Genomic DNA, 144179 nt, shown 5'->3' with positions numbered 1-144179 from the left:
AATTATTGTACAAACATTTTACCCCGATGTGTTGTGAGGACTCATATCTCGTGAACCACATTACCAACAAATGTGACACTTTGGATACGGATTTGCTAATGATTCCTTCACAATGAAACTTTCCAAGCACTGGACTTTGAGAATATAGTTAGGCTCACAACTCTTTTATATCCCCTCGTAGGAGAAGACTGGGACAGCTGAAGTACTGGTCACTTTGACCCTGTTCCGAGCATTTAGCTCTGAGCTCCAGATTTTCTTTAGACAAGAATAATACTTGGTCTGAAGTGTATCTAGAATCTAGGCATTCTGGAGCTTGTCTCAAACTTGCGCCCATCATAGGAGATCTTCCACAAGATGCTCAATAACTCATCCCCCTTATAACCTGACCGATCCATCAGTAGTTGCCTTGCCACGTTTCAAATAAAGAGTATTGCGTTTGTCCATCCAAACGTCATGCCAATATCATTAGAAGAGACTCGATAAGGAGAGCAGATATGGAAAAGTTTCTGGGTTTCTTTTTAAGAGGTATATAGGTTTAGGCAAGTTTGTATTTACAAAAGCTGTTAGGGGAGTTGAGCAGATATCAAATGGCTGTAAACTATTATTTATGTCATTGTATCAGGTACTGGGGTAAACTCATGAGAATGAGTAGCCATAGATATCCCCCGAGCTTGTTATGAAATGCTCAAAGTCTTTGATGAAAATGGAAATGTTAACTGGTTCTCTCATGTTCGTTTACTTAATGTATAAATTTGGTTTTTCTTCTGTACTGTTTCTTCTGGACTCTTCTGGCAACGTAGATGTATCTACATTCAAGAAACACTGCAAGGATATTTGTTCCCAAACTTGAGGAAATGATGTTGGTAGTAGTCACTTCCAAAAAGTTTACTCATCGTACAAGTCAGATTTGGAAACAGAAGTGTATATAACTGAGGTATACACAAATAGAGATTTGAGGCGTATTTTATGTAAATTTTGTTGCTTATTGCACAAATTGGGTGTCCAACAGTTCCGTTTCAATGAGGACGTTGTAGATAATACCAAAGCAACATGTACTAAGCGTCATTTACATGTCGTAGAAGACGAATACCACTTTCTATTAGTATGTCCATACTACCATCCAAGTAGCATGCAGTATAAACCTGGGTATTATCATACAAATCCATATTTCTTAAGCTTAGGCACTTGTTCTGTGCAAATAATAAGAATGTTATTAAAAGCCTAGCGATCTATCTATAGAGAATCCTATCTGTTTGACTGCTGTATACTGATGTACCATATACAGTATACGCATATGTACTGAATGAGCACAAACAAACAACGGTGTATTTTTTGTACTCTGGGCCATGATGCCACTTTATAAATAAACTCTCTCTCTCTCCCTCTCTTGAATTAAAATGGGCAATTTGGAACAGAATGTGTGTATACTTTCCTATATATTGCTATTTTTGTCCCAGTAAGGCGTGGACCTGATTTTCTTTTGAACAACATCCGCATACTGCATCTCACCAGGCACTTCAGTCACACAGGAAGATTAAAAAAAAAACGAAAAAAAACCCCAGTAACCAACAAGAACAATTTATTAGCAAATTCTTTCTGTGCAGGAACAAAGACAAACTGCAATTAAAAACATTCCTGTAACATGTTATAAATCTAATGAGTGCAGTGTAAGGGGAACCCCATCCCATCACATGCAGTTACCTGTAGTGAGTCAGACAATCATGCTGGGGGATCGACCTCATGGCTTTCTGTGAACAAAGTCTAACTTTGTTTATCAGAGTGAGTGGGAGTGTTCAATAACATCTCCAATAAACATGTTTGTGGGGCATATTGCCTTTAAATATATTACAGACTGTATGGACTGGACAAATGACAAACTTGTAATGTGAAGAAAGAGAGATAGGTTTTGTATCTCAGCAGGGCAGTAGTATACCAAGTGCAAACTGTCATTGTAGTAAACTCTGATCTGTACACGCAAGGTATAGGAGATGTAACTGAGGTATGGAGCTTGAATGACTTCTGCCTTTTGTGTTGGTAGGATACACTAAGTAGATCAACTGAGCATGAACAACTGTGTATCGAAGCAATTCCAAAATTGGCAAAGTGATTCACGTTTGGACTGCAAGTGTCTTCCTCTCAGGGATTTCACTGAATGCTGACAGGCAGTATGTTCCAAGTTAGGATCAGGTATTGCCAGTGTTAACACTATTCCAGTTATATCATGGCATGTTGACTTAATGAAGCATGAGATAATGGAGGTCTGATAAATATACTAGTTTGGTGAGACTCACAAGCACAGGTTTGGTGCTGATGAACCAAGAAACAATCTGGATAAACACGCAACCATGCATGATTTCATGCAGGATGAAACACTGGAACTTGCGCAGTAAATTGGAATCAAGATGACTGGGCAGTCTGTGCATCAGGATACAACATGGTTGATGGATCATAAATACACTTCAACCAAGTAAGCAAACAGTTTGGCCCTTTACAGCTCAGGCAAATACATTTTCTAAACCAGTGAACTATACAGAAGGATGTATGAGGCAAAAATGCGACAGAGCACAGAGCAGTCTGTCTCTACAACCAAAGAGTGACATAGTTTGTATCTTGTCGTATTTCATTTTACTAGGATGTCAGCAACACAAATGGTGACCATTAAACACACTTGGAAGAAAACATGCACTGAACCGCCCTGTAAAAATATATTTTCCACTTCAGTTTGTTAAACAAGATTAAAACTACAGTAGTCATTGGTGATGCTTGTCCTTGCTCATATCAGTACATGATTACTTCCAACTGTGGTTTCATCTAACCATTGCTAACGGTCAAAGGCATGCATGCTGATCATATGAGTGTATCATGTAATCTTCCTGTCCTTCATCTGGGACAAAACAACCTGGCACTGCCACAATTCCTTCAAGTATCACATAGGGTAGTGGTATTTTTATCACATGGAGGGGATAGATACAGCACACGTCTCACTGAATAGAACTAGAAAGTAAATACATGTAGGTTTTTTAAAAATGAATATAACTGACAAAATGGCTAACCATCATAAAACAAATAACGAATCTTCCTGCCCTCTTCTGTAGCAACAACCCTGTTCAGTGTGATCCTGTGGACGCGTAACCTTTTCACAAAACAACTTTTACTAAGGTTAATCTTAACTACCATTTGTTGATATTGTACTAAGGTTTCCTAAGTCACTTATGATCATGTTAGTGCTTTGTGAGAAGCAATGATTTTAACCACTTTCTTTTAACTTCAAAATTATAATTGTCTAAAATATCTATACACTTTAGGTCACCAAACCTCAATATTTAAATCACCTCGAAAGCTCTGGGGGTCTAAAACCTCAAAATTTTAGAACCTTGAAAACTTCCTGGTATACAGTATCTTGATGATACAGAAGAATGGAATCTATTTGTTTATGTGCTGTAAATTGGAGTTCAATCTGAATGTGTAACAAATCAAACATTTGAGAACAATCTGTTAGTATGAATTATCAAGGATGGCATTCTTGTTTAGACAATAGTTCAAGATATCAGCTGTATTGATCGCAGAAGAACTTAATTAACCTGAACTGTATCTATCTGTATTGACATCTAGAAATATCACATGCATATTTGTCAATTATTAGACATATCAGTAAACAAGGGCAGACGACTTTCAAAAGAGACGTTTATGGATATGTCCACTATGTAACTTGGCCATAGAAGATGAAATTCACTTCGATTTTGTATGTCCACATTACGTTGATTTAAGGGAAAAATATATCCCAAATAACTACCTATTAAAATATCCCTCAACTGCCTTTGTTTCCATTCTATGCTGTAAAAATGAAAATGTAATACGTAATCTTGTCCTTTATGTAAAACAAGTTGTGATCCTAATAGAAGCAATACTTTATGTGAACTGTAATTTTTTCGCGAAATGTCTGTAACATGTGCTGATAATATACTTGTTTTACCTGTACATGGGCCTAAGGCCTTAAGTACAATAAGTATCTTTGACTTGTGAATATGCTGTTTATATGCTGTCAAAGCAATCAAATATTAAATACGGTGGAAGGCAGGCTTAGTCTTGGTGCTAGATTTAAATGATATTACCAGAGTGTTAGCCACTTTAAGTTCTCCACAAGTACTGCAGAAACAATTAAACTTCATGTTATGTGAAAGGGCACATGTCTGGTAGGGAGAAATATCAACTTCTAAACAATGCAATTACTAATAAGAATAATTCTGACAAAGGTCAAACACAACAATATTCAGAATAAAAGAAATAAGGAACTAAAAGAGATAATTTTATAACACCATGACACAAATGTGTCGAATTGTGTTATAAATCATAACGGAAAGACCTCTGAGAGAAATATGTTTAGTTAGCCATGTTATGAGAAAGTTTGCCAACTTGTTACTCTGGTCTGTTAAAAATAAATAAAAGGAACATTTTGTACTTGACGTGACAAAGAGAGGGAGGAAATGATACTTAAAACCATCAAAGCCTACAGTCACTTTGTATAAGTGAATAGAGATATCTTCTCCCCAGGTAATTCCAACACTTTCATCAGCTGTCAATTGACTTTGTGCAAATGGCCCTGTTGTATTTTACACAACAGACATGGAATCTCATATCTAAAACATCTCGTCGCTCTAACTTTTAAACTGTTATAAATGTGTTGGCATGGATTTACTTAGCTGAAGGTCTTAAAATTGTAAACTTGAGGCAGTACACGGGATGGCACTTCATATCATGACAATATTGTTAGATCACCATCACTTTAAGAGATTTCAACCCACAGCTGATGAGGCTTGTAACTTGGTGTTCACACAAACAGTTTTACATACCAAAGTCAGGAATACCGAGACAAACTGAGTAAATTCATTAGTTGTTCCATGAAAATATAAAATATCTACAACTCCTCCTCTGTAGCTGCAGTTTACATGTATATCCTGGATAATCAACATTAACACTGGACAAGGTTCTCAAGCAGTGCAACTACTGGCACAGTTTATATATTTCATTGTTAATGAGATGGAATCTTCTTGAACATTCCAACAACTGTGATTGCAAGAAGTCTTATGATCCTCCAAAATGTCCAACTAAATATTCAAGTAGTAGTGATTAACTTTGTACGATAAACTTCGTACAATACACCAAATCATATCTGAGCTACCACTCTCGTATGTCTGTCCTTTTCATCTTAATGTAAAAGGTAGTTTACAATAATGGAAGACTACTAAAGAAAACCTTCTCGCTGGTTCTGATCAAATCACCTTTGCATACCTGTAAATGTCTGGCTGTTACCAACTGTAGCAGACCTGTAGTAGGCCAAATATCAGCTTCTGCGACAGCCTAATAAACTTCCTATGGCACAATGCACAATGAAATGTCTACTTCCATCTAATTTTAAGTCTCCTGATTTTCATATGAAGATTATTTTGGGAAACATCTTCCATTTCAAGAAACTACGTCTACCAATCTGTATGTCAATATGTTTCCGATTTTCTTATTATTTTTCTGGCTTTAAAATATAGGGGAGATAATGTAAATATTGAGTCAGCAAGCATTAAAGTGATGAAATGTCTCTATTCTGTAAACAAAGTATGCAAATCTTATCCATTTTAAACAATGTAAGAATGGTACAACTGAAGGACAGTTCAAATGGTCAGTGAATGATATATTGTAAACAAGTCAGTAAGAGTAGACAGTAAATGATATATTGCAAACATGTCAGCAATACTAGACAGTAAGTTATACATTGTAAACAAGTCAGGAACAGAAGACAGTAGGTGATATATTGTAAACAAAACCAAAAGAGTGGCCAGTGGATGATATAATGTAATCAAAGACAGAAAGAGTGACCAGTGGGTGACATAACTGAGGACAAAAAGTGCAGACAGTAGGTAATATGTTGTAAACAAAATCAAATAGAGTAGTCATTGGGGACTGTTAACAAGGACAGAAAACTTGGACAGTAGATGATATACTGTAACCAAGGACAGACAGTATGTGATATATTGTAACCAAGGACAGACAGTGTAGACAGTATGTGATACATTGTAACCAAGGACAGAAAATGTGGCCAGTGGGTGATATACCATTAACAAGGACAGACTACTTATTCACGAGTATACAGTGTAGACAGTATCTCATATACTGAAACCAAGGACAGAAAAAGAAGACAGAAGGTGATATATTGTTAAAAAAGGCCAGAAAAAGCAGTAAGTGGGTGATATACCACAAACAAGGGCAGATTACTTGTTTGTGTGTAGACAGTATGTGATATTTGTAAACAAGGACAAAAAAAACGGCAATAGGTCATATACTGAAACCAAGGACAGAAAGTAAAAAAGGCCAGAAAAAGTGGCCAGTGGGCGAGATATTGTAAACAAGGACAGAAAGAGTGGAAACTGTAAACAAGTACAGTGACAGTGACAAGGGAGTGATATATATAAAATCTCTTGTACACAAATGGAATGAATGGTGATGACAATACATGAATGCAATACCTACTGTCTACTGGAGATAACAGCGAGTATGTGAATGGTGGACACAACAGTATCTAGAATCTGTAGCAGCACCATGGAATCTATCACTCCTTCAAATGACAACACATGGCTTACAATGTTTTAATAAGCCAGTCCTGAAGAACTGATAGTAACAAAACCCAAAACAATATTAACTTAACCATCATGCACATATTGTAACAGTTGGTCTTCTCAGTCTCTATAAATAAAACTATCAAATGTTTTAATGAGGTTCAAAATTCTGTGCAAGACACAATTTCAAGGATTGGGGAAATGTATATTTATAAAGGTAAGTTCCATATTGGCTAATATGTAAATATGTATAGGTGAACTCTTAAATATATCTGTACATAAATAATACTGGCTATAAATATGTTCATCAATTTGGAATACTCTTAGCAGTTTGATTGATGCAATATATAAAGGGAAAAGGGATATAAAAAATATTCATTTTAGAAATAAACAGATTAATATCTTGATACAGTAACAGTAAGCTAGTGATTAGCTGTAAAATGGTATATTATTCACAAAAGAGGATGTATGTTCCTCTGTTGATGCCTAACATGCTATTCAAACAACAATATAAATTACACCTCTTCTGTATGTTTGATTGGCATATTCACCAGCGACTGCTGTACAGACACCTACAGGTTCACTGAATCAATATTTACACCCCAGTTGGATCCTGTGATGAAGTGTGCAGGAGGTGATGAGGACCGGGATGATGTGACAACTGAAGCTCCCTGCTGCTGCTGCTGCCACCTGGTGATCACTGGACACAGGATCCCTCAACAAAACCACATACACATAAAAAAATTCATACATCCTAACACGCACGCACGCACGGAAGCACACACCATTTCACCATTCAGTTTGAGCACATAACTATATTAGTAACTGGGGACCTGTACAAACTTAAAGTGATCTTTCACTAAATTCGTCTGACTGGATGAAACAAGAAGATCCTCTGACGGAATATCCACATACCAACAGTCATTGCACAAGTGGGGTAGCCTAGCCACTTTCCTTCACACATTGCATGGATTCTAGCTATGGTCATTGTTTATTACACGGATAGAGGAGTGGAGGAGCAATGGACTTTGAATGAGTGATGGAACACGAGGAAGGAAGCTAATCATTTGTCTCACTATAGCTAGACAGAGAACTTGCAGGAGACACAAACTGTTCATCAATGGACATAAAAGATTCACATGAGCTGCGTACACTAGGAGTTGGGCTGAAGTCCCGAGAAGAATGCTGGGGTTGTGGCTTGTGCCCCACAGCTAGTAAGCCACTTGTTTTGGTATATGAGGACAGAATAGATGAGTCCAGACTTTGCTGCCTGCCAGACAACATACGGTGTCTGCGAGCCGCAGTGCTGGATTGCTGACTACAGTCAGTGTGGGATGACTGGGACTCAATTGCACATTCACTGTGGAAAGTGTCAGACTCATCACTACTCTCACTTATGGGATCTGGGCCATCGTTCCACTCATACTGAAGTTTCATGGCCACACTCTCAGATAAAATTGCACTTTTGGATCGTGTTCTTGTGTTGATTTGGGTGGAGTTCCACTTTGCACTACCATGTAGAGACTCCATGTGAAGTCTCTCTGCAGCCTTGCGTAGCAGCACTGGAGATGAGGGGAGTGAGTGACAGTTGCGGCCACACATTGCTCTGGGGCGAGATGACCCTGGTGTTAGTGGAGTGCATGGAGGAGTGAAAGGATATGTAGGAGAAGGCAAGTCATAGGTGGAAGCTGCATCACGGGATGTTCCCAACAACTTGTGACCATCCTTGTAACGTTTATGGGATGCAAAGGGATTGGACTGTGACGGCTGATAGTATGGGTCATCTCGACTCATAACTTGTCCAATCAGACGTGGTGTAAGATAAGACTCCTCCATGTTTTCAATATCACTTGAACTGTCATTGGCCTGCAGAATGTTATCCTCAGATTTCGATCTCTTGCAACCTTTCTTCCTTTCTGAAATTTTGCAAAGAAATACATCAGTAATATCTTCTCAGGTAATAGCATAACTTAGTTAACACTCTGAGTGGCATTCTAGAAGTTGGTGGCATAAACATGACAAAACTTCATGGATGATCAACACCTTATTTAACAATGGCAATGTTTCCTTATGGATTCTTATATCATTTCCATATGCTTGAAAACGGTACAAGAATCCATACCAAAACATCACCAAATGTTAACAAAACGACAAAACATGACCTGAAATGAACTATCACCTGCTCAATCGCATCACCATGTGTTGATACATTATTGCAACATGGAATCATGGAACAAATATTTCAGAACACAATATCTGAATATGTTTTCATGACAGAGGCCAGTGAGATAAGTCAAGTAGCACGGTTTCATGTCAGAGGCCAGTGAGATAAGTCGAGGAGCACGGTTTCATGTCAGAGGCCAGTGAGATAAGTTGAGGAGCACGGTTTCATGACAGGGCTACTGAGATAAGTCAAGTAGTATGTTTTCATGACAGAGGCCAGGGAGATAAGTCGAGGAGCACGGTTTCATGTCAGAGGCCAGTGAGATAAGTCGAGGAGCACGGTTTCATGACAGGGCTACTGAGATAAGTCAAGTAGGATGTTTTCATGTCAGAGGCCAGTGAGATAAGTCGAGGAGCACGGTTTCATGTCAGAGGCCAGTGAGATAAGTCGAGGAGCACGGTTTCATGACAGGGCTACTGAGATAAGTCAAGTAGTATGTTTTCATGACAGAGGCCAGGGAGATAAGTCGAGGAGCACGGTTTCATGACAGGGCTACTGAGATAAGTCAAGTAGCATGTTTTCATGTCAGAGGCCAGTGAGATAAGTCGAGGAGCACGGTTTCATGACAGGGCTACTGAGATAAGTCAAGTAGTATGTTTTCATGACAGAGGCCAGGGAGATAAGTCGAGGAGCACGGTTTCATGACAGGGCTACTGAGATAAGTCAAGTAGCATGTTTTCATGTCAGAGGCCAGTGAGATAAGTCGAGGAGCACGGTTTCATGACAAGGCTACTGAGATAAGTCAAGTAGCATGTTTTCATGACAGAGGCCAGGGAGATAAGTCGAGGAGCACGGTTTCATGACAGGGCTACTGAGATAAGTCAAGTAGCATGTTTTCATGTCAGAGGCCAGTGAGATAAGTCGAGGAGCACGGTTTCATGACAGGGCTACTGAGATAAGTCAAGTAGTATGTTTTCATGACAGAGGCCAGTGAGATAAGTCGAGGAGCACGGTTTCATGACAGGGCTACTGAGATAAGTCAAGTAGCATGTTTTCATGTCAGAGGCCAGTGAGATAAGTCGAGGAGCACGGTTTCATGACAAGGCTACTGAGATAAGTCAAGTAGCATGTTTTCATGACAGAGGCCAGGGAGATAAGTCGAGGAGCACGGTTTCATGACAGGGCTACTGAGATAAGTCAAGTAGCATGTTTTCATGTCAGAGGCCAGTGAAATAAGTCGAGGAGCACGGTTTCATGACAGGGCTACTGAGATAAGTCAAGTAGCATGTTTTCATGACAGAGGCCAGGGAGATAAGTCGAGGAGCATTTTTTCATGAAAGAAGCCACTGAGATAAGTCAGTTGGCATGTTTTTTAAATAGAGGCCAGTGACTGCTTTGATAAATTGTATAAATGTGTCTGTGATAACAGTTTTTGTCACTGTTCAAGCACTGAAGAGCAATAAGGGACGAGTTTAAAAAGTAGCATTAGATGGATTCTTCTACTCTAAATAGTTTACAAATAAGAGTAATGTAAGATGAGAATGTTCAAGAAAAATTACACTAGAGTGCATGAAGATATCTGTGACAAAGGATAATGAGGTCCTTGTTACACCTCATAGTCATCCAGTCATACATCAGTTAAGATGTACAAAGATGATGATGTTCTGGAATGATGCTTAAGATGATTACATGTACCATGAAAATACATCAGGATGATGAATTATGTTATCAGATTGTGTTGAATCATGTTGTTAGTGGTCATGATCAATAACACTTATTTATGAGGAAATATAAAACTATCTATTCCAAAATAATTGTATGTCATATTTTTAACAGTTCAGATTTTGTCTGCAGTGCAAAGACATTTGGTCCTATGGGGTTTCACCCTACCCTCCATTTGATATGTCCTTACACCAGTATATAATTTTCTGAATAAAATTGATATTAAATACTTATAATGACTCATGCTTGATTGCTCATCTCCTCTTCCCTGGTGTCTTTAGTGGAACACCTGAAATCCCTTGACGTTCCCTTCTAAAAGAAGCAGACTTAAAATACACTCACCCATGAGTAGCCTCCCTTTACCTGCGCACATGGTCAGCTGATCTGCCATGATTGTCACTCTCTCCTTGATAATGGCGCGACACGAGAATTATAGGAATTCAGCGTGCCTGTGAGGGGCGGATGGGAGGGCTTTCGTCATGAGTCAGGATAAGTACAAAATATCAATTTTATTCAGAAAATTACATATTTTTCCTTATCCTAACTCATGTTTAATTGCTTACAGAATCCGCCGGAAACGGCGGATTCTGTTGGGTGTCAAAATTATGTCCAATAATTTACCCCCTTAATGGGAACTTGTAACGGCGATAATTTGGTCCTGTTCTTCTAATATTCGTTGTAGATTCTGGGGGGATCACATCCAGTCAAATTTTGTTGACTGGAATGTGATGATATCCAAAATAACTAGCATTCTGCTAGTGACTGACGCAACTAAATGTCAGGATATTCCCATCAAGACTAGTTAGTTGTGACCCTTCTTCATGGACAAGTATCTTCCTTACAAGTACAGGGTCATAATCACTCATGCTAGTCTGTTCAAGACATGTGCATGGACTCTCCACCATTATACTCCGCAGACACAAATTGGGTGAGTTAACTCAGTGCCTTAGGGGAGCCATTAGTGGCTGTGCAAGCTACAAGAGGCCCAAATTGGTGAAAGCAGTGACGTCCTCCGTGACTATGTCTCGTAGGTGATGGTTGGCAAACACATTTTGATTTCCAAAAGCAGCCCTCCATTATAGTTGATAAAAAGCAATTCCCATGTAGCGCTAGTGTTGAGGCCAAGGCTCTGACTTCATGTGGGTTGGAGGCTCATGGAGGTTCCAATCCTGCTGCTTTGTAGGCTCTCAGTATAACAGCTCTGATCCACACTGAGATAATGTTGCGGAATACTTCCATAGGTGTCTCAGTAGATAATAATAGGGATGAACAGGTGCTTGAAACGTTGTCTTCTAGACTTGGTACATGTGATGTATATCTTCAATGCTCTGACAAGACATAATGATAAGTCTTGCATATCATGAGGTCCAAAAATTGAAGACAAGGCCGGTATGCGGAACTGTCTGTCCGGTTGACGTGGCAGTTGATTTTTTGCAATAAAATCCCATCATAGACCCAGATAGGTTGTCTCTTGGTGACTTGCATGAAACCTCATTCGATTGAAGTCTAGAGCTTGAATTTCTGACATTCATGCAGGTGTAGCCAAGGCATGTGAAAACAATGTCTTCTGAGTTAGCAGTTCAACTATGGTCCAGTCGTGCGGCTCATACACATCACTTGTGAGATGTTGGAGTACAACGTTTAGATCCCACACTGGAGCTCTAATCTGCGTTGTTGATCTTCCAACTTGAAAAGGAGCGTAGTAAGGCCAGTAGCTTGGGTACTTTAGTCAGCTTGGTCCCCGTTCCCATGGTGACGACTGAGCTGAGAGCTGCCAAGTATGTAGATAATGTAGAGCCTTTCAGACCTCTGGAATGGCATAGAGGGCATAGATAATGTGCTATCTGAGGATGTGTCACCTTCATCGCCTTGAATCCTCTCTTCCTGGCGTATGCCTCAAAGTGTTTCCACTAATCATCATACAGGGTGCGAGTGGATTTCTATAAAGCTAACGTAACTGCATTCACTGCTCTCGCTGAGTATCCTCTGTGCTTTAAACAGGTCTTGATACCGTACATACGTGAAATTGGCACGCAGATGGTTTGCCAAGCGCCTGTTTTGTGTGAGGATGGACAAGAAGATTCTTCCAATCTGGTAATTGCAGCACTGGTTGTCCCAATTCTTCTATAAGTGTTGGGAACCAATGTCTCGTTGGCCAGTAAGGTGCGACCAAGACCAGTTGTAGCCCCTTCGTCTGTTTGATTTTCTCGATGACTTTTGGTACCAGCACAGGAGGGGGAAATGCAAACGCATTTAGTCCTTCCCACAGGATGCTGAGAGTGTCTGTAGCCCAGACTAAGGGATCTGATACCAGTGACACAAAGGTTGTTGTTGAACCTTGTTGCAAATAAGTCTATCTGCGGCGATCCAATGTTTGGCTGATTAGTTGAAACGCCTCTCAATGCAGCTTCCACTCTGTTGGTGATCGACGAGGACAAGATAAGGCATCTGCCATGTTGTTGCAGACTCCTGGTATGTGACATGCTTTTATTTGGTGATTCAGACTGTTGACCATGTCGAAGAGTTGAAACATCAGGTGTAGTACAGATGGCGATCTCATTGACCCTTGCTTGTTTATGTAGAAAGCCACTGGTGAGTTGTCTGTGTGGATCATCAGTAGCATGTCTCTCAGTGTTGTCGACCAGTGATGGATAACATGCATCGCCACTTTCATCTCCAACTCACTGATGTGAAGAGTTCAATCTTACTTCTTCCAGATTCCTGCTGCAACCTCGTTGTTTAGATGGGCACTCCATCCTTGGAGAGAGGTGTCTACATAGAGACGGTTGTTGAATGCCGACTGTAACGTACAAGTTCCTGCGCAGACATTCGACTCCCCCATAGTGGGTGTGGTCTCAAGATGTCCAGTGTTGTAAACCGTCAGGACATGAAACTGTGACTCAAGAACTGCTGTCAAGCTCATGTAGCATGAAGGCATTTGCGTCGGACGGCTGTGTTGAGTGTAGTGATGGCTGACTCATAGAGTTGTCTCCTGCAATGACTGAGGCTGCTGATGAAGTCTGCGTTTCCTGACAACCCTCACAAGGGTTCCGGAGCAGTGACAATGCAGTCGGTGGCTCATTGTAGATATGTCATTCCTGCAGAGGGACAATCTCGTCGTTGAAGGACTTCTTCGTCACAGTATGTTGATTCTGCAAAGACTCAGTTGCAGACGACCTCGTCTTCGATGACAATGATGATCTAGACTTCTTAGGCTGCAACAGCCCTGTCTCCAGTGAAGTTCTCTTCTGTGGTATAGGGGAGGAGCCGCTGGACCCAAGGCATAGCCCCGGAAACACCCCTAACTGTTCACTGGAATGACTTTCAGCAGTTAATAATACACGATTACCCAAGGCTAAATCATCAGATTTAGACATGGCTAATGAAAGCCAACGGTGCCTGTCCCTCGCACGCCTGTGAACAGAACGAATTTATAAAGTAAATTCTGAAACAGATAAGTTCCTGCAAAATTCACAGCGAATAGTGAAAGAACTTACACATAGGACCAAGTAAGTGCGGGTCAACTGCTGACAGCCGTAACCTACACTGCAAAGATGATTTCATCAACTGAAACTAAGTCTGAGTTGATGAAATATGTGCTATATCAACACACAATAATCAGAAATTTAACAAATTATGATACATATATATAAACCAAATACTGCATACGACATAAATTTAGTTAAACGACCGAAATAGTGGAAAAACATTGCCGTAATCAGGACCCCAGGTGCCTCCGGCCACCCTCATTGGGCGCTGAGGAGAGAGTGACAACCATGGCCAATCAGCTGACCATGTGCGCAGGTAAAGGGAGGCTACTCGTGGGTGAGTGTATTTTTACGTCTGCTTCTTTTAGAAGGGAACGTCAAGGGATTTCAGGTGTCCCACTACTTCCGCCAGGGATGAGGAGATGAGCAATCAAGCATGAGTCAGGATAAGGAAAAATGGTAACATTACTGGAGAATGAGAAGGCTAAGCTGGTTAACCCTCTGTAAGTGCAATAGTAATACGTACAGCTCACATCATGCATCTCTTTATGCTGTCTGACGGAATTTAGTTTCTTTTGCCACAGAGCTCCTTCAAAACATAATTTGCTTTATTTGACCAATATTTCATCAGGGACTATCTGAACATCAAACATGAGTGAGTGAGTGAGTTTAGTTTTACGTCGCACTTAGCAATATTCCAGCTATATGGCGACGGTGAACATCAAACACAATACAAGAGTAATCAGAAGATGACAAATCTCCCTGGCCTCTAAACATTTGAGAGAACAAATAATATGCAAGTTATTTAAGGTTTAACTTGATTTTTTTTTTGTCGAAGTCCAAATTGTTTCTGGACATCATGAAAAATATTGATGCCAAAAAATGGTAAATAGCAAATGGCACCACTGCAAGATCTGTTTTGTTACATGTGCCAAGCCTTGTAGAAAGATATTGAAAGGATTTTACATTGGGCTCTAGAAATGTAACTCACCCCTCCCTTTTGAAACTTAGTCCCAAAAGTTTCAATGAAATCCGAGAAAATTATAAATGACAAATATCCATAAATAGCAAAAGGCACTATTTCTGCTTGATATATCAACCAATGTTCATTGAAAACTAATGAACGATTTTTCAGTTATGCCCTGCCAACAAAATGATTTCAGTCAGACAGGCAAGACGTCAACTATATTCAGCTGCACTGCATGTTGTGGTGATAAAAAATCGACCAAAGTTAACTTCCTGAAATCAAAACATACTTGGATGAGCTGCCATTGTATAAGCTCTACAGAGTTTCAAGAGCTTCGATAAGCTCCACAGGAAATCACAACAACCAAAATTTTAAGCGCACACACACGCACGCACACACTGAATGATACTGTTGAGATATAAACACCTTTCTTTTCTCGTTCCTTTTGACTTAGTAGTTCATTATTCAAGTTCCTCTGAATCTTCTCCATAGATTCCACAATTTCAGGAAAGGAAGGGCGCTTGTTGGCTTCAATCTGGAACAGGGAGTACACACATGTTAAAGCAGGACAGATATCTTACATGACTTGCTGGCTCTAAGACAGTGAGGCAACTAACTTTATGTATTTAATGGAAAATTAACACTATAAGGCTCCTTTACATGTCGGCAATGTTATAAATGACAGGCTTCTTATACGTGATCTTCATGAAGTGGTATCTTGGACTGCTTCCAAATAAGGCAATATCGTCAAACCTGTGCTTATGCCTATGGCATATATTATGCTGTAGACAATGGTTATTGTTATAAGGGTAACACTGTTTTTCAGGGCATTATCATTTGCAGAACCCTGTGGTCTTTCATTAAAAGTTCAAGGGCTCCTGAATGCCATGAAAAAGTGTCACCACTATCATAACTAAAATGAACAGAATTTTTAATAAAATAAGAATAAAAGGGTGGGTGTATATTGTTGTTAGGTGGCAGTGTATATTGTTGTTAGGTGGCAGTGTATATTGTTGTTAGGTGGCAGTGTATATTGTTGTTAGGTGGCAGTGTATATTGTTGTTAGGTGGCAGTGTATATTATTGTGGGTAGTGGTTATTGTTGGGTGGCAGTCTATATTGCTGGGTGGCAGTGTATATTGCTGTAGACAGTGGTTATTGCAGGGTGGCAGTGTATATTGCTGTAGACAGTGGTTATTGTTGGGTGGCAGTGTATATTGCTGTAGACAGTGGTTATTGCTGGGTGGCAGTGTATATTGCTGGGTGGCAGTGTATATTGCTGTAGACAGTGGTTATTGCTGGGTGGCAGTGTATATTGCTGGGTGGCAGTGTATATTGCTGTAGACAGTGGTTATTGTTGGGTGGCAGTGTATATTGCTGTTAGACATGATGTTTGAGAACACTGGCAGTTTCTGCCATGGAAATTCAAGACTTCCTTCAACCAGTTGTAAACCTAATCCTATGTGTTTCAAATTGATTATGCTTTGATCTTTTGTGTCATTTTCTGATTTTACAAATTACAAAGAAGTACTGTACTAGATGTAAGTTTTTTCTTAATCTGGAAGAGATGTGATTGAACTGTAAGAGCTTCCACTAAATTGTCATTGGTCAGTCTAGAGTCATAGGAAGGACTGTACAGAATTTGACAACATTATGTGCAAAGACAACAAGTGTAGATAGAAGTCAGCGCAGCTCACCCTGCTTCCCACTTTGGGACATAGAAATGACTGATATTGATAAATAATTTGATCAGCAGTTCACAAAATTTTAAACAATCCATGTAGATACAGAAAATATATCACATGTTGACCACACCAAGGAAATAACTAATCTAGATACAGAGAATAAATGACACGTTGACCGCATCAAGGAAATAACTAATCTACATACAGAGAACAAAGCACATGTTGACCGCTTCAAGGAAATAACTTATCTAGATACAGAAAATAAAGCACATGTTGACCGCTTCAAGGAAATAACTAATCTACATACAGAGAACAAAGCACATGTTGACCGCTTCAAGGAAATAACTAATCTACATACAGAGAACAAAGCACATGTTGACCGCTTCAAGGAAATAACTTATCTAGATACAGAAAATAAAGCACATGTTGACCGCTTCAAGGAAATAACTAATCTACATACAGAGAACAAAGCACATGTAGACCGCTTCAAGGAAATAACAAATCTAGATACAGAGAATATATCACATGTTGACCGCATCAAGGAAATAACTAATCTAGATACAGAGAATATATCACATGTTGACTGCTTCAAGGAAATAACTAATCTACATACAGAGAACAAAGCACATGTTGACCGCTTCAAGGAAATAACTAATCTAGATACAGAGAACAAAGCACATGTTGACCGCTTCAAGGAAATAACTTATCTAGATACAGAAAATAAAGCACATGTTGACCGCTTCAAGGAAATAACTAATCTACATACAGAGAACAAAGCACATGTTGACCGCTTCAAGGAAATAACTAATCTAGATACAGAGAATATATCACATGTTGACCGCATCAAGGAAATAACTAATCTAGATACAGAGAATATATCACATGTTGACCGCTTCAAGGAAATAACTAATCTAGATACAGAGAATATATCACATGTTGACCACATCACGGAAATAACTAATCTAGATACAGAGAATAAAGCACATACTGGTACATATGACACAAAGAAAGACCATGAAAACATCACACTTTGAATAATCACATTTTGCAAATAAATAGCACATGGCACATCTGTGGGTCATGATTAACTTGTGTATTCAGTTTGGTGAACCTTGCATGTATAGTTTTGGTAAACATCAAACATATTTTGCACTAAGTTATGTTTCCATGGCAAACAACAACAAAACAAATTCTGAAGCAAAAAAATAAATAAATAAAAATAGCAAGAGGCACATCTATGGGTAAGGATTAACATGTGTGTGAAGTTTGTTGAACCTGGTATGTAAACTTTAAGAGATATGCTCTGAATGCAGTTTGGGGACGGATAGACGGAATGAATGCTGTATACCCCCGTTACCTTGTAGCGGGGGCATACATATGGGATAGATCTGCTGTACAATATTCATACTGCATGTTTCTGTGAAAAAAAAATCAAAGAAAGGTGGGGATGGGGTCACTCCTCTTCTGTTCCAATGTAGATACAGGTAAGAACTGCCCTTCCGCAGCCCTTGCTTGCTATGAAAAGCAAACTAACAGGATCATGCGATCAGGATTGGGTTGCTTGATGAATGTCATTGTGTATATCAATGCTGATGATCAATGGACTGTCTGCCCATGGTCAATTATCTACAAACCAATATCTCATAGCTGGAACATTATTGAGGGCATGTTCTGTTTTGACTATAAAGCAAACACAATTCCCCTGATGACTCCTGTCTGACTGAACCATGCACTTCGCTACGGAAAACAATGTAAATGTTTCAGCTTATCTGTCCTGTTCTGGCCATGCATCCTGTATTTTCCCCATCAACTACAAGAATTCATGCTGGTCAACTACAGGACACCCATACCTGTCAACTGCAGCAAAACTCAACAGTAAACTACATAACACAACCCCAAACTAAAGGTGAAGTAAACTACACAACATGACACATCTTGTTTTTCAATGCTTTTTCAAAAAACAAGATGGGCCAGGCGAGCAGATTTTATTTCTAAAACATACATTTTATTTTGTATCAAAAACAAGTTGATTTCTATGGAAATTTACACCTTTTCTCCCACAGAATATCAAACGAAGAAGTGTGATAAATTCAGGAACATTTTGAGACTCAAAGATGCATTTACTCTAATGTATAGTGCGGTAATGAGAAACAAGAATTTTTATAAATAGCCTAACATAAGCTACTGAAAACAAAGACAAACAGACAAGAACCACTTGTGCTCTTATATTAAAAGAGGGAGAACAGGTTGTTACAAACATCAAACTGACTGTAGTTTTGACTTAAACTTTGATACACATTCTAGCTAAATTGTCTATTCTCGCCTCTGACTTGGCTGTAGTGATTTGAATGCATACATGTTTGAATGGCGTATATCTCTACATCCATCCCACTCCTGCCGCCAGTCCTATGAAGATACATTGCATTAGTTTTTCATCTGTCCAAAATCATGTCACCATAACATGTGAACATTCAAATGATATTTGATGGGTAAATAAGATGTAATATACACAGGCTGCTTGCCTTATTATCATGCTGTTATTATCTGATATTTGTTGTACTTATGTATAAATGTAATGGAACATTCTTCAACAATAAGCTTGTTTACTAATTCTTAATCACTTATGGTGAATGAAACATGGTTCAGATATCCACTGGCCAGGTATACGTCTACTTCCAACTGTTAAGTAGTTGCCGACAAGTGAGAGAGTAAAATTTTGAATGGATATGGACATCCAAGTAAAAACTGGGTATTTATCGTTGTGAACAGAGTAACTTTTTTGTGATATGAAAATACAGAATAAATGGAGAAAAGTAAATTATTGAAATACAAAATTAAGTACATGATTGTATAATACATTATTAATGATATGACACATATACATACAAAAGTAAAGTTAAGTTTTGTAACATAATAATAATTATAATGAAATATTTTGATAATTTTTTGATTATCGAACTGTGTTAGGTCGAACATGTTTACATTTACCAGTGGTTGTTTATATGTTAGTACTCATGGCACAGAGATAACTATTGGTACAAAACATTTGTTTTCAATTTCCTGTTAAGTTAAAGGGTGTACTATATACATAACAATCAGGTTGATGTTTCACCCTTAATCGTTTGGCATTGGACTGCAAAAAAAAAAAAATCATCTATTTTTCTTGCTCTTATTCCGAAAATATATTTCCAGATTTCAGTTCCCACTAATACAGAATTGGCCATCTCCAATGTCAGTTTTTATATCTTATTTTATGGCTGTTATATATGAAGATCAAGATAATTAGTATAGACAGTGGGGACCCTTTGACGCAGTGCCAAATTACCAGCAAATTTGCATGGGGGCTGGGTGGGGTGGGGGAAGTACAGTCCTCTCTTAGACTCATTAAAGACACTTTTCATCTGCAAAAAGCTGACAATGATGCTAAACACTGAAATGTGGCTTTCAGATGGTATGAATCTAGAGATTTTCTACTGATTTGACAGTCCCAGCTGAAAATATATGAAAATCCGACGTAGTCATAAACCTCAGGATACTTCTGAATAAGAAAAAATAGTGTTCTCATAATAAAGTGGATATCCATAAAAATCTTCATCCTGATGTATTCTAAATGCCCTTCAAAGACTTAATCATAAACATGAAAAAGGATGGGGAAGAAATTGCCCAGCTAGGCCAGAATCTCCTCCTTTTCATATAAGAACAAGGGTGTGAAAGAAGTACCCTGTAATTTAAAGCTGATTCAAGGGTGGTGAAATTTTGGCCTAGGACAAACTTTCCCTGAAGAAGATTAAGTGTAGGGGGAAAAGGTTTGGCCTATGCTAGTTTCCCCAGGGATAGTTTATCCTAGGCCAACGTTTTCCTGGGGAAGGTTTGGCCTCATCATCATCATCATCATCATCATCATCATCATCATAAGGTGAACACATCCGTAAACTAGAGGATGTCAGAACTACCTGGCAGCACTTGAAGGCAAACTGTAAAAAGTCCAGTGGGCAGTAGATGACCTTTTCACTGAAGGCGACATAGTCCACTCCAAAGTTCTGTGAAGAAATCAATTTCAGTTTGCAATTGGTTGGTTTCCATTATAAATGATAATAATGTCTTGCAACTGGCATCTTGCTCAAGACCAGACGTTTTCATACATGCATATGATATAATGTTCTTCATCCAGTGGTAAAAGTGAGTATCATAGTTCTTGTAAGGGGAATAACTCTCCATACCTTTGTGCGTGGTAGGTTGTCTGGATCAGAGTCTATACGTGCAGTGATCTCACACAGAATAATACCATAAGAAAATACATCAGCCTGAAAAGAAAAATCAACATAGCACAACATTGTTTTCACCCTAAATTCATTACAATTATCAATATAATTGTATCCAGGTGTACCCGGTTTTTGGACAGATTAGAATACTATACTATCGCGTGGATGAATAAATAAAAACAGAACTCCAAACCAGATTCTTATCTTCAGATTATTGACTTAGGGATCAAATCAACACAATTCCCGATCTCAATCGAGTCCTCGATAAACAGTGTGGCCATTGTTCAGCTGGGAGACTCCTGATCGATGAGAGTGACGTCACCTATTTTCGGACACTTGATTGGTCCATGCGTCAGAGGGGATCCCCAGAATGTACGAAACGTGCGGGACACTGTTCACGAAAGAAATCGGCAAAGCCGACATTAACAAACAAAACATGTCCAAATTCGAAGTTCTGTTATGAACATCAGAGCACTTTAGAAACAGCAACATATTTAAACTGGCTGACAATCTTTCTTTCACTCCTCTTTCTCGTTGTGACATGGACACCAGAACTTTGAATTTCAACGGACTGTTTTAACGAGAGTGCAAAACTGTAGGTGGATCCAGTGTTTACAGCTAGGGTGTGTGCAAATCCGCCCATTTCACAAAAATAAGTGAGACAGTTTTTCACCTCTAAAGGCTGAAATAAATTACACTGGCAACAAACTTCGTCATCGTCATCACTGATCTCGGAGTCGGAGTTGCATATGTCAACTACTGGTGTTCAGCGTCTGTTCTGCACGGCAATTCTTGAAGTAGTCGAGCTCTTGAATACCGTCGCCGGTATAAAATGAGACTTACTGACAGCCTTCTTATTGAAAGGCCCGATTCCACATTTTCTGAACAAGGCTTGTAAATTTGCAGGTGTAAGAGCCACTGAATACACCTTGCAACCCAAGTGACAAATGGCATGCTTCTCAACTCCTTTTGTGGCATGTTCTTGCATGTATTTATGTCTGATATTCCAATAAATCCTCTCAAATGGACCAAAGCAACCAACATCCATTGGTTGAAGTATGAGAGAAGTATGCGCTGGGAGGACAAATATCAAGTGCCGATCAATTGCCCATTCACTCAACAAATCAGACACGTGCGACTCTTGACTGTCATACAGGATCCAAAGTGGCTTTGCGGCAGTGGGTTGAATGCTGAATAGCAGGAAATGTTCAGAGAGATATTGTCTGAAGATTTCGTTGTTGGACCATCCAGAATTGCTGACAGTTCCTGCTGTACCAGGAGAACAACATCCTAAAAGTTCATCCCGCATTTGCTGACCTTTGAAGATGAAGTACAGAGGAATGACATTTCCAACTGCATTGCCGCACCTAATTACCATAGTGGTATTGGACCTTGGCAGAGAGACAGACACTGGAACATCCTGACTGGAGGATATAACTTTAGGAGGTGTATGGTTTTCCATCAACCCCTTTTCATCTAAGTTTTATATTCTCTCTGGACTATTCGTGAAATTAACCCTGTCCATTATGACTTCCAGTTGACTGTAGTAATTCTCAACAGTTTTTTGAGATGATGCTTTGGCTCTTTGGAGGTCCAGTGATCTGGGCTTACTTCAGGCCACCTTTTCAAAAGTCCATGAAACCAATGAAGTGACAGTGGTTTGTTGTCATCTTTCTTACCCAAGCTGACCGCAAGATCTGATGCAATAGTTGCAACATCCTGTCTTGTGTAGCCGTATCCAAAAGATGACACACTCAATACATGTTGTACCAACATCTCTTCCTCATCCCTAGATAACAAAGGCTCTGGTCCCAATGAGTTGCAAGACATCTCAATCCTTTCACTAACCCTGTCATGGAAAGTGCTTGAAGGTATGTTAAAAGTTCTAGCAGCTTATCTGATGCTCATACCACCCTCAGTCACAGCATTGTATGCCTTTGATACTGAATCATTGGAATAATTCCTGTAATTAGACGTGTCCGGCCTAGGACACACTTGAAAGTGGAGTTTCCTTCCTTTAACGTCACAGGACTTTTAGTACAGTTTGTCAACATAGCAGACGACGCACCTCTCAGATTTTCACAGGCGTTGTTAATCAAATACAGATGTTTTAAACTGTTCATACCTTTACAGAAAGTATCTAGGGATCAAGTAAGGTACAGATGTTTTAAACTGTTCATGCCTTTACAGAAAGTATCTAGGGATCAAGTAAGGTACAGATGTTTTAAACTGTTCATGCCTTTACAGAAAGGATCTAGGGATCAAGTAAGGTACAGATGTTTTAAACTGTTCATGCCTTTACAGAAAGGATCTAGGGATCAAGTAAGGTACAGATGTTTTAAACTGTTCGTGCCTTTACAGAGAGTATCTAGGGATCAAGTAAGGTACAGATGTTTTAAACTGTTCATGCCTTTACAGAGAGTATCTAGGGATCAAGTAAGGTACAGATGTTTTAAACTGTTCATGCCTTTACAGAGAGTATCTAGGGATCAAGTAAGGTACAGATGTTTTAAACTGTTCAAGCCTTTACAGAGAGTATCTAGGGATCAAGTAAGGTACAGATGTTTTAAACTGTTCATGCCTTTACAGAAAGGATCTAGGGATCAAGTAAGGTACAGATGTTTTAAACTGTTCATGCCTTTACAGAAAGGATCTAGGGATCAAGTAAGGTACAGATGTTTTAAACTGTTCATGCCTTTACAGAAAGTATCTAGGGATCAAGTAAGGTACAGATGTTTTAAACTGTTCGTGCCTTTACAGAGAGTATCTAGGGATCAAGTAAGGTACAGATGTTTTAAACTGTTCGTGCCTTTACAGAAAGTATCTAGGGATCAAGTAAGGTACAGATGTTTTAAACTGTTCGTGCCTTTACAGAAAGTATCTAGGGATCAAGTAAGGTACAGATGTTTTAAACTGTTCATGCCTTTACAGAGAGTATCTAGGGATCAAGTAAGGTACAGATGTTTTAAACTGTTCGTGCCTTTACAGAGAGTATCTAGGGATCAAGTAAGGTACAGATGTTTTAAACTGTTCATGCCTTTACAGAGAGTATCTAGGGATCAAGTAAGGTACAGATGTTTTAAACTGTTCATGCCTTTACAGAGAGTATCTAGGGATCAAGTAAGGTACAGATGTTTTAAACTGTTCATGCCTTTACAGAGAGTATCTAGGGATCAAGTAAGGTACAGATGTTTTAAACTGTTCGTGCCTTTACAGAAAGTATCTAGGGATCAAGTAAGGTACAGATGTTTTAAACTGTTCATGCCTTTACAGAGAGTATCTAGGGATCAAGTAAGGTACAGATGTTTTAAACTGTTCGTGCCTTTACAGAGAGTATCTAGGGATCAAGTAAGGTACAGATGTTTTAAACTGTTCATGCCTTTACAGAGAGTATCTAGGGATCAAGTAAGGTACAGATGTTTTAAACTGTTCGTGCCTTTACAGAAAGTATCTAGGGATCAAGTAAGGTACAGATGTTTTAAACTGTTCGTGCCTTTACAGAAAGTATCTAGGGATCAAGTAAGGTACAGATGTTTTAAACTGTTCATGCCTTTACAGAAAGTATCTAGGGATCAAGTAAGGTACATTCTCAATAATTTGGATGTTGTACTTACGTTAGGAAGTTTTACTAGAAACATTTTGCCGGAGTGACAGACGAAGTGATACCTGTGCTGTCGGCACCTTTGATGACATCACATTTCTTGTTATAGCGCGAGAAATCACGAGTAAAATGGCTGTCCGAAATAGGAGTCGTCCAAAAACCGGGTACGGTGCGTGGACATATGCAGTTAATGAGAAATGAAAGAAACTAACCATAAACATTGACGAACAGATTATTTCTTTAGTGTGAGTGATCATGAATCAGATAACATGAAAATAGAAAACTTTAACTTTGAATTTTAATCTCACAGAATGTACTCTCTTTTGTGAGAAACAAACTGTAAACAAAGTTTCTGATCTCCCTCTTGAACCCCTCGCCCCAACACACCCCACTGCACCCATTCCTGGACAGCCTGGCAGCCTCCTGAGAAACATGCAGCCTGTGCTCTGATGAGTCATGTGACTCTTCCGTCCAGTCATTCTCGACTTGAAGCAATTGTCATTATCTATGCAGCAGGTTTGCCGTGGAGGAAATCCATCAAGTGAGACAGAATAAGAAGTAATTATAAAGATACAATTTACAGCTAAACCTGTCATAGTTTTAAACTAATCCTATCTAACAGGCTGAACTTATCCTATGGTTGGACGGTGGGCCACACATTGTCCTGTGTCTGGGTGGTGACATAATGATGATGCATAAGGATTACAATCTCCTGAGTGACTGCATAACTCCTGTACTCCAGTTGTTTCTTCAAAACCACTTGGCTTGCTCAACACAATAACGCCCAGGGAGCGGGGCCCTCCTGGGTAAATGTTGCATTCTGCCATACATTTGTCCAAAAACAAATGCAGAGCTCAGCATGTAGACCACCCCAATATCCAGGACACCCATCAAAGTTCTTCAAAATCATCTCCTGCGATCATCATAGAGACAGAAAGCTGTTTAACATTCGGCTCTGAGCCACATCAAATGACCCTTGTACCTTTCCACAAGTTCAGTCAAGAATGTGCCCGGCAACTAGGAGTAGAACATATCGAAATCCACTGGCATTCCACTGATACGATTGCTCAGCAAGTAGACGTCAGAGAGTATTAGTTTTGATCACCTCTTCGTTGGTGTACAAAAGTGGCTGTTCAGTCTATGATGAAATCGTATAAGGTGACTGTACTGCAATGCCCCAATGTGAAGCAGATTTAATGCCAAGAGGAAAGTATAACGAAGATGAATAATGGAGTTCCAAATATCTTTTTTAACTTTATACAAGGTAAAATGGTCTCTGCAAACAAAGTATGTTACCATCTGCATTGTTGAGTCAAGTACAGTCGCAGTGCCAGCACCAGGGGACCAAATTGATGTCAGCGACATACTCTCAGTAAGTGACTTGATCTTACTGACATTATCTCTCAGGTGGAAGAACTAGATAGCCACAGCCTTGCTGCTTGTAGGTCAAGAAGATGCATCCATGAAGAGGTGATGAGTGGGAGTAAACGGCATCAAAATTGCTGAACGTTGATTGATGAAGTCTGAAGAGTCAATGGATGGATCTATGATGATGTCGTCTCCGGTTGCTGAGCATGCTCGAGGGCTGATATGGTTAAAGTTGGGTTGAGGTAGAGTGACGGGCCTGAATCCTCCGATGTCTACTTATCTGTCCACCAGACATCTAGATCAGGGATTTACCTTCAGTCCTGTATTTGAGTGTTCCTGGGACTACAATATGGGACATCCCAGACATTTAGTAGTTTATTAATACTATATTGTTATACTGGCATAATTCAGGGACTGTTATTGTATGATGATCATTATCATACAATTGTATCCTGATCATTACCACATTGTAACAGTAACTAAGTTCAAAACTGTACCATACCTCAGCTATTTACAAACTCAGTGATAATTTATTATTACTTGATTCGAAATTTTAAAAATGTATTGAAATTGTTTCCATGACTATATGGGCTCTCAGAAAAGTACGAGGGTGTTTGGAAAAATAACAGCATGTCAGCACTCTAGTGCGACAAGAAAGAGAATGACTGGACAAAGGAGTCACATGACCCATCAGAGTACATGCTTCTCATCAGGCTGCATGCTTCTCATGAGATGCCAGACTGTCCAGGAACAGGTGCAGTGGGATGTGTTGGGGAGAAGGGTTCAAGACAGATACCCAAAACTTTTACTGTAGACAGTTTGTTTTGACTCAACTGTAAATCACAAGAGAGAGAGAGTACACTCTGTGTGACAAGATAAGTTTAAAATTATATGTAAACATTATATTTCTACATATGTACACATAAGTGTTTTACCCTTTCATTATAATATAGACCATTAAGAGCCTCAGGCGCCATCCAAAAGGGTGAACCCACCACTGGTAGTCGCTGGTTGTCATTCCTGAAATAACACACTATATGTCAGAAGACACAAAAGTAGTGCAAATCTCTCTCTCAAAAACCTTAAAATCAGATCACAGAACAGTGTTGGTAAATATGTTCATTTTTATTTTAAAGAGGCAAGAACTGATTGATTTGAACATATTTTATGAAGACAAGAAACATATCCCCAGCCCCCACATGTTTGGAAGAACAAACCATCTGACAGTTACTTGATGTTTTTTTTAGACGAAGTCCAAATCGTTTCCATGGAAATAATGAAAAATATAAATGCCAACAGCAAAAGGCATCACTTCAAGATCTGCCTCATATATCTGCCAGGTTCTGTTGAAAGACATAAAATGGTTTTTGAGTTTTACTCAGAAAACAAAGCCCATCCCTCCCTTTTGAGACTGAAGTCTGAATCGTTTCCATGGAAAATGGGAAAAATACAAATGTCAAAATTGTAAATGTAAATAGCAAAACAAACCACTATGGGGTCTAGCTCACATATCGGCCAAGTTTTGCAGAAAGATATGAAGAAATTTTCAAGTTGTGCTCCGCAAACGGAGCCTATCCCTCCTATTTCAGACCAAGTATGAATCGTTTCCATCGAGACCAAGAAGAATAAAAATGAAAATAATCTGTATATAGCAAAAGACACCACTTCAAGATCTGTCTCATATATCTGCCAAGTTTTGCTAAAAGATATTAAGAAGTTTTTGAGACCATCCCTCCTTTTTCAGACCAAGTCTGAATCGTTTCCATGGAAAATGGGAAAAATAAAACTTGTAAATAGCAAAACAAACCATTATGGGATCTGCCTCACATATCTGCCAAATTTTGCTGCAAGTAGTTTTCGATTTGTGCTCCAGAAATGAAGCCTATCCCTCCCTTTTGAGACGAACACAAAATCGTAAATCATCAAAATCTGTAGATAGCAAAAGGCACCACTTTGGAGTCTGCCACACATATCTACCAAGTCTGCCACACATATCTACGGTTACTAAGAAGTTTTCAAGTTTTGCTCAGGAATGAAACACACCCTCGTTTTTTAACCATTTCATGGAAACCAAGGAAAAAAACCACAAAAACCTGTAAATTGCAAAAGACACCACTTCATGTTCTGATTGATGTATCTTCCAAGTTTTGCAGAAAAATATTGAACAGTTTTTGAGTTATGCTCCTGGAAACGAAGCCCACCCCTCCAATTAGACAGAGACCAAAACATTTCCATGGAAAACAAGAAAAATAAAAACGCAAAAAAAATTGTGAATAGCAAAAAGGCATAACAATAGGTTCAGTTCATCTGCCAATTTGGTCTAAACATATTGAATGGGTTCTGAGTCATGCTCAGGAAACAAAATGATTACAGACAGACGGATGGGTGGGCAGACGGACAGATGAGGTGACAACTATATCCCTCCGCATTACTTAAAAACGCACAAGTTATGCAACTTAATTTTCACTTCAATCAAATATTTGCCATTGTTGGCGCCAATAACCTTTCATATACATTTGCCCTTTAAAACTGTAGTACATTCAAATGCAAGGCACAGTCTACCTACAGTGGGTCGGGTATCTTGATGGATAAACCAAAATCTGCAATCAGTGCTGTGTAGCGGCCATTATCATGTTTCCGCAACAGGACATTCTGTGTCAACACACAAACAAAAGACATCTACATTTCAATGAATTAGAAACAGTTGAAATTCTTCCACTTTTAATTAGTGATAAACAGCTGAGCAAGGAAAATAATCCTCAGTCACGCAAATACCTTACTTTCACATCAGCATTACTTTACAGAAATACATAACGAATCCTTGGTTCATTCAGAGAGAAAACGATCTTGGTATACAGTATGGATAAATTTACAATACCATTCATCCGCTATCAGTAGGCCTTATCTGACACAATTGCTAAACACCATCTTTATTTCATTTCCTACAGTATTTGCAGGAACTAAGTCATGATACTTCAGTCAATCCAAATTGTTTCTACTTTGTATATCTTTTTCTCTTGACAAGATTTTCTACACAGTCAAGTTAGTAAGGCTCGTCAAAAGAACACAAGATGAGGAAAAATACCTTAGAGGTGAGATCCCTGTGGAAGAAGCCCCGTGAGTGGAGATAGTTGACACCACGTGCTATGTCCAGCGCCAGGCTGATCCGCTGAGTCCAGGGTAGCTCCTCCTCCCATCTTGCCAACAGCTGCTCCAAGTTCCCGCCATTGATGAACTGAAATGTAGAGTCATCACTGCTCATACTATGTTGGAAACAAATAACATTGATCCTGTTACAATCAGGATTTTGTTAGCAACATACTGTGGCAATGTGTTGAGAATGTTTCCATAGGAATGAATGTTGTTAAATACTCAAGTCTTTATGACAAACAATCAAAAACACTTCCATATGTTTATCCAGATCAGGATTATAAACCCTAAGAAGTCAGCTACGAATACTATTTTTCATGAGATACATGTCGACATCAGTTACTTTCTAACTTTGTACACAAATCTGAGGGCAGGACATTCACATTGTCCATAAAAATCATCATCTCACCCCTAGACATAAATTATGAACAGTCCCTGAACAGATCAATAGCTTTGACTGCTTCCATTTACTGAAAATCATGTCTGTAGAATACAAAGTATCTTACATGCTCTATTTACTGCAGAACAAATTTGAGAGTGAAGTGTCTGAGTTTAAGAAACACCCTACAATGATTTCCCTACAATTAAGTCAAGTACATCTCAGGATCCAGTTCATAGAACAAATATGGAAGTTACTGGTCTTGGCTCAATCAGTTCATTTACCGATACACTTGGCTCTCTGTTTATGGTGTAAACTTCTGATATCATGATCAGTGTCTGGGTACAGTTGGAGCTGGTGTCAGCCTCCACCAGCAGTTATCAAGATCAGTGTCTGGGTACAGTGGGAGTGGGAGCTGGTGTCAGCCTCCACCAAGAGTTATCACGATCAGTGTCTGGGTACAGTTGGAGCTGAGTGTCAGCCTCCACCAGGAGTTATCATGATCAGTGTCTGGGTACAGTTGGAGCTGAGTGTCAGCCTCCACCAGGAGTTATCATGATCAGTGTCTGGGTACAGTTGGAGCTGAGTGTCTGCCTCCACCAGGAGTTATCACGATCAGTGTCTGGGTACAGTTGGAGCTGAGTGTCTGCCTCCACCAGGAGTTATCACGATCAGTGTCTGGGTACAGTTGGAGCTGAGTGTCAGCCTCCACCAGGAGTTATCATGATCAGTGTCTGGGTACAGTTGGAGCTGAGTGTCAGCCTCCACCAGGAGTTATGTGTCAGCCTCCACCAGGAGTTCTCATGATCAGTGTCTGGGTACAGTGGGAGCTGAGTGGAGCAGTGTCTGGGTACAGTTGGAGCTGAGTGTCAGCCTCCACCAGGAGTTATCATGATCAGTGTCTGGGTACAGTTGGAGCTGAGTGTCAGCCTCCACCAGGAGTTATGTGTCAGCCTCCACCAGGAGTTCTCATGATCAGTGTCTGGGTACAGTGGGAGCTGAGTGGAGCAGTGTCTGGGTACAGTTGGAGCTGAGTGTCAGCCTCCACCAGGAGTTATCATGATCCTGTATACAACTGGATATGATGCTGGACCTAACACGGTCAAGTAACCACTTCCTTCAGTCTGTCAGCTGTCTCACACATCTTGCTGAGTAGGAAGTCAACAACTTATACATAGGAACAAGCACACTCTAAATACACTTTATACACTTCATACAATCCACCATGGTGAAATGATGAAAACAACACCAAACAAGCATTACTCCTATCAGTGCATGTTACATGTTTTACAGACAACTGGATTGGCCCTCTGTGTAGATGACGCCCTGGCAGACTTTACTGGAAAAAAACATTTACCACACTTATACATAATATTGACAGTTTTAATATTGAAACTGGGCTGATTCTGATGAAACACAAAAGTACACTGTATTGTGATAACTCATCAGTAAATACATCCCACATGCAAATAAGACCTGTTTCTGTGGAAATATGATGCAATGAAGTCATTCTGGATTGAAAACCCATGGCAGTCAACTGGGGAAAAAAAATTTTTTTTTCAGAACTGTACCTATTTACAGTTTTTGGTTTTATAAATTCTGAGTCTGTTGGGCTTTTGTACAGTCCTACATGTTAACACCAATGGCAAACCTTGAGCCATACATCATCAGAGAATTTCGACAATGTTTACAAAACCTATTCACTATAAATAACCATGACATGTCAAGAACAATGCTACTACAAGAAGGAATGACCAAACCTATTACAGGATTACCAAAGCAGTTTATCAACCAAGATTTATCAACTAACACAATTAAGGTTTTGTAATGCCCACATGAAGGTAAAACTAAGTATATTTAACCTTCAGGCAGTGATTCATTTCTCAGTGTCCATCCTCCAAGTCTTATTCAATGGTCAGCCTCTAAACACATATCATTTCATTTACACAATTTCATTTTGTCCTTTCCCAGAACTGAGATATGAAGGCAGATAATTATGGCAGAAAAATGATCGGAATATTCCTTTATGGTTTACAGAACTAACAATGGTGAATCAGATTAGCCCATTTATGATATAGATAGCAGGTAAACTGGTGTGTGGTGAAATGCTGTGAATACCACATGTATTTTGTTGTGGAGGTCAATCTTCTGGCTGGCATTCAGTCTAGTTGTAAGGAGGTGGTGGTGGAGAAAGCAGGTACAGCTGCTGATGCCAGCACTGGAAACAACTGACAAACTTCCTTATTGCACACACTACAAGCTCCAACTACAAACTGGGTCAGCATGACCTTGTGGCTGTACCACCGAACAGCTTCCACAAAGTGGCAAGTAGTACACAGTTGGGTATATTTGGAAAGCTGACAATCAACATCAGTAACAACATGTTTCCTTGCACACAGAGAATGATTTCAAAAGGAATTTGTCATGTGTACATATAACATAAGAAAACCAAAATAACTGCTTGATCACATTCATTATAAAAATATTTCATAGTTGTGTAAGCTGCATCTACTGAAATCTGAAATTTTACACTTGCAGGCGATACCCATACAACAGCACAAAAGAGACTGAGTATCACATTCTAGAACAAGACTTGCTTCAATTACTTCACAAACTCTGACAGCCCAGTCGTCAGAAACCTGGTCCTTACAACTTAACTAAGTTGGTACAAAATGAATCAGTTAACTCCATACTCCACAGACAAGAAAAGATGCATTTAGATGATATTCCACAGACATTATACATTCTCAGATTGTTACAATTCCAGACAAGGTAATCTAGACAGCTTTTGTGTTTTATAACACTGCTCACTGACATTGAAAAAACTTGGGGAAACCTTACAGAATTGCAGAAAGCTGAATTACTTCATAATGTTTCAAATGCATCTATTTGTGCACCTGAGTAACTGTAACTATACTGCATGTATGTTGTAAAGACACCACGTCTCATTTCACATTGGATGTCTTTAGGTGTGCTTTTTAAACACTTCAGAAAAAAATTACCCACAGAAAAAAATAACACATAAAACCTCAGGTAAGTGTCTCATGGCCCTAAGCAACACTAGGTAGTTTTTGATACGTTTGTTAAGAGATGCAGTCACTGGTAGGGTATGGTGAGTGGTGCGTACCTCTGTCAGAGCATGTAGCTGGCCTTCATGAACACAAACCCCAAGAAACCTGCAACATAACAAACAAACATTCACAAGTCATCACATAACAGTCTGATATGTCTTAGACTTTATGGACTCATCAAGATAACAGGTGTACAGTGACCCTGAGAAACTACAGTATTTTTGTCATAAAAGTGCACACTGGCAATTATCTTACCTCACACATAATTGTCCTTTTCTGATTGGCAAAGACAATCAATGTTCATTTGAATTAAAATCTCCCCAATAAATTGCACTCAAAAACAAATAATCGTAAGTGACACCAACCATCATTATTTTCATTCGATACTGCAAGATTTGTGACAAGGGTATAGCAACAGCTCAGGTAACAGCCAGGTAAGCGAGAGGCATTGGCAAATTTGTCCCCGGACGGTTTATCCTACTGATTGACTGATTGACATTTTATGCACTTGATAAATTTCTTAAATGTACATATTATGCTGTTGGGGTTCAAGAGCAGCAATTGAAAACATTATTAAAACAATGTCTTCAGACACGAGTGCCCAGGAAGGAGGCTTATCAAAATCTATGCAAATTGAAAAACTTGATTTGTTTCAAAAACAACTGGTTATACAGCAAGAATAAAGACTTATCATCTCGCATATTGCAAAAAGAAATGGAAACTCAACATTCCCTCTCAATATCAAAATACCAACTCTGGAAATTGCTTCATAAGTTCAGATTTTGGTACACCAAAGTTTGCGTGAAACAGATTCTTTGAAGATCAGATATTGTGCGAATGAGAATAATTATTTATGCACCATGTGTCGAAAGAGGAAAGAGGGGTTTGAGCCTGTTTACCTTGATGAGATTTGGGTGAATCATTAAAATCAACAAAAGAGGACCTGTGTATAAAAATTGACCAATATCTGAAATCACAAGGTCATGATTTCTTATGTTTGCCTCTTTTACCATTATGATTTGAAACCAAATGAACTGACCTGGGGTATCATCAATTCTGACATTACCCAGAATAACAAAACGCTGAAAATGACAAACGGTCAAAATCTAAGTTGTTTCAAAGGCATTTAGAAGTTGGAGGAATCAAACTAAAAGTGCTTTATGGTTCAACTTCTTTATTATACAAGGTCACAACGTTTCGAGACAGATTGGGTAACAAGATATACTGGTTTCTATTAATTGATGTACAGGCTTCGATTGATCGATTTAGTTTTACCCTCACTTCACCTGAAGAAGAGACTAGAATCCGCCTCGAAACGTTGTGACCTTGTATAATAAAGAAGTTGAACCATAAAGCACTTTTAGTTCGGACAAAATCTAGTTAATAAATCCATGGCAAAGATTTCACAAGACACATGGAAAAAATTAGCTGAGAAAGTTGAAAATGCTGTGGAGCATCAGTACCATAGGGACTTGTATTGCTGAAAAGGCATATGTTCTGGTCAACAAGCGTACATTGATATCCATATACAGCCGCAATTCTTACTGAAATAAAGCCAGATAAATTCCCTTTCGAATAAATCCAAACTTATCAATATCAGTGCAGTATGTACCGAGTAACATTGCATAGAACTCGTGAAAAGACAACTTTTTCATCTGTATGCCAAAAACCTGCCTACGAAAATCATCACATCTTGGAGAAGAAATACTATGTATTTCATTTAAAAACCAACACAATATATAGCTCCTTGAAATAAAAATAATACTGGTGTCTTATTTTTGACCAATCAGAGAGCAGCTCGTCGAAGGACATACATGGTGGACTCGATCGCTTGATACCACTACTTTCCCAATAAAGTCGTGTATTGCAGGTAAAACAATAACCTAGTTCATTGGAGAGGTTGTAGAACGAAAGCGGAATATCTAGTGATTATGAAAATGTTATGTTTTTTTTCGCCAATCAGGTGTTTTTAAATGAAATACATTTAACTTAAGTAGTAACTTAAACTTAAGTAGTTTAAGATAAAGTTAAATGCCAACAAAAACATAACCAGACAACCTCTCATAATGTCTTGCTCTGTAGATGTTCAATTGGGCTCACTGGTGTTACTGTTTTGAGAGCACTTAGTCCAGATGGGCCATAGTTTGTTTCAACAAAATGCTCCGTTAGTGAGATTAGTGAAATCTGTACAGTCGTCCCTCGCAATAACGCGAGTCTCGGGGTCGATGGACAACTGCGTTATCAGAAACCCGCGTTACTGCTCACATGGAATATAGGTCGAGTGAAAGACCCAGCAACCTGAGTGTTTATATACATTGCATTTGGCAAACATGTATGTGTGTATACACAAAACGTACAGTATGTGCATCAGTGAATGGTTACCAAATTCATTCATTTTGAACGTGAGGATGTAATTTAAAAGTGCTCCAGAGTGCTTTGTTTCTGGTTATCTGTATTGAGAATGTATTGTCTTTTTCATACACGAGATTCTATTTTTTCCAGTTATTGTCCGGCTTACACTCCGTTTGACACTGCATACACATCCGCCATGTTGTTACTCCAATGACAACACGCGGCATGTTTGATGTTCATATTAGTATTGACAGTTCAGAGGGATGATCTCATTAATTTACTCAAACAACAGATAATCCAGCAACAGCAACATGAAGTAGATGTTTATTTAACAAAAAATGATCAGTTGACGACCCCAACTAGATATGGAGAGCACGTGGAAATGTATATTATTAGGTCATTGCTTTGTTCTCATTATGCAACGCGCAAGTGACATGAACTTTTAGGGAGTCACGGATTACCAGTGAACCCGTGGTATCGCGAAACGCGTTCTAGCGACGGATGACTGTATTACAGTGAGACACATGTACATTGATTCGGTATTATTTGAATTTTATATGTTGATATATCAATAATGGATAATATATTAATGGAAGGGAGATAACTCTCAATCTGTTTTTCTTGTGTCGTCCTAAGTTGGGATTACTTGTACCCAATCCATTCTCTTGAATAAATATGTTTAAGTCAAATCAAATTATATCAAGTAAAAAGTGTGGAAGTGGGTGTGGGTGTTTGTGATCGCTTGCAACTGTTTTTACAAGTTAGTATTAAAAGTATGAAGGAACTTTCATAACATATTCTTTCATTGGTGTTCATGGTGTTTGGAAGGCTATAGACTTAGTGGGGTTTACTGATCTTACCTCTGATGGCTGTCTGGGTATGGCTTTGCATTATGCTGGTTTGTTTTACTTTCAGATTAAACCTAACAGTGCTCAGAAGTTGTGTGTTTTTCATTTTGGTGCATGTTTAATGTGAAGCGAGGGATATAGTCTAAGGCTCCGTCCATCTGTCAGTGTGTAGGTATGAATTGGAATATCTTAAGAACCATTCACTAGATTCTTTTCATATTTAGTACCTAGGTTCATCATAGGAAAAGACAGGTCTCAAATAGGTTTGATGACCTTTACCTTTATGTCAAGGTCACAGGGGGACTTTAACCTTTTACCCTAGTCAGTGACATATCTCAAGAACTATTCCCAGAATTTTCTTCATATTCAACATTAAAGGTAACATGCAACCAAAAAATCAAACATAATTAAAACACAATTATCACTTACTCATGACATCTACTATACACTGCTGCTTGTTAAAAACAAATAAACAAAATTATAAGCATACAATCGCGATTCAAAAGTGCAATATTTTGTACTTGGGCTAACTTCCCTCGAAATGAAGCCCTCGGGAGACCGAACCCAGTCGTAGCGGGTGGCTGTGCACTCAAGGGTAACGACGACTTCCGATTGGCTGGTTCATTTGCTGATAAGCTGAGGGCTCATTGTGTGTACAGAAAGATGATCTGTTTGATGGGCATGTTAGAAGTATGGCTAGTCACAAGAAAGTAAGATTCTTTATAGATAACAACTTCTTTTATTGTACTTGATGCATCGTTTCAGTATGGATTCATATACCGTTGTCAATCATTTACACTAGAATAAGTTGTTATCCCTAGAGAATGTATATAGAGATGTTGGGTTTTGTAAACACACTTTCTCTGAATTTGAGTTGGATCAAATCAAAAATCATCTCAGCAGAGATGGTAAACTACTGCGTGACTGGAAAGTGTCATTCGTCCAAGTACAAAGCAAGACTTGAAAGAGTTTGCACCAGTTTCCGTCAAATCCAGTCATCTGAAAGAATGGCTGTAGTTTGTTTGCAACCCACAGACATAAAACCTTGTCATGTGTACAAGTATCACACCTGCCTAATTACATAATGTGGCAGAGACTGAACTCAGGGGCACGAGTCATAAAATAGTTTATTTTGTTTATGGCGTATAGCCTGATAGGTGTTAAGTTCAAATTGCATGTGGTCAATGATTGAAGCTGTCTATTGCATATTGTCTGTAGCAGACAGGCAGACAGGCAGACAGGCAGACAGACATACAGGTGTCAATAAAGCAGACATTGAGCTTTCTCTGTGACAGAAGTTTTTTTTAATGTGACGAGTAGATTATTTACTTGTTTGTGCAGACAACCAAGATTAGACTTCTGCTCCCGACCTCATACTCTGAGCATGCATACTGTTTCAAGCTCTGCGAATCTATTCATTGCGCATGCGTTATGGGCGCAGCGCAGCACAGCCGTTGAAACCAGTTTTCCCCCCAGCGCTGGGGGGAATTTAGTGAATCGTTTGAACTCCGACTTTGCGGGCTTTTTTTCATGGGGTTGTTTTCAACTTTATAGACTGAATTGGCACTTTTCATGATTTGTTTCGGTAATTGCATACCTAAAGGTATCAGAATCTGCAAAGTTGTGTTTTACGTTGCATGTGACCTTTAAGCTTATTCTAGGGAAGGCACAGGGCCACGTCGATTTTGGTGACCTTCACTTAATTTTCCAGGTCATGATGACACTTTGAAGACTTCAGCATGCTAAGCTACATGTTAAGTTTGTCAGTGAGATACCTCAAGAATCGTTCTCTGGATTTTCTTCACATTCAACGTGAAGCTTCATCTGGGGAAGATTTTAGTGACCTGCATGTAGTGTTCAAGGTCACAGAGACACTTTGATGATTTCAGCACGTTCACCTGCATGTTAAGCTTGTCAACATGATATATCAAGAACTGGTCACTGGATGTTCTAATTCATCACCAAGCTTCATCTTGGGATTGCGCATTTAACTTCATCTTTAACTACTACCTTCCTTTTCAGTACTTTTCAAGTTATATTTGAATATTTGCAGCACAGGATTACGTCACCTTCGTGACAATGCTTGTGATTATTTTTATTTGATTTACTTATATAACTGTCTTATTGGCGTTACTTTTGCCCAGAGAAGCCTTGAAAAAGCCTTAAACTTTGGTCTTGAAATTCTGTATGAACCCTGTACTGGGTAAAAGTGATTTTTCTTGAAAATCAGTATTTGTAGCTCCTTATAGAATTTATCATTGGTGAAACTTTATCAAGTACTGAATTTATCTGTGCAGTCCAATTTGTGTCTTTTTAAAACCACAGGCCTAAATGTTTGTGCTTGGAATTAGAATTGCTTTTGCATAAATAATTTTAGACGAGTTAAAATCATTTCACTAATATCACTTAACTGAGCATTTCCTGAAATCCTCCAAAAGATTTCAAATAATACCTTATCAATATATCTCACTTTGATACACTAAGTATGTCATTTTCTGATTGGCTGAGCACTCTCCTGTTATTTTCAATGTACCCTGCTTACACACAAGGTACATTGCAATATACCCAGCTGCCAATGGCAACTTATTTAGTACTTCGCTGACACTTTTTTTTATCACAAATAACATTAAATGATGCATAACGCATAGAAATTACCGATGTTTAGCAAATGGAAATCAATGGAAGGGAGATAACTCTAATTCTGTTCTTCTTTTGTAATCCGCAAAATCTAGCATGGCTACGAAAACATTTGACTCTCTTTCAAATAAATAAACTTTGACAAAATGTTCAAATGTAGTCCCAGTGAATAGTAAGAAGGAGAATTACATTACAGAGACTTTACTAAGACAATACCTGCAGGGAAAATCCAGCAATATGCTACATTTAACAGTTCAAAATTAACACTGAGGTGTTCAGTAAGATAAATATGTTGTTCACTGGCTCTTCGGAGAGCATGGGTTGAGGTACTTACATTACCTGGCTTGCATCTGTCATGTAGCCAAAGTGCAATGTTGTCTTAACTTGACCTTTTTGGTTAGACTCTGGTTAAGTGAGAGGGAACCATTCAAATACAAGTATATTCAAGACTCAATTTGACCTTGACATGAATGTCACGGCATATGAGTGAGTGAGTGAGTGAGTGAGTGAGTGAGTGAGTGAGTGAGTGAGTGAGTTTAGTATAACGCCACACTCAGCAATATTACAGCTATATGTCGGCGGTCTGTAAATAATCGAGTCTGGACCAGACAATCCAGTGATCAACAACATGAGCATCGATCTGCTCAATTGGGAACCGATGACATGCGTCAACCAAGTCAGCGAGCCTGACCACCCGATCCCGTTAGTCGCCTCTTACTACAAACTTAGACAGTCCATACCAATGAAGCATCTAAGCATAGTTGGCTTTTATGGCAAGCATGGGTTGCTGAAGACCTATTCTACCCCAAATTTTCACCAGACGACGGCATAAGACCAATAGTAAAATTGAACTCTTCAGAACTGTTTTGAATATTAAAAGCAGGTAGTAAAACATGATACCAGTGGAAAATTTACAAAGACATCACAGCATATGGCATGAGACAAGCAACCATTAAAATCTTTCAACAATGTTTACGAAATAAATGTGCATGTAGGTACATTTGCAAGCTACTGATAACACCTCACAACTGAGAACTTGAGACACCACTGAATATTGGTTGAATCAATGTTTTGAAACATACAGGTTATCAAGACATACGTTCAGGCCTGTAGCCCATGTTTGGTTGGAGGAGGATTTTATATATTTTGTCTAGCAAAAACTCAATTGGGATAATGATACTAATGATAGAGAAAGTAAACCATACACTCTAAACCCTTAAGAATACTAGGTTCATCCTTCTTATTATCTTAAAAGCAAATGACGAAACTCAACAATCCATGATCGAGAAACCTGTTTATTTTTCAATGCTAATAACCATCATGCAAGGGGGATTTTAAGGGATATTTCCAGCACACTTGCTGGGTTAGTAACAGATCAAGTTGGTTTCACAGTGACTAAATTAATTAGGGTCAAGCACATTACATAGCTCACCATCTTGTGTACAAGGGATGGTAGGCCTTATGCACAAGGTATATCTCTAGCTGTTGACGGAGGACAATGACACCACACAGGTAGTTCATCAGCTGAATCTGGAAGGGCCATATGCTGAGTGTGAAATACTGGAATAATCTGGCAGGTAAAAACAGCTTACCTGAGAATGTTAGGATGAGCCAGGCGATTCATCAGCTGGACCTCCCTCAAGACATTGGCCCGATTACTCTCTTGCTTGTTCATCTTGAGTACCATCACCTGGCCCGTCGTACGATGGGTCACCTGACAAATAAACTGACCATGTACTTGAACCAAAGCATTTGGACATCCTATTCATCTATGGGTAAGTAAACTGTCAAAATCTCCAAGCATTAAAATTAACTGACACCCACATGTATGCTGTCAGATGTGGTAATGTCTGAAGTACATGTTTTTTCTCCTTGTTAACCAAATGGATTGGGTTTTTCTTAAAATCTTGAAATCTTGTACTGCATAGATGTTGATACAGTTTATTGAAAATCTCGGTAGTGGTGAGATGTGTTTATACAAGAACTTATTGACATAAATTAAGCTATTTATTTCACTACTCTCAGACTTTGGTTTATAAAAGAATTTAAATAAGCTGCAGTCGACATAAAACTAAACTTGTTTTGATTTTCCTTTTCTTTAGAGAGTGTTTACACTATCGGTAAAGCATATGACCAAAGCGGAAGTTCACTAGTAGATATTTTTACATACTCTGCACATGCACACAGCAAGTCGAAAATGTGAAACCAACAAATGGCAGTAGTTGGTGTAGTACATTATGGGAAACTGACTCCCCTTGCCATCAGTGTCCTGCATGTGCTTTTATGTGACTCAGTTCAAATCATCCCCTGGCTCAATAACATTAAAAGGAAAATTGGGCACATAAAGAGTTGCTTGTTCGTATGATTTGCATTAGGGTAGTAAAAGGGTGAGATGGGGGTATCAGAAGTTGTGTTGTAGACAGAGGGCATATCTCTTCAAAACCATAACAGATAGGGAAGAGTGACCCCCAACTTTCACTTTTTTACTGGATTTGAAAAACTCTGTTTCTCAAAAACAAGATAGCGATAGGACTACAGAATACTGGATACCTTCCACCATCTTTGAAAGCAAGTTTACTTTAGGACAGGGTTAAGGTAAGGTTTAGGGTAAGGTTTAGGGTTAGGGTATGGTTTAGGGTTAGCATTAGGACTAGGGTGATGTGACACTAAACAATATGGCTGGTAGGTATCTGCTGTTTTGTAGGTGTACCAACAAGACAACATCTACATTGCACGATACTAATTTATGCAGCATTTCTTCCATTAGAGTGAATGTATCATCTGTTATCACTCCCAGATGAGTAACTGTCACTGTCTGTTACTGGTACAAGAAAAATGTTTGTAGGCATTAAGGCACATCCAAGCATATCCTACGACCAAGATTTAGGTTATAAAAAGCATGCCCCATGACATATTCATGATATTGATAATCGATTAACACCAAGAGTGTCCAAGTCAAATAGATCAACAATGATCAATATGTTACTTCACATTTTTGTGAAAACCAGAATCATGTACAACTGCAGCAATGCCAGTTAACCAGTCCGTTAAGCTGAAGTAAGACAAGTTCAAAACTCTAGGTTAACAAGCCCCCTAAGTTGACAAGTGCACAACTCCAGTTAAGTAATTCCCTAAGCTGAAGTAGAATAAGTACATAACTCTATGTTAACAAGAACCACATGCTGAAGCAGGATAAGTTCATAACTCCAGTTAGCAAGTCTACTAATTTGAAGTGGGATGATTCCACAACTCCATTAATCAGTCCTCTTAGTTTAATAAGTCAATGAATTCAGTTTACACCGGTTTTTGGAATAATCAAGCAATGCCACGGCAAAGGGCACCAGAAATAGGCTTCATACTGCACCCTTGTGGCAAATCAAACCTGGGTCTTCAGTATGATGAGTGAATGCTTTAACCACTAGACTACCCCCACCAACCCGCTACCACAGCGGAAGTAGGACCAGTGCATGAATCCAGTTAATCAGTTCCCTATATTAAAGTAGGAAAGCACACAACTCCAGTTACCTAGTCGCCTAATTTAACGGAAGAGGATTACACAACTCCAGTTAACCAGTCCCCCAACTTAAACTAGGATGAGTCCACAGCTCCAGTTAACCAGTCCCCTAACTTAAACTAGGATGAGTACACAACTCCAGTTAACCAGTCCCCTAACTTAAACTAGGATGAGTACACAGCTCCAGTTAACCAGTCCCCTAACTTAAACTGGGATGAGTACACAACTCCAGTTAACCAGTCCCCTGACTTAAAGTAGGATGAGCACACTGCTCCAGTTAACCAGTCCCCTAACTTAAACTAGGATGAGTACACAATTCCAGTTAACCAGTTCCAGTTATAAAACCGTAGACTCGTAGGTTGTAGCATGATCCCACATCCCCTAATCCTGTTGACCAGTTCCAGTTATAAAACCGTAGACTCGTAGGTTGTAGCATGATCCCACATCCCCTAATCCTGTTGACCCTCCACACTCATTCATGAGCAACCAAAGTTTGGCAAGGCGCTCAAAGGAAGACGATATCCTTTAGTTTAAATTTGACAAACATGGAATCCCCTGTATCATTATGGGACAAAAGAACTGTGTAATTGAGTCACTTGTAAATGTTTACTTGCTCTACCTGTTCCAGTGGAGAATGAAAACTGCATTGTGTCTGTTTGTTAATGTACACAGCTTGGCCTGACAGTGCCACCTACTTCCCCACCCCTTCCCTACAAATGACCCCCTGCTAACACACGTAAACTGGCACTTGATCTTAACATGCTGGCCACACTGATGTATTTTGAAAACAAAGTCTGAGAGAAATGATAAACCATATGTGTTCTAGTAACAAAGACAATGTATTATGATCATCATGTGTATAAAAATGTTAGTGACAGCTGCTAGAACTTTGTGATATTTTCAATACAGCTTTTAGAATGTTGGAATGAGAAACTTAGTCTTTTAATTTATGACTGTTCATATTTTCTGCAAAATATTTTCATTTCAGAGACAAGCTGAAAATAAATTATCCATCGGTCTCCCACAGATTAAATGAGAATCTACTGAATGCCAGCATGACCACTGGTGGATTGAATGAATAAATATTGTTTCATGCTGGATCAGCAATATTGTAGCTATTTGCAATAAGAACACTACTGTAGAGACAATTGTTTGTAATGCAGTCTGTATGTGAGCTTGGGTGGCATTCAGACAATATTGACACTCTCTCAGATAACAAATTTCTGAACATCTCACTCTAATAATCTCTTTTCTTAACGATACGTTATCTGGAAGAGACTGAGGTGTACATAGCAACACTATCAGGGAGACATTGAGGTGTACATAGTAACACTATCAGGGAGACATTGAGCTGAACACAGCAACACTATCTGGGAGACATTGAGGTGTACACAGCAACACTATCTGGGAGACATTGAGCTGAATACAGCAACACTATCTGGGAGACATTGAGGTGTACACAGCAACACTATCTGGGAGACATTGTGCTGAACACAGCAACACTATCTGGGAGACATTGAGGTGTACACAGCAACACTATCTGGGAGACATTGAGCTGAATACAGCAACACCACCTTGGAGACACTGAGGTGTACACAGCAACACTATCTGGGAAACATTGAGGTGTACACAGTAAGTGAGGGACGCTGAGGTGTACACTGTAACTGTGACACATGGTAATCAGGCAGTGAGGTGTACATTGTACCTGGCACTTGGTAATTAGGTACTCAGGTGTACATTGTAACTATGACACATGGTAATTAGGCATTGAGGTGTACATTGTACCTGTGACACATGGTAATTAGGCACTGAGGTGTACACTGTATCTGTCTTAGAGAGTGACAGGCACTGGAATGCACACAGTAACTGAGGCGACAGGTGTACCCAGTTATACAAACTTAACAGACATGCGTCACTCATGTCAGCTTTGATGATCTCCTTTGAAGTCTCCCTTGCCACCATCCATCTGTGTCAAACCATGGACATCACTCATGGGAGACATCAAGCTGGTGGTCTTGAGCAAGGATTTGTTTCAGTCGCCATGCTCATTTTGACGTGTTAGTTTTCTAATTGTGTTCCTGACAAGCTTTTGATCAAAACTATCCAGTTTTAATTTCCTACCAACTTTTGACATTGTCCCTGGAATGTCCATAGACAAGGCATGGATGATTACACTCAACACGCCCTTTCAGAGATCCAAGGCATGTTGGGTCTGTTTGAAATACTTTTCCAGGAGCTACAAATGGACGAACCCATTCACTTTCTCGTTTGAAATAATTATACATTTTTCTAATAATGTCTTTTGCTTCAGCTGACAAATTGGATGTGGATCTAGTCCTGTTGATCTTCGGATGGTCATGCCACCTGTATATTTTGAGACATTTCATACGATGCTTTTCTATGGGTATCAGGTCTCATACTCTTTTACATATCTTTGCATAAACTTCATGAAAGAATGTAAGATGTTAATCAATAGATGAGACATATTCCACACACATGAAAAAGCACAAAATATCTTTGAGATGACTCCTTGCGTCAGTCGGCAACGCATATATTTCATGGCAGGATTAGTCGAATATCCGTCAACATATCTGGCTGAGGAACTAATTGCCATCTATAGTTGTTTTCAACAGCTATTCATATTTTCCTAAGTTTTGCTCAATTTTATGAGTACACATGCTTTTCTTGATAACCTCTTACGCATCCCACCGGATGCCTAGTTAGGCCAAAGTGACTTAACTCGACTTATCCTATTTGCAGTTATGTAAATTTTAGGTATACAGAGTAACAGTAAAAAAAAAACAGTTTTTTTCTATTTCTGACAGTACTTTAGTGACTTCTGGCAGCACATCACTCTCCTACCTAGAGTTCCGTGCACCCTGCATACTACCTCTAATCTTGCAGAGTCCATTCAATTTATTGTACATATTTTTTAACATTTTTACTTTTGACAAGTTACACCTTATTAGACCTCTTTGAAAGAATTGTTTACTTTCAACGAGAAAATATCATAAAACGCGTAACACTATTTTGATTTACACAGGTTGTGCAGTTCCATGTTTTGTCATTGAAGCCCAACAGAAAGCATGGGATGCAGTCACTTCAATGTATACTCATATACATAGGAATACATGAATGTACAAGTGTTCTTTTATATATTTCCAGAATTTCACTAACAGTGCATTATTACATATACCTTGTAAAGAAACCTAATAAAGAATAAAGGATTCCTCTCATTTCAACTGCATCACTACCAAGTCTAAAAGGCACTTGACACAAGTAATTCCACATGGCCCCGACAGAGCTAAATATAGGGCAGCACAAGAGAATCATTAGCATGACAGTTGTGCTATACACTAAACTAACAACAACAATATTCAATAGAAATGTCCCATTAATAAAGAATTACCTTTTCATAGTGTGCGTGCAAACTGAAACTATTTCATCACAACAGTTTGACTTCATGCAAGATATGATCAATAAAGCAATTTTCATGTCAACAAAAGATTCTTCCCATATAAGATAGTTGTGATTATCAATCTTTTTAGCCACCTCTAGATCTTTTCATATTCATAACTTCTCTTCAATATCCAATGTCATTCATGGACACGAAAACAGACACATAGCATACATAACCATGAGACATATGCACAAGAATGAGGTCACGTACAGAGCAGTAACGCCTGTTGTGACAAACTCTTCAAAAGCGTGGAGTAAACGCATGAGACATAATCCCTTGTAATACGATCAAGTATAGTCATGACACCAGATAGGAAGGCATATCAATTCTTAATATTTTAACTCCTATTATCAATGGTTTTGTTGAGCTTTATTTATATATTGACTTTAAATGCTGAATCAAGCATGCAACATATGCTTGCATCCCAGTGTAACTTCTTTGTACAGAGACACTGTTTCTCAACTTCATAAGTACAAAAAGTACTAGTAACTCCACAATCTGGGGGCAGTGGGGTAGCTTAGTGGTTAAAGTATTCACTCGTCACGCTGAAGACCCAGGTTCAGCTGACCACATGGGTACAATAAGTGAAGCCCATTTGTGGTGTTCCCCGCCGTCATATCACTGGAATATTGCTCCACTCACTCACTCACTCAGTATAATAATGGCTTCAGGTGTAAAACCATGTATTTCTGGTTCTCATTCCAAGGCTTAGCTTACCACCTAAAAATATTTATCACTTATGTGACATCGTCAAAACATATCCTGTTTATCAAAACTAATCTTGCTAAAGCATGTTAACCTCAAAAGAATTCATCTCTCCACAACATTAAGCATGTTTTAATGATGCATACGATTTCTGATTCTTTTTCTAAGGAGTACACTATATAAATGTTCTAATCCTACTGTCTACACAGAAGGAGACTGTTCTACTGTACGCAGCATACATTTTAACAATCATGTTAAATACTGCATCAAACATACACTTCTACTGATGAGGCAAATCAGCTGCATATAGAGAAATCATCCACCACATGGAATGTAGGAACATAGAGCACAAAAGATACCAGCACTCATGAAGACATTACCTCAAACACGCTAGTTTCTGAAGAGCCTTACATATTGGAATTTCAACAAGTTTGTACATTTCATTTAAACCTGACAGTACAGAGTATACAAAATTGCTTGTAATTTATTAAATAAATATTCTGGAGATACTTTTGATATCAACATCGTAACAAAAGTTCCTTTACTAACTCCATAACCTTGCTTGTGTTTCCTGACAACTGTCTGTATACTTTTGTCTGACTTAGACCAGACAATCTCCTGGGTATTTAGTCTGTCTGTAAGTAACAGATGTACAATGTATGAAACAAGAAATATGATGAAGATAGGCCTAATATACCTTACCACATAGTTATTGCAATATATGAAGGCTAAGCCAAAGATGGGCTGACATCATAATAATTTAATATGACACTTTCAAAAATTCCAGCTATATGATAGTAACTGTCAAAGGTAAAAAGATCCTTACAGAACTTGATCATGGACGTATCTGCTTCCAATAAAAATACTGCTCATCTAACACATAATGGGTTGTTCAGTAACAGCAATACAAACATGTAAAACAAAGACTAAACAAACAACATTATCAAATATGGACTGATCCTTTGTCCTACCTTGCTCCTGCATACTTAGTTTAAGTTCTGCACTGTTTTTTTATCATGTGAGTGAGTGAGTGAGTGAGTGAGTGAGTGAGTGAGTGAGTGAGTGAGTGAGTGAGTGAGTGAGTGAGTGAGTGAATATTAATGTCACATCGGAAATATTTCAGCCATATCGTGACGAGAACAATTAATACTGAAATGGAAGGCCTGTACATCATAAAAACCTGTCATCAAAGGACAGTATAACAACTAGAATATCACAATTACAATCTAAAACCAGTGTGGAAAGTAAAAACTAATATCACTATTTGGACAAGACAATATAAAATACGGGCTATATATCACCAACAACAGAAGGTAGATCACTTTTCATCGTGTAGTCTAGGGAAGACAATATTAATGATCTTCACATGTGACATGTCAGAGTTGTTGGCAACCTTGACCATTCATTTTGTAACACAATACAATTATTATGGCTACAAATGTGTCATGTGACCAGAACATGTAATACTTCTACTATATCCATTGTGACAGGCATAACATATCACTTCCTTGCTGAGTGGGAATATTATAATAAAAAATCTTATCAGTCAGTAAATGCCATTTAGGTTGACGGCAAGATCTGTAGTCTCCATGTCTACTTCATCAAATGTAGTTGTTGGCTTATGGCCATACCAGCACACAAGATGGGCTCACACAAAAGACATTATACAGATTGATTAACAGACAAAATAGAGATATAAACTAAACATACAATAGTAACATACATTTGTGTCTACAAATTCCAAATGTACATGATATATCACCCAAAGTAGCAGCTAATTATTTGTCAAACCAAAAAAGGCTGTGGTCCTTGAAACATATTGGTGCACTGTTCAACAGTATCCTTTACTACCAGACTTTCAACATATTGATTATAAGGGATTCTGTGACCATAAAACTACCAGCTTTTCAGTCATTTCTTGGAAAAAAATGTGCATTACATTGAAATAAATAACAGACTCTGGGTTGTTTTATATAATTTGGGGAGTTTCAAAAGTTTGGATAGAGGTGCTTGAAGATGAAGGTGTCGGTTAAGAACACTCTGTTGTCAGTTAACAACATTCTGTTGTCAGTTAAAGTAAACGTGATGCAAAATGGACCAGTGTTGGTAAAAACAGACGGACGAAACAGGCTAATGAAACATAAGAAAGACAATACCTTAAGCACAGTAAGTCAGCAGTTAATACCAGATTGCATGATGTAGCTTGTAATGTATTACAATACAGAGGTTGCAGTCTCATGTACAGTATATTGGACCATGTATCAAGATACATGTATATCATCAGGATCATGTCCAAGATAAGCAGCAAGTAGAAATCATGGCAGGAACTTTTAGAAAATATTGTTAGATAAAAATATTTTGACTAAATCATCAGTACATGGTTACTACTCCCGTAAACAGTAAACAGTGTCGCCATATAGCAACATTAAGCCAATTTATGGTCCTTTTGTTTAACAAAGAAGAAACATGATAAATTCAAACAGCCAGTCATTCTATATACGGATTGTTTAAATGCTAATTTGAATTTTCGCAAGTCACTCTCTTAAAGAGGTAACTAATGGAATCAGATGGTCTGTCTTGGTAAATATCACCATATCCCATCTGCATAAGTTTACGTTCATGATGTCAGTCAATAGATGGTTTGATCAGGGCTCATTTATTTACAGACCTTCATAGAGCTATAGTACCGGTGTTTAACAATCATTCTATGTAATGTTCAAATCTGGTACATAAGACTTGTTCGGACTGACTACTACACGTGTTTGGTGAAAACTTACTTGTGGTAACTACTTACTTTGTATACATCGGAGAAAAATCCAAATCCCAGTTTTTCAGACACAAAATCATCAAGTCGGGTCAAGGCCGAAACAGCATGTTTCAGGGCTTGACATGTAGACTGGGGGCTTCTCTTTTCTGGTGAATTTTCTCTTGACTTGTCAACAGTTTGTTCGAATGCCCTTGGCTCGAAATTGAGTGAATTTCTATGTGCGGCACTTACAACACAGGTCCGACTCCGACGTAAAACTTGCCTCTTGGTACTCGGTGGTCTCTTACTCTCACTTGCCATATCCAAACTCAACAGCACATAACTCAGGTATTGACGTCCATTGTAAGGTTTGTATCCAAGAGTTACATTTCAGTAGCATCTGTGGTGATTATGGCTTACTGCCAAACAGTTCTAGCCCTAAATCCATTTCGATGGTGTAGGCGTGAGAGTGCCTCCAACTGAAGCCTTTTTGAGACAGGTAACATCTTAGCTCTGTGACTACATCGTGACGCCCACTCAACTTTTAAAAATATGATGTTTCAGAAGAATGTTTCCTCCTCTTCAAACAGTAAACAAACAAACTATAAAACTTAGCCTGTCATTTTCAAGAAACATGACAGGTGCCCTTCTCCGTCCTCAGTAATGCTGCAATGAATATCAACAAATCGGACGCAGTGCAACATGGGATATTTTGACAGAATGCTACTATCCTTAGGAGGGATTATAGCAAAACTGGCACGTCAGCGAAAAGTCACTGAGGGAAAGCGGCAAGGAATGCGGGAAATTTACAGATACAATATCATTGCCACTGGACAATTTATTGGCACAGTCCCATTCAGGGCTGGCACGGGTAACCTGGATACCGGTTGGGTAATGAGTTGAGCACTGGTACGAGTCTGAATCCGTTATGATCATGTGACTAATATGTAAAACGATGTACTATGTTATTCTTTCATGTTTAAAAGATTGCATTTTCTATGAAGATTTAGACATATTTTACAGTCGGGAACAGGTCCAAATGGCAACAACACAAAAATATGGCCACACTAAAAAGTATAAATGTCCACAACCCCTAGTCAAAATGGCCATTCCAAAAAGTCAAAATGGCCATACATTTTTTTTCATCTTAACGGGTATTGTCTTGAAATGCTTCGTTAGTTGATACTTTGAGGTCGTTATTTATATAATATTTTGAAATGTTTTTTATCCTTACTTTGAGATGTTTTCTTATGTAACACTTTGAGCTGTTTGTTTGCTAAATTTAAACATAGTTTATTCATTAGAAAAGGACTGGTTCAACAAAAGGAAAGTTAAACAACTTAGAAAACGGGAACATTGTTTGCTCCAGATATCAAAACCATTGTCAGCAGTATATTCTGGACACTACGAAGTAGAAATGGGGAGGTACCGCCAGGCCGACTATAGAATTAATTTTCACTTCAGCTCCTAGCAAGACGGCTTGGGGCAACATTTACCCTTGCATATTTAAAAAGAATAAGCGAAACAATGGTAGTTGGAGATTAAACCTGTGGAACGTGTCAAAAGAAGTCAAAGGAAGAAAACATATTTACGACTGGCAAGATATTCGATTATTTCAAGCCTATATTTTCGTTACTTCACCAACACAAACAAGTACATTTTATACATTTGTTCGTTCATTTATTCATACAATTTATCATTCGCAAGCACTTTTCATGCACATTTCGGGCAATGTATAAATACAGTATATATACTTAAGCGCTCTTCATCATATGATCAGAAGCACGTGTCGTATTTATTATAAAAAATACGACGAATTGGAAAAGGGACAGGGAGCCTTTCAAAGGGACTTCTGAAGGCGACCATGCCAAAATTTAAAGATGGTTGTTTTTCCGTCCATTTCATGATGGCTCCACTGTGCTGGTTTGGTAAAAACATGTATGTCATTCCTTTATTTATACCCTCTGTGAAAAGTGTTTTGACTATCATACTAAAGATTAGGTGTTATTCTATCTTCTGATAAATGGTAAGAAAATCGGATTTCAATGTTTGGAGTCCATTGTCCCTAAATTAGGTTTAAGTGACATAAAAACACTCTGATTTTCAGGCGACGTATTGTCTTTGTATTTGTTGAAAATAGGATTTGTTGATGTCTACTAAACATCAAGTTTTGTCTCAGGTAACTTGTTTGACATTTTTACACCTTGATATAAAAAAAAATACAACATGGAAATGTGTTTTGAGTATATTAAAAAATAAAATAATAATGCATAGCCATTTTGAATTTCTTGTGGCCATTTTGACCTGTGGCCATTTTGACTAGAACCCTTACAATCGCCTGTTATAGAATTAATAAGAAAATGTCGAAATTTTAGTCTCCGGGCTGAAGAATATTTCTTGCAAATGTGATGTCAGGAGTTCAAATACAAACGGGTAGCCGAGTGGAGTAGGATAAGAGAAGGTAGGAACTTTGAACTTGTGCCATCCCTAGTCTGTGTGCCACTGGACAATTAATAGATCTAGTCTCGCATTGCCACTGTCGCTTATGTCGGTATTGTTTCCGTGAAGACACGATGGTTCAGTGACCCGCGCTTGTCGTAAGAGGCTACTGCAACAGGATCGGGTGGTCAAGCTCGCTCACTTGGTGGACACACGTGCTGAAATATGGTGGGAAAATGAGGACGAAAGTAGATCCATTAATGCTTATAAATATAGCACACAAACCACTGCATATGTCGTAGGACATCTGGTAGCCGTTTCCTCCCCATGAAATCGGTGCCATTTTGGCCTGCACACTTCCGAATGTCTAGCTGACAAGGCATTAGTACACTCATGATGTTGGTTATATACTAATGAATCGAGACATAGGCTTATACTGAAACTCAGATCTGTGAAAATATTAATCTTACACTGCAACCCAACTACTGCAAGGACCATATCTGAATGTCTTACAGCCTAGCATACATAATGAAGCTTGAAATCTAAAACGTGAAATATAAGGTGGATACATAAGACAGACAACGGCTCCTTCTTTCGCCATGTTTCATCTGTGATAATGGACAGCAAATGAGTTGAAGTGGTTGTATATATATATATATATATACGCTCGTCACACCTAACACAGGGTTCCATTCCTCACATGGGTAGATTGTGTGAAGCTATTTCTGGTGTCCCCCGCCGTGATATTGCTGTGATATTGGTATAAAAACGGCATAAAAGCATTCTCACTTACTTACTATGTCTTGGAGTGACATTAACCCGGCCTAAAGGTATACTGTATTTGACGAATTGAGAACGTATACAAGTGGTTATATAGGCGCACATTTATCGACGACGCGTAAGCGAAGCCGACTTAACGTTAAACTTCAAGGGCGGCTATATAAAAACTGGTAACCGCTCCTAATTCGTCAAACACAGTACAATTATGCCCATTCTAATTCAACTCGTTTTGCGCTGTTTTCCATGAAAGAAATTAATTACTTAGACCAGGTCAAGGTTCCTCTAAGTCAAAGGTTAAAAGTATCACTCAACCGAAATTTTAACCGCCAGACAAAGTACTTCCCTTTTCAAACTTGAACACGTTTGTTATGTGCACACTGACTTAATATGACAATGATGGATAAATCACAGTGTTATACCTGAAATGGATGGAATTATCATAAAACCGTCCCCTGGTTATGAGAAATAAGTGCGCCGCTGCAAATGATAATGGTCCGCGTTTGGGCTTATCTCCTTTTGGAATACAGGTTACAATACAATGTCTCTGAGTAACTGACAGGTTACCATTAGCAAAACTCTAATTGAAAGACCTTGACATGAAAGGAAATAAATCTTTCCATTTTTTTCTCTTTATTTTGAAGAACCCATAAGTGAACCCAGCCGGACCTGGACTGTTATTATTCTTGGCCTTCTTCGGGGATTTTAGAAGTTCATCGCACGTTATTGGACCTTCTAATGAATTTGATTTTTCTTTATTGAGCCTACACAAATCTTCCTTCCGAGAAAAATTAATAAAGGTTACAATCTTTAAAGACATTTAACCTTGGAAGAGTTAAATCTTTCATAAAAACAACTTTGCTTTAGGAACTATATCGATCGCTTGTAGTGTCTGGAATGGACCCACCTTCCAGTTCCGACTGAGACATACCCTTATTCGGAAAAGTAGCGACTATCCTTCTCCCGTTTGTCTATCCACTTAGCTCTTGAGCGAATAATAATGCCCTCCAATTTAGCTTTGAGCATGATTTCCTCCAGTTCCTCACAATCTGATAAGTTGGTTTTTAAACGTTTAATGTCATATAATAAATCTTGTCGAAAAATCAATTTCACACAAGTTGACCTCACCAATATCACTGTCATGATCCAGTGAGGGAGCATATTGTCTGACATAAAAAAAAAATTTAAAATTTTTTAAAAAAATTGATAAAAAAAAAACGGTTTCTGTAACAGATGTATCATATTTAGAATCCCTTAATAGTGAATTGTTGAATTTCCGATATGAACTTTTATGATGATCATTTTCAGAGAATGCCATTTTGATGTCAATAAGCGAATAGTCGGTTCTGTATCAAACATTTATAGAGGACTGAGAAATAAATGAACATAAATTCTGAGACACCAGGAAGAAATCTGGCCTTGCTTGGATAATAGGATTAGGACACCTCCATGTATAACTTTGTACTTCTGGGTTATGATCTCTCCAGACATCTACCAGGTGAAGATCCCCAATTATCTCAAGCACTTGCTTTCTGGCATTATTGTTGTTTATGTGTTGATAATTAAACGTATCCAAAGACTGTTGTACACACAAATTAAGATCCCCAGCTATAATACAATTAATGTTTCAAAATGATTTGGTTATGTCCATCACCCTAGCATAAAACTCAAGATCATGTGAATTTGGACCATATAAACTGACTCAGTCATCTTTTTTTCACATATAGTAATACTCAACATTAAAAGATTGCCCATGTCATCCCGAAAGAATCATGTATCTTGTAATCGATATTATTACAAATATGATGGCAACTCCACTTGACCGCCTAATATTACTATTAAATAGTACATCAGAGCCCCATTCACTTCTAATAAAATGTTCCTTTTCCTTAAATAAATGGATGTGCTAGTGTTTAGTTCTCAAAAAATTCAAGACATCCTTTCTTTTAGCATAATCATTAAGGCCCCTACAGTCGACTGAACAAATAGGTATATTTAAGTCATCCATTTAGACAGGTAAAAATATTCTAAATATGTTGCACAAACATATGAACAGATTTCAGTCGCCCTCATAGCCACCCAAACACGCAACGTAGTATAAACAACACTGTCTGTACGACATGCAATTTGTTTTAGACAAGATAATATAATATTGCAAGACTTACTCCGTGTGCATGTTTGAAGACAGCAATTACACAATTTCACATCGCATACTTTACAAATGTAAACCATGCTATAACTTCCTAATATACGCACGCAACTGCCAACGAATACAAAAAGATATAGTACCCACAGTTATCAAGGTAAAAGAAAAACATTTAAGATAAAGTCATCAGTGACTGTATGAACAGGATCCACTGTTGGATGTCAGGGTAAACATATGTGAGTTACTTCCCATGGGAGTCAAAGTTGTGCCCAGTGTTATAGTCCAACAACAGTTGTTTCCCTTGATGCTCGAGCTGTGTATTGAAAACTTACATCATCAACGATGACGCATTTTTGCAAACACACAAAAACATCTGATCACCATGTGATAACAACACTATGGTACCTAAAACAATCAATTCATATTTTTTTCTTGGCTTTCAGTGACAATTTTCCTCTCTTCTGCTTCAGTACAGGCGGTAAGAACGCTCTGTTTCCTTCCCTTCAGAACACTTGAAATATCCTTGCTCACAGCCGAGTTCAATATTTCTGTCAAACATCTACATGAATTTGATGATAATAGGCTTGGGGCCTGGAATCACTGAAGCATCAGGTCGTGGCATGCGGAATAAACGGTGAGCGTTAACAAAAAGCATTTTGTCAACTGTAGCGGGGACGATTTTCAGCATTTGCAGGAAAACCGATTTCACAACATCCGTCACGACTCCTTCCTCTAAGCCATTCCTTCTTGTCGAGTAACATGAAGATTCTACAAAGTTTCTCTTGCATTGTTCAATTTCGGCACGTAACTTTTCCTCGACTGTTTTCATGGCCAGTCATCAGAAGGTCATTGATTTCCTTCTCATGAACAGTTAGCGAATCTTCATAATGTCCAATTTTTTTCGTGACAGCTTTGATTTCTAGGAAGAGTTTCTGACGGATGTCAGTAGTTTGTTGGTGCAAATGTTTCTGTGGAGTGTGGAAGGTGACCGGCGCGTCCGCAGCAATGTCGGCGAGGGCGGGTCCGGCGGTATTGTCTGGCGCCAAATCAGTTGAATCGGGCTTACAGCTGTAAAAGTAAGTTGCCAAATTGCCGTCTTTAGGTTCCTAGGATCATGTTTTACTTTTCTTGTTAGTTTGTTTGCGGTTTTGACCACTCATGTTGACGACCAGGTGAGATTTTGGCGGAGTTCAAACATTAGCCACTGCGCATACCGGAAGTGTTTTGTCGTTATTTTAACGCACATTCCATCCATTTTAGCGGGAGAGGAGAGTTAACTGACCTAGGACTTATCCAAATGATAATGCCCTGAAAAACAGCGTTACCCCAATAGAGTAGGGATACATTTAAAGGTTTTGGTGAATATGCTGATTATACGGTTGGGAATTTGTAGTACTGACCAATCAGAAAGCTACGAGTCAGCACAATGTAGGAAATTTCGAAGCATTTCTATCAAAATATGTTGGCGAGTACTAAACAGTATACTAAACTCACTTCCGGAAAATACCATTTTTATTAAACTCGAGAGAGACTTAGTATCAAAGTCGTTTTCACTCGTTTGATAACAACTCATGAACTCGTTTAATAAAAAAGGTATTACACGGAAGGTCGTTTAGTATCCTCTATATAATGTGCACTTTTTGCATTACGTCACAGTGTGTTGGCGTCACTGTGCCATTCTAGTCTGCTCCCATCGTAGTCATATCTTCCTACGTAACCTCTGTTCTAACACGACCCTTTCATGGTGCGAGTATTCAAGACTCGTGATTGGAGGCAATCAGATTTAGTAGTGCAATCAGCGACCTCGTTTCAAAATTGATCGTTCGAAAGATCTCGGTAATTTCCGGATGCATCGTTAAACAAGGACTTCTTCCCGAGCGCGATACGCAAATGTTTCTTCTAGACGGAATTCAATCATGTCATTTTTGTGTCTCCACATTGCTTGCATTTGTCAAGTTGAAACTAAGTCGATGTAACACGTGTTCTGATTGGACAGAAAAAAAAGGAAATAAATCTGCTGCCATTGTTTGCGCTAGGGGATTTTATGAGAACCGCGAAATATGGCCGTATTAGAACAGAGGTTCGTAGGAAGATATGACAAGTGACCTCTGTGGGAAGAGAATGATTGTAGTCGAACATTTTTGCATTAGGTCACAATGTAACCGACGTCACGATGCATGCAGTCTAGTCTTGTTACCCTAGTAGCAGGTAAACCTTGAGATTGACCAATCAGAACACAGCTTACAAAATTGCGAAAGTGGATATTCTCACATATATTTTGAACTCTGACGTTGAAAGGGTTCGTACCCTAAAGTTTACGAATGCTATTTGCAGTACGATGGCTTCTGAGTCATGCACATAAAGTAGGCTGCAACACTGTCAGCAGTGAGTAGACAGTCGCTGAAAACAGCATTTTTGTCAGTAATCAAGAATGTCAGCTTGTGAAAATATTGGCTAATGGTAAGCATGTCATCAGAAAACCCTAACCGTACATACTGCGGGCCAAATAGTTGTGTGTTATTCGTGTGACCTGCGGTTGAGAACGTCCACACGAGAAATTATGGCGCTGAATTCTAAAGGTGCTCTCAAACTTCCCGCGCAGATTTTGAAAACACACAATGTGAGGGCGTGGTGCAAAGCAGTTACGCTATCCAATCACTCGAGGTTTGTCCTGATAGACGACGGGCGAGCCGGGGTTGATTGACAGCTGAATATGTCGGCGCGTGGGATAACTCCACCCAATACTCAATCAGGGTCAATCAGAGAAATCGCATGACCACGGAACGGTGAACATATTTCACAAGATACATTGATATTTGATCTGAGTGGTGCACATGTTAATTTGTAGCATAAACATACGTACCGCTTATTGCCTTGATATTTGTAAATCTCAAGCTGACTTTCTGTACACACTATGTATTTTGCTTGTAAAATCACATTCTGGCATTCACCTGATGGAGGGTCAGAAACGTCATGTATATAATACAAAACCCCTTTATATCTGCACAAGATCTTTCGTCGTACAACTCGAGCCATTGAACGGGGAAAGGTCTTGTGCAGATATAAAGGAGTTTTTGCAAGAAGAAATATCTGGTCTCATCTTTTATATAAATGATATACATGTATTCTAGAATTGGAGCGAATAGTGTTTAAAAAACATGCATTTCCAAACGAATATTTTGTGGAGTAAAATAAAACATTTTACGGATATAATCACACCCTTCCCATACAGACTTCCCACACATCTGAAATTAGTTGTCGAGAGACTATCAGGTGACGATAAATTCGTCTGCATTTAACTGAAATGTTTGTATTCAAACCATGATCTTAACAGAGTAGATACATCTGCGTGTATGTTGTGATAGACACCGATTCAGACATATCGCTTTGGTAAAGCAAATGATGCGTTGGGCACTGACATATCACTAACTCATGAAACTCCTCTGGGCCGGGTGTAGTGAACGATTTACTTCCGGGAACTACCACACGCATGCCGGGAACTTCCGCACGTTCAAAATGGCAGCCACCTTGGGAGAAAGCAATGCGTCCCAAGATAATGGTGGCACTGCTGAGATGTGCAATGCAAATATTCCACAGACAGACAGCATTCTAACTGACACAACGGCCAATGAGCCAGACGCATTTTCACATAATGATAACTTGCAGTATCTGGGTTTCAAATCTGCCCTCTCGGAATTCAACAAGGAAAGAAAGGTCTTGATTAAGAATGTGCCCACTGGGACGTGTACACAGGTTTGTAAAAATGTATATGTCTACGCAATACTTATTAATTTGAAAAGAGTTCCTACCTCTCCCCGTATTCTTTTTTCCCCAATTTAACAGAGGTAACACTATGTAGTTCAACTCTTTTTATTGCACTTAATTTGGGGGCTTTTAGTTATTTAGTGAGTCCTCTAGTCTAGTAATTGTTGTGTTAGGTTCAATTAATAATTCTAGTATATATCTATAAAAACATATTATTTGGGATGGGGGGACAGGAGGAACTCTAACCATTTATTTAGTGTCATTATAAATATTATTTTGCTTGCAAACTCAAAAGTTATGTAATGCAACAGCTGCTGAAGTGGTCATTGCCGGCACAAGGCCGCGAGATGTGTATTGATGTGTATTCCTGGTATGTTACTTCATACCCAGCTCTGTAACTGTACCCAGATTTGTACCCTTGCCAAGTTCAGGGCCAGAACACACAAACATTTTCTTGGCCATGCTACATTGTGCTGTTTCATCAGAGCTATCAAACTGATATATTAGATGCGTATGATTGTGTTAGGTAAGAAACAGGCACACGCAGGAAGAAATATTTCTTGATGCACAATAGCACTCATAATTAGTTAAACTGGAACAACTGGTTGCGGAATAGGGTTGCTTGTCCCCAGTTTGGTATGATGATGCTTCTTCCTTTGTCACTGTTATAAACAAGGTAGAGTGGTTCAAGAGCGACAGAGAATGAGTGTGTTTAGTTTTAGACCACACACCGCAATATTTCAGCTGTACAGTGGTGGTCTGTAAATACTAGTTATTAAGTGTAGACCAGACAAGTTTTGTTAGTTCTCTAGTAATTGGTTTAGGTTTTTTGAATAATTTTAGGATATATTAATGTATAAATATTACTTGTGATTGGGGATGCAGAGGAACTCTTGTTGTCATGTACAGCATAAGCATCTGTCTACACAACTGGGATGTGTGTGAAACAGGTTAGCAAACCTGACCACAGATCCTATTAGTCACTTCTTACAACACGTGGGTTCTGAAGATCAATTCAAACCTGGATCTGCATGTGTCAGAGGGAAAGAGAGATCCTAGAAGATGATACAATATTATGAAGACCTTTAACTGTCATTGCTAAGCAAAACCTGAAATAAGTATGACTCAAATATATAATGAGTGGCGATCTTCCCACCCAGCACATGCAGATTAACCAGCCTTAACAAAACTCACTAATTTCTCCCTTTCCCTCTATATGATACCATGATGGTAGTTGAAATGAATCAGAGGTATAGATTAAGAAACAAAGAAACTTTTTTCAGAGGAATAGTATTTGACTTCAAAAGAGTCATCACTTGTTTGTAAGCTGGGCTGTTGAAATTCAGCTCCATGCATGTTTTGGACAATGACTGAAAAGTGAGCTCAGTCAGACCTACCATACAAAATGCGAACAAATCATCAAAACTGCACTCATATACACCAAAACAGAACAAAAATCACCAACAATATCCTCTAAAACTGAAACAAATGCTGTGTAACAGAAAATTAATCGTTTGAAATGGAGACGAAAGTCATGTATCAGCTACAGTAGCGTCCATGAACAGTCGTCAAACGCACAAAACGGCAGTCAGGGCATCCAAAAACGGCATCCATATTATCCTGAAACAGCATAAACATTATCAAAGATGGCGACAAAGGGAGATGAACAGGCTCTAGTCAATAATGTTTTTCGTCACCAAATTGATATCGGGATGTAGCACATCAGCCCCATATTGTTAGCTTTGTTGTCGACAATGTGTTGTGCTATTGTTTTTCTTCTTGTTTTTCTTATAAAGTATTCATAGAGTCACATTCAGCGCTACTATGTTTTGGTGATTTAATATGCTGATCACTGTCTGTTAATTGCATATCTAAGTGTCATTATGACTTTCACAATAAAGTGAATGAATGCAAACTCAATCCACTAAATAGGGCAGGGATTTCTGTTTCAAGTCCACTGGAGGCAAGAAGGACTTCTTGCATGTATTTTTTTAAAATTGTCGGACCTATCAATGTGTCTGCATGATTTCTGAGTCCCACTGCGAACAAACCTTGGCAGCTCACTGAGCTGTGACCTCTGTCTTTGTTGATACTGGCAAGTTCAGTTGTAACGGCGGCTTAGCTGATTGGCTACTGTGAGAATGCAGAGCCAGCATAGGGAGGTAATAAAATTTTGGGGCCGAGCTGTTGTAGCTGATACGCAAGTTTGTTTCTATTTCAAACGATTAGTTTTCAGTCACAGAGGGTTTTTTCACTTTACAAGGATATTGTTTCAGTTTTTGTGATTTTTATTCTGTTTTGGTGTATACGAGTTCAGTTTTGATGATTTGTTCACTGTTTGTGTGGTAGGCCTGTCAGTGTATGGATCGTTGCTCTAATGGAGTTTGTGTAAACAGTACACCTCTATTTTGTGTATGCTCAAAGGGGTAGGGATATTATCATTTTCATAATACGGAGTCAGGAACGACAGTATGTAATTTTGTGGGTAGGGTTTGGATAACATATGTTGAAGTTGTGTGACCAGTACAATGAAGGTTCAGCTCCATGTACAGTACTTCAAAAGTATTTTGCATAAATGCCTTAAAGGTCACATGCAACGTAAAACACAACTTTGCAGATTCTGGTACCTTTCGCTATGCACTTACCAAAACAAATCATAAAAAATGCCAATTCAACCTATAAAGTTGAAAAAAACGCGATGAAAGAAAAGCCCGCGAAATCGGTGTTCAAACGTTTCACTAAATTCCCCCCAGCGCTGGGGGGAAAACTGGTTTCAACAGCTGTGCTGCGCTGCCTCCATAACGCATGCGCAGTGAATAGGTTCGAGGAGCTTGAAACAGTATGCATGCCCAGCGTCTGAGGTCGTGAGCAGTAGTCTAATCTTGGTTGTGTACACAAACAAGTAAATAATCTACTCGTTACGTAAAACAACTTGTTGATTGTAGTAAACAGTCTCTGTCACAGAGAAAGCTCAGTGTCTGGTTTATTCACACCTAAATGTCTGTCTGCCTGTCTGCTAAAGACAACATGCAATACACAGCTTCAATCATTGACCACGTGCAATTTGAACTTAACACCTATCAGACTATACGACATAAAGAAAATAAGTTGATTTTACGACTCTTGCACCCGAGTCCCGTGTCTGCCACATTATGTAATTAGGCACGTGTGATGCACATGGCATGTTTTTATGTCTGAGGGTTGAAAACAAACTACATTCATTTTTTTTCGGATGACTGGATCTGACGGAAACTGGTGCAAACTCTTGTCAGTTTCAAGTCCTGCTTTGTACTTGGACGAATGACAGATTCCAGCCACGCAGTAGTTTACCATCTCTACTGACATGATTTTTTATTTGATCGAGCGCAAATTCAGAGAACATGTATTTTCCAAACCCAACATCTCTATATACATTCTTCATGGATAACGACTTCTTTTCGTGTATATGATTTTGTTTGACAACAGTATATGAATCCATACTGAAACGACGCATCAAGTACACAAAAAGAAGTTGTTATCCATAAAGAATCTTACTTTCTTGTGACTGGCTATACTTCTAAAATGGCCATCCAACAGATCATCTTTCTGTACACACAACGAACCCTCAGTATATATATCATCAAATGAAACAGCCAATCGGAAGCCGTCGTTACACTTGAGTGCAGATCCACCCGCTATGACTGGGTTCGGTCTCCCGAGGGCTTCGTTTCGGGGGAAGTGAGCCCAAGTGCAAAATATCGCACTTTTGAATCACGATTGTACACTTATAATTGTTATTTGTTGTTTTTAACAGCAGCAATGTATATTATATGTCATGAATAAGTGATAAATGTGTTTTAATTATGTTAGATTTTTTGGTTGATTGTGACCTTTAAGCAATGTAACATCATTACACATTGATGTAAGACTGTTACCAATGAATCATTACATTCCTTATGTACATTTTATATCAGCTGAAGAAGTCTATCTAGTGAAAGACACTTGGCAGAGAACTGAGCCATGGAAAACAGCGGAGTAATAACATTAAATATGATTAGATAATAAAAGGTATTGTGTGAATTAAATAATGAGATTATGACAGTCCCTTAGCTGCTGGCAAAAGTGAAATACTTTCAGGATGAATGATCATTCCATGGGAATGTATACAGGTCATTCATGCTGAAATAGGCGTCAAATAACCACTGAATTTCCCAATTAACATGAATATGTAGCTGGAGTGAAATTTTCCTTGAAGCTCAGCCTCATATGTTTCACATAAGTATTTTGTGTTTATGGTTTAAATGACTGTTTCCATGATAATGGATGTGATGCAGATATTGTATGCAGTGTGTCATCATGATCATATGTATGCTATTGTCTTTGCAGGACATAGAAGAGTTTTTGAAAGATTTTGCAGTTAAAGAAACTACTTACTGTTGCCAGTCTCAGCAAGGTATGAAATATTTGATTTAGTCCCAAGTCATTCTAATTAACCTGTATGGTACTGTAATTGCTGCAATATCTCAGTTAAGCTTAATTGAACAGTATGGAGCAAATGAAGTCATCTGGTAGATTAACTGCAACCTTGCATTCCTAGTGTACTGAAATTGGTACAACACCCATCATCTATACTTATTGTCATCGAGTCCTACTGTAAATAGAATCTGCTGCATTTTAATGAATAGCATGAAAATATATGACTGACTTTCTCAACAGTACAAGTCCGAAATTATCTTTGTAGTTGTATCTCTCCCAGGAAAATTCTTACAAGACTATCAGTACTTACAATATTGCTGTACTACAATGGAATATCACAAACCACTGATCCTCTTACAAAGTGAAAAAGTCTTATTAATCTTATGTCAGACTACAGCAAAACACTGCTATCATGAGTTTTATTTTCATACCTTTTTGGGACAGATTTAAAATGTGACTGACCAGGGTTTCATTCTCCACATGAGTACAATATTACATGTTAAGCCCATTCCTGTGGCCGATGTCATGGTATTGCTGGAATAATGCTAAATGTGGCATTAAAGCACTCACTCACTTTATTACTAGTTGTCTCGAATATTAAAATCACATAGCAACAGACATTTGAATCAACTACATGTACATACTTTGCAGTTCAATGAATTATGTGACCAGTGTTTGCTCTAAGTATGATGAAGTCTAATTTGCCGACTGGGGTTACCAGTGGAACTGTCAAAGAAGCTCTCTCATTAATGTTTTCTATCACATTAAGAAATGAGTGACCAGGTTGAATATGTACTCATTTGATTGTGGTAATCTTGGGAATTTGGTTTTGGATTTGAATCAAAGAAAATGTGAGTTAAAACTAATAAAAGGGTTGCAAGAAGCATTACAAATTTCAATCAGTGTCCCACCCAGATGCTTATCATTTCCACAGAATGCTGTCATTTACTTAGATAATGCTGTTGTCCTTCCCATTGTACTCCTGTGGTAATGCTGTTGTCCAAATCAATGAATCATTTATTTCTCTCACCCAAACGTGGCACCGCTATACTATGTTGTGTGTTGTGTACTTGTAGCTGTGGTGGTATTACAGCATGGGGAGGAAGCTGAAGCAGTGGTCAGTGCCCTGGACAACTGTGAGCTCCTGGGGTCTGAGGTATCAGTGTGTCTCTGCCCCAGCAACAGACTGTTGGGGATAGCACATCTCCCACAAGATTACACTGATCTACAGTTCACACAGCTGGTCTCAGCTCATGGGAAAATACTCAAGGCTTTCTTGATGAGAAGTCAACAATCAGGTCAGTCATTTTGTAAATGTTATTATTCAAATTTGAAAATTTGGTTCTCCTCATGGGATCATTTTTTTGTTGAAAGTTAGTCATTTATCTGTTTTTGTTGTAAAAACAGTCAAAACAGTTATCAAAACAGTCATTGAGGCAAAGGGACTGGAAAAGTACGAGGGTTGGCTGAAAAGTACTCAGCCTGAGTGGTTTTTCCCCACCAGGTAGAGACAGGTGTTTGCCACCAATGAGGACAATCGTTTAGTGAATCATAGACACAAGAACTACAAACGTACTAATAGTTTTATCTCAACTACAGCTCTTTTGGTAAACCTACCCTCTGAAATCATCAGAAATGGACAAAACTGAATACAGGGCAGTCATCAAGTACTTGCAAAAGAAAGGGATGTCCCCAACACAGATACATGCTGACATGGTCTCCATTCTAGGGGATGATGCTCCTTCATTTTCCACAGTAAAGAAGTGGGCTGCAGAATTTAAGCGTGGCAGACAAAGCCTTTATGATGACCCACGCTCAGGAAGGCCTTCAACAGCAACCACTCCAGAAAACATCACACAAGTGCTCGATATGTTGATGGATGATCGACGATTGACTACTCGACATATTGCTAGTGTAGTGGGCATCTCTCATCAGAGGGTTGAGCATATGATCACCAACGAATTAGGAATGACTAAAGTTTCTGCAAGATGGGTGCCAAAGCTCTTGACAGCAGAACAGAAACGTGTCAGGTTCCAGACGTCCCTTGACAATTTGCGTCGTTTTGAAGCAGATCCCGATGATTCTGTGGCACGATTTGTAACCATGGATGAGACCTGGATACATCACTTTCAACCAGAAACAAAACTACAGTCAAAACAGTGGAAGCATCCTGATTCACCAGCTCCGAAGAAAGCCAAGTCTGTTCCTTCTGCTGGAACGGTGATGACATCAGTCTTTTGGGATTCCAGGGGTATTCTGCTCATTGATTATCTTGAAAAAGATCAAACTATCAACGGCAGATACTATGCTGATCTACTGAACCAGTTGCGAGAAGCAATCAAAGCCAAACGACGAGGGATGATCGCTAAAGGTGTCCTCTTCCACCAAGACAATGCGCCTGTTCACAAATCGGTGGTGGCCATGTCAACAATCCGCGATTGTGGCTTTGAACTCATTGACCATCCTCCTTATTCACCTGATTTGGCTCCTTCTGACTACCACCTGTTCCCCAAAATGAAAAAGGAACTCGCCGGTCGCCATTTTGCAAGTAATGATGACGTCATTTCCGCTGTGACTGATTTTTTTAGGGTAGCTGAAGAAGATTTCTTCCTGACCAGGATTCGGGCCTTGCAGCATCGCTGGCAAAAGTGTGTGAACTTGGAAGGGGACTATGTAGAAAAATAAATTACAAATGTGGACTTTTTAACTTTTTTTCACAGTGAGGCTTAGAACTTTTCAGCCAACCCTCGTACATCTCATTTTGCTTCCATTCTTTCTGCCTTGACACTGTTGTGTGGGTATCTGTTCTAAGTACAGTGGGTATTTTGAAGATTGTTGTTAGAAATTAAAAATCAAATTTGAAGGTATTATATGGCAGTTATCAAGAAACATTGATATTGTGGTTGGGAAGCATGTAACTATAGAGCCGATATCATAAAGTAAAGTCAAGGAAAGGGTAATAGGTAAAGGTGTGTTCCCCTTGCATATTATGCCGTTGACATAGAGTCTGCCATGCCCAATGTTTTTTATGTTGTAACATCACTGTTCTCCACTTATGTTTCTTTTTGGTCTCATTCATGTCAGTGAATTTATCTTTGTCATTAATGTACAATATGGTCTGTTTTGCAGTGAGTACATGCCAGTGAATTTCTTTTTAAACAAAAAAGTAAGTCGAATAAGGTGAAAGTAAGATCGCGAAACTTGGTCTAAGTTAACGCTCATCACATACCGAACATGCATTTGCTTCACTGTTTTAACTACTGCGCATGTGTCCTTCTAATACAAACCAATAACAACAATAGCAAACAAATCTCTCCACCTAACATCTTTCACAAAAGTGTTGTCATCCTGACTGCGAAGGATATCATCCACAGGAAGTAATCAAAAGGAAGTAGGACAGAACCTTGTGCATTTGTGGGGTATATTTTTAGTGGGAATACACTATTTGCATTTGAAATGGTTAATAGCTCAGGAATTTACATGGCACATAATTCCTGCACTTTCGTAGAATGCTCCGAAAATACTTTGATATGTCATGGCTCATGCAGTATTGGTTTCAGATATGTGCACATGGATTGAATTGACTAGTCATAAATAAGTAAAGGTGTGTATGGGGGAAGTGTGAAGACCGTCAGTATTGCCCATGAGGTTATCCTATTTGTTGTTGTTATTATTTTACGAATCAGGACAGAAATGCAGCTGAGTGGGTTTGGGTGATTCTGGTCTGGCCATTAAGGCTCAGCATCAGCTCAGGGCATTCACCCTCTCTACATGCAGCCCAGACAGCAAATGGGACTTCTCCAGGAAATGCTGCCCCACCAAGAACCTCTCGGAGGTCGTACCATGGATGGACCTTAGGGTCAAAGCCACAGGCATGGCGGAGATGATTGTAAAAGCAACGAGCCATGCCATCATGTCTCTCCAGATATGCTGTTTGTGCCAAGGAAGGGCATCCACTGACAGTCAGAGCCAGTCTGTAAAGCGACTAGTCTTGAGCAGCAAAAAAAGAAGTCCCCAGTTTCACATTTGAGACCAGCTGACTTCATCCAGGCAAAGGAGTCGGTTGGATTGCTGTTCTGTACCACATACTGCATGTACACTCGACGCAATGACTTCTCAGACAGCTTATCCACAAAGGTCCAACTGATGTTGGTCACATGACCATCCATATTCGTCTCTCTCTCCTTCGTCCATCAGGAAGGTTGTGTGAGCGACTTGGGGACCTTAAACTGCAATTTTCTCTTGTTTATTTCGGTTTTTAGTTAAAATTTTGCTTTACATGGTTTTTCGGTCTGTATATTTGATTTTATGATGTAAAAAATTTTGTGTATAAATTGCAACTTGTAATCATGGTTCATACTTTGTTTACATTTTGATGAAATCTTGTTTGAGTTGTACTTGTAGATATCAGTTGTCAGTGTCCGATCCTCACCGATTATGTCCATCTTCCACTACAGTTTGTGCTATGTCTTCTGTGATGTTTGTCGACATTTATCGTCTGAAGAACTCAATCAATATTTATTTGCTGTTCTTAGACGTGCAAGGGACAAGATAAAAAGATATCCATTAGTCATGTGGGTTAAGGCAAATGATTGTGCTAAGAAATGTGTACTGATTGCTTCAACTGATGTTTGTAATTCTGGTGAGATGTTGGGCATATTGCAGGAGCATGACTGCTTTGGTGATGGCTAATAAGAGATCTACATCGAGGGATTCATCTGTATTGCAGAGTAGGCGATCTAAATCGTCTTCCTTGCAGAGGAAGTCATCTTCATCATCTATGACGGCTCATTCCTTCGCTCAGGACATTGTACCTCAGGGTGAAGTGGAAATTTTTGATGAGCCTCCTATACTCCTTCCAAAAGTACCTATCATCAACAGACTGAAACCTGCCGTGAAGGCAAGGACTGCTCCTGCAACTGTTACCCAACATAAATCACCAGATGGTTTACCTTTGGTGCACACATCTTCAACACAGGATGGCAGCTCTGCCAATACAGTGCACTTACATTGTATTCAGAAGAGGCTCACCTTCACGAAGGTCTACACATTTTGCACAGGAATTTGATCCCTTGCTCTTCATGGAACTGTTCTCGCAACGCATTAATGGATCAATGCTTCATGGAATGAGCACAAACACTTCTTATTCTAAAACCCAGTTGAATTTTGAAGAGGACATTTGAAGAGCAAAGGCTTACGTTCTTATAGAGCATCCCCTTCATTAACTTCAGTGAGTCTGGATACATTTGCGAATGTTGTCTCAACAGTAATTCTCCCAGGAGGAGATTCTAACAAGTAACACAGGTACACTTTAACACAGGAGTATTTCTCAATGAGGGATGGAAGGTGCACAAACATGGAGGTGTGAAGGGAAGTAAATTACGATTATTCACCACCATGTGAAAAATCACACCGCGATATGCGTTGTCATGACTCCTTAGATAGATTCTAAAAATGAAGAAGACGAGGTTATTTTCTCCGATGCAGAAGTAACTTCATGGATAGTTAATGGTTTGGATTTAGATTTTCTGTCGAAATCTGTGATTGTATTTGAAGAGAGAAAGATCTCCAATGTTCAAAGTAGGGACTATGTTCAGTGAACCCTTTTGGAGAAGGACGCTATGGTCTGAGGTACGGGGCGTCATCACCATTGAATACGGATTTACATCATTAACAGGAGCATGTGCATGCATGCGGCAACGCATTAAGGGAGTGCAAATTGTTCTACTAGACTTGACGAATGCTGAAAGAGCATACCAACATTTGCCGTTTAATGCCAGAAGATTCCAAATTTATCTATTTTTCTTACTTAAAAAGAAGGATTGGCAATTCATCTCCAAGCATCTGGCACCTGTATCAGTGGGACTTACTTTTTAAAGAGTCAAGTATCATGGTTGTTGTGCACCATATTCATGGAACCCGGTATTTACAGTCAACTTATACCAATGTGAAGGAAGTGTGGACATTACTTCACGACATCTGAATATGATAACAACTGTGTTATCTTCAGTTGAAGAACAACACAACTACCGGGAGGACAATCTTAAACGGCAGAGGTTTCACCTGCTTCTACTTAATCTGTGCATGTGCTCACTTGTGTATCTCGGGACAAGCCTCAATGTTAACGAGGGAATCACCGACTGCTCATGATTTCACGGTAATCTTTTTGACAGCAACACTGGTGTGGTCATCAAGAGACCATGCCCTGTGCAGAATGCAGCTATATTGTTCTTGTGTCAGGAAGTCATCTACAGATGTAAACAACCCTTCCAGCATTAGAAAGACTTCATTTACAGCCCAGATATCAATCTACTGCTTCATTCCTTTGTCTTCTCGAGACATAGAGGTTTTTTTGACAGCAGATTCAATGTTGTCTATCAGGAAGTTTGCAGCAACAGATGAGAGTTTCTACCCTGACAACCAGCCATCTATGAATAGTCTTTACTGGGATGACAACTCCCTTACAGCATACAGTGTTGACGATCTAAAGACGAAGAATGACGCATTTTCATGGAATATCATTGAGATTCTGATATCAACACCTTCCACAACATGGTTCATCCTCAAGATTACATAGCCAGCACATACCCGCAGGATGTGTATCTGGATGTTCCACAGTCATGTATCTGTTATATTCCACAGTCAAGGAAAAATTCCTATTCAAAAGTTGTCATTTTCAATGGTACGTCCTATCATTCGGAATTTCATCAGCCCCTTGGTTATTTAGGCAGATAACAAAGCCTGCAGTAAATAACAACCGAAACAGGATCTACAGTTTTTTGGGATATGGTTTTGTCACACCTCTCAACTGTATTTTGATTCTAAACGATCGATGGAGTAAGATTCAAGCTGGAATATCTTAAATGCTACTCTATCGACTGAAACTCTGAGACTTGCATTGCCTCCTAGGACTGCTAACCTCAGCCTAGGACATCACACACATGGGGAGGTTACATTTACGGATGCTTCAGCGGTTAATGAATCAACATTTGTCCAACATGAACCCGATACAGTTAGCGGAGAATCTGAAACCATATCTCCTCTGGTGGACAAATCTGTTGGTACATCCATACTCAAAACAAGTGCACAAGAATCCTTGGATATTGCAGTTACACGTATGCATTGTTTCAAAACATATTTGAAAAAACGAGGATATTCTGCAAGGGTGGCAAAAGCGGTTTTGTATGATGACGAAGCCCCAGCTTGGAATTTTGATGTTATTGTACAACACCTCACTAGTGAAAAAATACGAACAATTAGATTGGGCACAAAAGACAATATTTTTACTTGCCTTAGCCACGTTAGCTCGGATGTTAGAAATTCATGCATTGGATTTTGCGTGTACTCAGTTTGTCTCTACAAATCATGACATGGTACACCTGGGATTATGTTTGCATTTTATGTCTAAAAATCATTTGCCAGGACAGTCTGATAGACAATTTCACATCCCGGCATTATCTACAGTGCTCGGACATTATCTACAGCATTTATCTCTGTGTCGATTTAGAGCTCTCAAGATTTATTTAAAACAGACACAGACAAGGATGTGGAAATTTAAGCATCTGTTTATTCCACTGTCTACAGAGACTGATACAGAAATCTCATGAACGATAGTGTCAGTCTTGGTGAGAACCGTTATTTTATGTGCATATAAAGCAGCAGGACTTGAGCCACCATGAGCTTGGTATCTACGCTCGCTTTGCACAGAAAATGCTCAATTACAACAATCATGGAGGGCTGTTTTTTTAAATCACACATAGTGTTTGCAAATTACTGCTGGTATCTCCAAGATATTGCCATGCAAGACATCTCAGGCATTCACCAATTCGTCCCCCTTGTAGCACAACAGTTTACAGTTCCTCAAAGTCGCTAAAAATAGTTGATACCTTGACTTACAAGGTGGTTGGTTGAGAGTCCATGTGCACGTTGAGACAGATTAGCATGAGTGATCGTAAACCCTGTACATATTTAGATAATATGTGATGCATGGGTTGTAACTTAGTAGATGAACACATCTAGCAGTAAGTTACATGATATATATATGGTTATATATATACTAACAAGACATTAGTTACTTGACCACACATGGATGTCAGCGCAAATAGACAGTGTGGCTCCCCCCGAGATACCAGTCGGAATTTGGGAAAGAAACAAGAATTACAGTTCCATCATAATTCCCTGGGGGGATATTCAGGATCTTTTGCCAGAAGTATCCATGAAGTGGCATGAGCCACCACCTTTTCAGTCGGATACTACAAGCAAATAAGCATGAGTCAGGATAAGGAAAAATATGTAATTTTCTGAATAAAGTGGATGTTTTATACTTATCCTGACAAATAAGGTCAACCGTCCCAACCTCCCCTTCATGTCACTTAGATTTCCCTGCAAATCTTTGTGTATAGGCTATGAAATATATGGAGAAAGTGACAAAATATCGCTGGTCATGTGACCAATATTGGTGAGAAAATATGGAGGGTACTGATGGGTGAGTACGATTTTATGTCCCCTTTTGAAAAAGGAAACTTCAAGGGATTTCACTTTTCCACTAAGATTTAAAAAGAAGAGAGAGACAAGCAAATAAGCATGAATCAGCATAAGTATAAAATATCATTTTTATTCAGAAAATTACATTGGTTTGGAGCATATCAAAAACCATTCAGTATTTTTCACCAATAGTACATAGACATATCAAACAGAACCTGATGTGGTGACTTTTGCTATTTACAACTTTTCGTCATTTTTCTTGGTTTCCATGGAAACGATTTGAATTTGGTCTCAAAAGGGATAGGTGACTGTTTCTGGAGCTGGACTCTGAAACTGTTCAGCACCTTTCATCAAGACTTGGTAGATACATGAAACATAAGCAACAGTAGTACCTTTTATTATTAGCAGGTTTTTTTGTCATTTACTAGTATATTTTTCTTTGTTTCCATGGAAATGTTTCAGACACTCTCAAAAGGGAGGGATTGGTTACATTTTCAGAGCACAACTCAGTATCTTTCAACAAAACTTGGTAGATATATCATAGATATAGCTGGACTTTAGGTAACTGTCAGATGTGTTCTTTCAAATATGAGGGAGGCAACAGGGATATGTCATCTTCTGATGACTCATTTTATTGAAATGGAGATATGCTACCTACACAGGTGGTAAAATCAAATAGCATGTAATAATGGATTTGAATTTTCAATAATTTCCTTTGACAGTAAATTATAATGTAAGGATTTTCAGTACTGGTAGTTACTGGGTTTCAGCAATGAATGGCTGTTTTACTCCCTTACATTAAGTGAATTCAAGATTATGATCCTTGGTTGGTCAGGACATACCTTTGTTTATTTATTTCACTACAATACCAGTGGTTTGTGACTCAGTCGCATCATCCCAACATGAACATAGTAAACTGCAACTGATATACTGCTCAAAGTGGCCTTATTTTAGGATAAAAGTTGGTACTTTATAATCATACTGCTTTAAAGACTCATCTACTAAATTAACATTGTGTCTTCCGATTATATTCTTTGATCTTCTTTTACAGGTGAAAGCAACATTGTGTCTTCCGATTATATTCTTTGATCTTCTTTTACAGGTGAAAGCAAGTCATATGGCTTTGTAGAATATGAGGAGAGTGCAGAGAGAACCCGAGACATTATGGCCGAGTTGGACTGGAAAGAATTGGGAGATAGAAAATTGCATGTGGACTTCATAGAGGAAAATCTGCAGACTTGGAGCAAGCTACAGTCTCGTTGTCTCCTTATTGACAACTTGCCATGGGACTTTGTGGATGTCTCAAAACTGCGCGAAATGTTCAGCTGTGTCACAAGTCCTGTTTACTGTCAGGTAGTTACTAGTGATCTGTGCCACATGTTTTGTCTTCTGTTGGAGAACCACTGCCCATGTGTCAGTAGTAAACTTCAAATTTTTAATGGGCCATTTTTCATTCTAATGTGCAAAATGGCCCATGATCTGTGCCTTTCCCAATCCCTGCATTAGTAAATGTGCTATGGCTATGGGAGTGTTGTGAAGAATGCATGACAGGAAATTTTATGAATCAATAATATTTAGGGAGAGGAGTTGTTAAAAACTGGTACTTATTCACTTTTTATTAATAATTTAACACTATCACATCAATAGATGTATTTGTAGACCGTGAAATTTTTTTTGTGTACGCACATTTTAGTAATCTTTTATGCAAATTTTAGTAATTTTTAAAGGAGCACTTTTAGAATTCAGCACCGCAATTTCTCATGAGGATGTTCTCAGCCGTAGGTCATGTGTCACTGAGGCAGCTAACTGACTGAGCTACATCCACACTGTTGCACACTGTAAATTTAGCTAGTCATTCCTGTGATGCAGAGATGCCAACCATTACGCTTTTGGCGTAATAATTAAGATTTTCATGCTCATTTTACGCTATTACGCTTCACATTAAAAAAATTACAATTTTTTACCAAAAAATCACTGATAGTCTGTTATGTGCAAAATAACAGAGGTGACAGGTTGCTAACACACCACGTGTAGGGAACAAACTGCCGAATCACCATAATGCTTAAGCAATCTCAGCATCGCATGGCATTCCAGACGATTCCTACATTATGTTAGATAGTAAAAGTCACGTGATGTTTCATATCAAAGTAAGGAGCTGTGTGCATGTGTTCGCTGCATCTCAGTACTTCCGGTTCGTGATTCAGCGATCAAGATGTCTAAACGAAAGAGTGTCGACATGGATTCCTGGAAGGCAATGAATCTTCAACAAAGCAAAAGAAATTAGTTCAAAAGTTCAGACAGGAGTATAGTAAGGAATGGCCATGCCTGAAACCGTCACGATTAGGTGAAACGCATGTTTTCTGTACATTGTGTAAAGTTGACTTTTCAATCTCTCATTGAGGCCATTACGACTGCAAAAGACATGTTGAAACAAAAAGACATACCGATTGTGCTACAGTCTATCAAAGTAATAAAGGTTTGTCAACTTTCTTTAAGCAAGATACAGAAGTTAATTCCGTTTTTGGTTGAACACAATCTTCCGATTGCAGCGTCTGACCATGCAACAAAATTATTCAAGAGCATGTTTCCAGATTCGTGAATAGCAAAGGAATACGCATGTGGAAGAAGTAAAACTACTGCAGTTATGTATACTTTAGCAGAAGATAAAACACAAAAATTGTCAGAACATATGAAAGTGGGTCCATTTTCAGTTTGTACCGATGGCAGCAATGATGGGACTAGTAGTCAGTTGTACCCAATTGTTGTAAGATATTTTGACAGTAAGCTTGGCAGAGTTGTGACTGTCGTGTTGTCAATGCCAGACAGCAATGGGAAATCGAATGGTGAAAACATTTTCAGAATTATGGACAATGAATTGAGTCAGAGAAACATTCCTTGGGAAAATTGTGTTTCATTTGGATCAAATAATGCCTCAGTCATGATGGGAGTCCACAAAGGTGTGTCAAAGTTTGTTTTAGACAAAAATCCAAATGTTCACATACAAGGCTGTCCTTGTCATTTAATCCACCAAGCTGCACAAAAGGGATCCAAAGCTTTGACTTGCAACATTGAAGAGTTTTTGATAGACTGTTATTTTTATCTTGACAAAAGCTCTAAAAGAAAACATGAAGTGCAAGAACTGCAACAGAAATATGGAATGAAAGTTAAAAATGTGATAAAGCATGTGTCAACTAGATGGCTGTCACTGGAAGATTGTGTCAAGAGACTTGTAGAACTGTGGGAACCTCTGAAAGAATATTTCATGTCACAACCAGTTCCAAAATCAAAACAGAATAAACTAAAAGTAAGAAAACAAAGAATCACAACCATTCAACAAAGGAAGAAATAAAGCAGCAATACTCAAAGAAAAATGATCATGCTGAAACGGCAAAGGAAACAACTAAATACCAATCAGGATTACAAAAGAATTTGAAGCAAAAGGAGAAAAGTGAAAGTTCTTCCTCTGGACAGGCTGCAAGATCAAAAGTTGAGAAGAAGAAACAAAGTAGAAGTGAGACTCGGGAGGAAGGTCATGGTAGTGAGTCAAGGATTACAAGAATACAGGCAGGTTTTCAGGACCCCAGAACCAAACTGTACATGCTCTTTCTGATAAACATTTTGCCCATTTTAAACAAAGTCAATCTGGCTTTACAAATGGAGTCTCCACAAATCCATAAAACGAGAAGGATTCTACAAGGAGTGTTAACAGATCTCTATGTGAGATTCTTAACTCCAAAAGCTGTGTCAGAAACTTAAGGACATTTTTAGTATTGACATTGAGAATAAAAGAAACCAGAGAAATAAAGAAGAGATAGTTATTGGAGCTGCAGCCAGGACTTGCATCAAAGACCAGACTGAAGCAGGAATAAAATCTGAGAGAGTAGAAGATTTCTACAGAGAAGTCAGACAGTTTTTTGTGAATTCATGTAACTACATGCTCAAATCGTTTCCATTGGAGAAGGACCTTCTTCAGCATGCTGAAGTTTTGGATATTGCATTTAGAACTACTACAGAGTTTCTCTCTGGAGTATTTCATCACTAGATTCCCAGTTCTGACCAAATCCTTGCAGGCTGAATCTGGTGATGTCAGTGACAGTTTGGAATCAGGATTTCTCAGTTATCAAGTAGACAGTTTGAATGAGGAGATCCTACAGTCAGAGAGAATTGATGAAGTTTGGAATTTAGTATCATTACTTAAAACCCCAGAAGGACAGATGAAGTACAAATTGTTGCCACAAGTGATGCTTGGTATATGTGTAATACCACACAGCAATGCTAATAGTGAGAGAATTTTCTCTCAGATGAAGAAAAACAAGACTGACTTTAGGCCAAATCTATCTGTAGAAGCACTTTCTTCCGTGATGATTTTGAAATCATCCATGGGAGCTGAACAGTTGAAATGCTATCCCATAGGAAAGCAAAGAAGGCAACATGTTTCTCTACAGAAATAAAAATAAAGGTGAGCTCACATAACTGTTTTATCATTACACTTCCAGCCCCCCAAATTACACTTTTTCATCAACATCATTACACATGGGATCAAAATGGGGTTGGCATCTCTGTGTGATGTCACGGAAATGAACGAAAAGAGTTGAATAGGTTACAGACAATTGCAAAGGTTATGGGTAGACTTGTCGTCTCATGATTTCAATCTGTGGATGGTTACCATATAGCTGTGATACCATTTGACACATTCATCCTATTCCATAATCTACAAGATACCATTTGACACATTCATCCTATTCCATAATCTACAAGATACCATTTGACACATTCATCCTATTCCATAATCTACAAGATACCATTTGACACATTCATCCTATTCCATAATCTACAAGATACCATTTTGTGTGGAAAGAGCCGATATGGTTTGAACTGGAAATGGTTGTTGACTTCAGGCGTCAGATGTTGATTTCACAGTGCATGCATGAATGACATGCCTCTAGTATAAAAGTCATTGGGTGCTTTTGTGACAGAAAAGTGTTGTAGGGAAGGATAATGTGGATCATGCTATGGAATGAGTGAGACATGAGTATGTTTAGTGACGGCACGAGGGTGAGTTGGACTTTGAATCATTACTGAACATATGTATGTAGATCTAATAGTGAAAGCAGCTTGTGTGCAAGTTCGAGGCCGATTTCAATTAGCCCAAAATTTCTGCAGTAAAACATTTCTTTATTTATTGAACTTTTGACATTTTTGGTCTCCCATTTTTGTGTGAACAAAATATTAAAAATGCAAAAGGAAAACAAATGGTATTCATGCATCTACCTACAATATTGGATTAGGTCCCTTACCCTAACCCTAACCCTAACCCCTTAAACCCTTAAACCCTTAAACCCAAACCCTAAACCCTAAAATCCAAAATTTAACCCTTGAAATAATTCTAATAAATAGAATACATTGACCGGACCGGCATGAAAATGGCTGATGTCTCCAGTTTAATGCATTCTTACTGCATTGAAAAATAAATACTAATAAACTCCATGTCAGTGTAATGATGCAAATTTCTGAATGGAAAAGATATATATGTGTATTGGTTTACATTTATAGTTCATTTGATCCAAATAGTTACAATTGAAACTGAAATAGAAAATATATTTAGATTATTTAAATTGCGAATAAGAGAATATGGCAAAATGTGACCAGTCTAAGTCATTCTTTCTAAATTTTAAAAATACAAATTATATATACAAAATATAACACCTCAGCACGTCTTAATACAAAGAAATATGAGTGTATAAGTCTTTCCACAGAACCTCATCCCGTGGTCCCACTAGGACTGTCTCCAGGACTGGTGCTGGCTTGGAATAACATGACTCAAGAACATCATCGCATGACTGGGACCTGCTTTGTGCTGATTGTAAATACCACTGTAGACAAAAGACTGGGACTATTCTCACAAAACAGGAAAATATTGAACGATTCATTTGGCATGAATATATTAGCGACATGATACATACTACCACTCCAACCAGCCAGCTGAAAGTTCTATGCACCACGATAGGTATATTGCTAGAGAAATTAGAAATCCAGTCACTCTGTCCAGCAACAGTGACTCCAAGCTTTTATACACCGATATTTCTTGTCCCAAAGAAAGACTCAGGCAAAGTGCGTTTCATTTCCAGTATGGCAATGTTCAAAGCTACCTTCAACCTCTGCCCCACTTCAGGATGGTTTCAGTCAATTGCTCCAGGCTATCCTGAAGAAGGCTGTCTCATCAGTTTAGATCTCCAGGGCATCAACGTACATGTGCTGATTTATCCAGATCATCACAAGTGTCTATGGTTTGTTTTTGAAGGCATACATTACCAATGGAATGTCCTGTCAGTTGTAATTTCTATGGCCCCATGGCTTTTCCAACTGATAACCAAGCCTACCACTTGATTCCTGCACCTTCAAATCTTATTGTGATGACTGAATCCAGACGCAACAAAACCAATCGACCATGCTTCAACATCTTTAGTTCACCACTTTACTTTGGCAGTTGGGATGGTTAGTGAATGAAAAGTGGGAACTAACACTGACCCAGAAACTACACTTTATAGAAGCAGTATTAGACACAGAAGATACAGTGATTGGTTCCCATAGCCTTATCTCAACGGAGATCTCTTCCCCAATGGCAGGATCTGCTGGGCCTTCTCATATTGACTCAAGCACTCTCACACAGGGGTCAACTACAACTCGACCTATTCAATGTTTTCTGCAGCTCAAGATACCAATGTATTGATATCAACTTCCACCATCACTCCACCCCTACCTGCAGTAGTGGCTGAAAGAAAAGAATCTTTGTGGAGTAGTTTCTTTACAGCCATTCGTTCCAACACATCTCCTATTTGTTGATGCCTCCCTACTATAGTTTGGCATGAAATGCATGTGGACTCGGGTTTTTTTGTAAATAACTCTTCATCCAATGATCCAGTTGATCTCAAACTTTGCAGGTGGATGTTTTGTCAGACAACCTATTCACATTGTACATCACCAGGTTTATGCATATGTATGAAAGAATCTGTCTGTGTAAGTGTCAACAAAATAAATAGCAGAACGCTGACAGAATGGACAAAGATTAAGGAAACAGCTGTTGGAGGTCTGGAGCTCAGAAAGCGCATTGAGGATATCCTTGAGATGTGGAAAGGCGCTATATAAATAGCCTATTATTATTATTACAATGTGGAGTCTATCCTTTTAATGCAGAGACACACTGACATGTGTGCTTATTGACCTCTACTTACTGAGTAATTACTTTAGTGAAGTGTGCATTCTGAACACAGTGGTTTTCGATGCGTCCTACTCACAAGGTGCCAGACACATCTGTGATCTCTATTCCATGGTGTGTGCGTTCTTGACAGTGTAGCTGGCCAGACCAAGATCTCAAATCGTATTTTACTGGGGCTTTCTGTAAATCCATGTCAGAGCGAGGATTATTTGCTGAACTACATCCCTTTACAAGGTTGCAGCGGAAAACCTTTTGATTTAGAGCTCCTATCTCCCAGTATCATGCTAAGTGTGCTAAGAGGTTCCAAGGATTAAACCATCACATTACATAGTAACATGCCTTCCATGTGCATATGACGTACCTCGGTAGTTAAAGAGTATGAGTGTGAGATAGGTTAATTTTAAAAGTTTGAAACTTGTAACCATAACTTATTTTATTTATACTTATCCTATCTCATGTGATGGATGCCCACCCATCCTCACCTCTACTTTGATATTCATTTACTCCAAGAGCGAGAATAATCACTAAGGAATGGTCATGTGCGTAATTAGTGGAGTGTGATGCATGCCGCTCATACGGAGGACGGTGGGTGCTTGGGACGAAGGTTAAGGTAGCTTCAAAGATATTTTCGTTTCCACTTATTTGTCAAATGAAAGAGAGAGTACAATAGTTAAAATAGGATAAGAATTTAAATATACAGTTAATGGTTAAACGTTCCATCTTCATGTGTATTTACCTGTTTGATGAATACTTCTACATGTTTAAAAAAACATACACTGAACAGCAAAGGAAATGCATTTAAAAAAAACAAAATCTCATAATAGTAAGCATTCATGTTTATGTCTTCACCTATGAAGATTCCGGGCTAGAACAGGTCTTCAGCAACACATTCTTGTCATAAAAGGCGACTATGCTTGTCTTCAGAAGCAACTAATGGGATCGGGTGGTCACTTACTGATTTGGTTGACACAGGTCATGGGTTCCCATTTGTGCAGATCAATGCTCATGTTGTTGATCACTGGATTGTCTGGTCCAGACATGATTATTCAGACTTTCGCTATAAACTCACTCCCTCACTTCAATAAAAAAACCTAACAAAAAAACAGAGTTGTGCTTCTGTTGCTGTTGAGTATAAAACTCCTCATCTCACAACCAACTCAATTTTAGTTTTGAGAATCAAAAGGAAACTGACTCGTTAACTTGTATTTAATTGTACATTATTTTAATTATCAACTGAAGGCAAAATTACTGACTCCAATGTCACCAAAAAGAAATATATGTGCAGCTTCATTGTTATAACATCGAAAAAAAAAAAAAACTGGGCAAGGCTGACTCTATGTAAAAGGAAATCAGTCCCATTTTATGTATAAACTAAGATTAGCTATTCGAAAGGTCACAACCATTGCAGACAGCTTTTGTTATTATAATTTCCTTGATTACTGAAAAAGATATGTTGTTTCAAACTTCTTCCAACATAGAAATTGGTGGGAATAGTACTATTAGTTATCCACTACTCCAAATAATGATGTTTCTGATGTTAAGTCCGTTGAGCATTCTCACTCTCAGGGTTGAAGTGTCAAGGCAATGATATGGTTTTCATAAAATAAAAAAGCAACCTTTGAAAGTAAAGTGGATTACTTGAGTGAAACATCCTGACTTGAACATCCTACAGGCTGCAATGATCTTAGGTACCTTACGGTTGGTCTGGACCAATTGTAATTTTTTTTTATTGTAGCTTACAATAATCTTGCCTATAATCGCTTTTGTGCATGACAATTGTCAGGCTTTGTTATCATTCACCTGTAACATCATTAGTCCTAACTGTGAACTGTTTGTATTCAGATAGCTGTGAAAGATGGGAAGTCACTTGGCTTTGGAATCATTGAGTTTCGTGAAGAAGTTGAAGCTGAGGATACCTGGGTTAAACTGCAAGGTCATTTACTCAAGGACACCCCTCTGTCACTGTCCTTCTGTCTCCCGGGACGCCCAGCTGTTGTCATATACAACAGAATCATGTGGAAGATGGTATGTAGATCCAGCCAATGTCACCTGCACCAGTGACTAGTCACTCATTTAACATCAGCTGTTTCGTACTGTATATATTTCACTCATTGCTTGTATTAACTGCACAAATGTTTTGTTTGGAACAATAACTGAAATGTATCTCTTTACTGCATACAAAATTATTTATTAGTACTGAAAATCAAGAGAACACAATATGCTTGAACAGGATAATGACTGTAAACTTTTGCAAAATTGAAATTATTTCATATATAGATTAATCATGTCTTTGATGCTTAGGTTTGGAAAGATACATTCTTTTCTCTTCATTTATATTGAAAATGAGCCCATGTGATTTGGGAGTTTGAGGGACTTATGGACACGTGGCGGGATCTGTATGAGTTTATATTCACATTTTGCATGCATGAGATGGTAGGTGGCAGCGACTGGCCAAACTGCTCCCCAGTGTAACAGCTGCTGTAGTGCTGAACCAGTAAAGCAACATGGTATTGTATCTGACACATAGCACAATGTATCAGTTTACAGTCATTGTATTGCAGTACCTGACACTTTACATTAGCAGTTATGTTGGTGTAAAGACACAAGATGTAAACAAACAAATGTAAACAATCGGATTACAGTATATGAAACTGTTTAGCAAGCAGATATGGTTTGAAATGTCAGTACTATTTTGTTACACCCCTGGCTGGTTTGAGGCTGTTAGGCTGACAACAGGCCTGAGCCTAATGTGACTGTGGCTAAATAACTGTGACCATATTGTATTTCACATATCACATATACAAATCACATATACTCTAGAGAGGGTGGGTGGGGTTACAAATACATAAATCATTTACTGACATTGTAATGAATGGAACCCATCATTAAAACTACTTCTTTCGACATATAATTACCTTATATTGACCTTCTCAATAACAGTGCACAATTCTCTCCTGTGAGGGAAATTTCAACCATAAGGATGCACCTCCATGACGTAAAGAGAGATTAATACACAAGCAAGTGTGTTGTATTGTTTTTGCGAAATGAGTGTCAGAAAAAATACAAATATGGATTTTTCTGACTCTGGTTTCGTAAAAACAATATGACACACTCACAAGTGTGTAAATTTCTTTATTATCCATTGATATCTAAACAACTTGACATAAAGCGAAATCAGCTGTTGTTGCTTGACGTAAAGGTCAAGGCCGCGTAAGAATACAGTGATATGGCACTATGAACGTAAACTACCTGTGTGATGCTACTAAGAAAAGAGTGCGACATATTGACAAGCTACTCTTGCACGAAGACAAAAAATACAAACACATTTTGTATTGAAATTTAATCTTTATCAACTTAAGTAACTGTATTAATTCTATAACTGGAAACATTATTAATGGGAAAGTTTTTCGTCGTCAGAAGAGTCAATGAGAGGAGAGCGAGCAACACAGCGACGGTTTGTAACGGCTCAGTCTCACTCACTGCCATAAAAGACATCAATTTTTATGTGGAATGTCGCCCCATTTATTGGGGCTCCGAAGATAGTATGAAGAACATCACTAGACAAGGCTTTGCTTGTGTTTGTGTACGACATGCATTGGGATGTTAGATTCATTTCGGATAAACTGCCGATAACGGAACGATTGAAGCATGGAAATATGGCAGGCAGATTTCCGGTTGAAGACAACAGATTTCCCACTTCCCAGTGTTGTGCATCAGAAACGAGTGAATAATTGTTCACACTCTGTACATTTTTATATCCAGACACATGCATGATTTGTGTTGAAGCTACGTTACTGTCTTGCAATTTCTGAATCATATGTTTGTGAGCGCTGTGATTAGTTAGCCGTTTGCTCCACATGTCTTGATCGAGCCGAAATTATTTTTACTTTTTCTTGAAATCTCATATCAATTAACACAGCGTGTGAAAAATTGCTTGTTTGTAACGTTTTGTATTTGTATTTTGCATTTCATTGGTTTGCTCCCGTAGTAGCGAAGACTTAACATTCATAGTAAATTTGTAGTAAAAAGTTATGAATGAAAAAAGTAGTTCCACATTCCAATGTGGTCATGGAGGTCATGTTTGGATAAGTGACCAATGAAATCGTTTTAGGGTTTATAACACGTGTGCAACATATGATTTTTATGTACTCGGTTACGTTTCACTGTATGGATAATAATATGAGGTATACCTTTCTTACTTATAGGTTTGTCTAACCTGCCGTCATGACAGTTCTGAAAATTGAGAGCTTTATGTTTTCACAATATACTGCCATTTAATTTTGTCACCTGCTTTGCTTAATTTTTGAGGTAAAACTTCTTTTCATCGATGATTCTATCAAAATCACTTGTTGTCATAATGGATATATATCATTCTGTTACGAGCGATGCATGCAATATCTTTTTGGTCATGATTTAAAAACATATTTAACTGCGAGTAGGAAGTAGTTTTGATCATTTAACATAATGAAAACAAACCATAATCTAAGTAATGCTTAAACAGACAGTGATTCCATGATGTTGAAAAATGGCGCGCCCTGTTGCGAACATCCGCCAGTCTGAGAATAAATGCTATTTAGGATTGTTTACACTGAAATTACAAAATCTAACCTACTTTCTACTGGTAGTAAAATACGTATTTTGATTGATAGACAATAGTATTTTGCATGACATTGTTTAAAACATAACAGTTTCACTCCTGGAAGAGAGATGGGTGTCCAACCACATGATATAAAACATACAAGCTTCCACAACACTTGCTTCCCACTCACAAACACCATATTTAGCACAAACTCAGGAGTCACATGGAAATCTGTGCTTGTCAACACCATCATGCGACACCTGGGAGCATTTGATGGCAACCTATTGATTCCGCATGTGTTTTTTGACATTGAGAAATCAGCAAATTGGCGAACTTGTTGCACAGTTTATATACAACTAACTGAAAATCCTTCCTCACATGATGTCACTGCAGGGCTGTGGCAACAGAGTTATGTAACCTGTCTGTGGTTTTGTTGGCCAGTTGAGAGGGAAGGAGGCAACTTTTTTGGCATCATTTAATCCCTCGGTATTAATTAACTACATGTTTTTCAAGAAAAAAAATTGGCGTTCTGCATAAGACTAATCACAAGTCTTTCATGTCTTTCATGTATAGCGGTTTTAAGGAGTACACCAAATGTGACTTTATTCGTTCTTTAAAACAATGTCCCTAATAACATGTGGGAAACTTACCCACCCAGTATGCATTTGTAGGGGGTTTTGTCAAAAGATGTGTGCATGCATGGTATTTGTATATGGCCTTGGAAGCAACCGTGGTTTGACCTGAGTCCACCTACCTTTCAGACATTTGCATGGCCCCGACTGCCATGTTAACATGATAATACTATGCCCCATACTGCAGTTCTAAGACATAAGCTCTTACATGTGGAGGTCACAGTCATTATTCACTTCTTATGGTTCATCAACAACAGAAGGCAAACAAATTTGTAACTGCATGTAGAGATGTGTGCTTATTCACACAGTGGAATACAGTGCCTCTTTGATGGTGCTGATATACAGTGGTCAGCACAAATAAGAGGTATATTAATGTGAATGTACTTTCAAGCATCATGCACTATATAAGCTATTGTACTAAATCACTGCTGTCTGCTCAGGACAAGAAGTTTGAACCCAGCAACAAGAGCAGCCTTCTACCAGACCCACTATTCGTGAGTCCTGCCCTGCTGAGCAGTCCACTGGTCAAGGGGCTTACCAACCAGTTCCCTCAGTGTAAGTAGATCACTAAACAGCAAAGCTGGCACATGCTTGTTTTCAAGAGAATGTAATACGCATGGTAGCTGGCATACACACAGTATTCTCAATTTTTCCTTAATCTGACTCATACTTTTTCGCTTTCTCTCTCTTCCCTCTGAGTTTCAATGGTAAACCTTTGTTCTTGTTTCTCTCCATTTTCACACAGTGTTTCAGAGAAAATTTCCCCATTGTCTAATCCATGCAAATCCCCTTTAAAATAAACCATCCATCAAAATTAATGCTTGAATTTACTTCATATATCCTTTATAAATCATAAACCAACCATATTTTTTAGTCTTTGTGAAAGTTTGCGGGTCCCATGAAAACATGCTCTATCTGTAAATTGAGAGTCTCAGAGATTCTGACACCATGAATCACACCATACTTGTCCATAGATTGACCAAAAAAAAGAAGGAAAACTCCATTGTCACAGTCTTTTACATCCAGAGACAAGACAACCAAGTATATGGCTGAACATGAGATTGTTCCATTACAGTCCTGTATGGACAATATACTTTCATTTTCATTCAACATAGGAGGAGATTCCATTGCAGGATTCTGTTGCCTTAGTCAATAAGGAGATAGTGGTGAAGGACAGCCACCCTAAGAGGTTATCTCACTTAGGAGAATAAGATAGTCTGTAAAAGCTTGCTAAGTTAAAGAAGGCATCTAGACAGACATCCCCCACCAAGCCAACTTCTACAATATGATCAGGGGCACTGATTCCACCTACACTGACAGAGGTAAATGAGACTTGCATGCAGGACTCTCCAAAGAATACATCATATTATGATATGATATGACTTAGTGAAGAGTTCTCTGGTTTTAAAACCTGAAGTGGTATTAGTACAGTCTTCAACACAGTCTTCACACTCTAGAGTGTCTTCAAAGGGACTCTTCATGCAGTGTCAGCCTTTTACACATCATAAGAGCTACACACAGCCTCAGAGCTCCAAACAGACGCAAGGTTTCAGATAACTGCAAGGTTTCATGCAACCACAGGCATTCATGCAGCCTTAATCATTCACGCAGCCCGAGACTTTCATGCAACCTCATCCCGGAGCTTCACACTGCAAAGTTTCACATAGATTAAAAGCTTCATGCAGCCACAAGCCTTCTCACAACCTCATTCATTCTAGGCATAGGCACAGAACTTCATGCAGCCATTCAGCAACAGGTCTTCACGCACCAGTCACCATTTATGCAACCGTTGGTGCCTATCTCGAGGCATTCAGTCAGCAAATCAATCAGATTTTGTGACGAACATCACAAAACAAATTTTGCTTGCTATTTAACAAATCATCAGGCTCTGTGGTTTTGGAATATCGTATTCCAAACTTCACTCAAGATTAAGAGAATAAAGACTTTTCATTTAACGGGAATTGTTCCGAATATGAAGACAACTCTTACATCTATGAAGATCGCAAGTGCCTAGCCTGGATTGCCGTTAGTCTACTTATTACTTTGCTAACAAAGACTCATCTCCATTTTGAGAGTAAAGATATCGACACACTAACCATTCCCCACCCTTACCCCCAGATGATGCTGATCACAAGATCACAAGTTGCAGAAAATCTTTAATTGTCATTCACGAAGACCAGGAAGGCTCAAGGGCTGCACATTCAACAACAGGAAATTTCTGTTATGGAACTTGAGATTTCATGTGCAAAGTTCCAGAGGTTACTCATTTCTCAGTAACTTAAAGTCTAAGATGGATGGGGTTGAAAATTAGAATTAGCACTTGTATGTGCTGTTTCTAGAAGATCAGTTTTGGACTGTGCAGCTCATATTTTGTTTGTATGTCTATGTTGAATGAGGTGAAGAATCCTTAACCAGAAAAGGTAAAAATGCTTCTTCAACAAGCCTTATTTTGTCATAGTAGTCAACATTGAGACCAATATGCAATTAGAGCTGTGACGATATATCATAGTATCGATGATTATTGATGGTAAATGTATCGATACATTTTTTCGTATTGTGATGCATATTGTTGACCTAAAAGTTGTTAATTGTCACTAGAAATTGACACTTATATCAATACTTGTACTGTTACTTGATATCAAAATATACACTTCTGAGCTCCACATGGGTACAATGTGTGAAGCCCATTTTCTGGTGTCCCCTGCCGTGATATCGCTTGACTATTGCTAAAAGCGGCGTAAAACCAAACTCACTCACTCATACAATTCTGAGGAAAATAACTGAAGATAGCAAATCGTGATGCGTATCGAATCGTATCATGAATGTTCTGTATCGTGACACCTCTACATGCAGGTATCTCAGAAGACTACCACTAGCTTTGATCTTCATGTAGACACAATGAACAAAGAAGACTAGAACTCATTTTTCGTGAAGCCATTGGCAGCAATCAGAACCGGGTTCAAGAACCTTCTTTAAAGACTAGTCAACATTGACGCTGGTTCCGTGGTATCTCTAAAACTACCACAGTTTCTGTTGTACAAGACACTACTTCTGCAGTCTTCACGCAGAAGTAATGATAAAGCACACCCTCTATGAAAAGATATTTGTTTAGGTGTAAGCTGGTAAACAGCCAGCGTGAAGCTTTAGATCATCATGCAGGCCGCAATCCTATGCAGCTTCAGGTCTGCATTGCAGCCTCAGATCTTCAAACAGTCATCTCTCTTTGCAGAACCCCATTTCTCACCAAGAACAGTCATCTTATGGGGTATGGGGAGATTGCACACCAACTTGTCAAATATGGCCATTATCTGTGAGGGAAGAGTTACACCATATTGGAAAATTAGAATAGTTGAGAAGATCCCTTTGAGATGAAGATTCTAATAAAAACAGAGAAATTATGTCTCAACATTAAGAGAAGATCCTTCCTTAACTGCAATCCTCCAAGTATATGTTCCTTGGAAATATTTTGTCCAAATTGTCAGATGACCTCAACTCAGTTCTAGTCAAAAATGGTAAGAAATGAAACATTTGACTGGAAGACGGGAATGAAGCTCCTCTGTAGTGGTGTTGGAAGATTGCAGAAGTGGCACAATATCATACACATGCAATCAGTCAACCATCTATTGTGCCAAATATCATGGAGGTCAACCTGATAGTGCATCATTTTTGTCATACATTTTAGAGGGAATTGAATGGAGGTACACTGTTAGTTTGTCAAAACTCAGATGACCACACTGGTTCAGTATTCTGTATTATCATATGAAAACAATTTGTGTGCGTGAAGTTGGGACTATGTATTCAATAGAGTATGCAGACCTGATCTTCACGTATCAACAAATTCCCAGGGTTAAGAGCAAACTATCCTCAATATCTCCAGGGTATATGTTCCGATAAGTCTCCACTATACCCTGGACGCATCTACGGGTCGGCCCAATAATTTTATTACCTCCCTTTGCTGGCTCCGCATTCTCACAGTAGCCAATCAGCAAGGCCGCCGTTATAACCAAACTTGCCAGTGTTCAACAAAGGTAGCAGTTGCAACTGCGAAGATTTGCTTGCTGTGTGACTCACAATTTGGGGAAATCATACAGACAAATTTATAGGTCCGAAACCTTTTTAAAAACATGTACAAGAAATCCATCTACCTCTTTCAGAGAACCTCTGCATAATTTGTTTGCCAAGTTTAATCGGTTAGATAATTTAAAAAGTGAAAGTGAGTTGTGATTGGTTCACTCAAATTCCCAGCATAGACACCTGATTGGATAAAAGCCATCCAAGGGAGGTAATAAATTTATCAGGCTGAGCCGTAGATGCATCCAGGGTATAGTGGAGACTTATCGGAACGTATACCCTGGAGATATCGAGGATGAGAGCAAACCTGCTTTATGTGGAAATCTCAACAAGTGTCAGAGTCCTGACAGTGAGATGACTGGTAATCGTCAAGTGATTCATCACCATTTTAGATGACCATATGTGTTATTATTTAGATCAATGCATCACAGGAATCAACATTGCTGCAATGGAAGTAATGTGGCCATCCTTGAACAGATTGTCTGCTGAGGTAAGGAAATGACTCGACAACACTAGAAATGTCATCACCCCAGGCATGGTACCCATCGCGTATTTATTAAATTCATACTATGAGCTGCGACAACTGCTTTCTGTGAAGTGTGAGCCAGGCGTCATAGCAAGACAGCAATCACACTATAACATAATTGGGTCATGGCATTCTAGCCGTCATCAAAATTTTAGATTTCATACTTTAGACATAGACATAATTCTGAAGTGGTCTACTACCAGCCTTAAAATGAATCCAAGCTATCAGATGGTGAACATTGACTGTCATATCAGAAGATGCTATTGGTATGCATTATGATGTGGCTAGCATTAACCTGGGAAGGTCTTCACACATATACATCCCCTCCACAGGTGTTTATGCAAAGAGTCATAGAAACGCTTGCTCAAAGAAGGAACCTGAAAGAGACTTTTATGGCGCCTCACAGGCCATCAAAAACATGATCTCCAGATGTGATGGCGGAAACAGGAACACTGAGTCTAAAGCTTCCAAGCTGGCCAAACTTCCCTCTGCAAACTGAAGGTATTACAAACTGCCTTACCAGAAGAGAGAACTCAGCTTGAGCAACCATATCTGTACCTTTATCTCTGACAAGATATACCAGAAGTGTTCAATTTTAAATGGAAGCATTTGGACCAGTTTGTGTCGCCAAAGGGGGTTCTCTGCAAGTAAGGTCACTCATCCTCAAGTTGCAGAATACTTGTCCCATCTGAGAAGTACCAGATATCTCAATGGCACTACTTCACTTCTTTCCTCAGGATGAACATGGGAGTAAAATTCATCAAGATTCCTGAGCCACTCGCACTCCTGAGATTGCGAGGGTGAAGGATCAGCAGAAGAAATTCAAAGCACCAGCTTTGAACTTACACATAGTCTTCCAAAACCTTACTAGCGATGTGTATGAAGATGCAGAATTTGAGTTCCTTGCTCAGGAAACGCTCTTTCTCTTGGCACTAGCCACAGCAGCTAGAATGTCAGATTCATGCTATTAGTTTCTGTCGAACAAGATGTAAAACGGGTGAACATGCAGTCCATCTGGGTCATAGCAAAGAGCTAACTTCACATCCTTGTGCTTTTGTTGATACTTAGGACAAGACTTATTTTTGTGACCAATTAGAAACGTGAGGTGTTGTTTGTTTGAAGAGAACTTCCCAAAGAAGAAGGAAGTTCAGAAGGCTGACCAAACCATATATTGTTCAATGCTTCTACACAAGTCTCTTGAATGACGATCTCTTCCTGGAGGAAAGAAGATATTCTGAAAGATTTCAGGGCAGCAGAACTGGATTCACCAAGGACCTCCAAGTCACAGCTACAGCTTCCACCATAGTGCAGCACAGCAACTACTCAGTCACATCTATTATTGAGGGATGCTTCTGGAAGTTGAATACTGTCTTCACTAACCATTATCTCAGGTAGCTCACCACACAAGATGTTGCAGATGTACACCAGTTCGGTACCTTGCTTGTAGCGCAACAAATTAATGATAGAACAGTTGATAGTTCCATCAAGAAAACAGAGCTAGCCCTTAACCACACAGATTCGTTGAAGTCAGGTTTCTGTTCCATAACTAATGAGCTTCAGAGCTTGAGTTATACAACTGAATTAAATAGCCATTTATTTTTAACATATGGAGCAACCCAAACAGTAATTTAATTCCAGGTGCATTGTAAAATCTTATGATTTTTATTTATTTCTTTTTTAATATAACAAGGTGGTACCCCAATCATGTACATCAGGATTGAAGAGTTCCTAGGGGGTAAAATGATCCTAACTCATAGTTTCAACTCTCTCAAAAGTCCTCATTATTTTGGCAAAATCTCATTTGTCTTCAAAAATGGACAGAGTGAGAAGGTATTGCATGACCACAGGGTTACTGGTGTGCATGTGCAGTAGGAGGTGCTTTCAGGGGAGACATTTTTTCTGTTCTCAGGCAGAATGGGGAGGGAAGTGAATAATATGTGTCAGGATATAAGTATAAAATGACATTTTATCAAAAAATACCCAAAACCCAAATATTTTCCGATAAGGTGTATCTTCCTTCATTAAATCTGACTGATCCCAAAACCTGTACACTTATTTTTGGCTTCTGAATCCTTTGCATCTGCACGAGCTATACATGGAAATCCTTGTATGGTTTAACTTGTGATGCTATACTGACCGACAGGCAACTGTTTCTCTCCCTACTACATGTAGGTGAAGAGTGTGTTTCTTGTCAACAGCAGTAATTGCCATGTACACACTTTGTGTAATCATGTCACTACTCCTGTCACAAATGTCAAATTTCTTTGATCTTACCACATATGGTTCAAAGTCCATAAACCAAAACTACAAAGCAACATAGATTACCATTTCAACTCCTTTGAACCACATGGCCTTGTCAGCATGTGGGATATTTCCTGGGGGAGCTCCCACTGTCATTGTTGATCATGACCTCCCTAAGTAAATTAACATAGAGCAGGGATTGGGAAAGAGAACTTTGATAATGGGCCATTTTCAGGATCATTAGCCATTTTCTGAAATAGAATGGGCCACTGCCCCCTATATCAATAGTAAACTTCAAAATTATAATGGGCCATTTTAAATTCTAATGTGCAAAATGGCCCATGGCCCCTGCCTTTCCCAATCCCAGATAGTGTCAAACATTATTAAAGAGATTGTGGTTTATTGATCATTCATTTGATCAGGTTTTGACACTTGATACTAGTGCTGAACAATATAACCAGTTCAGATTTTGCCAAATATTATTTATGTTTATATTTTGTCTTGATTAAAAGTTTTTGTCAAAGCTTAATCAAGTACAGTGATTTTGTTGTGTTAACAGTCAAGCATTAACTCAATTATTATTAGTTTTTTGTTCACAAAAACTTCTTGCAATATATTGCAGTGCATATTGCTATATATGTTTTTGGATCACAATGTGAAAATTTTCTGCAGTACCCACCCTTACATGACACATGGCATGTATACTCTTGATTTCTCTATTGTTCAGTGGTGTTTGAATACATCTTTGATAGAAATTAGCATTGGGTTGAGTCAGTTTTGAAAGTTTACAGGTCTAAGGAGTGATGTTTATTTCATTTCAGTGTATTGACACTTTAGAAATCTGTGTGTTTTTGTTTCCGTTTGCATTTAAAGAATGTTGAAATGTATGAACAGTGTAACAGTTCCTTATGTTTCAACAGTGATCCCAACTTTTATGAAGTCACTTCATCAGCTTCACCAGACATACATCAACTCAGTGATGTCCCGCAATGCCAAGCCAGGTATGTATATTTTCTGTGTGGGGCTTCCTTGTGGACTTTGTGGTTTTGTTAAAAGCTGTTATGCAATTTATTTCTCAGCAAAAAGATGGGTAGGCCTCACTTACCACTGCCTAGTAGTTCATGAAACAGCATATCTGATTGCAAAACGGAGGAACTGATATCCAAATTTTATTTTCAGCTAGTCTAATGACTCAATAATAATTAAACTTAATAATTTTCCTATCTCCCATCTTCTACTCTCTCTCTCTCACTCTCTCATGATCAATAGCTGAGTGGAAATGAACTGCAAATGATGTTTTCGACCTGTCTTGTACCATTCACCAAACACACCCTGATGCTCCTCTAATTGGGTAGTACTGGCTGCAAGAAGGCAATGACTTCACTAAGGAGTCACATGATCGACAAGGGTGGGAACACCAAGCTGCCCAATTAAAGGAGGAGCAGGGGTATGTTCGATTGCTGTTTATATCCACTCAACTATAAATCATGAGAGAGAGAGAGTACAAGATGTAAGATAGGATGTGTAGTTATAATCTGACAATTTATCGTTAAAATCTTTCATTTTTTGCATTTTCATGCCAAAAAGGTTTACTTTGACTGAAATTTGTGCTAGTGATCCTTTCCAGAGCAGAACTCTAAAGCCATAACTAAGTGACATTTTCATGAAGTTTTTTTTTGCCATTTTGGGTTTATTGATGACTTTGTCTTATTTTTAAATTGTGTTTAACAGTGTACTATGAAATGAAGCAATGATTGACAAAATTCCAACGGATTGGTTTTTTTTACAATTAATAAACATTGTTTCCCACTTCTCTCATTATCCTCCCACTGCGCATTTAGTGCAAAGCAGGGGATATAGTATTAGGCTCCCTCCGTCCATACATACATGCATACAAATTGGAATATCTTAAGAACCGTTCACTAGATTCTTTTCATATTTGGTCTCAGTCAGGTTTGGTGACCTTGGCTTTCATTTCATGGTCACAAGGTCACTTTAACCTTTTACCCTTGAGATAGCTCAAGATCCATTCCCAGAATTTTCTTCATATTCACACCAAGTTTATTCTAGCGAAGGTGACGGGCCCAGTCAATTTTGGTGACTGTCACTTAATGTTCAAGGTCACAGAGATACTTTGAAGATTTCAGCTTGTTGCGGCGGTGGATTATGTCACTTTAGGGACAATGCTTGTTTATATACCTGCTAAATAATTGTGTTTTAAAAAGTCCCGATAACTATGGTCCAATGGAATTTCACAGGTTGCATACAAGACCATCACATTTTGTGTATCATGAGATACAAAGCTCAGAGATTTTATAGTACAATTGCATAATATTATGCAGGGTGATCATATTTGTTACAGGATTGCTTGGTCCTGCTCCATACCCACCCATGAGCCCAATTATGAACCCCAACATGCAGCTAGGACTTATCATCCTCATAGCCCTACGTATTCAGGCACAACAGCCACAGCAGGTATGATCTCATCCTCATTGCCCTATGTATGCAAGCACAACAACTACATAGTAACATGTATATAGGTACAACAGCAACATCAGGTATGATATCATCCTCATTGCTCTACGTATGCAAGCACAGCTACTACATAGTAACGTGTATACAGGTACAACAGCAACACCAGGTATGATATCATCCTCATTGTTCTATGTATGCAAGCACAACTACTACATAGTAACGTGTATACAGGTACACCAGCCACAGCAGGTATGATATCATCCTCACTGCTCTATGTATGCAAGTACAACAGCCATAGCAGGTATGATCTTATCTTAGCCCTACGTATGTTGGCTACATAGCACTATGTATACAGGTACACCAGCCACAGCCACATTTCCTGTGATGGTCTCAGTGGATAACAATGAGGCGATGTCACTAGAAGTTATTATCAGTTGATTTTAGTGACACATAATTCATAATGCCATGCATTGTAATTGAGGCTCATAGGATTTTTAAATTCTTTTTATTTTATTTTTTTTTTATATTTATTTATTTTTTTATAATATTTGTCTCAAAATGGTAAATTTGTCTTTGTAACAGTTCACAGGTCCCCTGGCAAGACAGCTGAATCTGCTCGGTCAACAAACTGATACTCAGGTATTTTCATTCTCTAACTGCATAGATTAACACTTGAACAGAAGATGTCCTTATTCTGATCTGCAAGAGGGATTCGGTGGGGTAGCCTAGCAGTTAAAGTACTCGCTGGTCATATCATATGGTCAGGAGTGATTCCCTGTGTTGTTAGAGTAAAAGGGCTAGTTCAGGTTTCCAATACCATAATATTCTTAAACAAGAGTTTGAATTCTTAATCATAAAGATATTGCAACATATGTATTGTATTATATTAGTATATAGATGTGAATATTGACTGATGACACTGAATGCATTCATTTTCTTTTATTTCAGAACAATTCTGTAGGCGGCAAGCCCTCACTTCTTGGAGACCCAATGATAGCGCGTGCCAATATGTTGTTGCAAAGTTTGTTAGTTCAGCTAAGACCACCTGTTGCCTCAACCGCACAAAATCCAACCATGCCCATTCAGACAGACTTGACATCAAGTGCAGATCCCAAAGATGTGCAGTTTTTCCAGAACAGTTTACAGAATGTGAAAAATCTTAACCTAAATCTGCTGATGAGTCTTGGTCAAGTAATGTTTTCAATGAATAGTAAGCAGAGTGAGGGAACTGATCAGCCTTCGCTCACAGCTCAACCTTCAAACAAGGGGAAAGAAGGATTGTTACCGAACCCCTGTCCTGTTGCCAGTTCCAGTATGAGAAATGGTCCCTTGGGAAAGTCAGTGAGCGGTAGTACATCTGATGGTAACAGCATGACACAGACTCTGCCTAGTGCACTTGCCCCTGGATTACTGAAGACGAGTAGCCATGACGCAGGAGTTAAGTCTTCGCTGCTGGGGGAACCACCATCTCGTCTACAAGGGTTGGGTTTAAAAGATTTTGGCAACATTCTGGGAACACATCTTTCAAAGTCTGTCTTCAGTCTTCCGAAGGGTGTTGGTGGGGATGCAGGTTTTTGGAGTGGAAATAGTGTCAACTTTGATGACTCGGGATATGTGGTGAGTGTTAAGTGTGTTGTTATGAGTAACTAGTGTTTTCTGACTTTTAGTCAGCTATGACCATCTTCAGATTGATAAAACTTGTGTCCTTGTCTTAGTTTATTCCCAATTTGAGTTTGTTTCCACTCCTGTATGTTATTTGCATTGTAGGAGCCCACTGAATATGGCCAACAGAAGCAGTTCTCAGAACACTACATACAGGTAACTTCACTCTCTATCATCACTTATTGTAAATGCCAAACATGTATCTTTGCAATAGCATATGAAGCCCATTTCTGATGACCCTGTCATGATATTGCTGGAACAATGCTATGATCAGTAACTGTTAAGTGTGCCCATAGCATCCCAATGCTATGACGACGCTGTAAGCTGATAGAATATGTTGTATGTGTGTGTATGTGTATGTCATACTATGTGTACAACACGAGTGCTTAAATGTTATATTGCCTGAGTGAGTACATGAGTGATATATGATTGTGTAAGACTGCAGATCATTTATATGTAATCCGGAGTCTGACTCTGATTGTGCTTTGCAAATCCACTAAATCAATGTGATTCTTGTTGGGAGCTTCTGATGAGCATAAGAGCCTTGGGGTGTGTTTGGGTGAGATGTTATTCTGTTCTAGGTAACACTGGCACTGGGGTTTCCACTACCACAGGAAATGTGATGAGATAAGCAATTAGTAGGAGTCAGGATAAATTTTAAATGGTATTTCTATCCTGAGAAATACATTTTTCTTACGTGACATGATTGTGTTGTTGATACAGCCTCTGTCTTCCGGCCCTCAGAGCAGCAGCAGTAATGGCAGCAATGGGTCCAGCCTCGTGCATGCCTTGGCCAACTACCAGGTAAGTCCTACATTAACTGTGCGTTTCCTCCCCAGGATGGGGAAATTCTCCCTACAGTCCTTTGTTAGCTTAGTGTTTCCTCTTCAGAATGGAGAAATGCTCCCTGCAGTTTTTCATTACCTTTGTGTTTCCTCCTCAGGATGGAGTGATGCTCCCTGCAGTCCTTTGTTACCTTTGTGTTTCCTACTCAGGATGGGGAGATTCCCCCTACAGTCCTTCGTGCGTTGTATGTTTCCTCCACAGGATTGAAAGATGCTCCCTGCAGTCCTCCATGGACTGTGTGTTTCCTCCACGGGTGATGCTCCCTGCAGTCCTCCATAGACTGTGTTTCCTCCTCAGGATGGGGTGATGCTCCCTGCAGTCCTCCATAGACTGTGTTTCCTCCTCAGGATGGAGAGATGCTCCCTGCAGTTTTTCATTACCTTTGTGTTTCCTCCTCAAGATGGGGTGATGCTCCCTGCAGTCCTTTGTTACCTTTGTGTTTCCTACTCAGGATGGGGAGATGCTCCTGACAGTCCTCTATAAGCATTGTGTTTCCTCCTCAGGATGGGGAGATGCAGACTGCAGTTCTTCATTAACATTGTGTTGCCTGTCGTATATCTTAGTGCCAGATTTGCGCTAGTAGTGACACCAAAGCTGTGAGCTTTTGATGCCTGCATACTTAACCACCTTTAGCCATGCCATGCCATGTTTGAACAGTGTTCACCCAAGCTGACGCACACTCAAGTGTTGTTTGAAACAAAGACCAATCAGTTCTGTCACTAGTTTTGTTTATTGGGAATATTTTCAATCCCATATATGCCTACCATGACATATTTGTGGTTTTGTGTGAGTCATATGAACTCCTGTTCATTGTAAGTGGACTGGGAGCAGACATAGCTATTTATTATACATACACGTTATATAAATATATATATTATACCCTTTGCTAGTAAATGTGGTGGTTAATACAGAAAAGACATGTTTGAAGTTGGATTGTGTCTTGCATTTCGGGCTTGTTGTGTCTGGCCTTAACTCGGTTTGTTGTTTTCAGGCTGCTACCAGCGCACACAGCAGCGACCCAACATCCATGAGCTACACAGGTTCTGGTGGCCTGCTTCCCACACCAGCAGGAACATCCTCTGCTTACACCCCCTCACCTCCAGTTCACCCTATCAAAGTGCCAGTATGTACTACTGTAAAATACTGGCAGAAATAAAAAAAAATGTTTTTTCATATTTATGTGTACAATTTATGTAGGTGGCAGAGATAGGGAACATACAAAAAGAACTTTCCTCAGGAGAGATTAGTACAGAAATGAGCAATATGGATGTTTCACCCAAACTGCTAGCAAACCTGTTGAAAGTGAATATGACCTGAAATGAAATGGGGTACTGGCAAATAGTTTATGTCCTGATACAACATAGTTCAAGTATCTTCTCTTGGTGCTATTTCCCATGAGCTCTCTTTTTTGTTTTTATTCCTCACAAAAGTAACACTTGATTGTGATTTAGCCATCATATATCCTCACTTCATGTGCTTTACTGGTTTGGGCAATTGTTATGTGATAGAAGGTTTTAGTGGAATATAACACTTGTGTTTTGTCCCGAGATAAAGCCAACTTGTTTACTAGGAATCTATCAGTAAGAACTAGGTGTGAAGCCAACTAGTTAATGAGGAATCTGTAAGAACTAGGTGTGAAGCCAACAAACAACAATGAAATGTGCTGTACTCTCAAGAAGAAATGATTGTGGAATCAGCTCCTGGTAGCACATCGCAGGTCTTTCTTTCTGAGTAAACTACAAGTCTAAATATAGAGCACACCACTGTCCCTAAACGAATGTCAAGAAGTAATATACATATGTTGAAATTTTGCACAACATTTAAGACCGACTCTTAACACTACATAAAATATGTATATTTATTTTTATGTGCTTTTTATTGTTGAAATAAGTATACTATCTGTAATGTCATTAATTATACTAATTGTTTGAAAATTAGAGCTGTATCGTAGTATTTATAATTGTGGTACTTCATCTGACGATAGATATATCATGATTCACTTACCTGAAGATCAAACAGAATGGTATCATTCCAAGATGTCATGTTATATTGTGAAATTTCTGTATCCTCACACATCTATTGAAAAAGCACTGTAAGTGTGGAAATAATAAACTTTTGATTTCTCTTTTTTTTCAGAGCACACCAGTTGGTCAAAAGCGAAGTTATAGTTCTCTCTTACCAAAACCAGAACCCAGCCCAGAAGGCGAATATATCATAGGGCAGCATTCACAAGGCATTGGGGGACATTATGCTGACTCCTATCGCAAACGTCAGAAATTGGATCAGCGCTACTGAGTCTAAGTTTGTACTCAGACTAATTTGCTGACAGTCAGACAGGGAATATGGACAAAGTGAGGACTGTTGTATCTCCTCATCATCACCTGTTTCACATTGGATGCTGTGTGTCTTTGGAGTCTGCACAGCAGTTTTCAATATGATCTGGATGAACATTCTTAATGGCCATATACCCAGCTACATGAAATCTGAATGTACAGTGTCATATAGAAATACTGTCTATGGCAAACTGAAGTTATGTCCATAATCACCAAAGAAAAATGGCTGAACCATATAATGATATGCACACTTGAAACAGTAAATTGTCACATACACTTTATGTACAGTATTACATAAAATTGTTTTAGGATCATTTGGGGATGCATTTAATATTGTGATACCAAAGACTGATTACTGTGCAGGCTAGCTATTCTCAAAACGTTCGTAGCCCTATGAAGTTCTTAAGCCTATTCTTAACACATTGGCTATGACCAAAGTTAAGAATTCTTAGGGCTACAAACATTTCGAGAATAAGGGCTCTGATCTGTAAGTTACACATAGTCAGATAGTTGGAGTTGTGTGCTCTGCATCAGTGTTTGATATTGCACCATGCTGGAATGCTGTAGTATCACTTGAATACTGTTGCTCCCTTAGTCCCTCTACGTTAGTTGTTCTCTTGTGTGACTCAATATAAGTGGGTGCATTCAGTTAAAGTGTTTAATGCCTGCGGGGTGGTGTAATATGCATATCAATGGAATAAATTAACTGGCCAGTCATCTTGCCCTTAGAGTTGTGAATCTTTATTCAGGGCAGATGGCTAATTAATAATGTTAATATTCCAATAAAGATATTCCAGATTAGGTTGTCAACTCAGTTTGATATGACCCATTGCATTGATGTGTGTGTCTGGGACCTCTACTGATTCTTCTTTCAGGGTTCTGCTATAATTATGGACATGTTCAATTTGATATAGAAAGCAAGTCCGAACTGTTTTGTATGGCTACTTCATTCTATTTATTTCTGTGCTGTCAGTACAACAAGCAGTTGTCTCTCCAGCCTGAGATGCGAGATGTAGTAGTTGACCACACATTCCACGGATAAAACAGTTACGTGAACTGGACATATTTGTTCTGAATAAATCCAAAAATGTGTTATTGTGATGTCACAATGTAACTGACTGATATTAATGGTGGCATATTATTTAATTGTCAAAGGCCAGACTAATTTTGTTTCTTGCTTTATGGATTTTTTCCACAGAAACCTGAAAGCAGGAGGCCAAAAAAACCCAAAAATATTATCACCAATCAAAGCAATATTCCTTGTAAATACTTAAAGTATTTTACTTGTAGCAGTTTATGAAGTGTATATGGGGGAAAAAAAGACAGAATTAAAGAAAACGTTTACGCTTTTGGCCAATAACAACATTAGGGTTGTATTTTTTGTGCATCGAAAATAATGTTTTTCCCTTTATTCTTGAAAAAATACGACCGATGGATCTGTTAACAAGAAATATAATTAGTCTGGCCTCCTGATGAAATGTCATCACGCATCATTTCTGCTTCTTGTTTTTATATATTAGCATGTTTTATATGATGCTTTCTCAGACAGACATTTTGTTCAAGCCTTCACATCTCAGCGACTCTTATAGTAGTCTCAAATTCACCAAATAGAGGAACTTGTACAGGCAATTCACTTAAGATTAGTTAAGACTTTCTGAATGAAGATTGCTTGATATCAACATCAGCTCACTCCTGTGAGATGTAGAGTTGCTTTATTTTAAATTCATTGGGAGAAGTATAATAGCTTCATATACAGCACTGTTTACTGTGTTTCGCATGTATAGTGATTGAGTGAGTTTCACCTTCATCTTTAGAGCAAACCAGTGAACATTCACAGTATTCAAGCCCATCACTTGTCATCTGTACATATGTGATGAGACCTGTCCACATGCTGCTAGTTGGAAAGAAACTACCACAGTTAATACATTCAGTATTTCTTAACCTGACACCATTGTATAGCTTGTATATTCCATCTTGTTATTATCCTACGGCTTCTTACTCATAATGTGTATCTAAAATCATTATGTGTGTGCGTACATTTTCTGTCTGTACACAACTTGACAGAAGTACATAGTCTGCACTAGGCAGAATATGCCATAACCCTCTCGTTATGTAGGTAAGGTAACCTACATTGATGAGACTTTCAGAGACACAAACGACTAAATAATAAATTATTATTGGATTTATTGTGGCACCACAAGTAGGCTACAAATTGTTTATGCTTTTTATTAATATCACATTCCTACATTCACATATATAATGAAAGTCATCTCATGCTGTGACCTATGGAACAATGTCCAAAGCTGTTGTTCTTGTGTGTTACCTGTGGAGGTACACAGGAACATCTTTATCCTCATGTCACTCATGAAGGATTTGTAGTACATGGTTGAGTGCAGGCAGTGCATGGATTTGTTTTGATACATTAACACAGCATCAGATCCCTATATTTAGACTGTTTTCTTTCCCCTTGTCAGCAAACAGTTGCAGTTACTGTTAGAAGCCACCTCTGTTTTATACTTCTACAATTATGTCTTTAACATATTTAATTCACTTTTTGTTTTGTGTGACCAGACGATCTCTATGCAGTGGTCTGACAGCTGGCTGTATGATTTGATGAATATGGTGTTGTATGTGTAAGTAGTTGTGAATGTAGACAAGTGTGAGAAAGTATTTGTACAGTACCATCTTTCTGCTGTTCTGTAGCCTGTTTTCCTCTTTCTCTGCTCTGTATCCTGTCTTATTTCATCTGTCTCTAAAACTTCTGTACTCTATGCCAGTTTGTTGCTCCAGTCATTGACAAGCATTTGCAATTGTAAAATAAATGTTCAGTCAGTATATTTGTTGTATTAATTTGGTGAATGTAAGCTCATAGCTTATGGTATGTTATATGACAGACTGTGGGCACACAATGTAAACCACAACATGAGACTGAAGGCATGCAATGCAAACCACTACCTAAGACAGCAGGCATACAGTTTAAATGACAGCATGAAACTGCATGCATACAATGTAAACCACAACCTGAGACAGCAGATATACAATGTAAACCACAATGTGAGACTGGAGGCATGCAATGCAAATCACTACCTGAGACAGCAGGCATACAATGTAAACCACAATGTGATACTGAAGGCATGCTATGCAAATCACTACCTGAGACAGCAGGCATACAATGTAAACCACAACGTGAGACTGAAGGCATGCAATGCAAATCACTATCTGAGACAGCAGGCATACAGTTTAAATGACAGCATGAAACTGCATGCATACAATGTAAACCATTACCTGAGACAGCAGGCATACAGTTTAAATGACAGCATGAAACTGCATGCGTACAATGTAAACCATTACCTGAGACAGCAGATATACAATGTAAACCACAACCTGAGACAGCAGGCATACAATGTAAACCACAACATGAGACGGAAGGCATGCAATGCAAATCACTACCTGAGACAGCAGGCATACAATGTAAACCACAACGTAAGACAGCAGGTATACAGTGTAAACCACTACCTGAAACAGCAGTTATACAATGTAAGCCACTGCCCGAGACAGCAGGCATACAATGTAAACCACAACCTGAAACAGCAGGCATGCAATGTAAACCACTATCTGAGACAGCGGGCATACAGTTTCAGTCCTTGTCCCCGCTCACACCCTTTATCTATAGTGTTTAACAGATAATTGTAACTAAAGTACTAGTATAGTATTTTATTTAAAAATATGTATTTTAACAAATATTGAATGTCACATCAGGTCAGTGCTTGTTGCTGATTTTGGTTAAGGAAGATAATATGGCTAAGCTACAAAATGACTGAAATTAAGCAGTGAAGCATAATATCCATGTCACACAAACTTTTATCATGTGTTCTTTAGATGGCATTGTGTTGGCGGGGGGAGGGGGGGGGGTTCACATTTGGTCTTGTTCATTAGCTTGTAGACAATTAGATGGACACTGGCTAACTATGAAGGGACTGGGGGCATTCACACTTGCTGCCTGTAAGGTTTACACACTCCGTCAGTGACATCTGAACAGACACAAGGAAGTCGATTGTCATTCAGATACTGTAATCCCAGTTGTAGGTGGTCACAGTGGGGGCTGGCTCTCTGTGGGAGAGCTTGGAGAAAGGATCTGCCGAGCCAGTCCATAGGGCGTCATGCCTGCTTGAGAAGCCACCTTGTTACTCCCATACTGGAGACCTATGACCCGGTTTGATTCAGCTATCTGATCTTCAGTGAATTTACGTTCATTCTTGTCGGCTAACTTCACACCAAACTGGGAGCATTCAAAACCATTCTTCCGAGCCTGAAGTTATAGTATGATATGTTACACATCCGTAAACGCAATCCAGTTGAACTTTACATTGTATATGATCAGACCCCCCTAAACAATTGAAGGAATTACATCTCAAATGTAAACAGACGCAGCCCACTCGCGAAACAATTGCAGTGACATCGGTAGTTTACCGGTAATAACATAAACACAACACCTCTATATAGGAAGCAATGTCGGTGATACTTGAAAAAATGCTCGGCCATCTTCGGAGATTTCTCGGCTCCGTTCAGTGATTTGTCGGTCGCGTCCTCAAACTCGCACATCAAAACATGACGGAGCACCTGTCTCGGTAAGTTTTGTCTTTAGTTTCTACTGTTTCCATTTTTATAATTTTCCATCTTTGACCACCTGTGTTCGTACGGAAACAACAACGAGGGGCATGATAATGACGCTCTTCTATAGCTAGTCTATAGCTCCGACAACACCGCATACGTCAATGCATTCAACAAGGGGGGTCAATGATGGATAATTAGAAAAATGAAATCAGTAGAAACTAAGAACAAAACTCACCGAAACTCACCTTCAATTACTCAGGGGGGCCCGATGATTAAATGGTCCCAAAGTGACATGCAATATTAGCTAACCCCCTCGCACAACTGGGGAGAGTGTGTAAGTGGAACCTACATGACAAGACATAACTCTTATGAAGATGTCCCTGTAACACTTGAGCTATATCCTGAAACTTGTTTCTGATTCACAGGCTTAAACAGGAATAAAAATTTATAACATCTGTATGTTGTGTTGTTACATTCTAGTGGTCTTCCTAATTGCTTCTCCAAAGGAGTTGTCTCCCCTAACAGGCTCAGGAAACTTCATTAATTTCCTATGATGCTCTCTATGACATGTGCTGTTTTGTTCTCTGAAAAAATTATGAAATTTGCAAAGCTGATCTTATGGTACAATGAGTCTACAAGCGAGAAATATATTATGTATTCAAATGAGGCTGCTCTATGTTGTAGAAAACGCTTATGTTCGACCACATCCCTCATGATAACTGCTGGGAGTGCTACCTTATCCCAGATGAGGAATTAAACTGTCAGAGGCGCCGGCCGACTCGAAGCAGCATTGCTTCCTCCCTGTCAGCTAGATCTAAGCATAACTTGATAGTGTCGAGGTTCGTCTCCTGTCATCCAGGAGACTGCCTGGCCGTCATTAATGATTTGTCAGACTGACAATGCTTGCAGAGAGATAGAAATTTCCACCTTTCTTTCCCAAGGTGTTGATTTCACCTACCAGGACCAGGCTCACGGCATGGACCACACCATCAGTCAGGACAAGTCCCGTCACATATCTCCATTAAAGAGAGAAGGCTATGAGATCTTAATGATCCGCACCATATCTCATACCCAGAAGATGTTGCTTCCCACAACAGAGACGGATGCTGCAGAGGACCCATCCTCAGTGAAGCTGGAGATCTCAGCTGATATGACCCAGATATTGCACGATTATTTAGCATCTCCTAAGATGCTCAAGCTCTATTGAAGTCTGTGCATTTTACCCTCCTTCGCAGGCTTCACCTCCGTTGGTTGACCTCCCCAGAAATTCGCCACATGCTCTGTACTTTCAACTGTTAGAAAATCATTTGTTCAACGGGGAGAGTGAAGAAGCTTTAGAAGTACTCAAGTCAGTAAAGGACAGGAAGTTTCACTGGGTCAGCTCTTACGCGTCCTCTCTCCTCACAGCACTTAAAAAATGCCAGGAGCCTCGACAGGAACAGGCTCCAAATCACTAAAGAATAAGGGGTGTCCACCGCCGACACGACTCCTCGGTTATTCCAAAGCATTAGTCTAGAGGATTCAACAAGACCTTCCATCACGGATGTTCGGCAAGGCAGGCCCTACTTCCAATTACCACTATGTATCAGAGACTAATGCCTGGGTTTCCAATAAAGGTGTTCCAGGGTCCAGTTGGCACTTGTCAATCACCATTCACCTGGAAGGTCATTACCAATAGATCCACAAGGTCACCAAAGAGGGATCCAGTCTTCAGTTCCCCAAGAAACCACATTTGAAGGCATGCCCAATGGTTCCTGGATATCACCTTCACTAGCCCTAATATATACTGTTTTAAGGTCAAAATTGTATCCATGATAAATACTGTAGTACAGATCACTGACATTGGAGTTGCTATTTCTAGAGGTAAGATTAATACCCAATCGTCGGGAAAGGAGAATATGTCAGTAGTGGAATAAAATAGATTTATCAAGGACGATTCACTAATGGGAGTTAATGGAATTTTCCCGATCACGAGGCATACGTGAGACCATGGAATGATGTAACTTTTAACAAATCAGAGTGATTGAATATGGTCATGCAGTGTGGGCGCATATTACAGATTTGGCAGAACGTTCGAACTCTAGGATTGTACATTTCCATAGTTGGGACATGACTTGGTCCATCCTGTCCAGGCCACGATATTGTGTAATGAAGAAAAGGATGAGTAAACCTATGTGAGTATAGAACCTTGTGTTGAGTGATTCCTGGTATGCCAGACAACCAGTACATGAATGCTATGTGTTAGTTAGGAGTCCCGGTCGTTAAACCACTCATTCCTAGATGTAGCAGCCCGGACGGACCAAGCGAGTATGCAACCAGAGCTACATCACCCCCGACAAGTCAGAACGGCCATCGTAACAGGTAATAGAGTTACTCACACCAAAATCGCCAGTTACGACACTACACTTCGGAATGTCAAAAGCTCCGTGGCATATTACGTTGATAACAACCCAGTGCGTGCATAACTCCATCTGCAACGAGTCAGAGTTCATGGATTTCCTGTAATCAAACGTCAATGGAGACCGAAATAGGCAGAATCCCTCCACTTTCTGAGAAAATGGATGTCAGTCTTGGGAGCGCTTACATATAGTAACGGAAAAATCTAACTTTGCATAACATAAAATTGCATCAAATAAAAGTTGATTGAAAAGTTATTTAAAAAAACCGCTAAATTAAACATCCAGAAAACAGTTTGCATGGGATTCAATATACATATCTCACTTTTTGCATGCTTTCTGACACCTGAAGTTCACACACCTGATACTGAAAATTGAAGAAACGTTCACTCTCCGAGAACGTCTGCATCACACATATCATCAGAATTAGATGAATCATCATAACGGCCAACATAAACACATACAGGCCTAGTGTTTAAGGTCCTTGCTAATTGGTGATCCCCGCCAATGTTATACAGGGGACGCCAATCAAGATGACATCAACACATCGCCATATCTTCACGGATGCCTCTCTCACAGGCTGGGGAGCCCATCTAGAGGACATGGCTGCATCTGGGGTCTAAAAGCATCAGTCCATATCAACATGCTGGACATGAGAGCAGTAGTGTTAGCTACCAGGCATTGATACTCCAGAACACCATAACACAGTCAACACAGCAGTAGTCGCATACATCAACAAATTTGGAAGGCTAACTTTACAAGTTAGTGGACAGTCTACAGTGCACCATCTCGGTTCCAAGCATATCTCAGGGAAGGTCAACAGTCTTACGCCCAAACAAGATTTTGACACCAGTATGGAGTATTCCTGTGACAGATACTCAGCTTTGTGTGGGGTACTCTGGGGACAAGCCTATGTGGGCTTCGGCAAGTGTTAGATGGACGTATTCGTAAGAATTCAAAAATATTATCAGCAATGATAATAATTCTTAGAATACTACTTACCAGCTAATAACACTTCAGGTAAAGGTCCGCCCATCCTTATTCCTGAATCCCAAACCTTTCACACAAGCAATCCCATGAAGTCCCTAAGCCTGTCAGGGGAGACAACCCCTTCTGAGAAGCCCTTGGAAAGACCACTACGAAGCAGCAACACAACATACGGATCGTTTAGAAATGTTATTCACATTAAACCTGAATGATAGGAAATTTCAGGATATATGACAATAAGGATAATACTACAGACTTTGAGTATGAGAGCTCACAATTAGCATTAGCTGAAGCACACCCTGTTTAGCTTGTTAAATTTTGTTTGAATGGCATTTGAAAGCTTTTGACAACCTTAATCTAGTCAAGGTAGAGCTCCTAACAGTGGTATGTGTGAATAGAAAATATCCCTTAAGCTGATGTAGCAATTTAAGATTCTCTTCTTTTACCATGGAAAGCTGGTTTATAATGATATCATTAATATGACAGACTATAAACGAAGACTTCTGATATTCACGATTTTGGATACAGATGTCACAACAAATGCAAATTGAAAACCCGCTGATTTTATCAACCACTTCTTACATAAATTTGCATTTACTCTCTTTATTCCTTTCCAGGTTACTTACCAAAGACCCAAGAGCATGAATACAGTTGACAACCTGGAACACAACACAAATTTCAGTCAACACAACATCCTTTGGAGAATATGCTTTGTTATACAGTTTCCACAAAGTTGTACACATTTCATACTGGTCTGTCATGTACAGTGATATAATCAGATTCAATGGTTCAGCAACAACCAATGCCTTGATGCCAGATGGTGTGTTTGGTATCAAGGGACACTAGTGCAGTAAGCTGTTATGCTTATTGCCAAGGTCAGTCATTTGGGGAGTGGTTGAAAAAACCTTGATTTAACCATGAAGGAATCGTTTGTTGGTGTAAAACATGCAAACATGACACTACCAATTGCATAACGATTTCCAGACAATGACTCAGATTCTCAGATGGCCCCATATTTGTGGTTATGGAAGATTTTCATTGGATTCAGACTGCATGCATGCAAAATTGTGTAAAAACACTTTTGGTCCATTTTCATGCTTTGCCACGAGGCTATTAAGTAAACCAGGAAACCCAGGAAATTGAAACCTTCTCCGTGCAATACGATGCAAAAGGCCTTGCCCTTTTTGAGGCGACAGCATTTGATGTGTCCAGTGGTTTGCCTTATAGCCTGACTTTTAGGGAGGTCAAGAATTAGCCATGGTTTCAAATCGCTTGACAAAACTGGCTGGGTGTGCTTCAAGATGACGCAAGAAATGATAATTCTGAAGCTTTCCTGTTTAGAAACATTAGAGCTCACTATGCTGGAATAACTGGGATGCAATATTCATTGCTCAGAATTTTCTAAACCATCTCATGACAGCATATTCATTCCTCAGAATTTTCGAAACCATCTCATGACAGCATATTCATTCCTCAGAATTTTCGAAACCATCTCATGAGAGAGAACTACATCTTATTTACTGTATGACATGTGGTGAGTCGTGCATATCCATATTCACTTCATTGTGTGTGTAGGTCGTCTACCCGATCTAGGATCTTCTTAAAGGCTCTTGAACTCAGCATCCCATATCATAGTGGCAAATGAAGAAGCCCCCATACCCTGAAGTTGATATGTCTTCGTTAATGGCTGGAGTTTGAGATACCTGGTGACAGCTCGGTAGTAAAGTTTTACCATTTCCTCCCACAGGGAATACTTAGTCTATTTACATAAATATACTCCGCGTTTATCTGTTTTGGTTCTATTGCACCCTGTCAAAGATGAAAGTAGTATGTTTATCATGGATAGATTGTCAAGAATCTTTCAGCCACCCCTTGTATACTCTTAGCTTGGTTTTTGAACCGTCATGTAAAATCATAGCTTAAGTTCAACAGGAACATAAAAGCATAACAACATAATGTCAGATAATAGTATTACTGCTTCGTAAATGAGGCCATCGCAGCTTGATTACTGATAACAGTACAGATATGCTTCTGCAGCAGCATAGCCAGCATCCTGTGTAGATGTTTGTGCTAGTGTAATAGACGTGGGTACTACTCACGGTGTACATGGCCTTCACCTCGTACAGGTCCCCAGTCTGGAATATGTCAAGGTTGTTCATCCCATACTTGCTGCATGCTGCTGTGAACATATCCAGATTCTCCATCTAGCATAAAAATATGGTGTTACTTCTTCGAATAATGTACAACGAATGCAAATCAAACGCATATTGATGACTGCTAGATATATGTGGATTCAAAGCATTACCTGTTGAAATGGAGCCATTGATTTGTGGATCTTCGGTATGGACTTTGGTTGTATCTTGTTCATTAATCTGAAACAGAGAGAGTCCTAGTGTGAAGGTACGAACTTATGTAACAGAGCCAATTGAAACACTAGATAGATGTATGCCAAACAGACAGATTTATATTTGATCATTTAAACATTTGCAGAAGAAAGACTAAAATCAGCCCGTAAGAAAGTGTTATTCTAATGCTTCAGTTTGAGATAATATTTACCCAAAGCTGAAAATCACCTTGATTGTTGGATGTGTTCATAAATGTCCCGTGGGTAATTCAGGTCATCAATGTTCCATTGTTTCAAGATATAGTTCTGTACTTGGTCAAATCCTTGGAACAGGCCGGTACGTGCCCGGGCCTTTACATTCGACTGATAATTGCTTTTAGTTGACCAAAGGTTTCAAAATATCTTAATACGCCGTCATCTGCTTAAAGCGCTCATAAGGTTTCAACACACAACAGTGATAAGTGATAGGCCTGGGAAAGTAGCTTAACGTGGTAAAATATGTTTTTGTCGTATAATGTCGAGTTTCACACAGACAATCAAAACAAATCTTTTCTCTTTAATACTTGGCGTTTATTTACCATCTTAAAGAGGTTACAAGAGTTGTTCTATCGTCAGTGCTCACACCGGGTTCCAGGCCCCTGTGAACTAATCCTGTCAACCTGGGCTTGCCACAGAGCTAAATCTAAATCGTGCTACCAGCAGATTAAATCTATGTGGAAACGCAGAATTTTTATCTACTAGATATTTGTATATCATATCCCTACCAAGTATAGGTTTAATGCAAAAAGAACGATATTCAAGGGACTGGAGCCCAAACCACTTACTCACATAAGGCGACTCCATCTTTTAGAACGGCGGCGACATCACGCTCATTTCGGAATTCTCCTGATGCTGGCTGCAGAGTTCTACCTGTCACCTGCTCAATCCACGCTATGCCTTCTTTAGCCTTGTCCAGGTCAAACTTCTCCCTCGTCTAGTTATAGCGGAAACAGACACAATCACAATTATAGTCACAGTTTTAGTCATCATTCTGTAATTCAGTTTCTCTTTTGTTTTACGAATATTTGACTTGGCAAATGTGTACACAGGCTTTAAGGTCTTTTGACCATCGGTGTGATCCATCAGCTGACCCTGCGGGATTAGTACAACTACCGCAAGTGTGCGTTAAGGTATGGCTACACCTACCTGTCTTTTGTTGCTGCTGACATTAATACATGTTCATCTTAATCATACGTCCATTTATGTATCATTCACAATTAACTCTGTTTTAACAAACGGCTTAAGCCCACATGTAGTTCAGTATGTACATTCTAAAAGTAAGTTGTTATAGAAGGCAAGTCACATTGTACGTGCCAAGCTCGTTGAATTACCCCTAATACTATACTTGCCAATCACCAGATAAACTGTTAGCGGAGGGTTAGCCTTTCTATAAACAGATTCGTACTGTGCAATAGTGAGTGTGTTGAACTTGACATCAGCCCCTAAGACTCAGAGTATTCCAGTTACAAACGATGTATCGGTTTATGTCAGGACGGATAGCCCAAAGTGCAGGTCTCACACCTACAAGACTTTGGTGAAAACCACTACCTCCTCTAGGTGAGTAGAGGCAAAGTAAATACGGAACCGTCGTGTTTGACAGAGACAATGGTCAAACATGCCCCGTCAAGTGTGGTAGAGACAATGGAAGAACACGGAGCCGTCGAGTCCGGTAGAGACAATGGACAAACACATCCGCGTATAGTGTGGTAGAGATAGTTGGCAAACACGCCCTGTCAAGTGTGGTAGAGATAGTTGGCAAACACAGCCTCCACAAGTGTGGTAAAGACAATGGGCAATCACGTAGCGGTCGAGTGTGGTAGAAATTGTTGGTAAACACGGGTTCGCCAAGTGTAGTAGAGACAAAGGACAGACACATCGGCGTGAGTGAGGTAGAGACAACGGACAAACACACCCCGTCAAGTGTGGTAGAGATAGTTGACAAACACAGACCCGTCAAGTGTGGTAGAGACAATGGACAAACACGCCCCGTCATGTGTGGTAGAGATAGTTTACAAACACAGATCCTTCAAGTGTGGTAGAGACAATGGACAAACACGGAACCGTTGAGAAATATAGTAGACTGTATAGAAGGAAAGACAAACATGACATATCGTAGACTGTAGAGGAGATACAAACAAGAAATATCGTATATGGTAGAGAAGGAGAGACAAACAAGAACTACCGTATACTGTAGGGAAGGAGAGACAAACAAGAACTACCGTATACTGTAGGGAAGGAGAGACAAACAAGAACTACCGTATACTGTAGGGAAGGAGAGACAAACAAGGAGTATCGTGGACTATAGAGAAAGCGAGACTAGCTATTTTGTGGTCTCTGGTGAGACAAACGAGGACTGTTGTAGACAAATGTTCTTCAGATACACACTAGATTGATTATTGAAGATATTTGTTAATGGAAAGAGAGATAAATACACATGGTACATCGTAGGTTGCAGAAACACGATAGACAAGCTTTAAGGTATAGCCGATATTCCAGAATTACAGAAAGGACTATTAGCCAAACACACATGTCGTCTGTATACAAGAAACTACAGGATCGGTAGTGTAAAGATTCAGCAAAGCGTGGGACCTCGTAATTTCTCCTAGATGTGCAAAAAAGAGAGAAACTTCTGAATGTATTAGATGAATTAGTCGAACAGGCACTGCGTGTATTCATGTAACTCGTTCTTCAATTTTACGTCATGATGTGTTTATCCTTTGGGGCCTTTATGATGAACCTTAAACCTTAAATATTTCAATAACAACGCAATGCTTATGGTAGCTTAAGATGCCCATTCTTTATACACACGAATGCAGCCCCCATGACAGATTGATATATCAAATGCATCGGCCCTACGAAGCATTACTCTAACAGCAACTGACATTGAGAGTGCACAACATATATGACCCCCTTCTAAAGTCACTTGACTTGTTCAATACGTTCCTTAACAAGCACATCGTGATTTGCAATGTTTATCGTGCAAAAGGCGACACTCGCCTATATGTAAGGTCGTATTACGAAAAGCTCGGACCAGAAGCTCATTTATTCCTGTAGGTTCTGTTTCACCTGCCAACGGGGCGACATTCATGTGGAGAAGCCTATCAGACAGGCGATCTCAGTGTGCGGGTGCTCGCTTGACTACCAGCTCTGCGTTAACTTCTATAGGCACAATACCAGGGCCGTAGTTAACATTTTATAATAAGGTGGGGCGGGGTTGGTGTGAGGGGACTATCAATGTTAAAGGAGTGTTATGTTAATACGTAGTTGCATAAAAGGTAATCTGTAACCCCCATCCCCCTCCACGGGTATGTCTACGGCCCTGACTTTTCTCTACCACTAAAGCTGTAAAAGTTCTTTAGTTACTGAATTGTAGGTACAGTATCACTGACGCCATAGCCTTTCACATTATTTTGAAGCACAATATACTTAGGGTGAGCATACTAATTTTCTTATTAGCATCTAAAACATTTAAGTTAGTATTTTAAAAAGATAATCGTAACTTATATCAACATATACTAATTTATATTTTAGTTTCACATTGCTAATTTCTGGGAACTCGTGCTGGTTTGCTATCCTATAACAGATTGTAAAATGATATCCTTCGTACAGCAATATCTAAAAATGTGAAACAGTACGCACCAGTGCATACCATACTAACAGTGACATTTGACTTTGGAGGTACTTAAGACGTCTGTGCGGCCCTTAAACAGACCGTAATTTGAGCAAAATGGTATGACATTTTAAATAGATGGAACATATTATTCTGTAAATGTTGAAAAGTTTACCTTTTTTTGGCAGTCTAGACTTAGCCCATATGAAGGTCCCCGGTATGCCATACTCAGCTGCTAGATGTTAATGGGTCCAGATAATGTCGCAGGGTACCCGCTGCTTAGGTTTCTCAGCTGGCCAATGGGAACCGCGCTTTGTTTTTGACGAATGGGCGATGACCTCTCATTCAGTTGCTGTGGCGCCATATTCAGAAGGCTCCTTTCAATAGCAACTTTCGACACGCGTTTTATTCAACTTTCGTACATTACAAGGTATTTGTCTGCGACTAAGTGTATGGCCAAATGACTCATGATGAAATACTATACATCTGAAAAGACTTGCCAGAGCATATTTTAATAGAATCCACCAACGTTCACTTTCTCACATCCTCGATATCTCCAGGGTCTACGTTCCGAAAAGTCTCCACTATACCCCTATAGTGGAGACTTTTCGGAACGTAGACCCTGGAGATATCGAGGATGACTTTCTCAAGGTAAAGTTCCAACTAACACAGTGAATGTCAATATAATATTTTCATATCAACAGACAAGCATCGTATACTACTGTATTTCAAATGGTCAACTTGATTTCAAATACAACAATGATTACATTTCAGATAATTTCAGTTTTCACAGTGCCATTGGGAAACATAAGAGATCAGTGATACGGTTGATATATTTCAGAAATGTATTGTTCTTGCTTTCACACCAATATTTGCAAGATCAGTGATATATTTCAATTTACTTCAATCGAGGGTGAGCGAGTATGGTTTAACGTCTCTTTCGGCAAGATTCTGAAGCAAAATCATGACTGGGACAGCAGAAATATATGGGCATCATGCATTGTACCCATGTGTGGAATCAAACCTGGGTCTTTCAACGAACGCTTTAACCACTAGGCTACCCCACCGCCCACATATTTAGTGTGTATGTGATGTATTGTGATGTAATTTATATAATTTGTGCTGTATTCGAAAGGTATGTCAAATGATATATATGTCTGTGGTAAGTTAAAGTAAACTGGACAAACACAATGAAAATTTGGGCACCAGGGCCCACTTGCACAAAGCAATCTTAGCGCTAAGACTATCTTACGCCTATGTTGAAGAATGGGAGTTACAATCATTGTAGCCTTAAGATCGCTTCGTGCAAGTCAGTCCAGGGCAGTTAGGCAAAGTGCACTTCCATTCCATATTGATCCATTTCCTGATATAAACTGTCATACTGCTGTATGAGATGCATTTGTTTTATTGTAGGTATTGTTGTTAGTTCAGCTAGCTAAACAATGGTATAGCTGAACTAGTATTGTTATTTACTAAACCAGGAAACATAGTGACAAATATTTAACAGCACACTTCATACAGTTTATGTTTTGGGTTCAGAAATGTGGGTTGATCTGCAATTTAGGGTAGGGGTATGTTTCTGTATTTTGAGTTTGTATAGTAGACTTTTCTGTATACAGAAACATAACTGGAGTACATATCTGTAGTACTTGTACCAACTGGTAGGCCCCTTCAGCTTATGTAGTATGATATTTGTTGTTTCCAGTGGTCACCCAGAGACCCCAGTTTTAAACCTTTGACCTCCCAAATAATTACAGTCAGTCTGAAAGTCCCCAGGGATTACAAATATATTAAGGACATGAGAAATGAAACAAGATTACTATCGTAATTCAACTGATTCAGATGATCAACTTCACTATCATAACACTGTGACTATTCCACTTCCAGAAAAAGGTGTTCATGAAGGCAAGTTACAGTGCATGATCCTGGACAATGAATGGGGAACGTTGTTTGGAAGGATTGTCAGGATTCATTTATCCATCAGCACAGTATGCAAGAGGTATCAGTACACCACCTAAACCATATGCCAGTATATAGTCTTACTTTCTTTTTTATTTTTATCCCCATGAAATGTTTCATGATCTTCCAGTAGGGTTGACTGTACATCTAAAGTGATCTGCATGTATGGGTGGGGGTGTATCTTGGGCAGGCCAGGATCTCTTGATTCCCACTTAGATACCAAGATGCATCTTAACATGAATGATAGCATAGTACTCTGCTATTGTTAAAATGTATATGCCAATAAACTGATTGAAGACTTTATTCATTTTCCACTAAAGACAGTTCCAGTGTGAATGTGACATCATGTGCACCATGCTTCTTCCCCCACCACTGCATGGCAAACAACACTTGTCTCCCAAGCACAGCAGGTCTCAGCTGTGAAGTGTGCTTCCATGCAAGGACAGATCAAGGTACAATCAAAGATTAAATACATAATTCCAAAATGATGTAAGTAACATATAGGCATTACTCTGATGATTCTGTATTTTGCCATATATGATTTTGCATTTCTTTCATAGTCTTTCATGCTTAAGACTATGTGAAAAATATATAATATTGAATGCATGTTGACTACATTGAGTAAAGTAAATCTCTCATACTAGTACTTGGATTATGAGATTGCAAGTTTAGACATAGTAAAAAGAAATTTAATCTTCATTCTTTTGCTAAATCCTCTTTCCGATCAAACTCCTTCATCAGTAGAAGATATGACAATATATGATCAGACTGAACAATAGATGAGTAACTGAGTATAGTGCTAAGACCCTGTTAGTGACAGTACATACCTTGGTGGCAGTTTTTAGTGCTGCAAGCCCCTGTGCTGTGTACAACACCCATGGTTTTATGGGACAACCTTTGCTGTCCTGCTACATTCGTAAGCTAGGCAACAGGTTGTCTTTACAACAACTGTATGCAGTTTAGGGAATACAGAATGATTGCATGAATGTTTCAGGTTATCAACTGGTGGGAAATACATGTTTCCTCTGCAGCCCAATTCCACTAGCTGCTATAGCTATGGGTATCTACATCCTTCTCATTGTACTTTGTGTGGCTGTCAGTGGATTTAAAACAGCTGCAGTCACAAAGGTGGGAATCTGTGTTGCATAAACTGTAGATGTACTACTAATCGTATCATTCTGTGTAGTAAGTAGTACCTAAATCTACTACTAACAATACCATACTGTGTAGTAAGTAGTACCTAAATCTACTACTACTAATAGAGTTCTGTGTAGTAAGTAGTACCTAAATCTACTACTAACAATACCATACTGTGTAGTAAGTAGTACCTAAATCTACTACTAACAATACCATACTGTGTAGTAAGTAGTACCTAAATCTACTACTACTAATAGAGTTCTGTGTAGTAAGTAGTACCTAAAACTACTACTACTAATAGAGTTCTGTGTAGTAAGTGGTACCTAAATCTACTACTAACAATACCATACTGTGTAGTAAGTAGTACCTAAATCTACTACTAACAATACCATACTGTGTAGTAAGTAGTACCTAAATCTACTACTAACAATACCATACTGTGTAGTAAGTAGTACCTAAATCTACTACTAACAATACCATACTGTGTAGTAAGTAGTACCTAAATCTACTACTAACAATACCATACTGTGTAGTAAGTAGTACCTAAATCTACTACTAACAATACCATACTGTGTAGTAAGTGGTACCTAAATCTACTACTAACAATACCATACTGTGTAGTAAGTAGTACCTAAATCTACTACTAACAATACCATACTGTGTAGTAAGTAGTACCTAAATCTACTACTAACAATACCATACTGTGTAGTAAGTAGTACCTAAATCTACTACTAACAATACCATACTGTGTAGTAAGTAGTACCTAAATCTACTACTAACAATACCATAATGTGTAGTAAGTGGTACCTAAATCTACTACTAACAATACCATACTGTGTAGTAAGTGGTACCTAAATCTACTACTAACAATACCATACTGTGTAGTAAGTGGTACCTAAATCTACTACTAACAATACCATACTGTGTAGTAAGTGGTACCTAAATCTACTACTAACAATACCATACTGTGTAGTAAGTAGTACCTAAATCTACTACTAACAACACCATACTGTGTAGTAAGTAGTACCTAAATCTACTACTAACAATACCATACTGTGTAGTAAGTAGTACCTAAATCTACTACTAACAATACCATACTGTGTAGTAAGTGGTACCTAAATCTACTACTAACAATACCATACTGTGTAGTAAGTAGTACCTAAATCTACTACTAACAATACCATACTGTGTAGTAAGTAGTACCTAAATCTACTACTACTAATAGAGTTCTGTGTAGTAAGTAGTACCTAAATCTACTACTACTGATAGAGTTCTGTGTAGTAAGTGGTACCTAAATCTACTACTAACAATACCATACTGTGTAGTAAGTAGCACCTAAATCTACTACTACTGATAGAGTTCTGTGTAGTAAGTGGTACCTAAATCTACTACTAAGAATACCATACTGTGTAGTAAGTAGTACCTAAATCTACTACTACTAATAGAGTTCTGTGTAGTAAGTGGTACCTAAATCTACTACTAACAATACCATACTGTGTAGTAAGTAGTACCTAAATCTACTACTACTAATAGAGTTCTGTGTAGTAAGTGGTACCTAAATCTACTACTACTAATAGAGTTCTGTGTAGTAAGTAGCACCTAAATCTACTACTACCGATAGAGTTCTGTGTAGTAAGTAGTACCTAAATCTACTACTACTAATAGAGTTCTGTGTAGTAAGTGGTATCTAAATCTACTACTACTAATAGAGTTCTGTGTAGTAAGTGGTACCTAAATCTACTACTACTAATAGAGTTCTGTGTAGTAAGTAGCACCTAAATCTACTACTACCGATAGAGTTCTGTGTAGTAAGTAGTACCTAAATCTACTACTACTAATAGAGTTCTGTGTAGTAAGTGGTATCTAAATCTACTACTACTAATATAGTTCTGTGTAGTAAGTGGTACCTAAATCTGCTACTACTAATAGAGTTCTGTGTAGTAAGTAGTACCTAAATCTACTACTACTAATAGAGTTCTGTGTAGTAAGTGGTATCTAAATCTACTACTACTAATAGAGTTCTGTGTAGTAAGTAGCACCTAAATCTACTACTACTGATAGAGTTCTGTGTAGTAAGTAGTACCTAAATCTACTACTACTAATAGAGTTCTGTGTAGTAAGTGGTATCTAAATCTACTACTACTAATATAGTTCTGTGTAGTAAGTAGTACCTAAATCTGCTACTACTAATAGAGTTCTGTGTAGTAAGTGGTATCTAAATCTGCTACTACTAATAGAGTTCTGTGTTGTAAGTGGTACCTAAATCTGCTACTATTAACACCATTCTGTGTAGTAAGTAGTACCTAAATCTGCTACTACTAACACCATTCTGTGTAGTAAGTAGCACCTAAATCTACTACTACTAATAGAGTTCTGTGTAGTAAGTAGTACCTAAATCTACTACTACTAATAGAGTTCTGTGTAGAAAGTGGTATCTAAATCTGCTACTACTAATATAGTTCTGTGTAGTAAGTGGTACCTAAATCTACTACTACCAACACTACACTACAGCTACAGCTCTGTGGATGCTGCGGCGGTGGGGTAGCGTAGTGGTTAAGGCATTCTCTTGTCATGCCAAAGACCCGGGTTCGATTCCCCACATGGGTACAAAGTGTGAAGCCCATTTTCTGGTGATATTGCTGGAATATTGCTAAAAAGCGGCGTAAAACTTAACTCACTCACTCTGTGGATGCTATGCGGTTTTGATGTGTATTTTATTATTTCTATCTCAGAGACATATTTTGTGTATCACATCATAAGCATACGACCTGAGAAGACAATCCAGAACAATACTGTCGTTTTATTTGCAGCTGAAGATATTGATGAACTTCATGCAGCTGGTTTACCTGTCTTTCTTTGTAAAAGTACAGTGGCCATCATTTATGTCTCATGTTGCTGCTCTTCTGTCTTTCTCCACCTTCACCTCAGACATCATGATGGCAGGTACCTTGATTCATTAATCAGTGTAAGGAAAACTGCTCTTCAATGTTTTTGTGTTATACAGATGTTTGCTGTTTCCAAAACATATCTTCTGTGATATGCAGCATGCACAGCTTCTCATTTCTTGCTCTGTGGGTTAATCAATGCATGAAAAATGAAAGTCTCCATTTCAGAGTGCCTTTGGTCAGGTGTAAAGTGGTCCAGTTATCTGCGATGGGGTACTGCCATAGGTATCCCAAGTGTCATTGTCTCTTTTGGTATTTGTTTGGACCAGGCATTGGTAAGTTAAATCTTGTTAACTCATTTGCCATGCGTTTAGCGTGATGTCGAGTATACAATGTATAGTATTAGGCTCCGTCTGTCCACCTGTACGAAATGGAATAATCAAAGAACGGTAGCCTACGTTCTTTTCATATTTTTCATATAAGTTCATCACAGTATGAGAAAGGGGTAAATTAGGTTTGGTGACCTTGACCTTCATGTCAAGGTCACAGTGGGATTTTAGTGTCATACCCTTGTCAGCACGATATCTCAAGAACTGGTGGTTGGATTTTTTTCATGTTAGACACCAAGCTTTGGCATAGGGCCCAGTTGATTTTGGTGACTGTCACATCATTTTCAAGGTCACACTGACACCTAAGGTTTCAGCATGGTTACCTCGAGGTTTTACTCGTCAGCAAGATATCTCAAGATCGGGTCACTGGATTTTCTTCATATTTTCACCACACTTCATTTACAGATGGTGTAGGGCCCAGTCGATTTTGGTGACCTTCATGTCATTTTCAAGGTCACTGGGACACTTTGAAGGTTTCAGCATAAAGTTTGATTTGATAATTTACGATAGGGGGATAATATCACCTTAGTGACATTGCTTGTTCTATATTTCAAATTATGTTTTAGGGGTTGTTACTGACAAGAAAATTATTGTTGCCGGATTGTAGAATCTAACATTATATAGTATTGATTCATACTTCTTGGTGGCAGTAACATGTAACACAAAGTTTTGTACCAGAAATTAATTTTGAGATAGATTGCTCTTCATCGAGAGTATCAATTTCTGAATATGTAATGACTGAAATAAAATCAAATTACAATACTTTTGCTATATTTGTATTCATATGCACGAGGCCTTGAACACCATATCCATTTACCATATCACTTTATTGGGTGCCTGTATCTAAGTCGAAAAGTCAAGTTAGCTGGACAGTACTTATAGACCTTATAGTTATTACCTAAGAATGCTGTATGTTGGCATTAATCAAGATAAGTTGACGTGTTTCTTGTGTAGGACAAAAAGGTAAAGGCTGCTAAGCATGAGCCTATGCGAGTGGTGGTTGAGAGGCGCCGTACTGTTATACGCAACTTCATCTTCCTTGTTGTGCTGTCCTACTACATGCCGGTAACCCTCAGCGCCATTCAGAGTTTCTCCTGCACACAAACATTTGGACAGGTTGGTCAGACAATGACAGTCCTGAAGTGTCAACTTTCCACCATGAAAAATTAAAGAAATACTTTGAGTCAAAGGAAAATCTGCTTGTCTTCATGGTGGAATAAATTTCATAATATCCTTGGTATGGGAGGTATGTTGTGTGAATGAAGATTGTGATTACTTTTGGAGGTATGTTGTGTGAATGAAGATTGTGATTATTTTGTCTGGGAGGTATGTTGTGTGAATGAAGATTGTGATTACTTTGTCTAGGAGGTTTGTTGTGTGAATGAAAATTGTGATTACTTTGGGAGGTATGTTGTATGAATGAAGATTGTGATTACTTTGTCTAGGAGGTATGTTGTATGAATGAAGATTGTGATTACTTTGTGTGAGGTATGTTGTATGAATGAAGATTGCGATTACTTTGTCTAGGAGGTATGTTTTTCGAATAAAAGATTGTGTGTGATTACCTGGTCTGAGAGGTATGTTGTGTGAATGAAGATTGTTTGTGATTATTTGTCTAGGAGGTATGTGTTTTGAACGAAGATTGTCTTTGATTACTTGGTCTGAGAGGTATGTTGTGTGAATGAAGATTGTTTGTGATTATTTGTCTAGGAGGTATGTGTTTTGAACGAAGATTGTCTTTGATTACTTGGTCTGAGAGGTATGTTGTGTGAATGAAGATTGTTTGTGATTATTTGTCTAGGAGGTATGTGTTTTGAACGAAGATTGTCTTTGATTACTTGGTCTGAGAGGTATGTTGTGTGAATGAAGATTGTTTGTGATTATTTGTCTAGGAGGTATGTGTTTTGAACGAAGATTGTCTTTGATTACTTGGTCTGAGAGGTATGTTGTGTGAATGAAGATTGTTTGTGATTATTTGTCTAGGAGGTATGTGTTTTGAACGAAGATTGTCTTTGATTACTTGGTCTGAGAGGTATGTTGTGTGAATGAAGATTGTTTGTGATTATTTGTCTAGGAGGTATGTGTTTTGAACGAAGATTGTCTTTGATTACTTGGTCTGAGAGGTATGTTGTGTGAATGAAGATTGTTTGTGATTATTTGTCTAGGAGGTATGTGTTTTGAACGAAGATTGTCTTTGATTACTTGGTCTGAGAGGTATGTTGTGTGAATGAAGATAAGACTGTCCATGAGTATCATTGATTCTCCAGTAATTAGCATATCTACATACATAATTACAAGTTGTGACAATGGAAATCAGTTAAGGAATAATTTACGGACGGTTCTATTTTCCATGTATAGTTATGTCATTTTGATAACCTGACTGGTATCATGGCAATCTACTGCTTAGAGTAGATTGCTGTGCAGGTCAATCAGTCATTTGTCTTGTTCAGATTTGATTATTTACCAGCCTTGGTCAGAAAGTTGGGATTTTTTGTGTGCAGTATTAGACAACAATACAAGCCATACAAGTTAGAACTATCCGCTACATTTTGTCTACAGTGGTGCATTCCCAAGAGCATGTAGGTCCCAAGCACATTTAGACAGTCACAGTATCTTAGAAGCGCCAAATAGAATTTGTGGAAACCAGAATATTTAGAACAGAAGTATTTTTATGCTTTTGTAATGAAACGTTTATGTGCTGAATACTGATTAATATGTTGCAGAATATGGTGTTGGACACAGGCCTGTTTCCAGACAATGTTTTCCTGTATGACCACACAGTCTCCTGTGATGACTTTCTGTTCCAGGTACCTTCTCATTATTGGTTGTTCATTTATTTAACATTGGTCCTAACGTCTACTTACGCTGCCATCAAATAACTGTGTATGCTTAGTTCTTGTCTTTCCTACAAATTGAATGCTACTATCAGAAGGCACCTAGAGTATAACTGACACCTAATTTCAAAGTCGTGTAAGCTTTATGGAGGATTAGTGTAGATTCAGGCATTTTGCCATTAAAAGATGTAATGTAGTAGGCAATCTTTTCCCTTGAGTTTCAAGAAAAGTACATAAGCAACTTTGGTGGGTTTTTTTTTCAAGTCATTCAGCTTTCATTATGCACACCTGTGTCTTTTGCCAGTTTTGCTAATTTACTTCTAATGTCCTAAGGCAAAATTGTCACTCCCTGTAATTGACAATTAGAAGAGTTATAAGGCAGATAATTTAGGTTTATTTTAGGGCTGACTTCAGGAAATATGACTTTCTGAAAATGGCCAAAGCAACACAGTGACTTGATTTTACTGTGGAGAATTGCACTTCATCCTTCCTTGTGACAAACTTTAAATACTAGGCTATCCCACTCCACAAACCTTGCAATGGTTATGTCGTGCATTTCAAGGCCTGCTTGTCTGTTGTCTGTGGGCATAGGTGTTCTTCCCTACCACAGAACAAATATAACAGTAGTTGGGCTAGTAGCCTCCCTCAAAATTTTTATTTGAATTATATCATCATCACCACATCTATAATTAAACCCACTGTTTTGACCATTTACTCAAGTAACTAAACTTGCTTGTGTATGATAATTTGTTATGGTGCCCAAACTCTACAACAGCATTAGTGAATGTTAAGCAATGTCTATATATAATTATCCTATTAAAGCCATAGCCACTGTCCAGAGCTTACTGTAGTACTTTATAAGTCATGCCACTTCCATGATGAGTGTTTAAAAGTGGTTAATTTCAAAATAGTCTATTTGTTAACATTAGAATTATTAAAAACTTAGGTCTGTTGAGAAGCATCTATTTTTATATACTTAAGAGTGCTAATTACCCAATAAGGATAAGAATTTGGTGTCTAGGTTTATCACAGTAAAAGAAAAGTCTGTCAGGTTTGGTGACCTTGACCTTCACACACTGGTCAAGGTCTAAGTGACTCATCAAAATATTTTTGCGTTTGAACGACTACAGTGCGAGATATCAAGAGAGTTTGAGAGTAATGTTTTTGTTGACATTTTACTTCATCTTAAACTATTATCTTCATTTTCATTTCTTCTTAAGTTTAATTTGAAAATATGCGGTAGTGGATTCTGTCACCTTAGTGATATTGCTTGTTTTATCAAGGCTATGATAAAATAAGATAAGTCTTTATTATCCCCAGGAAAATTTCATAAAGCAGCCTTAAATAACATTGCTCATGGTAATCATAAAACTTTTGTTTATAATAATCATGATATAAATGCATAAATTCAATACACAAACATTGATGCTGACTAGAATTTTGACAATTGGAAGACAAGCGATTCATTAGATACTAGCTGGAACAAATGAGTGGCGAACCAACCCTGTTTGTTCTAAAAAAAATGAAGCAGCCTCAGTTCAGAACTTAATAATGAATATTCCGAAAAGAGTATATGTGTAGGATCACTTGAAATTTGTCCATTTTATATATTTTCTCAGAATTTTGAATCTAAGACTGTACCCAAATATTTGTATTCAGTTTCTCTTTCAGTTTCATTATTTTCAGTGTTTACAGCATTTATTGTTCACTTAGCTTTTCTGAAATCTATGATCACATCTTTGCTTTTTTGCACATGCAAAAATAAAAAAAAGTTTGATTTACACCATTCTACAAATTCTGAAATTTCATCTCTATAGCTTAGTGCTGATTCCCTATTAAGCCTACCAATGCAGCAGCATCTACGAATTTGACTGTAAAACATGTTTCTGTGTTGGATACACTGTCATTGGTCAAACAATATGAACAAGATTGGTTTAAGTAACACAACTTTGTGGAGCACGAGTTAATGTGTTTCCAATTAATGATTTCACATTATTAACTTGTACAAATTGTTGTCTGTTAACTAGAAATGAATTGATCCATTTGATGATATTGGAATTAACATTCATCTGAAAAGTTAACAAATGAGGTTGAATAGTACTAAAGGCAGATGAAAAATCAACAAACATTATTCTCACATATGTACCATAGTTTTCTGAATACTTATCATCTACCCCTTGTTTTGTTCTGTATGCAAATTGTAATGGGTTCAAGAGCATGGCTGACTTCATTCAACAATAAGATCTTAATACACCCCAAACATTTCATGGTAATAGAGGTTAGGGCCACTGGCCTGAAGTTGTTATTAAGAGAAGGATTTTTCGTTTTTGGTAGTGGAATAACTGTAGAGGTTTTTCAAGGAAGAAATTAAAAGAGAGTTAATTGATATCTGAAATAGCCTTTGAAAAATAACTAGCTGATGATATAGACTATAAAAGGGTCCTTGCATGACAGTTATGAAGATAGTCTCATAGCATTGAAATGAGACAAAGACCTCTCTTAGGTTGCTTAGATTTTTGTACATGAGGAAATTAACATAAAATGTCATTCAATGTCCCATTAATTTCACAAAACCGGCATAACTGTAAGGATTTCTCAGGTGATAAGAATCTTCCTGTGTTGATCCTTGGACAGTTTAAACTGAGTCTGAGGCAGGTAATGTTATTACTACAGTTCTTGTACCAAAGGTATGGAGTTCAAGCAGCAGGCGTCACATCTTGACTGGTCATAAATATCTGAGTTTCTAGGACACAGATGGAACCAAATCCATATATTCAAAGCAGTGCAGATAATAGAGCTGTACAAGTTTGCTGTTGTTATTCCTTGGTAAACAGTGTTGTTTATACAATATTTCAAACAATGAGTCAAGATGTAATATTCAATGAGCAGTGTTTGCGTTAGTGTTTTTGCGTTTTTTCACGGCAAAAATTGACAAAAACATGCAAAAAATATTTGACATGCGTGTTCTGGACGCATAGATTCTGATCTATTTATTTAAATCTATTTGATCTATTTATTTTACGTACCTTAAAGCAGCAAGATATAAAAAAGCAAGACACTTTTGAAGTGATTCAGGATTGTAAGGAAAATTTTACGTGCAAAAGATCTGAGCTACATATTTATAACTTTATTTCTGCACGTGCTCTTACAAAACCTACCATGAACACTGATGGGAATGTAAACTTTCAAGCGATAAACCTTTTCAGTCATATAGAACTCTTAACAACCCTATATCTCACATCCCAATAGTGTAAAAAGGTTATGTTTGAGAATCTATTCGTTTAAGATGTATTTTTGGTGAAAGAAATCCAAGCTTAGGGATAACAGATTTGACTTGTAACAGAGCCTTCTTTTCTCTGGTAGCGAGATTTATTATCAATGAGATTAACAATATGCCAAGGTTTCTGTGTTTGTTTACATCCTTGACACTAACTTTCCATTCATATGAATATTCTTCTAGTAAAAGAAACTGTATGGAAAATGAGAAATCAAAAAGTCACTTATGGTCTCACCCAGCTGACAGTTCCCTATTTGTTACAAGGGAGGAGTGCTAGGAGAGGCACAGCCAGGTAAGCAAGAAAGGATGGAGATGCCACAGTGCAGGTAAATGAATCAATAACTTTGTTGGGACTTTCTGCACATGCTGTGCATACACCTGGCTGTGTCTCTCCTTGCATCCCTCCCTCGTAACAGATACTGAACTTTGTCAAAATTTTAATGAGTTTGTTAAACAACATTTTTATTTAGAGGACATAAATTCTGCAAACAAAATGCACAGAGTTGGTCTGATGTCTTGATTATGATCAACTTTCCATTGAGTATTTTATGTTTATTAGTGTTTGAGTTAGATTGTAATTCATTGGTTTGTTTTTTATCTACACGGACTATAGTGATGGAAATCGGAAACTGAATCCACTATGGATTATCGGAGGACTTGTGGTGAATCATTACCAATTATAATCGAAATATATACATTTTTAATGTAATCACAAATTTTAAGGGTTTTCCCCCAGTTTTTATCTGATTACTTTATAACTAATACTGTCATGCAAGAAAGACACTGGAATTGTAATTAAAAAATGGAAGTGGCTAAAATTAAAACATTTATCAGTACTTCTTATTACATTCACAATAGATGTATACATAAACAGGTTGCAATAATAGTTGATAAATATGAAACTATGAATACAATGCATGTAGCTGTATGCTGTTGAGCACATTTGGTTGTGAATATTGTCAAATCTCATGGTTAGTTAACTTCATTCAAGTGTGTTATGCTGCAAATGCTGATTAATTGAAAATGTTTTTTCACAGTGAGTAATTATGTTTAATATCTCTTTCGATCAATTTTCTATCTTTGGAACACCACTAAAAATAACTTTGATTACAAAACACATACCGAATTGATAGTGTTAAACTTTTATTTATAGATGTTACTGTTTTTGGAAAAGACTTACTATACCAAATTCTTACAAACTTGAATTTTACAAAATTGTTTTGCGAAAGGTTACAGATTTTGACAATAATTATATCTTGTATTGCTTGTGGCGATTTGAACTTGGTAATTGATTTTTCCAGAGATACAAATTTTTTTGAAAATATTAAACCCACATGCTAGGGATCAGGCAGTAGAATTGATGGGTCAATGAAATCTAGTGATCTAGATTTGGCATTATCACAAAGCTGTGCATGTATATATGAAAGAGAAAAAAACAAACTGTGATGCATGCAAGTCCAAATTATTATTTTTTATCTGAAAATCTGCACTGTCACATTAGTAATTCAAATATTATGACAGATTACATGTCTGATCTGTGGTTACAATATTCAGAATTTAATAATTCACTGCTTAGGAACACCAAATAAAGCATATGAAGCATCTGTTACAGTTTTTAATCCATTGATCAACATTTTTAGCTATACCAAGCTAGTAAAACCTGTCCCTGTAGACAGTGTTTTCTTGGCCACTTTATTGCTCGCTTGATAAATTCTGCAGGGAGAAAAATTTGCTTCTTCTCTTATCTATCTATGATAGTAATTCTCTACAACTTTTTATAAATTTTGTATCTGAAGGTGATTGAAATCTCTGACAAGATGTAGGGATATCCTCTGGAATCTTTTGGTGATGTATTTCAGCAATGACTGTTGGCAAGCTTGCACTTCCAAACTTTAATACTGTCAATTACATAATTATTGTGTCTCAATATTTTTGCGCCTGTCGACCAACAGATATTTTGCCATGATATTGTTGCGACTTGCCTAATTCTCAAAACTATATTGCAACTGATAGTTCTACTTATTGTAAACCCAATCACATGTTAAACGTTGCCTCTAATCTTGAACTGAGCTTAGTAGAGTGCTTCTGTGTGTATGCAATCCTTGATGTTTTCCTAAAAACAACAGACACTGCATTGCCCAGATAAGCTGCAAATTTGACAATGACATCACCAAAGCTGTTGATCTCCATGATCTCTAGTGTGTTGAAACCTACCCCAGCCTGCTGGATGGTACTGGCCTGTCAAACAGTCTCTAAAGACTGTCTTGACTATCTGACATATTGATTGAGTAATTTTTGTTCAAGTATCATACCCCAAGTTGTTGTCATTGCTTAACTGATGTATTGCATAGAGCTGTTGATTATAGGAACTTGTCAGTAATAAAGAGATAATGAGACACCTTAGTTGTTGATCGTTTATTATGTTGGACCTGCAAATTGCGTCATATTTTCTCGAGCTTGTTAAAACTTTATGATTTGCAGTATTCATGCATATCCTCATAGCTGTTTACATACATGGTTAAAACAGGCATTCCTGCTCTCCAGGTTACCCTTTCTTAGAGATTTTGTCATTGTGGTTTGATGCAGGCAGTGCTGAAGAGCTTTGGGTGAATGTTCGTGATTAATGATGACCTATATGGAATGTATCCATGGAATGTATCCATTAACATCGTTATTTTATTTTCTGAGCAATTCTGAAGATATAGTGAAAAGGTCCTCTTTTTGAGACCCCGATATTTTGGTGATCCTATATAGGTCTAGGTTAGGTGGTATAAGCTACGAAACAACTTATTGTATATGTCTTGTGGTCTAAAACATGTACTGATTAATGAGTTACTGAGTGATCAGTGATAATGATTATTTTCATTGAAGTTTTTAAAAAAATTCCCAGTAAGTGTATTATAATATTTCAGTGCATACGTTCCAGACACTTTCCCAGTTACAGCAGGTTTTGTTTCTATGTGAACAGACCCTAAACTTTGTGTTGACGCTGTTTATGTTGGTGTACATCATACTGCTGCCTTTCTTGCTCATATTCTTCACACTTCGACAAAGGAAATGGGGGCTCCTACAGTACAAGTCAGCAAGATATGGGTAACTCATGTTTGCAGTAACATTTTGAACTCAATTGAAAAGCTAAGTGATTATTATTTGAATAAACACAGCATAGATAGGATACAATCTGAATTTACTTCAACCCTGTGACAGTTTGAAATCATACACTACTGTGTATTTTCAATGAATGCATGTCCGGTACCATCAGTAAGATAAACAATCAGTCGGTATCTAGTTGCAAAGAAGACCTGAATTACTAATAGTATTAGGATGGCATTCCGATGACAGTTTTTGTTGATAGGTCTGTTTGTGTCTGAATAAGTTGCCATCGTATGGTAAACCCCTGGTGCATTTGCTGTGTGACTATTCTAGGAGCCTTAAAATTGTAGGGCACCTTGAGTTTTGGTAACCAAAATGCAATTATGGAACCGGGAAAAAAAAGCCACTTGTTTTGAGATCTTCCGTTTAGACATTTGGTGCCCATGCAGGTATACAGCAATCTATCTGTATTTCCAGAATGGCAGTTGAAGCAAGATACTAGTATATGGACTTGTGTGTGGAAAAAGCAGTGGCATACCACCTCCTACTGGAAAATATAGTGGGACATTGCCTGAGTAGAAAATCTCTACAATCTCTGCAAAACAAATCTCTAATCCCTGGGAGGTCTACCTACATTTGTAGATGATATCTATTCGTCTATCTTCAACAAAAAGACTGCGTCTGTTGAAAAGGAGCTGAGTATTTCACCATTGGAGAAAAAGGAACAGCATCTGTTGTAGTTTTCAACATAGACAGTGCAGTACGTGCATCTTTGAGCAAGAGGAGATCAACATGCAAACCAAAATAGTGCATACCCCACAATATGCCTTAGATGCCCCATCTTCAATATGAAGCACTGTACAAGAATCAAGAAAGGAACCAATTCTGCGTCAATTCGGAATGTTTGTGATAAACATGGCTCTTGGAAATACCTATGGAGTACATACAAGCCAGTAAAATTGTAGGGCACCTTGAACCCCAAATGAACCCCCAAAAAGCCACATGTTTGAGATCTTCCGTTTAGACATTTGGTGCCCATGCAGGTATACAGCAATCTATCTGTATTTCCAGAATGGCAGTTGAAGCAAGATACTAGTATATGGACTTGTGTGTGGAAAAAGCAGTGGCATACCACCTCCTACTGGAAAATATAGTGGGATGGGGTTTACCATACGATGGTGACTTATTCAGACATAAATAGACCTATCAACACAAACTGCCTCCAGAACAATAGTTCAGTAACAGACCTAGTTATACTGATGAATGAATCATTTCCCTATTGAAAATGAGACTTACGTCAGTTTCGTGAGAATAATCATTTTACAGATTTATGTATGACTCATACAATAACCGCTGCTGTTTCTGGGACTGTCTGGTGATGGTGAGAAAAGTAGTCAGCATTGCAGTCACCAACACTATGCTAACTGAGTAAGTACATGGTAACATGTTTACAGCTGAACTGTGTTGACAGTGTGTCAGTGATGGATGTCATACCCATCTCTGACCAACCCTCTCCTTCACATCACCAGCAGTGTGACATACCCATCTCTGACCAACCCTCTCCTTCACATCTCCAGCAGTGTGACATACCCATCTCTGACCAACCCTCTCCTTCACATCACCAGCAGTGTGACATACCCATCTCTGACCAACCCTCTCCTTCACATCACCAGCAGTGTGACATACCCATCTCTGACCAACCCTCTCCTTCACATCACCAGAAGTGTGACACACCCATCTCTGACCAACCCTCTCCTTCACATCTCTAGCAGACTGACCAACCCTCTCCTTCACAACACTAGCAGACTGACCAGCCTTCTCCTTCACATCTCTAGCAGACTGACCAGCCTTCTCCTTCACATCTCTAGCGGTGTGACATACCCATCTCTGACCAACCCTCTCCTTCACAGCACTAACAATCTGACCAACCCTCTCCTTCACAACACTAGCAGTCTGACCAACCCTTTCCTTCACATCTCTAGCAGTCTGACCAACCCTCTCCTTCACAACACTAGCAGACTGACCAACCCTCTCCTTCACAACACTAGCAGACTGACCAGCCTTCTCCTTCACATCTCTAGCGGTGTGACATACCCATCTCTGACCAACCCTCTCCTTCACAGCACTAGCAATCTGACCAACCCTCTCCTTCACAACACTAGCAGTCTGACCAACCCTCTCCTTCACATCTCTAGCAGTCTGACCAACCCTCTCCTTCACAAGTACTGTCGGAAATGAAAAAAACTGTTCTTAGGCTGTTACTCTGTATCCATCAAATTTACACAACTGCAAATAGGATGTGTCAAAATATCTCACTTCGGCCTAAGCGGGCATTCAGTGGGATGCAGAAACGGATATCCAGAAAAGCACTTTTACTTGTAAAATCGAGTAAAACTTAGCAGTCTAACCAACCCTTTCCTTCACGAGACCACCAGTGTGACATACCCACCTCTGAATTTATGAATACTTTATTGATGTTCTACGTCTTTTTCAACAGTCCCCTTCGACAGTCCATTGTTCTGCTGTCAGTTTCTGGCCTCTACTTATTGTTACTGCTGGCTGCTCGCCCTTACAGGTATGTAAATATACATATCATCTGCTGCTAGTTAGTTGTTGGCCCAGGAAAGCACCATTTCAATTTTTATCCCACCGTGTATTGGGGGGGATATAGTCAACGCCTTGTCTGTCCGCCCATCCGTAATCATTTTGTTTCCGGAGCATTAATCAAAAAACATTCAGTATTTTTTAGACCAAACTTGCTGGATATAATAATCTTAACCTATTTTTAGACCAAACTTGCTGGATATAATAATCTTAACCTATGTTTGTGCCTTTTGCTATATACAGATTTTTGGCATTTTCATTTTTTTTGTTTTTTGGTGTTAGTCCAATGGTGGGGTGGGCTTTGTTTCCTGAGCAGAACTCAAAAACTGTTTAATATTTTTCTGCAAAAAGTTGGAAGATATATCAATCAGAACCTATTGTGGTGCCTTTTGCTAGGTACAGGTTTTTGTGATTTATTATTTTCTTGGTTTCCATGGAAACGTTTCAGACTATGTCTCAAAAGTGAGAGGTGTTTCGTTTCCAGAGCACATTTCAAAAACTTCTTAATGTCTGTCAGTAAAACTTTCTAGATATGTGTGGCAGATCCCAAAGTGGTGCCTTTTGTTCTTACAGGTTTTTGGAATTTATTATTTTCTTGGTTTCCATCAAAACGTTTCGGACTTAGTCTCAAAATGAAGGGATGGGATTCGTTTCTGGAGCAGAACACAAAAACCGTTCAATATTTTTCTGCAATACTTGTAGGTACATCACTCAGAACCTAAAGTGGTGCCTTTTGCTATGTACAGGTTTTTGTGATTTATCATTTTCTCAGTTTCCATAGAAGCAATTCAGACTTTGTCTGAAAATGAAGGGATGGGCTTTGATTCCGGAGCAGAACTCAAAAACTTCTGAATATCTTTCAGCAAAACTTGGCAGATATTTGAGGCAGACCACAAAGTGGTGCCTTTTGCTATTTACAAAGTTTTGGCAGATATATAAGAGATCTTGAAGTGGTGCCTTTTGCTGTTTACAGATATATAGCATTTATATTTTTCATGATTTCCATGGAAACAATTCAAACTTAGTGTAAAAAGACATTAGGTAACTGTCAGATGATTGGTCCTTTCAAATATGTGGGGGCCAGGGGATATGTCATCTTCTGATGACTCTTGTTTTTTTAATCAATTTTAACATTTTTGTGGCAGAAAGCGCACATGGAAAGGTCTGCCATTGAACATCCATCAGATGCTGGAGGTCAGTATAGTACAGAATGACCGTAAATCTTTTGTCTTTCTTTCTTTCTTTCTTTCTTTCTTTCTTTCTTTATTTATTTATTTATTTATTTATTTATTTATTTATTTATTTATTTATTTATTTATTTATTTATTTATTTATTTATGATTGAGTCACAGTATAAAGCTGGCAGTATTATATTGTATTAAGACAATTTCAAAACTATGAACTTTGATTAGTAAAACAAGGCTGGCTATGAATTTTATTTAGTAGAATACAAAGCAGTTTTTCAATGATGTTAGGTGACATGACAAAGCAGGGTATGAATTATGTATTACAACAACAATGCCTGTACATAGCGTTGGACTCATTTGTATGTAGACTTGAACATCTTGATCCATCTCATTCATGAGGTAGTTCTCAATTTAATTGGTTAGTAGTTTCATAGTTTCATGTCTGTACGGGTAATAATGGCATTGCAACTGGATGTGGTGACATAAATGACAGTGAAGATTGAGTTGCATGATAGAAGATGGACAACCATAACAAGGGCAAGACCATCACAGAATGTGTTTAACCTGATGATTAGTTTTAAATTTTGGAGAATAACTTTGGCAAATATTGAAAGTTTTTTTTCAGTCCGTGTTTGTTTCTTAAACAGTCTGTCACAAATGATCAAATTCAGGAAAGTGTATTTCTAGTGTCCATTTACATTGCCACATTACTGGTGTAAGAGGCCAAACATCCATGGGGAAACTTTGACCAAGGACAAACTTTCCCCATCCTTGAATCAACCTTGAAGGCTTTTTCTTTAATCACCCTTGTTCTTATATTAAAAGGGTGATAATCTTGCCTAGCTGTACTGTTTCTTCCCCAACCTTATTTTCATGTGTATGTTCATCTTGAAAAAGTAAGAAATGAAAACAAGACAGCTATTCATTTGAACACATTTATAAGTGTTTGTCAAGTTTCAATTTTCAAACAATTTACATCTTCATCTTCATATATAAAAAGTACTTGGTGTGCACTTTGTTTAAATATTTTGATATAAGTTGAGATTAAAAAGAAAAAGTAAGAATAAAAGCAAAGTATCAAATGTGTCACAGGAACAGTGATTTACCAGATAACAGTCCCATCCATATGAATTACTCCTACATCTGCAGTGGACATACATGTCCACATCAAGAAGGGATGCTGTGGCCATTATCTCAGCATCTGTGTGCACATGAACAATCCTGGGTTGTGCAAAGTGTAATGAGACATTGTGGCCAGGGTAAGTGTGAAATTTGATGCCAAGTCTCTTTGAAAGTATCTTGCACTCATCAGCAGTCAGGGGACAGAAAGATTGCGAGTTGGTGGTAGAGGCTGAGACTAAGGTGTTGGAAGCTCTGGCATTTCAGGATGAGTCTGAGGCTGAAGTGTAGGAGGCTTAGGTATTGGAGGTTGAGGCCAAACCACTGGAGGCTGAAGCAGTAGTCTTGGCAATGTACCTCGATGTGAACTGTGCTTTCCTTATGTTGCGTGTAATCTAAGTTTCTGCAGTGAAGGTGTTTGCTTGTTCCTTGGTGGCTGTGAGTCAGACTGTTCTGAATCCTCTTGTCTGCACACCTTTAAATTACTTGAATTGTGTGTGTTGGAGGGCATTCTCTCAGATTCAATCTTTCTGAGTTTCACTCTTCCCTTCCTGAGATCCTCTGTGATGATGTAGGGGCCTATCCACATGGGCATGAATTTGTCTCCAAACCTGATTTTCTTTGCATGCTTGATCAGAACTGGTGCTAATTTGAAATGAGGAAGACGCATGACGAGCCTTGAAGTTCTTCTTCTGCTTCTCCCAAGTCTCTTGAATGTTCCTCGACACAACCTTGTTTCTTGCTTCAGATGTCTCTGTCATCCTCCTGAGTGTGTCTTGTATCCCACGACTTTGTTCACCCTCAGTTGCATATTGCTCTGAGGCTTCCATACCAAACATGTAGTCAACTTTTGAACATGCATATTCCAGCGTGTTACATCACCTATGATGGTGAAACAAGTTTGAGACTGCACACTCTTGCTGAAATCTTGCAGTAATCCTTGCAATCATCAAAAGCTATGGGATCATCCTTCCACTCATTATTTGTGACGTAGGATTTTGCATACATTTGACTGCCCCTTGCATTCAGATCTTAGCTGACTTCCACAAGAGGCATGCTGTGGAAGGTGGTAATGCCCAAACTATGTCCAGGCAAATACCAATCTGTTTTCGGATCGATTTTGAATTTGCCACAAATAATTCATATGCGTGCCAATCGTATAGGTTATGTGTCTGATCTGTTAGTACGCGTGAAATGTGAACATGGACTGGCTAAGCAGGTCCTGACAAGTGTCGTTCAAAGTCACGAAGCATGATCAGTCAAAAGTGCAATATTTTGTAATTTGGGTTTCATTTGCTGATATGCTTATCTGGCTCTTTGTTTATGGCTTATGAGCCCGATAGGTGTTAATTTCAAATTGCATAGGGACAGTGATTGAAGTTGTGCACTGCATATTGCCATTAGCAGACAGGCAGGCCGACATATAGGCATCAATAAATCAGACATCGAATTTTCTCTTTAACACAGTCTGCTTATCACAATCAACATGAGTTTGGATTTTTTATGTAACGATTAGATTACTTACTTGTTTGTGTACACAACAAGGATTAGACTACCGCTCATGACCTCATACTCCAGGCAGGCATACTGTTTCAAGCTCCGCGAACCTATTCACTGTGCATGAGCGCAGCGCAGGATAGCTTTTGAAACTCTTTTCCCCAGCGCTTAGTAGTTAGTACATTGTTTTGCTGGCTTTTTGTCATCATGTTTTTCCCCCAAACTTTATAGGTTGAAGTGGCAATATTGATGATTTGTTTCGGTAAGTGCCTACCGAAAGGTATCATAATCTGCAAAGTTGTGTTTTACTTTGTATGTGACCTTTAAGAAGGGTTGTTGAAGGGTAGATACAAGAAGGACTGAAGGCAGATCACAAAGATTACTCACCAGTGTTGTGGATTTCCCAGACCAGATTCTCCAGAAGCCTATTCTCGAAATCAATTACTACTTCATGGTAGTAATTCTTTATCCTGAATAACATTGAATCACGTATGATGTACGGAAATTACTAATGTTTTGTGAATTCAAATTGATGTAAGGGAGATAACTCTAAAACAATTTGGCCAGCAAAATCTACTGATGACTGCAAAAAGATTCGTACCGCTGCGTCAAACAGTTCAAATTAACATTGAGGTGTTCAGTAAGATAGGTAGATTGTTCACTGGTCCCTTGGGGCCAAGGGGTTGATGTACACTCAATGTTTGTATATGTCCCTCTCACCCTTCAGACTTCAAGGGAACATAAACAAACATACAGGGTACATCAACCCATGTTCCCCTTGTGACCAGTGAACAACTTATAATGTACATTGTATCCTTACTTTTTAAAACATTGGAGGTGAAGAACCCCAGCTAACTGATCAGTGCCTCATCCACAGCTGATGCTCAACATGGATGGTTAGGGAGACTTTATCTCCAACAATACGATCACCTAGCCACCTAGTTACATCATGTCACATTTGATCTTCAATATTTCCTAAGTTACAGCAAGCGTTTGATGTCTGTATGATGTCTTGATTGAAACTTAAGAAGTTATGATGATGCATCCCAAATTTGTGATGAACGTGCCCACATAATTATTTTGTTTTTACTTAAGCACACACCAGACTAATCATAGGATAGTTGCATTGGAGAACCAGTGATGTGTGCCAACTTGCCATACATTTATTACTATGGTGTATTCAATGTATTGTATTTGAAGGAATTGTTTTGATGCAGGTTTGACTCACCCGACCAGTTCATTGTCAAAATGAAATTAAATTTGGTAAATGTGTTGTAAAGCTGAGGTTGGTACCTTACTTGTGGGCGAATAATACATGGACCATTTATATCTTTCCACATCAAATGCAATTTTGTATGAATTGTAACTGTAACTTGTAAACTTGCAGTTTACATTTGAACTTCAGTGGTCATGGTGAGAGTGGTTTGAAAATATTATTTACAAAAATCCAGCCTGTTGTCATATAAATGTGACTGGTATATGTCATCAGGTGGTGTGTACTGTGAGTCTGTGCGTGGTGCAAACAGGGGGACTGCTCCTGTCCCTGCACCTCTATCCAGAGATGCTGAGTTATCTGCTGATGGGGCTTATACTATTGGCGTTGGTCCTGTGGCTGGGATGTGCAGCAGTAGCAGGCAAAGTTGAGGAATTGGAGGAACAGGTATGTGAGTACTGCACAGTGAATTATCAATATCTCAAATATATCATCACAGCTTTTTTGAGTCGCATTATTTAGAGGTTGGAGAGCAATATAAGGACAAGCTTTATGGATGAGCAACTTCCGTATTCAGGTGATGTGACGTTTCGTTTCAGATTCTTGTGTCATTGTCAAGCTACTGTAAGGTTGAAAATAGGGTAACATATATATACAGTACTTACTTAACAAAAACAACAAATACATTAACTGCGATGTACAACGACAATGTGACACTAGCTTGACAACAATACAAGAATCTTTATCGAAATGTCGCAACATTTGAATAAAGAAGTTGTTAATCAATAAAGCTTGTCCTTTTATCATGACAGCCTGCAAACAATCAAGTCGAGACCAAGCATGAACAAAAATCCATGCAGTTAATTTGGAAAAAATCTGCCTTCAGGTTTAAAACATGTTCCCATTGTTTGACGCGAAACACAATCAGTCATGTTGGCGTTAAATATCCTTGTTTCCACGACAGTTTTCTTTTTAATTCCAGGGCATTTTCTGTCTGCTCATCCACTTGATTTCCATGACCAAAACTCATATCAACTTAAGGCTAACTAGTAACATGGAATATGATTTCAGGTGTGGAAACCAACTGAGGTCAGTAGGTATTAGTGGTAGAAAAATAGTTTACAGGCAATTATTTCATACACTCAGCAATGAACAGAAAGAGCAAAAGTTTAAACTGCTTAAATGCATCCTGATCTTGAGTAACTTCAGGCAACATATCCGATAGTTTTGTTTAAAATACTATTTCACAACGTGTGATTTTACCTGTTTCAGTTGGACATTTCAATGTGTTATACAAATGTTATGAATTTTTTTACTGTAGTTGATTTTATTTATTTGTGAAAATGCTGTTTGTATTAAAATCACAAGTGAAAATTTTAACAATAAATATATATATATATATATATATCTATAAATATATTAATGTGTTAGAATTTTTAAAATTTTAAAACTTATCCTATCTCAAGTTTAGTACTTACACTGCAGTTGGATGGTGAGCTGCAGATTACCCAGTGTCTGTGTGCAGATGACCACCGTGTGAAGTGGGGAAGGTGAACAATGAGGCCTGTTACGAGCATTGGTGCCTGATTGACAAAATAGCTCCTATACTTGTGATAAGTTGCTTCTCCCAAAGCCCCTTGGTTTAGTTGGCACAAAAACTCACAGGGAGTAGGTGTTTCCAAGTAAATGTGATTTTTCCACTGCAACTTTTGTTCAAGACAAAAGGATGGAGCTGCAACATGTTTCCATGTCTTTCCTCAATTACCAGAAACTGCCACAGAATGAAAATCTTGCAACTATAATCTGGACAATCCCTGCTTCAAAACTATATTCCAGTCCATGTACGCAGTTGAAAACTCAACTGTTTTTACATTCGGTTATAAATGACATCAAATTACCCTCACTCCATTGCTTAAGCTTAGCCAAGGAGCCTGAATGCATTGAAATCGAATAGAATTCGGTATTGCCACTTCACTGACATAATTGCTTGTTAAACCAGAGGTCAGTCAGCATCTTACTACAAGACTATGATGAAGACGTTCAATGATGAGTACTGTAACACGATTTGCAACCAAATTTCTCCAACTTGTCATTGAAGAGAGAATAAAGATCTCTGTTAATGCGGCAAACAGGAAGAGAGAAAGTCTTGGGCCAGGGATTGAAGCGTTTAGGATTTCCCAAGATATTGCAAGAGCCTCCTGCATCCTGCAGCTGATCCCACACCACTGCATCTCAGATTTGTGAAATGATTCTGGTAGCTGATTGTTGAATCTAGTCACGAACAGGTCAACTAGGGGATGAGTGATGAGGATCGTCACTGTGAAAGAGTGTCATAAGTCATGCCCCTGGAGGTTGGTTACGTCTGAACATCGGAAGCCTTATGACACACTTTTGCAGTGCTGATCATTTCCTAAAAGAATAATCAATAACTCCGACAACACCTCATGCCTAAACGTATTGAACACAGGTGGTCAAAAATGGAAAATGATAAAAATGAAAACCGTAGAAACTAAAAACAAAACTCACCGATACAGGTGCTCCATCTAGTGACGTCACGTTTTGAGGTGTGAGTTTCAGGACGCGACCAACAAATCATGGAACAGAGTGGAGAAATCTCTGAAGATGGCCGAGCGGGTTTCAAGCATTACCGACATTGCCTCCAATAGGGGCATTGTGTTTATGTTATTTACACTATCGCTGCAATTGAATTGTGAGTGGGCTGCGTTTGTTTACATTTGAGATGCAATTCCTTCAAATTTGCCATAATTCCTTCAATTACTTAGGGAGCCTGATCTTTGGTCTACAGTAATAAATATACACTGACCCCATACCTGCAGATTTGCAAACTAGGTTTTCAAGAAAATGTAGCAATAGAAATACTAATTTCATTTGTAAAAATTGCTCAGCTTGAAAACTGAAATGTTTTAATACATGTCCATGAAAACAGAAAAATATGTTGATTGTGACAAGTTGTCTCGGTCACTGACAAACCTCAATGTCTGATTTATTTACAACTATGTGTCTGCAAATGGCAATATGCAATACACGATACACAACTTCAATCATTGACCACATGCAATTTGAACTTAACACCTGTCAAGCTATATGCCATAAACTGAATGCATTGATTTATGGCTCGTGCACCTGGGTTCTGTCTCAGTCACATTATGTAATTAAACAGACAGGCAGGCGTGATACCTGTACATGAGATGTTATTCGATGTTGGTGCTAACAAACTGCATCCATTTATCCCGGATGACTGGATTGGATGGAAACCAGTACAAACTCACATTGTCAGTTGGTGAAGTAGTTGACTGGTGAAATGGAGATGTATACACCTCATCAAAAGTAACTCACCACCCACACTTAAGAAAGTTGGGGTGCATAAAGATGACTGCGAAAGAAAATTATATTCAAAGACCGTTGAATGGGATATTTATGATCTTTAGGTATCGTTCTCAGTTCTCATTGGCAAATCACCTGTAAAAAATGGTAATACATGAGTTTTACAAGTAATACAACATCTTTTAATGACAACAATACAACCCAAAACAAGCCCCTGAAAAGTATTGCCACCCATAGTTATTAAATGAATACAAGCCATCGAATGTGCATAGAAATTGAACCATATATGGGACAGTTTCACACAGAGAAATGTCTTCAATATCATGTGTATCCACCTCTGGCAGCAATGGTCATTCTGACATGACGTCTCATGCTCTCAATGAGCCTCCGGATCCTCCTAAATGGTATTCTGTTCCACTCCTCCACCAAAGCCTGGGACAATTCCTGCAGGGAATTGACTGGAGGTTCCCTCTGCTTGACCTGGCAGCCCAGAATGTCCCACAGATGCTCAAGGGGGTTGAGATAAGGGCTTCGAGCTGGCCATGTTATCGTGTCAGGCATTGTTGCTGTGAAACTGGCGAACAGCATGGGCTCACTGAGGTTTAGCATTGTCATCCATGAAGACAGGTCGGCTTGCAAGATTGTGACTGTCAAAATGAGGCACCACATATTCATTCTGGTATCACTGATGATGACCAGATCAAGCTTGCAGTCAAAGGAACAGCAACCCCACGCCATGACACTACCCCTCCAAAGGGTACCTCCTCCTGGATGTTTCCCTGGTGATATGCTGCTCCTCATGACCTCCAGATTCGCGCACGGCCGTCTGTAACGTGCAGGAGGAACCGGCTTTCATCGGACCAATGAATGCGCTGCCATGATCTAATCCTCCACCCCTGCCTTGCTGTGCACCAATTTAGACGATCCTGTTTTTGCCTGGAGGTCAGTAGTGGTTTTCTGACGGGACGTCTTGCTCTCTGACCTGCAGCATGAAGGTGTCTACAGACAGTGACGGTGGACAGTCTTTGGAAAGGGCGCCATAGGTTCAGTGGCTGCACACTGTTGAGGAATGGATTATGCCTAGCCATTCAAACCAATGCTCTGGCATCTGTTTTCTGTGGCCTCCCTGTCCTGGATCGGTCCTTAACCTCTCCTGTGGCACCATGTTTGGCAATTAACCTGCTAATTGTCGTGTGGCTTAAATTCAATTCTCGGCCAATAGCACGCCATGACATCCCGGTCCTGTGCATACCAATGATCTGCCATCTTTGTCCTATGAACACTTTGGGTGCCATTTTAACCGAAAAGTCACTCAGGGGATGAATAACGCAGCATAATTTATCAGAGGGTAAACATGCATTTTTGTGTTGAAATGGTGGCCTGTTACCTGTGGGTTTCATGTACATGTGAATTTCCCCAAGGTGCATGCTTTAGGCAGAAAGTATGCACAGAACGGTTTTTCATAGAGACCTATTGTAAAAATCATCACTGGAAAAATTGTTAAGTTAAGGTAATTAATATTGAGTGGTGCGTTACTTTTGATGAGGTGTATAGATGTAGAATCTGAGGGTGTTTGGGATTGAATGCAATCGTTGATGTAAGTTGCGAAGACGTTGCCCTAGGAATGGAGGAGCTGTAGTAAATAGCCACAGGCCCATAGAAATAACAAATGAGAGTAAACTCCACTGATAGTGGATGCCTTGTAAAATGAAGGGCAAACACTTCTGATGATATGGGAAAATTAGGATATGCACATTTAGACTGATGATGAGGTCTCCTGGCTTCAGGATCATGCACGGAAGAGCTACAGAGATCATTCTGAAGTGCGTAAGTAGCTGAAGGTAGTTGGTGAGGTAGTTGAGTTCCTATTGAAAATGAGGCAAAGCTTGTCTGTGTCCTTTATTTGTTTTGACAAGAAAATTTGGGGTGTAAAAGTCAGGAGTGTCAGGCAAAGATCCTTGAGACTTTTATCGCTAGTTTGTCCAGTTACAAACCAAAGGTTGTTTGTTGAGCTGTTTTCAGCACCGATAGTTATGTCGAACCTGGTTGAAGGTTGGTGGCAGTGACCCTTCCCGAATTCCAATGTTTCGTTGTGTTCTGCTATTAGGTTGCTGGGCACATTCTTGACTAAGCTTTTGCGAAAAATGATGGTCATTCAATGTCATTCAGAAAAAATTAACAATTAAATAGTGAGCTTTCTGAGTTGTTTCCCTTTCATCTCATAGTCATGGTGTCTGTGAGTTGAGCCGGATTACTGCTGAAAGGTTTTAATTTACTGGAACAATCTGTAGATCATGACGAGGCGAGCTTGGCTTGAGAAAGTTGAATCCTTTAATGTGACTGAACACCACTCCACTCAGGAGTAGCCATCTTCCTTGGAGTCGTTGTGCTTAGTAGACCATTGGGGTACTGAAGAGTCCATCACAATCATAGGAGATGCAAGTTTCTTGACAGGCCCCCTTGTGTAACGGTATCTACAGTTGACTTCAGTCTGCACAGTGTTGCTGTTCACACTGTCCAGACTAGAGTACTCTGTGACCTGACCTAGATATGAGATAGGATAGGTTTAAACATTGGAAATTTTAACTATAAATTGTATATTTATATACTTACCTTGTCTCACGAGATGGATGCCTGCCCAGCCTCCTCACTACTCAGATTATTTACGTTCCTCCAAGAATAACAATGACCAAGTAGCAGGTAGCGGTGTGTGGTGCATGCTTCCTAGAGACACCCCTGACGTCCTTATAAAGGAGCAGCATAGAGTTCATGGGCTTATGAACAACTGAAGCCTGGGCTTTTATTGTAGGTCATTTCAACCCAGCAGATTAAATTTAAGTGAATGAGTTTAGTTTTACACCACTTTAAGCAATATTCCATGTGTGGGGGGACACCGGAAAATGGGCCTCACACATTGTACCCATGTGGGGAATTGAACCCAGGTCTTTGGCATGATGAGTGAATGCTTTAACCACTAATCTACCCCATTACCTGTTGAATTTAAGAGGGAGATTACCAGACATGAGAAGCACAAGTACATACATATACAATTCATAGTTCAACTGAAAACTGGGACTGACTGTACTTCTCCACATTAGCATGGTGTTCATGGATGGTTCCGTTGAATAAATACTGGCCTGAGCAAAGCTGCCTAAACAGTTAAACTTTGTAACAGTCTTCCCAGGTGGTCTCATCTGGAAGTGTTGATGAATCTGTGCCATGGCTCAAAAAGGTATGCTTTATGGTGGTTAGCAGCATGTGCTACGGTCAAGGCTACTCCCTTGGTAGTTGACAAAATCATGTTGAAGGATGGTAGCGTGCATTCTCTTCCCACAGTGGTTACTTGTCACATCTTCCTACGTAACCTCTGTTCTAATACGACCCTTTCATGGTGCAAGTATTCAAGACTCGTGATTGGAGGCAATCAGATTTAGTAGTGCAATCAGCGACCTTGTTTCAAACGTGATCGTTCGAAAGATCTCGGTAATTTCCGGATACATTGTGAAAACTAAAACCTCTTCCCAAGCACGATACTCAAATGTTTCTTTCTAGACAGAACTCAGTCATGTCGTTTTGTTTCTCCACATTGCTTGCATTTGTCAAGTTGAATCTAAGTCGATGTAACACATGTTCTGATTGGACAGAAAAAAAGGAGATGAATATGCTGCCATTTTTTGCCACTAGGGGATTTTACGAAAACCGCAAAATATGGACGTATTAGAACAGAGGTTCGTAGGAAGATATGACAAGTAACCTCTGTGGGAAGAGAATGGGTAGCGTGCGGCGAATGGCAGTATCAATTTATGGTCCTCAATAGGAAAATCAGTATATTCTTTGGACACATAGTATCTAAAACATTGTTGAACTGACGAGAGGCAATTAGCTAAGCAAAGCCGTGCACAGGAATGTGTGGGAAGGAGAACTTAGATGGAAATACCATCCTGAAGTCATTTCAGGTCCTTAAACCAGGCCCAATGCAACCGATGCAAAGGTGAAAACATAGTAGATGGATCCTATTCCTTCACAGAGAATGTAGAGAGTAAATTCTCTGATGGTTGGATTTCAGATAGCTTTAGATTATCAGGGATCTAAGCTGAAGATATCCCTCAAGAACATATGGGAAAATGGGGTACAGTGAACCAGAGGTGAAGCTCTTGGAGGGTTTTGACACAAAACCTGGAGTCAAGCATCTGTAGACATCTCAGCACATACTTACTACCAGCCAGAAACCATAGCCCCAACCATTAAGTAAAAATTCTACGTTGTGTCTTGAGAATGGTTCCAGGAAACGGGTAGATTAGTAGAGTGCATTGAATGTGCTGGGATAGCCAGATGTAAGAGGTTTGCCGAAAATGGAAGGTTTCATTGCATGTGGGATTTGGTTGATGATGTAAGGTTCATCAAACCTGAAGGTTGATGCGAAAGTGGAGTTGGGGCAGTTTGAACATTTAAAGTTATCCGGAGACTCCTTGTGATGGTTAAGTTGGTGATTGCTGTATCTGGAGGGTTTGTTTGAAGTTCATTATGGCTCAGTAAATGCTGCACAACAACCATCCGTGACGGCATGGTAGGTTTGATCTCTTAGAGCATGAAAACAACGACAGCAGTTTTTGCTCAAGTAGCCATCACACTGAGTATCCAAAAAATCACTGTGACCTGTCAAAGAAGAGGATGATTGTGAAACTTTCTTGAAAGGCCTATCTTTTTTGGACTTCTTAGGAACCTAAGGACCATGTTCATCAGCTTTCTAACAAGTCTCAGTCCAGGAGATATTAGGTCCCGTTCCTATAGATGGAGAAGATATCCTGATCTTGACAGTAACTACCTCTAGAGTGAGTGACATGTGAAACCAAGTCAGCAAACCTGGCCACCGATCCTGTTAGTCACCTGTTACGACAAGCACAGTCGCCTTTTCTGGCAAGTATGAGTTGCTGAAGGCCTATTCTACCCCGCACTTTCACGGCCAACTACCTCTGGAAGTCCAGGTACACAGGCCTATGCAATCAATGCATGAAGAGTTAGGATCAGATTTAAACACTTTCTTGGACAGTGGACAAGTTTTCCTCTTCCTAAGTGAAGAATGATCCTTTCCCATAGTAGAAGAATTATTCAGTGAAAATTCACTTTAACTTTACTTTAACTTTAAGTACAGAACATCTGCACAGCAGCATGAAAAGAGAGAGAATGATCAAAAACTTTGTTGCAGTTTGTTTCCACTCAGCTGGAGATCACGAGAGAAATCATGCCAGGTGGATAAGTTTTAAAAAATTTTTTTTTTTTCATCATACTTGCCCTTAAAAGTCCAGCATGGTAGTAATGTGGTACTACCCACAAGCTATAACTGAGGAAAGTATAGTTTAAAGGAAATGGCTAACTATTGTATGTCCTCATTGTTCAATTATTCAGTGAAGATACAGTTTGTTATGGTCAGAAGTTACCATGTATAGTACATAGTGATGAAGTCAGACACCAAGAAATATATAAAAGTAAAAGGCAAATATTGTTATATTATCAATAACATTTGCCTTTTACCTGAATACCAATTTCTAAATGCCTGTGAAGAACCACGCCAAGAAACAGTGGATTCAGCTACAGACAACCAATACCCGTTACAAGTTATTCAATATAAACCTTCCCAGACAGTTATGTGTACATAGTTTGATGGATTTCCATAAATGTTTACTAAGTAAATTAGTCATCACCTAAATAACATTAAGCTTATACTTCAACTTTGCGGATTCCCCATCTTTATATAAGCAATTTTCATTTTGTTCATGTACATTCCCAACAATATGGCATGACATGTAGTTGCAGTTTATGGCACCAGTACCATAAGTGATAGAAAAAAAAAGTAGATGTTAACAGCTCCCTGTTTTCAGGTTGCCTTTGAAGATGGAGTTGAGCAGACAGTGTCCAGGACAATAAGCTTACCACACCAAAGAATCAAGAGGAACCAGGTTGGAGAGTATGTGACATCACATGAGGTGGAACGCAGAGTGGCGCATGTGGAGTTCTGATCAATCCGGACCTTATCATGGAACTTCTCATCAAACTTGTTACATTCTGAATAAACGCTGGGTGCTTGCCATTGTTATCTGATGTTATTGATTGTGTCCGTGGCTTATACCTGAACCTCCATTTTCAGACATTCAATTTACTGAGATTAACTATACTGTGGGTAACATGTTTAACAGAAAATTTAACGCATGACCCATTTAAAACATCAGAGTAGTTTGAGAAGTGTCAGATACAGTTAAGTCCCTCCACATGGATGACAGGG

At 38.8% G+C, this 144179-nt stretch overlaps 5 protein-coding genes across 5 annotated transcripts; 3 read left to right on the top strand and 2 right to left on the bottom strand.

Moving 5' to 3' along the window:
• Positions 1–7586: 7586 nt before the first annotated feature.
• On the bottom strand, positions 7587–49427 carry LOC137291796 (dual specificity testis-specific protein kinase 2-like). Its single transcript, XM_067823326.1, has 10 exons — positions 48772–49427; positions 39891–40012; positions 32518–32566; positions 28947–29096; positions 28428–28513; positions 26797–26881; positions 20851–20934; positions 20584–20670; positions 15373–15481; positions 7587–8521 (listed from the first exon to the last, which is right to left on the bottom strand). The coding sequence occupies exons 1-10, from the start codon at positions 49042–49044 to the stop codon at positions 7665–7667; spliced, it is 1902 nt and encodes a 633-aa protein (XP_067679427.1). The 5' UTR covers positions 49045–49427; the 3' UTR covers positions 7587–7664.
• A 7936-nt stretch (positions 49428–57363) lies between these two features.
• LOC137290724 (ribonucleoprotein PTB-binding 1-like) lies at positions 57364–100205 on the top strand. Its single transcript, XM_067821821.1, has 14 exons — positions 57364–57838; positions 62216–62282; positions 63382–63603; positions 71892–72142; positions 79848–80030; positions 83657–83771; positions 90975–91055; positions 92417–92529; positions 93112–93168; positions 93478–94146; positions 94297–94347; positions 94915–94995; positions 96029–96160; positions 97174–100205. The coding sequence occupies exons 1-14, from the start codon at positions 57518–57520 to the stop codon at positions 97330–97332; spliced, it is 2502 nt and encodes an 833-aa protein (XP_067677922.1). The 5' UTR covers positions 57364–57517; the 3' UTR covers positions 97333–100205.
• An 87-nt stretch (positions 100206–100292) lies between these two features.
• LOC137291332 (GATA zinc finger domain-containing protein 15-like) lies at positions 100293–101057 on the top strand. Its single transcript, XM_067822636.1, has one exon. The coding sequence runs from the start codon at positions 100293–100295 to the stop codon at positions 101055–101057; it is 765 nt and encodes a 254-aa protein (XP_067678737.1).
• A 12-nt stretch (positions 101058–101069) lies between these two features.
• LOC137291483 (calponin-2-like) lies at positions 101070–111615 on the bottom strand. The gene is made up of 6 exons (XM_067822837.1): positions 111536–111615; positions 108536–108684; positions 107673–107739; positions 107467–107571; positions 105994–106026; positions 101070–101679 (listed from the first exon to the last, which is right to left on the bottom strand). The coding sequence occupies exons 1-6, from the start codon at positions 111584–111586 to the stop codon at positions 101461–101463; spliced, it is 624 nt and encodes a 207-aa protein (XP_067678938.1). The 5' UTR covers positions 111587–111615; the 3' UTR covers positions 101070–101460.
• A 1677-nt stretch (positions 111616–113292) lies between these two features.
• Positions 113293–143916, top strand: LOC137291859 (uncharacterized). Its single transcript, XM_067823401.1, has 13 exons — positions 113293–113359; positions 113640–113771; positions 114314–114447; positions 117267–117399; positions 117570–117676; positions 118685–118846; positions 120454–120537; positions 126810–126934; positions 128261–128362; positions 129432–129509; positions 130684–130732; positions 134831–135001; positions 143779–143916. The coding sequence occupies exons 1-13, from the start codon at positions 113293–113295 to the stop codon at positions 143914–143916; spliced, it is 1482 nt and encodes a 493-aa protein (XP_067679502.1).
• Positions 143917–144179: the final 263 nt, after the last annotated feature.

Source organism: Haliotis asinina, chromosome 7 (genome assembly GCF_037392515.1).
Source record: "Haliotis asinina isolate JCU_RB_2024 chromosome 7, JCU_Hal_asi_v2, whole genome shotgun sequence".
NCBI classification, from domain to species: domain Eukaryota; kingdom Metazoa; phylum Mollusca; class Gastropoda; order Lepetellida; family Haliotidae; genus Haliotis; species Haliotis asinina.
The sequence above is the reverse complement of the archived record's forward strand: the minus strand, read 5'-3'. Positions and strand labels throughout refer to the sequence as shown.

Bases quoted from the DNA above. Each gene is read 5' to 3' on its own strand.
- LOC137290724 (XM_067821821.1), top strand. From the start codon at position 57,518: ATGAAACTCCTCTGGGCCGGGTGTAGTGAACGATTTACTTCCGGGAAC. The intron at 63,604-71,891 runs GTCAGTCATTTT...CTTCTTTTACAG, and splicing joins GATGAGAAGTCAACAATCAG to GTGAAAGCAAGTCATATGGC. The intron at 80,031-83,656 runs GTATGTAGATCC...CTGTCTGCTCAG, and splicing joins ACAGAATCATGTGGAAGATG to GACAAGAAGTTTGAACCCAG.
- LOC137291332 (XM_067822636.1), top strand. From the start codon at position 100,293: ATGAGACTGAAGGCATGCAATGCAAACCACTACCTAAGACAGCAGGCA.
- LOC137291483 (XM_067822837.1), bottom strand. From the start codon at position 111,586: ATGGCATACCGGGGACCTTCATATGGGCTAAGTCTAGACTGCCAAAAA. The intron at 108,685-111,535 runs GTAAACTTTTCA...CGCTATAACTAG, and splicing joins GTCTAGACTGCCAAAAAAAG to ACGAGGGAGAAGTTTGACCT. The intron at 101,680-105,993 runs GTAAGTAACCTG...CTATAACTTCAG, and splicing joins TTCATGCTCTTGGGTCTTTG to GCTCGGAAGAATGGTTTTGA.
- LOC137291859 (XM_067823401.1), top strand. From the start codon at position 113,293: ATGAATGGGGAACGTTGTTTGGAAGGATTGTCAGGATTCATTTATCCA. The intron at 114,448-117,266 runs GTGGGAATCTGT...TTTTATTTGCAG, and splicing joins AAACAGCTGCAGTCACAAAG to CTGAAGATATTGATGAACTT. The intron at 117,677-118,684 runs GTAAGTTAAATC...TTTCTTGTGTAG, and splicing joins TTTGTTTGGACCAGGCATTG to GACAAAAAGGTAAAGGCTGC.
- LOC137291796 (XM_067823326.1), bottom strand. From the start codon at position 49,044: ATGGCAAGTGAGAGTAAGAGACCACCGAGTACCAAGAGGCAAGTTTTA. The intron at 29,097-32,517 runs GTACGCACCACT...TCTACATTTCAG, and splicing joins AGCTACATGCTCTGACAGAG to TTCATCAATGGCGGGAACTT. The intron at 28,514-28,946 runs GTATTTTTCCTC...GTGTTGACACAG, and splicing joins ACAGGGATCTCACCTCTAAG to AATGTCCTGTTGCGGAAACA.